Source organism: Oncorhynchus mykiss, chromosome 14, assembly GCF_013265735.2.
Source record: "Oncorhynchus mykiss isolate Arlee chromosome 14, USDA_OmykA_1.1, whole genome shotgun sequence".
Taxonomy (NCBI): Eukaryota; Metazoa; Chordata; class Actinopteri; order Salmoniformes; family Salmonidae; genus Oncorhynchus; species Oncorhynchus mykiss.
In genome coordinates this window covers 8,530,001-8,635,222 of record NC_048578.1, presented here as the reverse complement: position 1 = coordinate 8,635,222, position 105,222 = coordinate 8,530,001, and the positions used below count along the sequence as shown (strand labels likewise).

At 44.6% G+C, this 105,222-nt stretch overlaps 6 protein-coding genes across 13 annotated transcripts in view; 4 read left to right on the top strand and 2 right to left on the bottom strand.

Moving 5' to 3' along the window:
• Positions 1 to 842: 842 nt before the first annotated feature.
• Positions 843 to 15,817, top strand: LOC110488719 (V-type proton ATPase 116 kDa subunit a3). Of its 2 annotated transcripts, none has more exons than XM_036942866.1 (20): positions 843 to 1,233; positions 2,061 to 2,195; positions 2,407 to 2,485; positions 2,681 to 2,919; positions 8,061 to 8,125; positions 8,289 to 8,415; positions 8,758 to 8,840; positions 8,957 to 9,050; positions 9,243 to 9,455; positions 9,681 to 9,831; positions 10,091 to 10,230; positions 10,345 to 10,502; positions 10,658 to 10,748; positions 10,866 to 10,984; positions 11,318 to 11,531; positions 11,804 to 11,914; positions 13,526 to 13,585; positions 13,778 to 13,898; positions 14,032 to 14,203; positions 14,391 to 15,817. In XM_036942866.1, exons 2-20 carry the CDS (start codon positions 2,079 to 2,081, stop codon positions 14,482 to 14,484), a joined length of 2,448 nt encoding a protein of 815 aa, XP_036798761.1. In that variant the 5' UTR covers positions 843 to 1,233; positions 2,061 to 2,078; the 3' UTR covers positions 14,485 to 15,817. The 2 variants fall into 2 exon arrangements, with proteins under 2 accessions (XP_036798761.1, XP_036798760.1); XM_036942865.1 differs by having other exon boundaries at positions 846 to 1,233; positions 13,526 to 13,612.
• A 3,715-nt stretch (positions 15,818 to 19,532) lies between these two features.
• On the top strand, positions 19,533 to 22,777 carry mrpl18 (mitochondrial ribosomal protein L18). 4 transcript variants are annotated; one of them, XM_036942863.1, is made up of 4 exons: positions 19,533 to 19,826; positions 19,971 to 20,139; positions 20,460 to 20,613; positions 22,576 to 22,777. In XM_036942863.1, exons 1-4 carry the CDS (start codon positions 19,724 to 19,726, stop codon positions 22,651 to 22,653), a joined length of 504 nt encoding a protein of 167 aa, XP_036798758.1. In that variant the 5' UTR covers positions 19,533 to 19,723; the 3' UTR covers positions 22,654 to 22,777. The 4 variants fall into 4 exon arrangements, with proteins under 4 accessions (XP_036798758.1, XP_036798759.1, XP_021416714.2 ...); XM_036942864.1 differs by having other exon boundaries at positions 22,550 to 22,777; XM_021561039.2 differs by having other exon boundaries at positions 20,460 to 20,746.
• Positions 22,778 to 24,862: 2,085 nt separating this feature from the next.
• On the bottom strand, positions 24,863 to 46,191 carry LOC110488716 (protein phosphatase Slingshot homolog). Of its 3 annotated transcripts, none has more exons than XM_036942861.1 (17): positions 45,996 to 46,191; positions 45,326 to 45,500; positions 43,374 to 43,411; positions 41,743 to 41,932; positions 40,012 to 40,127; positions 38,593 to 38,661; positions 29,002 to 29,067; positions 28,573 to 28,755; positions 28,407 to 28,500; positions 27,922 to 28,050; positions 27,250 to 27,296; positions 26,983 to 27,129; positions 26,596 to 26,796; positions 26,325 to 26,517; positions 26,090 to 26,200; positions 25,856 to 25,963; positions 24,863 to 25,776 (listed from the first exon to the last, which is right to left on the bottom strand). In XM_036942861.1, exons 2-17 carry the CDS (start codon positions 45,371 to 45,373, stop codon positions 25,582 to 25,584), a joined length of 1,935 nt encoding a protein of 644 aa, XP_036798756.1. In that variant the 5' UTR covers positions 45,374 to 45,500; positions 45,996 to 46,191; the 3' UTR covers positions 24,863 to 25,581. The 3 variants fall into 3 exon arrangements, with proteins under 3 accessions (XP_036798756.1, XP_021416711.2, XP_036798757.1); XM_021561036.2 differs by having other exon boundaries at positions 25,865 to 25,963; positions 45,996 to 46,189; XM_036942862.1 differs by lacking the exon at positions 43,374 to 43,411.
• Positions 46,192 to 56,818: 10,627 nt separating this feature from the next.
• On the top strand, positions 56,819 to 64,732 carry LOC110488715 (glyoxylate reductase/hydroxypyruvate reductase). The gene is made up of 10 exons (XM_036942860.1): positions 56,819 to 57,058; positions 58,147 to 58,277; positions 58,443 to 58,502; positions 59,536 to 59,550; positions 62,108 to 62,222; positions 62,419 to 62,507; positions 62,663 to 62,764; positions 62,879 to 63,014; positions 63,128 to 63,258; positions 63,489 to 64,732. The coding sequence occupies exons 1-10, from the start codon at positions 56,973 to 56,975 to the stop codon at positions 63,608 to 63,610; spliced, it is 987 nt and encodes a 328-aa protein (XP_036798755.1). The 5' UTR covers positions 56,819 to 56,972; the 3' UTR covers positions 63,611 to 64,732.
• A 6,270-nt stretch (positions 64,733 to 71,002) lies between these two features.
• On the bottom strand, positions 71,003 to 72,283 carry LOC110488714 (mitochondrial import receptor subunit TOM5 homolog). Its single transcript, XM_021561033.2, has 2 exons — positions 72,006 to 72,283; positions 71,003 to 71,425 (listed from the first exon to the last, which is right to left on the bottom strand). The coding sequence occupies exons 1-2, from the start codon at positions 72,124 to 72,126 to the stop codon at positions 71,391 to 71,393; spliced, it is 156 nt and encodes a 51-aa protein (XP_021416708.1). The 5' UTR covers positions 72,127 to 72,283; the 3' UTR covers positions 71,003 to 71,390.
• Positions 72,284 to 72,729: 446 nt separating this feature from the next.
• LOC110518941 overlaps positions 72,730 to 105,222 on the top strand; it is a 50,498-nt gene continuing 18,005 nt past the window's right edge. For both annotated transcript variants that reach the window (XM_036942858.1, XM_036942857.1), the window contains exons 1-4: positions 72,730 to 72,921; positions 91,072 to 91,228; positions 96,629 to 96,745; positions 97,669 to 97,838. In XM_036942858.1, the coding sequence (XP_036798753.1) occupies positions 96,633 to 96,745; positions 97,669 to 97,838 (283 nt within the window). In that variant the 5' untranslated portion in view covers positions 72,730 to 72,921; positions 91,072 to 91,228; positions 96,629 to 96,632. The remainder of the gene's footprint in view (positions 72,922 to 91,071; positions 91,229 to 96,628; positions 96,746 to 97,668; positions 97,839 to 105,222) is intronic.

Sequence of the window (105,222 nt, the reverse complement as noted above, 5' to 3'; positions counted from 1 at the left end):
GCACGCACAGTGAGGGGAAGACTTTTGGAGGATGGCCTGGTGTCAAGAAGGGCAGCAAAGAAGACACTTCTCTCCAGGGAAAACATCAGGGACAGACTGATATTCTGCAAAAGGTACAGGGATTGGACTGCTGAGGACTGGGGTAAAGTTATTTTCTCTGATGAATCGCCTTTCCGATTGTTTGGGGCATCCGGAAAAAAGCTTGTCCGGAGAAGACAAGGTGAGCGCTACCATCAGTCCTGTGTCATGCCAACAGTAAAGCATCCTGAGACCATTCATGTGTCGGGTTGCTTCTCAGCCAAGGGATTATGCAAGAATGGGCTGCCATCAGTCAGGATGAAGCCCAGAAGTTAATTGACAGCATGCCAGGGCGGATTGCAGAGGTCTTGAAAAGAAGGGTCAATACTGCAAATTCATCATTCATCTTCTGCACACCTATCACTCCAGTGTATAATTGCTAAATTGTAATTATTTCACCACTATGGCCTATTTATTGCCCTACCTCCCTAATCTTACTACATTTGCACACACTGTATATTGATGTTTCTATTGTGTTGTGTATTGACTGTACATTTGTTTATCCCATGTGTAACTCTGTGTTGTTGGCGTCGCACTGCTTTGCTTTATCTTGGCCAGCTCGCAGTTGGAAATGAGAACTTGTTCTCCACTGGCCTACCTGGTTAAATAAAGGTGAAGAAAAATCCGTACTCCACCCACTCCTGCAACCCAATGCACAGTTATACTTATTGTTTTGTAGAGAGAACCTTTCTACTTGTTTCAGCTAGAGGGAAATTCTCAGTAGGTTTGTTTGTTTTCATAAATCTGTTTTCATAAATTACCCAGTGCTTTTTCTTATTGTCACAATAGAAGTGGTCATTGATTAAAATTCTACCTTTTGAATTAATTATCCACATTGCAATGTTTTGAAATGCAGTTTTTTTAAGGCAACGAAAGTGACGTCATCATTTTTGCTGCTGGCAGAATACTGGTGTGCCGGTGACAGTACAGTAAGAATGTTAAGAAACTGACTTTACCGTCAAGAGATTTGTTTGCCACTGTTTGGTGTTCTTTTCTGTCATCTGGAGCTAACTCTCACAAGCAGCCGTCACATTCGATCGAGCGGGACAGATTGAAGAAAACAGGTCAAGTTTGTACATTTGCAACGTGCTTTGTTCTCAAAGGATAGATTCGTATATGGTGGTCGGTCAACAAGTTGTCTGATTTCAGTTACAGGTATGTGGATAACTTGAACCTTCTGTTGTAGGCTATTTGAGATGCTGACATTGGAAAAAAATATATGTTGCCTAATAATAACTGATTTATAGCCTAATAAGGCACTATATTGAAACATAGTCGCCAAACAGGATCCGTTTTTTGGGGTTTTGACTGACAAAGAGAGGGGGGAACATTTGCCAACTTTTGCATACAATGTTGCCAACAATGTCTCATGATGACAGCAACTCTCCCCGCAAAATTGTTACATTAATTTCGTTTGGAATGATTGATGCTGGACGAATTCGCGGCATTTGTGGGTGGTGCACCTTTTTCTGGTAAAGCGAAACCGAACCTATCACTCATTGTGTAGTCTATTCGTTCAGTCTCTCTCCAGTCTCTCCGAGAAGTCCTTGAAATACCTCACTATGTACCTATTCTCGTTACCCACATGAAGGGTGGTCGTGTATTGAGACCTAAGGCTAGATGTATTGACTTGCTGTCAGCATGTCATTAGTTGGGAAGCGCAGCTTGGGTGGAAATTCCACTGTTTTGCAATTCATGTGACTTTTTCAGTTAGGCAGAGGGGGCCTGGATACATCCTTCCCTTTTCTGCAACTGTCCTCTGGCAGCTGTTTTTGAAGCCACGGGTGTATTCCTATTGCTCTGGTGGTGTCGTGCACCTTAATACAATGACCACAATCTATCTCTTCTCTTTATCTCTCCTTACTCTTTTCTATTTACTCCTCCTATCCAATCTGCTTTCCAACTGTGTCTCTTTCTCGACCTTACCCACCTTCCCCCTCTCTCTCTTGCTCTCTTCTCTCCCCCTGCCCCTCTCCCTCTAGGCCTATCTCTAGGTGGTGATGGGTTCTATGTTCCGTAGTGAGGAGGTGTGCCTGGTGCAGCTCTTCCTCCAGTCTGGTTCGGCCTTTAACTGTGTCAGTGAACTGGGAGAACTGGGCCTGGTCGAGTTCAGAGACGTGAGTTCTGTTCTCCCCTGATCTCGTTTGTCTCATATCTTCGCGTGACTAAAGATTCACTGGCTTAGAACTAATAGCTGCAACTAATATCTCAACCGTCTTGCTATGAATAACTAAGTTTGACATTAACGATATGTCAACTAAATCAAGCCTCGTGTGAATAACTTGTGAGTAACTGTCTTTTTTGCTAATTCCCTCTGTGGTGAATCAGTTGAACCCCAATGTCAACTCCTTCCAGAGGAAGTTTGTGGGGGAGGTGAGACGATGTCAGGAACTGGAGAAAACCTTCAGTGAGTATCTAGATCTCTCACACTATCGTCTCCTAAACCGCTCATTAAAACCCCTATACTAATACAGGGAAATTATGTTTGACAGTTTTCTCCTATGCATTTCTCTTTCTCTCTCTCCGGTCTTTATATCCTTCCATATCTTTCTCCCTGTCTCTCCCTCCATCTCTCTGTCTTTTCATCCTTCTCTCCACTCAGCGTTCCTGGACCAGGAGATCAATAGGTCCCTTTTGCCCCCCCTCCATGGCCCGACCCCCAGCCCGAACCCCTTGGCCCCCCAGCCCAGAGAGTTGCTCACCATTGAGGAGGAGAGTGAGAAGCTGGCCAGGGAGCTCAAAGAGCTGTCCAGGAACAGAGACGGTCTCAGAGCCCAGCTGATCCAGCTCAGCCAGTACAAAGGAGTTCTCACCCAGACCCACTCCCTCACCGCCTCACAGGTCAAAACTACACCTCCCATCACCACCCTCTCTCAATTCAATTTCAATTTAAGGGCTTTATTGGCATGGGAAACATATGTTTACATTGCCAAAGCAAGTGAAGCAGATAAATGAACAAAAGTGAAATAAACAATGCAAATGAACAGTAAACATTACACTCACAGAAGTTCCAAAATAATAAAGAAATTTCAAAATGTCATATTATATCCAAATACAGTATTGTAATGATGTGCAAACAGTTAAAGTACAAAAGGGAAAATAAATAAACATATACAGTGGGGCAAAAAAGTATCATTGTCATGCTGAAAGACCCAGCCACGTTTCATCTTCAATGCCCTTGCTGATGGAAGGAGGTTTTCACTCAAAATCTCACGATACATGGCCCCATTCATTCTTTCCTTTACACGGATCAGTCGTCCTGGTCCCTTTGCAGAAAAACAGCCCCAAAGCATGATGTTTCCACCCCATGCTTCACAGTAGGTATGGTGTTCTTTGGATGCAACTCAAGCATTCTTTGTCCTCCAAACACGACGAGTTGAGTTTTTACCAAAAAGTTATATTTTGGTTTCATCTGACCATATGACATTCTCCCAATCTTCTTCTGGATCATCCAAATGCTCTCTAGCAAACTTCAGACGGGCCTGGACATGTACTGGCTTAAGCAGGGGGACACGTCTGGCACTGCAGGATTTGAGTCCCTGGCGGCGTAGTGTGTTACTGATGGTAGGCTTTGTTACTTTGGTCCCAGCTCTCTGCAGGTCATTCACTAGGTCCCCCCGTGTGGTTCTGGGATTTTTGCTCACCGTTCTTGTGATCATTTTGACCCCACGGGTGAGATCTTGCGTGGAGCCCCAGATCGAGGGAGATATCAGTGGTCTTGTATGTCTTCCATTTCCTAATAATTGCTCCCACAGTTGATTTCTTCAAACCAAGCTGCTTACCTATTGCAGATTCAGTCTTCCCAGCCTGGTGCAGGTCTACAACTTTGTTTCTGGTGTCCTTTGACAGCTATTTGGTCTTGGCCATAGTGGAGTTTGGAGTGTGACTGTTTGAGGTTGTGGACAGGTGTCTTTTATACTGATAACAAGTTCAAACAGGTGCCATTAATACAGGTAACGAGTGGAGGACAGAGGAGCCTCTTAAAGAAGAAGTTACAGGTCTGTGAGAGCCAGAAATCTTACTTGTTTGTAGGTGACCAAATACTTATTTTCCACCATAATTTGCAAATAAATTCTTAAAAAATCCTACAATGTGATTTTCTGGATTTTTTTTCTCATTTTTGTCTGTCATAGTTGAAGTGTACCTATGATGAAAATTACAGGCCTCTCTCATCTTTTTAAGTGGGAGAACTTGCACAATTGGTGGCTGACTAAATACTTTTTTGCCCCACTGTATATGGGTTGTATTTACAATGGCGTTTGTTCTTCACTGTTTGCCCTTTTCTTGTGGCAACAGGTCACAAAATGTGCTGCTGTGGGGGCTCACTGGTATTTCACCCAGTAGATATGGGAGTTTATCAAAATTGGGTTTGTTTTTTGAATTCTTTGTGGATCTGTGTAATCTGAGGGAAATATGTGTCTCTATTATCATACATATCATAATGTCATACATTTGGCAGGAGATTAGGAAGGGCAGCTCAGTTTCCACCTCATTTTGTGGGCAGTGTGCACATAGCTTGTCTTCTCTTGAGAGCCAGGTCTGCCCACGGCGGCCTTTCTCAATAGCAAGGCTATGCTCACTGAGTCTGTTCATAGTCAAAGTTTTCCTTAAGTTTGGGTCAGTCATAGTGGTCAGGTATTCTGCCACTGTGTATTCTCTGTTTAGGGCCAAATAGCATTCTAGTTTGCTCTGTTTTTTTGTTAATCCTTTCCAATGTGTCAAGTAAATATGTTTTCGTTTTCTCATGATTTGGTTGGCTCTAATTGTGTTGCTGTCCTGGGGCTCTGTAGGGTCTGTTTGTGTTGGTGAACAGAGCCCCAGGACCAGCTGGCTTAGGGGACTCTTCTACAGGTTAATCGCTCTGAAGGTGATGGCTTTGTTATGGAAGGTTTGGGAATTGCTTCCTTTTAGGTGGTTGTAGAATTTAACGTCTCTTTTCTGGATTTTGATAATTAGCGGGTATCAGCCTAATTCTGCTCTGCATGCTTTATTTGGTGTTTTACGTTATACACAGAAGATATTTTTGCGGAATTCTGCATGCAGTCTCAATTTGGTGTTTGGCCCATTTTGTGAATTATTGGTTGGTGAGCGGACCCCAGACCTCACAACCACAAAGGTCAATGAGTTCTATAACTGATTCAAGTAATTTTAGCCAGATCCTAATTATGTCGAATTTTATGTTCCTTTTGATGGCATAGAAGGCCCTTCTTGCCTTGCCTCAGCTTGTTCACAGCTTTTTGGGGGTTACCTGTGGCGCTGATGTTTAGGCTGAGGTATGTATCGTTTTTTTGTGTGCTCTAGTGCAACGGTGTCAAGATGGAATTTGTATTTGTGGCCCGTGCAACTAGACAATTTTTAGAACACCATTATTTTTGTTATGCTGAGATTTACTGGCAGGGCCCAGGTCTGACAGAATCTGTGCAGCAGATCTAGGTGCTGCTGTAGGCCCTCTTTGGTTGGGGACAGAAGCACCAGATCATCAGCAAACAGTAGACATTTGACTTCAGATTATAGTAGGGTGAGGCCGGGTGCTGCAGACTGCTCTAGTGCCCTCGCCAATTAGTTGATATATATGTTGAAGAGGGTGGGGCTTAAGCTGCATCCCTGTCTCACCCCACGGCCCTTTGGAAAGTAATGTGTGTTTTTTGGCAATTCTAACCGCGTACTTGTTTGTGTACATGGATTTTATAATGTACAGTCGTGGCCAAAAGTTTAGAGAATGACACAAATATTCATTTTCACAAAGTTTGCTGCCTCAGTGTCTTTAGATATTTTTGTAAAATGTTACTATGGAATACTGAAGTATAATTACAAGCATTTCATAAGTGTCAAAAGCTTTTTATTGACAATTACATGAAGTTGATGCAAAAAGTCAATATTTTCAGTGTCGACCCTTCTTTTTCAAGACCTCTGCAATCCTCCCTGGCATGCTGTCAATTAACTTCTGGGCTTCATCCTGACTGATGGCAGCCCATTCTTGCATAATCAATGCTTGGAGTTTGTCAGAATTTGTGGATTTTTGATTTTCCACCCACCTCTTGAGGATTGACCACAAATTCTCAATGGGATTAAGGTCTGGGGAGTTTCCTGGCCATAGACCCAAAATATCAATGTTTTGTTCCCCGAGCCACTTAGTTATCACTTTTGCCTTATGGCAAGGTGCTCCGTCATGCTGGAAAAGGCATTTTTCGTCACCAAACTGTTCCTGGATGGTTGGGAGAAGTTGCTCTCGGAGGATGTGTTGGTACCATTCTTTATTCATGGCTGTGTTCTTAGGCAAAATTGTGAGTGAGCCCACTCCCTTGGCTGAGAAGCAACCCCACACATGAATGGTCTCAGGATACTTTACTGTTGGCTTGACACAGGACCAATGCGCTCACCTTGTCTTCTCCGGACAAGCTTTTTTTCCGGATGCCCCAAACAATCGGAAAGGGGATTCAGAGAAAATGACTTTACCCCAGTCCTCAGCAGTCCAATCCCTGTACCTTTTGCAGAATATCAGTCTGTCCCTGATGTTTTTCCTGGAGAGAAGTGGCTTCTTTGCTGCCCTTCTTGACACCAAGCCATCCTCCAAAAGTATTTGCCTCACTGTGCATGCAGACGCACTCACACCTGCCTGCTGCCATTCCTGAACAAGCTCTGTACTGGTGGTGCCCCAATCCCGCAGCTGAATCCACTTTAGGAGATGATCCTGGCGCTTGCTGGACTTTTTTGGGCGCACTGAAGCCTTCACAACAATTGAACCGCTGTCCTTGAAGTTCTTGATGATCCAATAAATGGCTGATTTAGGTGCAGTCTTACTGGCAGCAATATCCTTGCCTGTGAAGCCCTTTTTGTGCAAAGCAATGATGACCGCACATGTTTCCTTGCAGGTAACCATGTTTGACAGAGGAAGAACAATGATTCCAAGCACCACCCTCCTTTGGAAGCTTCCAGTCTGTTATTCGAACTCAATCAGCATGACAGAGTGATCTCCAGCCTTGTCCTTGTCAACACTCACACCTGTGTTAACGAGAGAATCACTGAAATGATGTCAGCTGGTCCTTTTGTGTCAGGGCTGAAATGCAGTGGAAATGTTTTTTGGGGATTCAGTTCATTTGCATGGCAAAGAGGGACTTTGCAATTAATTGCAATTCATCTGATCACTCTTCATAACATTCTGGAGAATATGCAAATTGCCATCATACAAACTGAGACAGCAGACTTTGAAAATTAATATTTGTCATTCTCAAAACTTTTGGCCACGACTGTAGTATGTTTCTCCCCCAACACCACTATCCATTAATTTGCATAGCAGACCCTCATGCCAAATTGAGTCAAAGGCTTTTTAAAAATTAATAAAGCATGAGAAGACTTTGCCTTTGTTTTGTTTGTTTGTCAATTAGAGTGTGCACGGTGAATACGTTGTCTATCGTACAGGAATTTGGTAGAAAGCCAATTTGACATTTGCTCAGTACATTGTTTTCACTGAGGAAATGTATGTGTCTGCTGTTAATGATAATGCGGAGGATTTTCCCAAGGTTGCTGTTGACACATATCCCACGGTATTGGGGTGAAATTTGTCTCCACTTTTGTGGATTGGGGCGATCAGTCCTTGGTTCCAAATATTGGGGGAATTTTATTTATTTACCTTTATTTAAATAGGCAAGTCAGTTAAGAACAAATTCTTATTTTCAATGACGGCCTGTCGTTCCGCCTTGTTCAGAGGCGGAACGACAGATCCTTTCAGTTACTAGTCCAATGCTCTAACCACTAGGCTACCTGCCGTCCCAGGAAGATGCAAGAGCTAAGGATGATGTTAAAGAGTTTAAGTACAGCCAATTGGAATTTGTTGTCTGTATATTTTATTATTTAATTTCTCTCTCTCTCTCGATCTTCTCTCTCTCGCTCTCACACAACCAGACACACTCCTTCAGAGAACCTAAACGACTGTTTGGATGTGTTAAAGTCTCCCGAACCCTTTTTATTGTTTCCTCTTACAGGCTCCACCTCCTCTACGTGAAACAGTAGGCATATTGGAGCCTAACCGACAGGATGTCCACCTCCGGTAAGCATCATTGGTCAAAGTGATTGCCAATCTCCTTCCACCTTATTATTTGTATTTTTTTTACATTGGCTCTGGACGATGATTGATTTTCAAGTTGGTCAACATCCTCTTTTGCCAACTGACCTATTTCTTTGCTCGTCTCTCATCCTTCTCTCTTCTGCAGTTTTGTGGCCGGTGTGGTCCACCCCTGGAAAGTCCCATCATTTGAGCGGTTGCTATGGCGAGCATGCCGCGGGTACGTCGTCGTGGACTTCAGAGAGATGGAGGAGCAGCTGGAGCATCCTGACACGGTGAGGAGAGAGGGAGAGGAGGAGGAATGAAATGAAGAGAAAATATATACTTACAGTAAAACTCCACCCTATATTTTGGTATTTGTTTCATTTATCTTTCGGTATTTGTTTCATTAGTCCATAATTGATATAGTCCCAAAATGTTTTGCATATCAGCAATCAAGTTGCATCATATGCTAAATGCATAATACCGGCTGTATTTCTGTATTTTGGAAGTTATATATCTTGAAACAATGCGAAAACAGAAAACAATTTTTTTGGGGGGTGGAATTTTCATATAAGTAAGAGTGGCAAACAAGATGGTCAATGCATCAACATTTCTAATATGTGATGGGATTGCAGGGGGAGATGGTGCAGTGGACAGTGTTCCTCATATCCTACTGGGGAGATCAAATCGGACAAAAGGTCAAGAAGATCTGTGATTGGTAAGTAAACCTGTCCACTTCTTGTGGCGTCATTTACCACATTGCGGTGGTCCATGTACATGCTTGTTTAATGACCCTTGTCTTTCTTGCACCTCCTGGATAACTTGCATTTCCAGCTTCCACGCGCAGGTGTTTGAGTATCCTGACAGCCCCACGGAGAGAGAGGAGATTCTCCAGGGACTGCAGGGCAGAATTGAAGACATCAAATCAGTAAGTCAGACACGAGCGCTGTATAAAATGCATTCACCTTCAACTTTGATGCACTGTCACTAAACTTCACTAGAAATCATTGGGTGCAGTAAACAGAGCCAACGTTTACTGTCTGTAAAGCTCCCCCGAACTCCATCTCTAATCCACACCTTCCCCCTTTCGTCCTTCACCCCTCTGCCCTCCCCTCCTCAGGTCCTCTTTCAGACAGAGCAGTTCCTCCAGCAGTTGTTGGTGCGCACAGTAGCGGTGTTGCCCCAGTGGAAGGTGCGGGTCCAGAAGTCTAAGGCAGTCCAGGCCGTACTGAACCTCTGCAGCCCCTCCGTCACCGACAAGTGTCTGATCGCTGAAGCCTGGTGTCCCGTCCGCAAGCTGCCCGAGCTGCAGAGCGCCCTGAGGGAAGGAGGGGTGAGCGAGGGGAAGGAAACAGGGATGGGGAGATGGGAGACACAGAAGAAGGGAGAATAGAGGAGGGACAGAGATTGTGTGCAGTTGAGTAACGCAACAAGAGCGAGTTAGTTGTATGTTGTCGTCACTCTGTTTAAATGGAGGAATGGATGTCATTTTACACAGTACCCTAAATGTGTATGACCTTAAGCCCCTTCATCTGCTCTCTGTCTCTCCCCCTATCAGAGGAAGAGTGGCAGCGGGGTGGACTCGTTCTACAACCGCCTCCCCTGCTCCACGCCTCCTCCTACACTGTTTCCCACCAACTCCTTCACTGCAGGCTTCCAGAACATTGTAGACGCCTACGGAGTGGCCAGTTACCGCGAGGTCAACCCAGGTATCAGTCCAATCAATACATCACTTAGTTTAGCGGTCACTTCCAGCCAACAACCCAGGGAAGAACCAGCTCCTCTGGTATATGTCAACGATCAGAACTATTATTCCCCCCGTTCTCTCATTCACCCCTCTCTCTGTTTTCTCCTCTCCTACTTTTTCTGGCTAACCTCTCTCCATCCCCATATCTCCCTCCCCATATCTCCCTCCCCCTTTCTCTTTTCCCCCTTTCTCTCATTCCCTCCTCCCCTCTGTCTCTGTAGCGGTGTACACCATCATCACGTTCCCCTTCCTGTTTGCCGTGATGTTTGGGGACGTGGGTCACGGTCTGCTGATGTCCCTGGCTGCCCTCTGGATGGTTCTGGAGGAGAAGGACCCCAAACTCAGGAACAACACTAATGAGGTCACACAGACACACACAGTCACACCTTTTCATACACACCCTTTAAATTGGGAGACTGACAAATCTGATTCACAGGAACAGTCCTAATATACTGTCTCTCTGTGTGTGGTTTAGATCTGGCGGATGATGTTTGGAGGACGTTATCTGATCCTGTTGATGGGACTGTTCTCTGTCTACACTGGGGCCATCTACAATGAGTGTTTTAGCAGAGGACTCAGCCCCTTCAGCTCCGGCTGGCATGTAGGACCCATGTTTGAGAACGGAGAGTGGAAGTAAGGACACACACACACACACACATACACGTGTGCCCATGTCCGTCACTCACACATGCATAACAGCGCCACAATCACTTTTCTGATGGTCCTGTATGTTACGTTTACAATATGAGTTTTGTGTCTCTCTTTCTCTCGCTCTCTTCTTCTCTTAGTCCAACAACTGTTAAAGAGAACAACTTCCTGTCCCTGGACCCTAACATCACTGGGGTTTTTACAGGACCCTATCCTTTTGGTATCGACCCGGTATGGAAATGCACATCACACTACCTCCATCTTTATTTCACTCATTCTTCTATCTCTTCCTCATCTCTCATCTCTCTGTAATGATTGTTTCCATGACCGTCTGTCTGTCCCTCTCAGGTCTGGGGTATGTCCAACAACCACCTGACGTTCCTCAACTCCTACAAGATGAAGATGTCTGTCATTATCGGGGTCATCCACATGACCTTCGGAGTCTGTCTGGCCTTCTTCAACTACATGTGAGGGAACGTGTGTGTGTGTGTGCCTGTACGGGTTGGGGTCAATTCCATTTCAATTCAGAAAGTAAACCATATTCCAATTTCACATTTTTTTCATTGAAAAGCATTGTAGAGAATTAGAATTTGAGTATACTTCCTGAATTGACCCCAATCCTGGTGTGAATGGAACTGCAAGGGAGTATCACTGTAATCTAATAATTTCTGCCTATGCATTCCTTCTCTCTACCCATCTCTCTCTACTAATCCCTCTCCCTCTACCCACCCACTTCTCTCTTTGTCTCTCTATTCATCCTTCTCCCACTCTACCCATCCCTCTCTCCCCCATCCCTCCAGACACTTTAACCAGTTGAGCAGTGTGTTCCTGGTACTGATCCCAGAGCTGTTCTTCATGCTGTGTCTGTTTGGTTACCTGGTCTTCATGGTCATCTTCAAGTGGCTGGCCTTCGACACGACCCACTCTAACTCCGCCCCCAGCATCCTCATCCACTTCATAGACATGTTCCTATTCGCCGAGAACAAGGACAACCCGCCCCTCTACAGAGGACAGGTGTCTGTCTGAATGTGTCTGTCTGAATGTGTGTGTTTTGTGGGGAAACATGATGCCACTGTACAGGGCTGGTATGTTTGTGGAAGGGCACACAACATGCTCACTCCAATGTACTTATTTGTCTAAAGTATGCTTAATGTTAGCTGAGTCCTTGAAAATATAATCTATAGGTAAACAATGGTATGGCAGCATGCTCTCTCCAAAATACAACCTGCACTCTAGTGTGTGTGTGTGTGTGAGACGTCCTAACTCCCTCTCTCTCTGTACTGTAGTTGGTGGTGCAGAAGGTCCTGGTGGTACTGGCGCTGTGTTCTGTTCCAGTCCTGCTGCTGGGGAAACCCATCCATCAATACATCACACACAAGAGGAAGCACCTGCACATGGTGAGCAACTGTGTTGTCTTGTCTGGGCGTGTGCTATGCCTATTGATTTGAGTGTAAGTATCTAGGATGACTTTGTTTAGTCTTATGTGTATAACATCTGTATGTGTAATATACGTAAACTCAGCAAAAAAAGAAACGTCCCTTTTTCAGGACCCTGTCTTTCAAAGATAATTAGTAAAAATCAAAATAACTGCACAGATCTTCATTGTAAAGGGTTTAAACACTGTTTCCCATGCGTGTTCAATGAACCATAAACAATTCATGAACATGCACCTGTGGAGCGGTCGTTAAGACATTAACAGCTTACAGACGGTAAGCAATTAAGGTCACAGTTATGAAAACTTAGGACACTAAAGAGGCCTTTCTACAGACTCTGAAAAACACCAAAAGAAAGATGCCCAGGGTCCCTGCTCATTTGCATGAATATGCCTTAGGCATGCTGCAAGGAGACATGAAGACTGCAGATGTGGCCAGGGAAATAAATTGCAATGTCCGTACTGTGAGACGCCTAAGACAGCGCTACAGGGAGACAGGACGGACAGCTGATCGTCCTCGCAGTGGCAGACCACGTGTAAGAACACCTGCACAGGATCGGTACATCTGAACATCTCACCTAAGGGACAGGTACAGGATGGCAACAACAACTGCCCGAGTTACACCAGGAATGCACAATCCCTCCATCAGTGCTCAGACTGTCCGCAATAGGCTGAGAGAGGCTGGACTGAGGGCTTGTAGGCCTGTTGTAAGGCAGGTCCTCACCAGACCGGCAACAACGTTGCCTATGGGCACAAACCCACCGTCACTGGACCAGACAGGACTGGCAAAAAGTGCTCTTCACTGACGAGTCGCTGTTTTACCTCACCAGGGGTGATGGTCAGATTAGCATTTATCATCAAAGGAATGAGCGTTACACCGAGGCCTGTACTCTGGAGCGGGATCGATTTGGAGATGGAGGGTCCGTCATGGTCTGGGGCAGTGTGTCACAGCATCATCGGACTGAGCTTGTTGTCATTGCAGGCAATCTCAACGCTGTGTGTTACAGGGAAGACATCCTCCTCCCTCATGTGGTACCCTTCCTGCAGGCTCATCCTGACATGACCCTCCAGCATGACAATGCCACCAGCCATACTGCTCCTTCTGTGCGTGATTTCCTGCAAGACAGGAATGTCAGTGTTCTGCCATGGCCAGCGAAGAGCCCGGCTCTCAATCCCATTGATCACGTCTGGGACCTGTTGGATCAGAGGGTGAGGGCTAGGGCCATTCCCCCAGAAATGTCCGGGAACCTTGGTGGAAGAGTGGGGTAACATCTCACAGAAAGAACTGGCAAATCTGGTGCAGTCCATGAGGAGGAGATGCACTGCAGTACTTAATGCAGCTTGTGGCCACACCAGAAACTGACTGTTACTTTTGATTTTGACCCCCTCTTTGTTCAGGTACACATTGTTCCATATTTCAGTCACAGTTTATGTCTCAGTTGTTGAATCTTGTTAAGTTTGCTGAAAATAAACGCAGATGACAGGGGAGAGGACGTTTCTTTTTTTTGCTGAGTTTATTATATACAGTATGTATTATAATCTCTGTGAGTGGGTCTGATGTGATTGTGTCTTCCAGGCAGGAGACAGACGACCCCTGTTGGCTGAGAACAGTTCCATCAATGCTCATCAGGGAGAGGTGGGGAGTCACAGGGAGGAGGAGGTGGTGAGAGGGAGCGAGTCACCATTGTGTTACCCATGCTAGCTCCGTTTCAATATACTCATAGCCCGAGCTAGTGTCACAAGGAATAACATATTACTTCGTCCAACTTCTCTACCCTTTTTCCCTGTCTTAAAAAAAAAGAAGCTAAATCTCTGTGCATCTCTGTAGGGTTTTGACGCTGCTGATGCGTTCATGCACCAGGCCATCCACACCATAGAGTACTGTCTAGGCTGCATCTCCAACACAGCCTCCTACCTACGACTGTGGGCCCTCAGCCTTGCACACGCACGTGAGTCACACGCTCGCACACACACACTTTCCCCACTGATTTACAGTGACTTACTGATCGCACACTGACTCATTTCCTTAAGAGTGCTAACTCATTCTAGCGCCTACTCAGTGTGTCCCCTTTCACCCTCCAGAGCTGTCGGAGGTGCTCTGGACGATGGTGCTGCATAACGCCCTGACCTGGCAAGGCAACATGGGATCTGTGATCCTGTTTCTATTCTTCATCGTCTTCGCGGTGCTGACAGTCTCAATCCTGCTGGTCATGGAGGGCCTGTCTGCCTTCCTGCATGCCCTGCGTCTGCACTGGTGAGAGCAGGGGGACGGAGAGGGGGGGGGGGGGGGGGGGGGGAGAATGAGTGAGAGATGGTGGGAAGGAATTAGTCGAAGGGGAGAGGAGTGTGTGAATGGAGAATAAGATCAAATATATTATTCATGAACAAAAATGTAATGCAATATTGTCTGTTGATTTTTGAAAATGTTGTCTCTCTCCTAGGGTGGAGTTCCAGAATAAATTCTACAGTGGAACAGGTTACAAGCTGAACCCTTTCTCCTTCTCTTCCATAATCCACGCCTCGTCCGCTCTGTGATCATTTAAACGATCAATGAATTATGATTGCCAAATGGTTATATTAACTTGCTCTGCACCTATCACACTGCACACATTTCAGAATGATTGCTGTCTTTTTTGTAAAATGTGTTCAATGTACAAGAATACATTTAGGCCTTTGCACTATGCTATGGGGTGTTTATGTGTCTATTCCAGCATGCATGCTGTGTCATCAAAATCAGAATTTCTTTCTTGTTCCTTCTTTGCACTGATCATGTGGTGGGTCTGTAAATTCACTCTGGCTGTCTACTCTGATTTCAGGAATTTACGGACACGCAACACCTGTTGAATGACTGGTGTCTGCAATTTTTGAAAATTCAATTGTTGTCAACAGTACAGTTAGTCACAAATGCCCTAGATAACACAAAAATAGTCTAACCAGCTCTGCTAGGGTGAATAAAATGGTCAGAGTTAGGTGTTCTCTCATTTGTGTTTGGATGTAGCTAGCAAGCTAGCCACCTTTAGCCAGTTAGCTCGGGTGCTTGACTGCTGTTGTGAGGTCAGAACGCTCGGATCAACCCTACTCCTCAGCCAGAGTGCCCAGTGTGCGCTCTGAACACCCCGAGAGCAAAACGCTCTGAATTCACGAAAGGACAATCTAACAACGCTCTGAATTTATGAAAGCCCAGAGCGCACTCCAGGGTGAATTTACGAACACACCCCATGTGTCTCAACTTTCAGTAATGTACCTTTAGATAATATGTTGTTTAAATAATATATTAACAGTAATACATTCACAGCCTCCCTGTTTATCGTTCAAAGCGTTATTTGAAAATGGTTGAATAACTCAGGAAATGGGTGCTATTGACTTTCACACATGACGGTGACCTCAAAGTTCAGTAAAGATAAGGCACACACCAATTGTCTTAACTCATCTGTTGTGGTCTTGAAGAGAGTCCACATAGACATGATTTTGCTATGATGGTGTAGTATTATCTAAAATAAGGACTCACGACAACGAGGTTCTATCTCCAGCATGTTTACTAACCTAGCCCTCGCATGTCATACCTAGGTACGGGTATCCCCAAGGGACATCTTACTACAGATGGTAACATGAACAACCCTTCATGGTACTCAACACCTCTTTCTTGTGTCATATTTGAACACGGTTAATAATTATGGAAAGGGAAACTTGTAAACTCATGTGTCATTCACATTCTGTTTGATCTGAGCAGAGAACCATCTGAATGAAGATCAATATTCTGCCGCATTCTCTGTATGATGGTTCACATCGTACCGTCTGTCTCTTTGCACTATCACTGTGTTTAACTCTAGGGCTGTAATGAAATTAAAGACAGTTTTTTTTCCTGACGGTTCTTGTGTGGGTGTGCGATTTGACTTGTTCCTATTGTAGAAATTAGGCAAGTCAGACATCTTCTTTAATTTCAAAAAAAAAATATATAGAATTGTATTTATTTATTTTTTTATTAACAAATCAATACAAAAAGTACATTGGAACACAAGTATATATGAAGAATATACAAGGACATTTGGGCTAGGGGGTACAATATCACATTACACAAGGACCTTAAGGGGCATACACACATTGATAATTCTATCAGCTTTGTTATTGGCAGAGTATTTAATTGCCTTAAAATATAGTTACATTTATTTTTGCAAGGTAATAAAATGTGGTGTTTTGTTTGTAAATGTACATTGGTCAATATGACATTTGGCCAAAAGAATAATGACATTTAAATACATAAAATTGTTTCAACTTATTTCTATCATAAGTAAAGAATCCAAGAGGAACATTTCTCCATAATAGTGTAAAATCTTCATAAATGTGTTAAATTATAAATCTACTGATGTCTTGCCACAGACTCCTTACATGAATACAATTCCCAAAAAGATGCAACACTGTTTTTTGGTGGTCATTACAAAAGGTCCAATTTGAATTTGTTTTTGTTTACTTCTTCATACAATGGTTGGTAGGATAATATTTATGAATAATTTAAGAAACTTCCTTAATTTTGTTAATAAGTATGTATGTGTGTGGCAACATCCACATTTTTTTCCAACTGACGTTATCAATAAAACCATTCCAATAAGGCATGACATAAGATATACACTACCGTTCAAAAGTTTGGGGTCACTTAGCAATGTCCATGTTTTTGAAAGAAAAACACTTTTTTTAGTCCATTAAAATAACATCAAATTGATCAGAAATACAGTGTAGACATTGTTAATGTTGTAAATGACTATTGTTCCTGGAAATGGCAGATTTTTAATAGGTGTACCTAGGCCCGTTATCAGCAACCATCACTCCTGTGTTCCAATGGCACGTTGTGTTAGCTAATCCAAGTTTATCATTTTAAAAGGCTAATTGATCATTAGAAAACCCTTTTGAAATTATGTTAGAACAACTGAAAACTGTTGTTCTGATTAAAGAAGCAATAAAACTGGCCTTCTTTAGACTAGTTGAGTATCTGGAGCATCAGCATTTGTGGGTTCAATTACAGGCTCAAAATGGCCAGAAACAAATAACTTTCTTCTGAAACTCGTCAGTCTATTCTTGTTCTGAGAAATGAAGGCTATTCCATGTGAGAAATTGTCAAGATAATGAAGATCTCGTACAATCCTGTGTACTACTCCCTTCACAGAACAGCGCAAACTGGCTCTAACCAGAATACAAAGAGGAGTGGGAGGCCCCGGTCCACAACTGAACAAGAGGACAAGTACATTAGTGTCTAGTTTGAGAAACAGATGCCTCACAAGTCCTTAACTGGCAGATTCATTAAATAGTACCAGCAAAACACCAGTCTCAATGTCAACAGTGAAGAGGCGACTCCGGGATGCTGGCCAGTTGAGGACTAGTGAGGCGTCTGTTTCTCAAACTAGACACTCCAAGATGTATTTTTATACAATATACAATTCTGCTTATAAATTATGGACAATGACAAGAACCTGCCGATGAAAAGCAGAGTTTCACTGGAACTTTGTCAATATTATAATTGCAAATCAACATGAAGTTAAGGCCATTAAAAGTAGAGAAGACATGAGGAATACAATTCCATATAGACGTGGGTCTTCTTAGGAACTGTTTTATCCAATTGATCTTAAAATTATTATTTAAAGTAGTAAAATCCAGAAAATTCTGCCCACCATAATCATGTGTTCATTACAACAGTTTTCCTAATGTAATGGGTAGGGTTTCTCCACAGAAATTTGAAAAGCATCTGGTCTATCTCTTTACTTATTTTACCGTCAAGATATAAAGATAGAGCGGCATATGTTAGTCTAGAGATCCCTTAAACCTTGGTTATTAGGACTCTTCCTTTTAAGGGTAAGTCCCTCTGTAGCCATTGATTTAGTTTCTTCTGGGATCTTTTAATGTGAGGATTAAAATTTAGTAAGCATCTAGACTTCTGATCCTTAGTAATGTTCATGCCTAAATATGTAAGTTCTTCTTTCACTGGAATGCCGTAATATGAGGGTGCCACACAATCTTTGACATGAGTTCACATTTATTAATATTAAGATATAGGCCAGATGCTTCGGAAAAGGATTATATCACATTGATCGATATGGGAATCTGACTAGTGTCTACCGGAACACTTTCCAGGGCTTGGGCCCCTCTCTTCGGGCAAATTTAACATTTAGAAAAATGGATGTAAAATTGTGTGAGATGAAAATGGACAAACTAAAGGGTGTGCAATGTACAGTATGAGGCTTGTCAATGGATATTATGACAGCAGTTTGAGGGTTGTAGGTCACATGACCAGAGAGCTATTGAAATTCAAAAAACATTGCAAATGAATGTAAAATCATGTGAGATAAAAATGGATTAGCAAAAGGTTGTGCTACATATACGGCTATATGTGGTTATTCTGAAAGTAGTTTGAGGGTTGTAGGTCACAGAGGAGCTATTGAAATTTGAACTGTTTAAACATTATTGTAAAGTCTCATGAGATTCAAATGGACAAACAAAAGGGTGTGCAATGTATAAGTTCACTGAGTGTACATTATGAACCTTGTTTGAGGTGTGTGGGTCACATGACCGAGGCGCTATTGATTTTCAATTATTATTATTTTTTTTTAATAGTGCGAGATGTAAACCGACAACAAAAAGTGTGTGCAATGTGTGTCTATCCCATCGGGTTAGCTATAACCAATTTTGAAAGTTTTAGGAGTAATGGTTAAAGGGCTATTGAAATGTGAAAAATTAGATTTGTCACTATGTTGACGGTCCCTAACTGATATTGGTGGACGTGAGGAAAGCTACAGGCGAATATCCGTCGAATATCCAGCCTGAATCTGTCTTTTCCTCGGTTACAGAAAAATCCCCAAAGCCACATTTCTCAAGGGAGTGGAAGAAGAACTGATGCGCCACTGTGTACAATGCTTTATAAAAATCAAAAATAATATGAAGCTATCCTCGATTATTAGGTCTGAGTAGTCAAGTATGTCTAATACTAGACTGATATTGTTAGAAATATCTGTCCCTCATAAAGCCAGTCTGTGTTTCATCAATTATTGCATCCAGGACTTCTTTAATTATTTTTGCAATTAGTAAGGCTAATATCTTATAGTCATTATTATGAAGACAAATTGGATGCCAGTTATTGATGAGCAGCACTTATTTTTTAGGCTTAGATATCAGTGTTATTAACCCCTGAGTCATTGTAGGAGGGAGAACATTGTTTTAATACTCTCTAAAAAGACTAAGTAGGAAGGGAGCTACTTGTTCAGAAAATAACTTCTGCCGTTATAAAATTCTGCCGTATCAATGCCTGGGGATTTATTGTTTTTTAGATGTTTGATAGAGTCGATAATATCTTCAACTATGATGTGTTCATCACACTGTTTAGATTCTATATCACTGATAGAGTGAACATTATTCAGTAAGTCAAAAAACATATATATGGATTCCTGAGAGCACGTAGAGCTATACAATTTCCTATAAAAAATTGCTACAGTAGTTAGAGATTTTTGGTCATCTGTAATAACACCATCAATGTTTAAATTATGGATAGTGTTATTTGTAGAGCGCAACAGCGTCTTTCTTTTACGAGGTAGAACCGGATGTTGTCAAAGATGACGAAGAAGGAAGTGGTCCATGCAAAGTGTCGAAGATGGCGGCACACATGTCAAGGCGAATGCTGCTTAAATAATATACAAAAGTATACTGTTTTCTCTATGATATGAGTCGCTAAAGTGGATAATCAAGTATAGACTGACTTTAATTAATCATATATGACCACATAAGGAACGAGAGGATGGCAGTTTTGGGTGATTTAAATCGAACCGTGCGGTTATTACTAGGTCAAATTCAAAGGTGCGGGCAGAGTGGGTCTGCAATCAACCAATATCAGAAATCGGGTAAGAAAACACTGCTCCTCGTTGATGCCAAATGTGTTTGTGTAAATCATCATGTTTATGAAAATGTCTATTGGGTTAGCATGTTCCTAATGCTGCTTTGTACACTACCATGCTCTTCTCTTGGTCCCACTTCTCTCTCTCCAGTCCGTTGTATGAGCCTGGCGGTGCCCAAGCTTCAGCCCACTGTAGATGACAATGAAGCCGTGAGCCCGACATTTGTGAACAGAAACCCGCGGAACCTGGAGCAGATGGCTCTAGCGGTGAAGGACAGGGGCTGGAGAACAACCTGGCCCTCCCAAAAGTTCTACCACAGGTGTGTGTCTCAAATCTAATCTAATTTTATTGGTCACATACACGTGTTTAGCAGATGTTATTGTGGGTGTAGCGAAATACTTGTGTTCCTAGTTCTAACAGTGCAGTAATATCTAACAATTTCACAACAATACACACATCTAAGTAAGGATCTGTGTGTTCACACTTTGGATGAAGAAATTGACACTAGATAGGCAGACATACAGATTGACACTCCTTTTATAACCCCTTTTGTCTTTCCCCTACTCTTCTCTGCCATCTGTCTTCATGCCCTTACCCCTTGCTTCTCCACCGATCCCCCACTCTTCTCTCCTCCTTCAGGTTGGTTTTCTCTCGCTCCCAGCACTATGTAACAGCTGAGGTGTTTGCCAACGGTGATGCAGTCCCTGTGCTGTCGTGTTCCACCAAAGAGTGGGCCCTGAAGCGTGAGCTGGGTTCTACCCGTTGTGTGGCAGCCAGCCAGGCTGTGGGTGAGGTACTAGCACAGAGGTGTCATCAAGCTGGCATCACTAGGATGGTGTACAGACACATCCCCTGGCAGTATCGCTCTGATGCTGTAAGTACGGGTGGGGGGTTGTGACATCCCTTGACAGTACAAGTAGAATGCTGTGAGTACAGAGGTGTGTGTGTGAGAAATGGGCTTCATGTTGTTGAGTAGTTGGATACAGCCAAGTTTAGGAAGATCCAGAGCCCTATACTATAAATCTGGTTTGAGGAGTTAGCCGAGGTAACTTAGGTCCACCTTTTAGCCAGGTCAATTTCTACGGCAATTAATTATTCGTAGCTAACCTGCTAACTCCACTTATCCTGAATGAAGCGTTTGAGCCGTGAGTTGAGGACCAAACAAAGAATACTGAACAAAAATACGAATGCAACAATTTCAAAGATTGAGTTACAGTTCATATAAGGAAATCAATCAATTGAAATAAATGCATTAGGCCCTAATCTATGGATTTCACATGAATGGGAATAAAGATGGTTGGTTACAGATACCCTAAAAAAACGTTGGGGAGTGGATCAGAAAACCAGTCAGTATCTGGTGAGACTACCATTTGCCTCATGCACTGTGACATCTCCTTCGCATAGAGTTGATCAGGCTGTTGATTGTGGTCTGTGGAATATTGTCCCACTCCTCAACAATAGCTGTGAAGAACTGGGACATTTTTAGCTTACGGGAATTGTGTACAGGTCCTGCGACATGGGAGCTGCAACAAACACTCAAACTGGACAGTTTTATCTCAATCTCTTCATTCAAAGTCTGTCATGGACACTCTTACTGACAGTTGTGGCTGCTTTGCGTGATGTATTGTTGTTTCTACCTTCTTTCCCGTTGTCTGTGCCCAATAATGTTTGTATCGTGTTTTGTGCTGCTATCACGTCTACTCTGTGAAGTGCGATTGCGCAATTTCGCAATTCTACCATATTTGGTAGTGAGTGGAAACACCAAGCGGATGCTTCACATTTATACTTCCAGTGAAATGTCTGTTCTGTGGATCTACCGCTTCTTAGACTTGCTTTCAATGAGAAGACAGATCTGTGAATTTGGTGGGGTTACATATGGCAGCTTTAAATATTTTATTGATAAAATGTTTAAGAGTAATATTCAAATACATATTACACATTGTCATTTTATTTGAACTTTTATTTAACTATGCAAGTCAGTTAAGAACAAATTCTTATTTATAATGACGACCAAACCCTAATGCTTAGAATGTAAGCATTCTAAGCATGCTTACTGGTGTACCAAAATGCAAAGTCGGTGTGATCGAAGCGTAACCCGGACAACACTGGGCCAATTGTGCGCCGCCCTATGGGACACCCAATTACGGCCGGTTGTGATACAGCCTGGAATTGAACCAGGGTCTGTAGTGATGCCTCTGACTTAAACTTTTTCGTATGACTTAATAAAAATCTTTCATCGATTGGAGTGGGGAAAAGGGGACTTGTGCATTGATAAGCACACAACACACTTTCATACCATAGCATGCTGAATTTGCAGGTGAACCTTTTTCAAATTTAGATTTCGGCACAAACGAAAATGTGGCACTAACTGACCCGTGGATTGATGTTTCAGCAGTCACAATGAAGCGTTCGAGTAGCCATGTGCGACATGAACAAGTCCAGCTTGAGTAAGCCGGCGGATGCACTATAAATATCTACATTTGTAACATGGATGAAGCCTGAGCTGGAATGTGGCACTAACTGAACCTAGCTAATTTTAGAAAAGTCCATCTAGCTTGATTTGTAGTATACCCCTCCGGGCTCTCGAGTGGCATCACTACAGACACCCCGGTTCAAATCCGGGCTGTATCACAACCGGCTGTGATTGGGCATCCCATAGGTTGGCATGCAATTGGCCCAGCATTGTCCATCATAAGAACGTGTTAACTGACTTGCTTAGTAAAATAAAGTGTTGGTGTGTGTTTCTCTTTTTCAGGTTCAGTCCTTCCGGACAGCAATGAAAGAGGGAGGAGTTACCCTCAGTGAACCGCGGCAGAAATTCATCGGGAACTAACTGCAAAGGTTCCTAATAGCCTATAAAGAAATATTCTCCTTGTTTGTCTTGACACAAATGGCCCATTTTCAATTTTATTTACATTGTGTTATTCAATAAAAAAAAGGCAGACAAATTAACGTGACATGGTTTCAGTATAATCATTTATTAATTCACTCAAACAGTATAGCTGTAAACGCAGCCAGAGATGAGATACAGGTCATTTATCTATTTGATCTTAGAACAGCAGAGATTGGCTCAGGCAGTGTCAATGGCATGATGTGGTGGTGGAAACCTGTTATGATGGTTTAATTGTGAGTATAGAAAGAAAAAGTGTGCTCAACCTAAAAATGTGTAAACATCATTGGTGAATATACAAATCAAGGCCAGCTGAATACATAAAAAAAAAAAATATTGGATCGATACAGAAGCCAGGATAAAGAACAGAAGGTCCATCCAGTCAACTGCGGAAAGTTCAGAAACACCATAATGCTGAATCTACCTTGATCCTCTCAAAAAGTCCCAAATAGATAAATACTCATACAAAAAAAACTACCCTAAACACCCCCCAAAGTTCAAAACATGGATGGCATGAACCTGGTCATAATCAGCAAAGCCAGAGCATACACACAGGAACACATTCAATGCCAGTAGCTACACACTGCACAATAACATCATCCCAGTCAAGGAACTAAACAAAACACATTTCATCAATAGGAAATAATGCCACCACCTCAGAGAAATAGCAATATACTGTAGATATTATAAATACTTTCATTTAGGGTCTTTCGGGAAAGAACTTTGTTATTTTGGTCCCACGTCCAAGGCACTCATACAGCAAGGCTATTTGTGGAATGACAATGTGACAAAGAAATAAACACAGCAAATAAATTGAACACCAGAGATTTTGTTTTTTCAAACGGTAGAAGTTTTCTAAAGATCCTCAGTAAATAGGTCGTCTTGAGATGAACTCAAGGACAAAGGTGATTGGCACAGAGGAACACATTGGCATACAGTTTGGTGCCCTTGGATTAGTCCAGAATAACAGTTTACAACAGTCACTCAATATTATATCCCCCAGTTAATACTTTTGAATGTCCCGCTATTTTGAAACATCTGAGAACACTTTTCATTGGGCCCGTATGTATTACCATGCAATTGTCAGAAACGATAAAAAGATCATGTGTGTAATTAAAAATCCAATAAAGGAATAGAGAATGGCACTTAATGCATACAATAACAATCCCAACTGGCAGCATACAGCCTCTACCATTCGTCTTCTCTGTGAATTTAAGGAATCATTGCATAGATATCATTAAACCACTGATGTGCCATGAGGTGAGAGAGGGTGGGTAAACTCCACATATGCATGTGGTACGATACGTACTGAAATTCAGAAGAAAAATGTACACGCATTCCAACTTCTATGGACCCTAGGTAAGTCTTAACCAGAAATACACAATTTTTGTCAGACACATATTGGTGTCCTAATACTGCAGTGACATTAAAACAATGAGCCATCACTACCAATTGCGTGTAAATGGTTTGGTGAACAGTGATACATAAAACACAGGTCACCAACCTTTGAGTCAAAATGCAAGCCAAGATCTACCGCTCAGATGAAAACAAAACAGAAATAAGCCTATGCAACAACCAATTAAACACAGTTCTGTAGCAATGAAGTTTGTGCAGTAGGCTATTGGCCCAAAACATTATCACTGCATATTGCCTACCCTTGAATTGCCCAGCCAATGTTATTCTTCTCAGACCATTTTTAAAATTATATTTCAACATTGTATGTATATGATCACACTGGTAATATATCATTTGTTGTATTACTTGAGGCACAGCTGAGTGAGCATTATATATTTGTTTTATTACTGGACTGATGGTTAGTCTGAGGGGAGGAAGGGAGCAGCGTACCCTCTCTTCGCTGAGAAAAAGGGCCAGTCTTAATCCATCTGATGGGAAATTTAAGTCGCACTGCATTATTTCTGCCTCAAGCACCAATTCATGTTAACCAGAGAAAGTGAAATATTCCTCTATATTAAAAAAGGACAAGCAGAAAATAACGCAAGCTTATCGAAAACAGGCATTTTTATGTCTTATAAAACGGTTGAACAAAGTGTTGACAGCAGTGGAGGCTGGTGGAAGGAGCTATGGGAGTATGGGCTCATTGTAATGGCTGGAATGGAACAGAGTCAAACATTTGTTTTCCATGTGTTTGATACCATTCCATTTATTCCATTACAATGAGCCCATACGCATTCAAACAGCAGCTCTTTGCTGTATTCGTTGAGTCCCTTTAGTCGTGGTTTTAAACGTTTTTAAATCTCAACATGATCAACTTTGCTGTGGGTTCGAGGCTTCTTTTTGCAGGCTGTGGTGCGAGGAAACTGCAGACACGGTGATCTGAGCTATACGATTGGCCAGCGGTAGGCCTATAGCTGCACTTGATTTGCTCTCTGGGCCGGCCGAATAAGTGGGAGTTCTACCTTCAGACACATGAAATGGTTAAAAATGTGAACACTTTACCTTCCAAGTGCACCTACTGTCAAAAGTGCTAGAGGGAGAGAAAAAAAAGAATGAAAAGAAAAGGGGAATCCAAGGCCTTATCGTTGTTTGTGTGTTTTTTATTTTTTACAGTGTTTGGTGATCGACTAGAATGGCTTGGAGATCAGCCAGTCAATCGTGATCGATCGGTTGGTGACCACTACATTGAAAGAACCAAAACAGGAAATACTGTGCAAAAGGCATGACTGTTAAAAAATCTATAATATAACGATGATAGTTGGAGTCTTAAGGTCTGATGTATAGAACTATATTAGGGTAATTCTTTCATGTTTATAGCTTGAAAGTGGGCAGAACATTCAATCTCTTCCTATTAGTGTCTCCTCTAGGCTTCTCATTCTCCATCCCTTCTCCCGCCGCCTCGTCTTCTGTTCCTCTTTACCGCACCTCCGTTGTCTTGGCATCTCCTTCCCCGGTCTCGGGTTTGCTTGGCCCCGCCCCTTCCAGTTTTCTGAGTCCCGATAGGCGGCTTGGCTCAGGTGAAACATCCACATGGGCCCTCTGATGCATGAGGCCTTTCCGTCTATAACTCCGCCTCCGTTGCCCTGGAGACCTCCGGTGACTGTTGGCAATCTACGCCAGCGAATCACAAAGGGTAAGAAAAACTGTTGCTCTTTCAACTCTACCCTTTCACTCCTTCCCCGTCTTTTACCTCTCTTACCTGTTCATTCCTTAGGTCCTCGTCTTCCAGTTCGTTGATGGACTGCATGAGAGAGAAGAGGTTCATCCTGCCACTGCGACTGGGGCTGTGAGAAGCCACCTAGAGAGGATGGCAGGGAGGGCATTAGAGATGGATAAACAGGTTGGTTTTGACATTGATTCTGTGTAATATAAATGTTAGAGAAGGTATTGTCATGTCACTACACTTGTGAGAGAGGTCGCCCACCTGTACAGTGATGAAGGGATTGGGTACAGACGGTTCCGTGGATGGAGCAGCCGGTTCTGTGGGTGGAGCTTCTGGGTTAGTCTCAGACTTGTGGGCAGGCTCTTCAAGTACCTGGTCAAGAGAGGGACAGAGATTTATGATTGCTTCAAATAATTAAAAATATAATAAAATTGCCACAAAATAAAATTCATCTGGATCTTGACAATATCATCCTAAACCATAAATATTTCCTAACCTTCATCTCTATATCTGCCTCATCAACTTCATCTGGACTCTCTAACTCTTCTTCCTCCTCCTCCTCCTCGCTCTCCTCCTCCTCTTCCTCCTCCTCATTGTTGTGTGAAGCAGCAGACTGTGCTCTCTCAATCTTTCGCTGCTCCTTCTCTGCCCGTGACTTCCACCTCCAGAGAGCGCTGTGGCGCTGCTGACTGGAATGGAGGGTACAGTAAACATACAGGCTATGTTAGGTTACACACACACACACACACACACACACGTTAATTAACCTGGCGTTGAGGATGCCGCTGTAGGTGTGGAGCTGTTTCATGAAGCCGTCGTTGGGCTGGACGATGGGCCTGCGCTCCCTGACGTAGGACAGAGCCACCTCCAGGGGCCAGCGCTGCTGCTTCATGGCGTAGGCCACCACCGTGGAACCAGAGCGAGACACGCCCATCTTACAATGCACTAGCACCGCCTGGCCACTCTGTCTATAGGGGGGCAGAATGGGGATGTGTCATCATTGTGTGACTAAAATGAACAGTGCCATAGTTGAGACTTTCACTTGCTTATTCAGGGAGGCACAATGTTCTAGATTTGACTGATCAACTTAAAATCCATATCATTACAGTGCAATGCAGGGAGAAGGTCTAAGAGTGAGAGCAGGGTGGGACTACCTGGCTGTGTTGATGAAGGAGTATGTGTCTTTCCAGTGTGACAGCAGGTCTGTAGCCTCCACGTCGTACACTCTGATATTCATGTAGCTGAAGGATTCTGGGAAGAAGTTGTCAATCTCCCGCGTCACATTCAGGATGTAGCCCACACTGCAATGTCATTGGCAGACACTTAGTTACCCAGCAACAACAACACATTGGCTTGCACACCTTATACAAGTCAATAGCAAGTGTACACACACACACACACACAGTAAATTAAAGGTTTACTTGTTTTTCTGCAGCTCCTCAAAGTTGGCAGCATTCCACTCAGAGCCCTAAAAGACAGACACACAGAGCCTAATTCACCAGCCTGGAGAGGAGAGGGTCAGAGCTTTCTATTTACCAGCTGTAAACACTAGGCTCGAGTCATGTGACCAACTCTTAGAGCACACTTCCTGTGATGATCATCCCTGAGGAGATTTCGCAACTTAAATCCCCTAGAGTCCATTGATGCACTGGTGCGTCAATCTAAGTAACATCATTTTAAAAATCCGTCAGTTTAAACTAGAGATATGTTGTTTTATTTTTACATGGGCTGCGTCTCAATCCACTGCATCCGCCCCATGTCGCCCTTCCGCATCTGTGGTGGAAAGTGGCAGAGCTACAACGCTGTTTATCAGACCAGGAGAAATCGTGGAAAATCGGTCTTCTCACAAAAACATCTCCAGCATTTCGAACGGTTTGGCCTACAATATGACCGCTCTACGACCCCCACAAGTGTCACGAGACTCGTCTAAAGCAACCCATCGAAATGAATGGAGGTACAGTACTTTTTTACCGCTCCTCATGATCAAGGTTATGGATTTGGGATCGGGTAAGCTGATCAGATCTGTGGTTAGGGGCTACTGCCGTGTGGCATAGGTCAAAGGTGACATTATTAAAGGGTCAGATGGGACTCACCAGGAATAAGTAGTCAAATATTTTGGAGGGCTTGTCCATCTGCGCCATGGTGACCATCATCTCGTTGTCGATGTATTCCTTGTAGTTCTTCATGTCCATGCCTATCCTGGTCTCCAGGGAACTGCGGACCTGGAGAAAGGAGGAGGATGGCCAACCGAACAACAGCACGACGCCATGTTTGCTCCCAATGAGCATTCAATCCATCCATGAGGTTAAACTAAACTATTGAGCTCTGGTTCTGACTCGACCGGTATAGATGGCTTGTGTTAGAGATAAGGTGTCATAGATACGGACACAAACTCTACAAGTCATTTAGGCCATAGACTCCCTGTATATTACCAGATGGATTGTGATCAATTCTATCAAGTGATCTACTTCGGGTTGCATTTCAGCCACTTGTGGCAACTATTCCATTTGCCTGTGACCTTGACAAGTATCGGGCTTATTTCTTGAGGTGTATTATATTCCGTCTCCCTCCGTGGTACCTGTTTGGAGGTGATATTCTCTAGGTCTTCTGTTCTCATGATGTCTCGGAGCTCCTCTTTGATCTGCCTCTCCACAGACACCCTCTCTGTCGAGCTGCATACAGACAAGACAGAGTATGACTACCTGCATCCTCTTTCCACATCGAGCTGACACACACACACACACCTCTGCCCGGCACTGTCCCTCCTGACTGACTCCAGGCCCGTCATGGCTCCCCACTCGTTGAGACAGAGGCGGTCAGACTCCACATGACCGTAGTAGTATTGGGCCCAGTCCAGCCCACAGCCTGGGATCACTGAGCCCTTCACTGCCCGCTCGCAGCAGCCATGCAGCGCCTGCAGCACTGACCTGGGGACAGCGGAAACACACACATCAGGGTCTACACAGCGGAAGGAGGCAAAAGACAAGGCCATTATGGATGAAAGCGTAGAGGTTTTAGGTCATCCTATTGCAGTACTGAAAGGGAGTATCGTGTGTGTGTGTGTTTACTGTATTTGTCAGACAATATTCAACCGACCACAGTCTGTATGGAAACAGGATGGAATAAAACCTACCACATAGTCTGTATGGAAACAGGATTGAATAAAACCCTACCACATAGTCTGTATGGAAACAGGCTTGAAGATTCTCGTCTTTTCTGCCGATGTGACGCTGAAACCACTGAGAAGGTGAAAGAAGGGAAAAAAAGGGAGGGAGATTGAGAGAGAAAGAAGGAGTGCAAGACAGATGGTGTGTGTGTGTGTGAGAGAGGATCATTGCAGTGTGAAGGTATGATCCTGCTAATGGCAGACACCCAGTCAGTGGGTGTGAGAGAGTCATGGTGTGACAGAGACATCACAGAGACAGCATGTGAGCCCTATTACCTCTACAACAGAACAAGACAGGGCTACAACATCAACTTAATGTGGTTTCTTATTCCTGGGTAAGATTGGAGTAATCTGATCCTAGATCTGTGGTAAACAGAATCTTCTCCCTTGAGCAGACACTGCTGCACACCCAGGTCAACGAAGTAACACATTCCCACCACACACCAGAACAGCCAAAAGCTGTTATTTTCATATGACCAAAAAGAGCTTCTGGACATGAATACAATGATTACTAACCTCAACTTGGATGAGGAGTTCTATTTCAACGAATCAGAGGCGAAGGACATAATGCTCATCCCAGACTAGGCCCTGGTCACTGCGAGGAAGCGGAGCTACAGAGGTCGCTGTGCAGGATATCTTAACAAAACTGTGACGGCGACTGGATAAGTCACCATTAGCCTCTGTTCTATTGGCGAACATCAACGTGATCTCTAGAACTGTAATAGCCGGTGTTTCACTGAGTCGCCACTGAACAAGGACATGGAAAATATAAATCTATTTGGTTTTCTATACATCAGTAGGACAGAACAGCTGTGTCTGGTAATCTGAGGGGAGTGGGAGTTTGTCTCTTGGTCAACAGCAGTTGATGGGTAGGTGATTTCTAATATTAAGGAAGGTTTTACTTGGCGGAGTTAGATTACCTCATGACGCGCTGTAGACCACAATATTTACCAAAAGAGTTGTCATCAATATTTTTCGGAGCTGTCCATTTACCACCACAAACTGATGCTGGCACGAAGACCTCACTCAACGAGCTATATTTGGCCATATGCAAAGAAGAAAATGCTCAACCAGATGCAGCACTCCTAGTGGCCAGGGATTTTACTGCAAATCCATTTTTACCTACACTACCGTTCAAAAGTTCGGGGTCACTTAGAAATGTCCTTGTTTTTGAAAGAAAATCACATTTTTTGTCAATTAAAATAACATCAAATTGATCAGAAATACAGCGTAGATGTTAATGTTGTAAATGACTATTGTAGCTGGAAACGGCACATTTTTTAATGGAATATCTACATAGGTGTAAAGAGGCCATTGTCAGCAACCATCACTCCTGTGTTCCGACTCCGGGATGCTGGCCTTCTAGGCAGAGTTGCAAAGAAAAAGCCATATATAAGACTGGCCAATAAAAAGAAAAGATTAAGATGGGCAAAAGAACACAGACACTGGACAGAGGAACTCTGCCTAGAAGGCCAGCATCCCGTAGTCATGTCTTCCCTGTTGACGTTGAGACTGGTGTTTTGCGTGTACTATTTAATGAAGCTGCCAGTTGAGGACTTGTGAGGCGTTTGTTTCTCAAACTAGACACTAATGTACTTGTCCTCTTGCTCAGTTGTGCACCGGGGCCTCCCACTCCTCTTTTTATTCTGGTTAGAGACAGTTTGTGCTGTTCTGTGAAGGGAGTAGTGCACAGAGTTGAACAGATCTTCAGTTTCTCTGCAATCTCTCGCATGGAATAGCCTTCATTTCTCAGAACAAGAATAGACTGACGAGTTTCAGAAGAAAGTACTTTGTTTCTGGCCATTTTGAGCCTGTAATTGAACCCACAAATGCTGATGCTCCAGATACTCAACTAGTCTAAAGGAATCCAGTTTTATTGCTTATTTAAATCAGCACAACAGTTTTCAGCTGTCCTAACAAATGCAAAATGGTTTTCTAATGATCAATTAGCCTTTTAAAATTGTAAACTTGGATTAGCTAACACAACATGCCATTGGAACACAGGAGTGATAGTTCCTGATAATGGGTTTCTGTACACCTATGTAGATATTCCATTAAAAAAAATGTAAAAAATCTGTCGTTTCAAACTACAATTATATTTCAAAAACAAGGACATGCCTAAGTAACCCCAAACTTTTGAACGGTAGTGTAATTTCTACCAGCATGTCTCGTGTGCAACGAGAGGCTCTAGATCACCTCTACTCTACACACAGAGACTCATACAAAGCTCTCCCTCGCCCTCCATTTGGCAAATCTGACCATAACTCCATCCTCTTAATTCCTGTTTACAAGCAAAAACTCAGAACAGGAAGTACCAGTGACGCGCTCAATACGGAAATGGTCAGATGAATCAGGACTGTTTTGCTAGCACAGACTGGAATATTTTCCGGGTTTCATCCGATGGCATTGAGGAGTTTACCACATCAGTCACCAGCTTCATTAATAAATGTGTCGATGAAGTAGTCCCCACAGTGACCGTACATACATATCCCAACCAGAAGCCATGGATTACAGGCAACATCCGCACTGAGCTTAAAGGCTAGAGCTGCCACTTTTAAGGAGTGGAACATATCCGGACGTTTATATAAACAAAATCCGGCTACGCCCTCTGACAAACCATAAAACAGACACGTACTCCGAGTATGCGCTGACCAGCTAGCAAGTGTCTTCACTGACATTTTCAACTTCTCCCTGACCCCGTCTGTAATACCCACATTTCAAGCAGAACACCATAATCCCTGTGGCCAAGAACACTAAGGTGAGTTGTCTAAATGACTATCGCCACGTAGTACTCACATCTGTAGCCATGAAAATGCTTTGAAAGGCTGGTCATGGCTCACATCAACACCATCATCCCAGACCCACTCCAATTCGCATACCGCCCCAACAGATCCACAGATGATGCAATCTCTATTGCATTCCACCCTGCCCTTTCCCACCTGGACAAAAGGAACAGCTACGTGAGAATGCTGTTCATTGACTACAACTCAGTGCTCAACACCATAGTGCCATCCAAGCTCATCTCGTGTTGAGGGCCAGCGTGGCGGATGTGTTGTTGCCTACCCCCACACGACTCCAACACCATCATTAAGTTTGCCGATGATACGACGGTGGTAGGCCTGATCACCGACTACAATGAGACGGCCTACAGGGAGGTCAGAGACCTGGCAATGTGGTGCCAGGACAAGAACTTCCCCCTCAACGTCAGCAAGACAAAGGAGCCGATCGTAGACTACAGAAAACGGAGGGCCAAGCACGCCCCCATTCACTTTGACGGGGCTGTAGTGAAGATGGTCGAGAGCTTCAAGTTTGGTATTTTATTAGGATCCCCATTAGCTGGGTCCACACAAAACATGAAATAATACAGAACATTAATAGACAACAGCAGCTCAAGGACAGAACTACATTCATGTTTTTTAAGGCACTCACATCCTACATATCAATACATACAAACTATCTAGGTCAAATAGGGGAGAAGCGCTGTGCCGTGAGGTGTTGCTTTATCTGTTTTTTGAAATCAGGTTTGCTGTTTATTTGAGCAATATGAGATTGGAACGGACTTCCATGCAATAATGGCTCTATAATACTGTACGCTTTCTTGAATTTGGAGACGTAAAAGACCCCTGGTGGCATGTCTGATGTGGTAAGTGTGTGTGTCAGAGCTGTGTGTAAGTTGACTATGCAAACAATTTGTTTCTTATAAAAAGAAGTGATGCAGTCAGTCTCTCCTAAACTATTATCAAAGAGAGACTGGCATGCATAGTATTTATATCAGCCCTCTTATAACAATGAAGAGCAAGATGTGCCACTCTGTTATGGGCCAGCGGCAGCTTAACTAGTTCTTTCCTTGCAGCATTGGACCACACGATTGGACAATAACAAAAATTTGACAAAACTAGAGCCAGCTTTTGGGAGAGTGGTGTCAAAAAAGCAGAGAATCTCTTTATTACGGCCAGACCTCTCCTCATCTTTACAACAATTAAATCTATACATTTTGACCATGACAGTTTACAATCTAAGATAACGCCAAGTAATTTAGTTTCCCAAACTTGTTCAACAGCCACACCATTCATTACCAGATTCAGCCGGGGTCTAGAACTTGATTTGTACCAAATGCAATGCTTCTAGCTTTAGAAATGTTTAGGAACAGTTTATTACTGGCCACCCATTACAAAACAGACTGCAAATCTTTGTTAAATGTTTCAGTGACTTCATTAGCTGTGGTTGCTGCATATATGCATATATGGTTGAATCATCAGCATACATGGACACACATACTTTGTTTAATGCCAGTGGCAGGTCATTGGTAAAAATAGAAAAGAGTAGAGGGCCTAGAGAGCTGCCCTGCAGTACACCATACTTTACATGTTTGACATTAGAGAAGCTTCCATTAAGGAAAATCATTTGAGTTATATTAGATAGATCGCTCTGAATCCACATTATGGCAGAGGTTGAAAAGCCATAACACAAATTTTTTAACCAACAGGTTATGGTCAATAATGTCAAAGGCTGCACTGAAATCTAACAGTACAGCTCCCACAATCTTCTTATTATCAATTTATTTCAACCAATCATCAGTCATTTGTGAGTGCCCTTCTACAGTGCCTTGCGAAAGTATTCGGCCCCCTTGAACTTTGCGACCTTTTGCCACATTTCAGGCTTCAAACATAAAGATATAAAACTGTATTTTTTTGTGAAGAATCAACAACAAGTGGGACACAATCATGAAGTGGAACGACATTTATTGGATATTTCAAACTTTTTTAACAAATCAAAAACTGAAAAATTGGGCGTGCAAAATTATTCAGCCCCTTTACTTTCAGTGCAGCAAACTCTCTCTCCAGAAGTTCAGTGAGGATCTCTGAATGATCCAATGTTGACCTAAATGACTAATGATGATAAATACAATCCACCTGTGTGTAATCAAGTCTCCGTATAAATGCACCTGCACTGTGATGGTCTCAGAGGTCCGTTAAAAGTGCAGAGGGCATCATGAAGAACAAGGAACACACCAGGCAGGTCCGAGATACTGTTGTAGTTTAAAGCGGGATTTGGATACAAAAAGATTTCCCAAGCTTTAAACATCCCAAGGAGCACTGTGCAAGCGATAATATTGAAATGGAAGGAGTATCAGACCACTGCAAATCTAAAAAGACCTGGCCGTCCCTCTAAACTTTCAGCTCATACAAGGAGAAGACTGATCAGAGATGCAGCCAAGAGGCCCATGATCACTCTGGATGAACTGCAGAGATCTACAGCTGAGGTGGGAGACTCTGTCCATAGGACAACAATCAGTCGTATATTGCACAAATCTGGCCTTTATGGAAGAGTGGCAAGAAGAAAGCCATTTCTTAAAGATATCCATAAAAAGTGTTGTTTAAAGTTTGCCACAAGCCACCTGGGAGACACACCAAACATGTGGAAGAAGGTGCTCTGGTCAGATGAAACCAAAATTGAACTTTTTGGCAACAATGCAAAACGTTATGTTTGGCGTAAAAGCAACACAGTTGAACACACCATCCCCACTGTCAAACATGGTGGTGGCAGCATCATGGTTTGGGCCTGCATTTCTTCAGCAGGGACAGGGAAGATGGTTAAAATTGATGGGAAGATGGATGGAGCCAAATACAGGACCATTCTGGAAAAGACCTGAGACTGGGACGGAGATTTGTCTTCCAACAAGACAATGATCCAAAACATAAAGCAAAATCTACAATGGAATGGTTCAAAAATAAACATATCCAGGTGTTAGAATGGCCAAGTCAAAGTCCAGACCTGAATCCAATCGAGAATCTGTGGAAAGAACTGAAAACTGCTGTTCACAAATGCTCTCCATCCAACCTCACTGAGCTCGAGCTGTTTTGCAAGGAGGAATGGGAAAACATTTCAGTCTCTCGATGTGCAAAACTGATAGAGACATACCCCAAGCGACTTACAGCTGTAATCGCAGCAAAAGGTGGCGCTACAAAGTATTAACTTAAGGGGGCTGAATAATTTTGCACAGCCAATTTTTCAGTTTTTGATTTGTTAAAAAAGTTTGAAATATCCAATAAATGTCGTTCCACTTCATGATTGTGTCCCACTTGTTGTTGATTCTTCACAAAAAAATACAGTTTTATATCTTTATGTTTGAAGCCTGAAATGTGGCAAAAGGTCGCAAAGTTCAAGGGGGCCGAATACTTTCGCAAGGCACTGTATATAAGCATGCTGAAGGTCTTAATTTGTTAACAGAGAAATAGCATTGTATTTGGTCAAACACTATTTTGTCCCAAAAATTCGCTAAAAGCTGGCAGCAAGCTTATAGGTCTGCTGTTAGAACCAGTAAAGGCCGCTTTACCACTCTTGGGTAGCAGAATTACTTTGGCTTCCCTCCAGGCCTGAGGACAAAGACTTTCCTCTAGGCTCAGATTAAAGATATGACAGATAGGAGTGACTATAGAGTCAGCTACCATCCTCAGTAGCTTTCCATCTAAGTAGTCAATGCCAGGAGGTTTGTCACACTAACTTTACAAAATTCAAACGTGCAATGTTTTTCTTTCATCATTTGTTTTTTTTAATGCATGAATAAGATGGTTCACTGTTCGTTGTTGGCATTTCCTGCCTAAGTTTGCCCACTGACAATGAAGTAGTCATTAAAATAATTGGCAACATCAAATGGTTTTGTGATGAATAAGCCATCTGATTGGATGAAAGATGGAGTTGAATGTCCTTCTACCCATAATTTCATTTAAAGTACTCCAATTTTTTATTTTTTTTACATCATTCTTTATATAATTGATCTTAGCTTCATAATACAGTTTATTCTTTTTGTTGGGTTTAGTCACACAATTTCTTAATTTTCAGTAAATCAGTCAGTCAGATGTGCAGTCAGACTTATTAGCCACTCCTTTTGCCCCATCTCTTCAACCATACAGTTTTTCAATTCCTCAATTCATGGAGCCTTAACAGTTCTAACAGCCAGTTTCTTAACCGGTGCATGTTTATCAATAATTGGAAGATGCAATTTCACAAATTCATCAAGTGCAGCGTCTGGATGCTCCTTATCACACCACACCAACATATTTTTTTACATCATCCACATAAGAGTCACAGCTAAATCTTTTGTATGATCTCTTATACACTATTTTAGGCCCAGCTGTTGGAACGGTGGCTTTTCCGGATATAGCCACTATATTGTGATCACTGCATCCAATGGGTACAGACAGTTTTAGAACAAAGTTCTACAGTAATAGTAGAAATGTGATCGATACATGTGGATGATCTTGTTCCTGTAGTGTTTGTAAACGCCCTGGTAGGTTGATTAATAACCTGAACCAGATTACAGGCACTGCTTACAGTGAGAAGCTTCCTCTTGAGCGGACAGCTTGATGAAAACCAGTCAATATTTCAGGTCCCCAAGAAAGTAGACCTCTCTGAGTACATCACATACACTATCAGGCATTTCACACATATTGTTTACATACTGACTGTTCGCACTTGGTGGCCTATAGCAACACCCCAAAAGAAAAGGATTTAGATGTGCCAAGTGAACCTGCAACCACAACACTTCAATAACACTTGACATAAGAGCTTCTCTAAGCATTACAGGGATATGGCTCTGAATATATAAGCAGTTCGGTCTCTATAGATGTTATAGCCTTGTATTGCTACTGCCGTATCATCACATTAATTATCTAAGGGAGTCTTAGAAATGGCTCATATATGAATGTTATCTGATGTTAGCAAATTATTGATTTCATGAACTTTATTTCTAAGGCAACATATATTCATATGGGCTATTTTCAGCCCTTTCCTGGGTAGCTTATCAGAGATAGACATAATACTGAAAAGAGCAAACAAACAAGAATACTACAAATTTAGCAGTCCATTAATCAATTGGTGTGTGTGTGCTGTGGGGTTGAAGCTACGAACCCATAGGCTTGGCTTTCATCCCTTCCAGGCTTCTGGAAGGGAGAGTGGACAATGAGCCTGTCATGGCGGATGTAAGCAAATGTCCCCACGTACCCTGGCAGCTTTCATGTTTGGGATCAGTTCTTTCCTCTTCTGGTGCACAGCTTCAGGATAGTCCTCGTTGAGGAAGATATACGTTCCTCTCAAGTTCTTGGCTCTTTCCGGAACAGCTACCTTGTCCTTGAACCTCACAAACTTGGTGGGTTTTCCAGTCCTGTGGGAGTGCTCCACCTCAATCTTCTGCAATTCCGTCCACAACCATGTTGTTCCACATCGATTGTCCCTCGAGATTTATCTGTCATTGTTATCATGGATTCCCACACAGAACAGATGTCCTCTCTCAATGATACAGATTGCTGTGCTCTTGCCATTCTCCTGTTTGAACTCACTGACCCTGGGAGAATTGCAAACTGTTCTTCAGGTCCTGGACCTCTCTGGTCAGGTTGTCCATTATTTTATTAGTATTTGGACAAAAACACTTGAAGCTATTTTCTTGATGTTGTAACAACTGGTTGTATAACTATTTTTATTAGTTTAAAAAGATCCTTCACCTGTGATAGACACATCACTGTCCTCAATGGTAATCCCGCCGGCTTTGGTCTTTGTCATGGTAGCTGGCAACGTAGGTTACGCAGTTACTCCTCGCATTTCCAGACAGGGATCTCAGTGTCCACATCACTAAGGACCTATCATGGGCCAAACACACCAATACAGTCATGAAGAGAACACGACAACACCTCCTCCCCTCAGGAGGCTGAAAAGATTTGGTATGAGCCCTCAGATCCTCAAAAGTTCTACAGCTGCGCGACTGAGAGCATCTTGACTGGCTGCATCACCGCTTGGTATGGCAACTGCTTGCTTACGGCCCAGTACATCACTGGGGCCGAGCACCCTGCCATCCAAGACCTCTATACCAGGCGGTGTCAAAGGAAGGCCCTAAAAAGGGTTAAAAGACTCCCACCACCCAAGTCACAGTCCATTCACTCTGCTAACGCACGGCAAGCGGTACCGGAGCGCCAAGTCTGGGACCTAAAGGTTCCTGAACATCTGCCCCAAAGTCACAAGACTGCGAACAGTTCATTAAATGGCTACCCGGACTTTCTATTTCTCACCTCCTACCTACATGTACTTCAATCTATCACCTAACCAAACATACAGGTACATATTACCTTAATCAACTACCTCATACCCCAGTACACTAACTCCGTACCGGTACTCCTTGTATATAGCGCCGTTATTGTTATTTTATTTGTTAAATTGTCTTACTTTTTAACGGCATTTTTGGGAAATGGCTCGTAAGTAAGCATTTCACGGTAAAGTCTGCACTTGTTGTATTCAGCGCATGTGACAAGTAAAATGTAATTAGATTTGATTAGGAAGTCCTTATACAGTGAATGCATATGTTTTAAGTGTTGCCCTAAGGGGTGACATAGTGACAGAAACAAAATGAGAATCATCCAAGTACATAAACAGAAAGGGATTACTCATTGGTATTACCATGACTGGCAAGCCACCAAGATGCCAGGCCAACCGTGCTGTGGCACAGGCTCAGCTAGCTACTTCCTAGTTTCCTCATTTGACTCTTGCACTCTTTCAGTTCACCCCTCCAGCTTTCTCTTTCACTCACAACACGTTTTTAAACTCTTACCCATCTCCGTCCAGATACACTTGTGTGTCGCTCCATACCGGCACAACCAGACCGATAGTACACTGACATCTGAAAGAAACAGAGACAGACCATTTTAATACATTTTTCTTAACATTTGGCAACATTTACTAGATGTATTTTCTATAGACGCAAGTCATTCTCTGGACTGGTCTAAGGTAGGGCGGGGCGATATGGCCAAAATATCACATCACAGTATTTTAGAATTGGACTGTATGACGGTATTTTATGTTTTTGAATAATAAAAGTTCTACATTTGCTTAGAGTAGGCTGTAATCCTAGGGTTGCAGCAACACATATATTCTAAGTTATTTCAATGGGTCTTTCTCCATACTGATTGTTTTATACTGTTCAATTCAACAAAAATTATTTTCAACAATTTCTGCATCCATTTGAGATAATTTCCACACTGTCACGTAGGGCTGCAAGATATGGGCAAACAATCTAGCCATTATTTTTAACCAAATATTGCACTTACGATTTAGAGCAAAAACACTTGGGTTAAGTTTCGAATTATGGAAATGTAATGATTATTCTAATTATCTAGTTAGAATAGTATAGTGGGCACTTTGAATACAGTGTTGTTTGATATGACAACGAATGAAAATGCCAGGGGGGAGTTATTGTGACAGGTTAGGAACCAAAGTGTTGATAAGTGTTCACTAGGGGACCCTATAATATTTGGCTACATTGAATGTTCTCTCTTAGCTACTTCATGTAGCTAATATTTTCATGCTTTGCATATTCCTCCTAGATTTAGACGATACGGTTGTACAAACAACATTCTGATTTAGGTCTACACCATCACTGGTATTATCAGGCTCTATAGCTAATTACATTTGCTCTGACTTAGTACATGTATTAGTTAGCTAGCCAGCTAACGAACTAGCGATTAGCGGCAAACCAGATTTAGGCCCAACTTGCTAAGACAAACATGCTGTTTGTAGATGTAAGAAGCGCAAACTAAGTGTAATTATAGAACGCTAATGGATTTATATGAAGGAAAGTGAAAACAGTATCGTTGTCATCAACATTGCTGCATTGACCATGCAGACTGAATACAAGTGTCTCGTGGTCGAGGAACAACAAACGCGCTCCTTTAGTGACAGGAGGCATGGCCAGGTCTGTGTGGAAAGCGGCATGGAGAGAGAGAGAGAGAGAGCGGAGAGAGTTGACTCAAGTAGCGAACTATAAAAATGGACGTTACACACGGCGTATCACATTTAACAAACCAAACATTCAAATACCGTTATAGAAGGTAAAGCAAAAACCTAAACCGGTCCGTGCATCAGTACCGGTATATCGTAAAATACGGAATACTGCCCAGCAAAAGGTCTAAGGTAAAAAAAACAGCAACCGCCATACTCCTCTCTACTGAAACAATGATAACAGCATACACACCTGTCTGTGTCGGGGAAGTCCATCCCCAGTAGAATGCTCTCCTGTTTGTTACTGAAGGTGGAGACTATGATCAGATATCGTACCCTGACTGGACTCACTGACTCCAACCTCACCGCCTGCATGGAGATGGGGAGGGAAGAGAGAAAGGAGGGATAAGGGATGACATGTACAGGTAGGGTTGAGAGAGGGGTAAAGGGCATTTATACACTGAACACAAATAAACAACAATTTCAAAGATGTTACTGAGTTACAGTTCCTATAAGGACATCAGTCTATTGAAATAAATTAATTAGGCCCTAATCTATGGATTTCACATGGCTGGGAATACAGATATGCATCTGTTCATCACAGGTACCTTAAAAAAAAGAGTAGGGGGCCTGGATCAGAAAAGCAGTCAGTATCTGGTGTGACCACCATTTGCCTCATGCAGCGCAACACATCTCCTTCACATAGAGTTGATCAGGCTGTTGATTGTCACCTGTGGATTATTATCCCACTCCTCTTCAATGGCTGTGCGAACTTGCTGGATATTGGCGGGAACTGGAATATGCTGTCGTACACATTGATCATCCCAAACATGCTCAGTGTGTGACACGTCTGGGGCACACAATGGGGCAGTCTGTTCACGACATTGACATCAGCAAACTGCTCGCCCACATGTCTGCCATCTGCCCGGTACAGTTGAAACTGGGATTCATCCGTTAAGAGCACACTTCTCCAGTGTGTTAGTGGCATCGAAGGTGAGCATTTGCCCACTGAAGTCAGTTACGACGCGATGCTGGAGGCAGCTTACGGTAGAGAAATTAACATTCAATTCTGTGGCAACAGCTCTGGTGGACATTGCTGCAGTCAACATGCCAATTGCACACTACCCTCAAAACTTGAGACATCTATGGCATTGTGTTGTGTGACAAAACTGCACATTTAATGGCCTTTTGTTGTCCCCAGCACAGGATGCACCTGTGTAATGCTCATGCCGTTTAATCCACTTCTTGATATGCCACAACTGTCAGGTGGATGGATTATCTCAGCAAAGTAGAAATGCTCACCAACAGGGATGTAAACAAGTTTTTGCACAAAATTAGAGAAATAAGGTTTTTGTGCACATAGAACATTTCTGGAATCTTTTATTTCAGCTCATTGAAAGAAAGATGTATAAAACGCAACATGCGTTGGTCCTTTTTGTTCACAATATATGTGTAGGTGGATGTTACTAGCCCGAGTGCCAGTCTGGTGTGCTATCACGCCAACACCTTGTCATGCCAAACAGGTTTGGTTTGACAATGAGTAATGGAGTTGGCAAGAGCACAAACAGATCTGGGACCACCAGGCTAGGATGTTACATGTTGGAGGTGTACACGGGTGAGTTACCATACTTTATATAATGTAAAAGGCACTTTGAGACCTAGTGAAACACATTACATGAATGTGACCCATTAGTAGAAGCTTTTAACATGACATTGCGGAGTGCTCCAGGCATCACGCCGGGTCTAGTCATGCTATTGTAACAAAGGTGGTTTGGTGAACCACACAACAGTGATAAGTAACCTTGCCTGAGACCTGAAGACTTGCTGATGCCCAGGCATTATCTAAGCACTAACACAGCTTTGTGGTGTGCAGACTACAGATGACCAAATTTAAACCCAGTTCTTCACACACTGCCTGTCCTTTCCATTGTATGCTTATTCTATACATTCTACCTCTGGGCATGTGACTGCTGACAGGTCTCACCAGTTTGATAGTGTCCTCTGGTCTTAGTAGTGACACCATGGCGTGCAGCTGTCTGTGCTGTGTGTCTGAAGCTCCGCCCCCCAGCTTCAGGGGTGAAGGGGAGTGATTGGGCGACGTCTCTTCATGTGGCCCCTCCCCCTCACCCTCTTCCAGGAGAAGGACGGCCCCTTTAACCAGAGCAAAGCTCTCTCTGTTTTGGAGGATGGAAGACTGAATTATTACTTTGAAAGATGTTTGCAATCAAACTTCCATATGACCACATCCAAACTACAGTGCATTCGGAAAGTACTCAGACCCCTTGACTTTTTCCACTTTGTTACGTTACAGCCTTATTCTAAAATGGATCAAATTGTCATTTTTCCTCAGCAATCTACACACAATACCCCATAATGACACAGAAAAACAGGTTTTTAGAATGCTTTTTTTTCTACAAATGTATATTAAAAAAACTGAATTATCAAATGTACATATGTTTTCAGACACTTTACTCTGGCTGGGCCACTCAAGGACATTGAGACTTGTCCCGAAGCCAGTCTTGCGTTGTCTTGGCTGTGTGCTTAGGGTCATTGTCCTGTTGGAAGGTGAACCTTCGCCCCAGTCGGAGGTCCGGAGCGCTCTGGAGCAGGTTTTCATCAAGGATTTGTCTTTACTTTGCGCCGTTCATCTTTCCCTCGATCCTGACTAGTCTCCCAGTCCCTGAAAACGTTGCCACAGCATGATGCTGCCACCTCCATGCTTCACCATAGGGATGGTGCCTGGTTTCCTCCAGACGTGATGCTTGGCATTCAGCCCAAAGAGTTCAATCTTGGTTTTATCAGACCAGAGAATCTTGTTTCTCATAGTCTGAGAGACCTTTAGGTGCCCTTTGGCAAACTCCAAGCGGGCTGTCAATGCCTCTTAGTGATGAGTGGCTTCCGTCTGGCCACTCTAACAAAGGCCCGATTGGTGGAGTGCTGCAGAGAAGGTTGTCCTTCTGGAAGGTTCTCCCATCTCCACAGAGGAACTCTGGGAGCTCTGTCAGAGTGATAATAGGGTTCTTGGTCACCTCCCTGGCCAAGGTCCTTCTCCCCCAATTGCTCAGTTTGGCTGGGTGGCCAGCTCTAGGAAATGTCTTGCTGGTTCCAAACTTCTTCCATTTAAGAATGATGGAGGCCAATGTGTTCTTGGGGACCTCTAATGTTGCAGAAATACTTTGGTACCTTTCCCCAGATCTGTGCCTCGACACAATCCTGTCTCGGAGCTCTACGGACAATTCCTTCGACCTCATGGCTTGGTTCCTGCTCTGACATGCACTGTCAACTGTTAATAGAAACATTTCAAGGATGATCAATGGAAACAGGATGCACCTGAGCTCAGTTTCAAGTCTCATAGCAAAAGGGTCTGAAACATTATTTACATAAGTTATCTGCTTTTTATTTGAATAAATGTGCAAAAATTTCTAAAAACCTGTTTTCGCTTTGTCGTTATGGGTTATTGTGTATTGATCGATGAGATAAAAATGTTTTTTTTAAATCCATTTTAGAATAAGGCTGTAATGTAACAAAATGTGGAAAAAGGGAAGGTCTGAATACTTTCTGAATGCACCGTACATACAAATTAAATTCACAACCCAAAACCCCCCACTAATCTACCTTTTCTGAAGTCTCCCTCTTCTTGGGATGCTTTCATCCTTTAAAAAAATGATATGAAAGATGATTAATTTACTAACAAACTCCTTAGCCCAGTGGCGTAACTACATCGTCACAGGCCCGTGCTAGATCTATCAGTGGACCCCCAACGTAAATCAGAAGAGCAACAAAGTCAACAGACCAGATGAACTGGAAAGACATTCACACGTACAGGTGACCAAAAATAACTAACTGAAAGACATGCACCCCAATAAGCCACGCCTCCAAATCCTTGCTCTAATACCATTGGACAGTATTTGCTTACGTCCCAGCAATCTTTGCACCCCCCCACAAAAAAATACCTTGTAACTATTCAGTACATTTGTCATCAAATGTTTGGGGATAAATATTTTTTTTTTTTAAATATATAAATATATATATATATATATATATATATATATATATATATATATATATATATATATATATATATATATATATATATATATATATATATATATATATATGTGTGTCTAATAGCATGAGTTCTTTCGCATTTTTTCCATGTTAAACAACGCGATTGACTAATGATGTCCGGTGTACAAATTATAGGGCCCCAACATGAAATGACTAGGGGGTCCATGCGAAACTTGATATTGAGAGCTTGACATCTGCCACTGCCTTAGCGCCATTTTTTTTGTGCCATCATGCCAACTCCCTGTCTGTTTGTCTTGCCAAACTTCACTTGACAATGACAGCAATGTATAACGCAGGAGCACAAACAGATCTGGGCCCAGGCTATAAACAATTTACTACAATCTATTAAATATACCATCTTGTGTCACATATTGAAGTCTGCTGATTACAGAGTGACAACCCTCTTCAGATTTAATAAGGGATTTATTTAATCTCTAAAACCAGTTATGTGGCATTGAGAAGTGGGTATTTCAGTGTTCATGTACTGAAAGAATGAGCAGGATCAAGAGTAAAATGTGCATTTACAACGATAGGGAGACAGGGAGAGTAATTCTGCATAGTTGTATGGTTTGTTTAACTTTGGAATCAATGTTTTTTGTTTGTCATACTTTTAAAGTGAAAAGTCGTTGTCATCATCATTCAGTTATAGTGGAATTGCCCAAATGTCAAACATGTCAACAATCCTTCTTCCAAAAGACCATTCTATGGATAAAACTTCATGAAAATCCCCCCAAAAATCATGGTATTTTTTGCCATCACACAATACCTGTTATTCAACTGACATGTCAAGACAGACACAAAAAAAATTGTAGAGGGTAGGCTGGAGAGGAGCATTAAGCGTTTGAAAGGAAGAGATGAGTTAACAGTAGTAGAGATGACAGAGTAGTGGTATGCAGGGGGACGGAGGAAGGCAACGTTATGTCTGCCTGTCAGGGAAGCTGGGAAAACAAAAGTGAGAATGCCAAAACATCAGGCGACACACTCGTAACATACCAGCGAGGCCATGGAAGCAACACAGTTTAAATTAGCCTGTTAAAGTTGCTCTAACTGTTTAAAGAGAAGTGAAAGCACGATAAGAACGGGGGCTATATCATTTGAAACCCTGTTAGTGTGGTGGTGAGGGATACTCTGTGATATATCACACAGCTTATGGCATGTTTGCCCTTTACTTAGTTATGTCATCGCTGCTTGTCAATACAAATCACTGCCTTGGCTACCAGACAGCATCAAATACCCTTTACATTACCAACAATCTACAATGCTGTGATGATGACATCGCAAATGAATACACCAAGCAGGTTATTGGACAGCCTCAGGCAAAGACTGTTGTTCATTAACCAAAGCAAATGGATTCTGGATAATAGCAGGCTTGGCCAGTGTATCGAATCGCACACTGTAAAACAGAGCGTTATATGACGTGAAGTGAAGGCGCTGCCATGGAAAATAAGAGGCCAGTAAAAGCAGCATTGAGATATGTGTGGGGCTCGCGGGAAACTCACCGGAGCGGTGGAGATGGACGGCGAACGATGCAGGGTCAGAAGAGCCATGGCAAGGCACCGCTCGGTCGGTCGGTTTTTCACGCGCACGGATCAAAACAAGAGGCGAGTGAGAAGCAGCGGTTTCCCCTCAAATGTGTGGGCGTGGAGGCTATAGGATGGATGTATTCACACAAATCTGTAACGAAGTTGGAGCTGATGATTAAATACCAGTTTATAAAGACACATTATCCGCAGACACAATGGATAGTGGAGGAGACACAAAATGACATGTAACGTTATAGGCATTGATGGAAGATATGCCATTGTAGTTACATGCAAAGCATTCCTTCACAACGACCACGTATGGTGATGAAATGAATGCGCGCTGCACTGCGGCCGAGCGTACATCTACAAAATAAACAGAATGTTGCTACAATGAAACAATGTGGCTAACTGACTAGACGTTTCTGAAAAATAGCAACATTTGAGAATCTAATGAAGTTCATTCATATGCTTAGATGTCATATGGAAAACATGTAAAGCATCAACTCAGTTTGAGTGGACAATCTGCTGTTGATCGTCTGCAAATCAACAAGCTGTTAGCGCGTACAGTGGATAGGCAACTGATCCATGCTAGCTAACTAAAAACAAGTGTGAAAGAGAAAACGTTAAAGAAAGTTCCTATTTTTACCTGCCTCCGACCAAATGCCTCCGACCAAATGCCTCCTTCTGATGCTTCTCCCTCACATGCAGTGAGCTTGGATATATGTATTTTTTAATCCTTCGCGTTGGCAAAAGTTATGCGGCACTCTGATATCCAAATTAATGGAGAGTTTACTATTTCATAGAACAAGGAAGACATCGGCAAAGAAAAGCAATCTATAAGGAGGGGCGTGTAGGATGGGTTTTCTTAAAGGGGAAATGGCAAGATTTCTATAATGATGAATATGCTATTGATTTCGGTTGTTTTGCTTTTGTGAGTTATCTGCACGAATCCGGCTATTTGAGTTATGTATAGTGCAGGCTACTTTCCACAAACCATATACTTGTTATATAACTACGTAACTGCTGTAGTCCTATAACAAACTGTATTGTCATATTTCCAACTCATTAACTGTTACATGTGCTACTGCACAAACAAACAAGAACACTGATGATGCTTTTATTTATTTCATATTGATCATCTTATTATGAGTATCAATTTATTCATTCATTGGACGTTGGATGCCCAGAAATCAGTAAAGGCAGGGAAATGATGAATAGGTGAAAATCTGGTGATGTGCCTTTGAACAAGGTACTTAACCCCAATTGCTCCAGGGTCGCCATTGATAATGGCAGACCCGGCCGTGATTCCACTATTCGAGGGTGTCTCAAGTGGAGTTGGGCTATGCAAAAAAAACATATTTCTAATTCACACACAGTGGTGGAAAAAGTACCCAATTCTCATACTTAAGTAAAATATAGAAAAGTATCAAAAGTAAATGTGATTTATAAAATGTACTTAAGTATCAAAAGTAAAAGTCTAAATCATTTCAAATTCCTTATATTAAGCAAACCAGACCGCACGATTTTCTTGTTTTTTAAATTTATGGATAGCCAGGGGCATACTCCAAAACTCAGACATAATTTACAAACGAAGCATTTGTGTTTAGTGAGTCTGCCAGATCAGAGACAGGAGAGATGACCAGGGATGTTCTCTTGATAAGTGTGTGAATTGGACCATTTTGCTGTTCTGCTAAGAATTCAAAATGTAACAAGTACTTTTGTGAGTCAGGGAAAATGTATGGAGTAAAAGTACATTATTTTCTTTAGGAATATAGTGAAGTAATAGTAAAAGTTGGCAAAAATAAAAATAGTAAAATACAGATACCAAAAATGACAACTTAAGTACTTTACGCCACTGTTCACATATGCATGTAATACACACTTGTACATGTGAAATAGAACAAATGTAAGTACCCACCCAATTATTATAATTTTTTAGATCAACAACAAGGAATTGTCCTGGAATTATGGGAAAGCAGAAAAACAAACAAAAACATATCAACAGACAGAAATAGCTTTAACCGAAATGAGAGATCACATATGGGATGTACAGCCAAAGAAAGATTTTGTTGTCAAATATGACTCTGTAAATGCCTTCAGAATTCTGGCCAATGTTGACTCCAATGCTTCCCACAGTTGTGCCAAGTTGGCTAGATTTCCTTTGGGTGGTGGACCATTCTTGATACACATGGGAAACTGTAGAGCGTGAAAAACCCAGCAGCTCCTGACACAAACTTGTGCGCCTGGCACCTACTACCCATACCCAGTTTTATCTCAATCTCTTCATTCAAAGACTCAATCATGGACACCCTTACTGACAGTTGTGGCTGCTTTGTGTGATGTATTATTGTCTCTATCTTCTTGCCCTTTGTGCTTTTGCCTGTGCCCAATAATGTTTGTACCATGTTTTGTGCTACTACCATGTTGTGTTGCTACCATGTTGTTGTTATGTTGTGTTGCTACCATGCTGTGTTGTCATGTGTTGCTGCCTTGCTATGTTGTTGTCTTAGGTCTCTCTTTATGTAGTGTGGTGTTGTCTCTCTTGTCGTGATCTGTATTTTATCCTATATTATAAAAGGCAGGAGGCCTTTTGCCTTTTGTAGGCCGTAAATACGAATTTGTTCTTAACTGACTTGACCAGTTAAATAAAAATACATTTTAAAAAGGCACTTAAAACCTCTTAAGGATCAAACCTTTTTTTTTCAATTTTCGCCTAAAATGACCCAAGTCCTGTAGCTCAGGACCTGAAGCAAGGATATGCTGTCATGTACTGTCATGTTGTGTCTTGTCTCTGTCCTTTCCCTTCACCCTGTCTCCCTCTGCTGGTCGTTGTTAGGTTACCTTTTCTCCCCCGCTTTCCCCCAGCTGTTCCTTGTCTCCTCTTGACTACCTCGTCACCCCTTCTCCCACCTGTTCCCCTTTTCCCTCTGATTAGTCCCCTATATCTCTCTCTGTTTTTTGTTCCTGTCCTTGTCGGATTCTTGTTTGTTGTGTTTCATGCCTGAACCAGACTGTCGTCATGTTTGCTGTAACCTTGTCTTGTCCTGTCGGAATCTGCCGGTCCGTCTGAGCCTACCTATGTTTGGTAATTAAAGAAGCTCTGTTTAAGTTAATTCGCTTTTGGGTCCTCATTCACGCACCGTAACAGAAGAATCCGACCAAGAATGGACCCAGCGACTTCGGATCCTCTCCACTCAGCCGTCGGGATCCAGGGAGCGATGCTAGGCAGACACGAGCAGGAAGTGTCTGCTGCTCGACATGCCGTTGAGACCCTGGCCACCCAAGTCTCCAACCTCACAGAACAGGTTCACCATCTCCGCCTCGATCCACCGGCCACTTCCAGGGCTTTCGAATCTCCGGAGCCCAGAATCAATAACCCGCCGTGTTACTCTGGGGAGCCCACTGAATGCCGCTCGTTCCTCACCCAGTGTGATATTGTGTTTTCTCTCCAGCCCAACACTTACTCCAGGAGCACTGCTCGTGTCGCCTACGTCATATCTCTCCTTATTGGACGGGCTCGTGAGTGGGGCACGGCAATCTGGGAGGCAAGGGCTGAGTGTACTAACCAGTATCAGGACTTTAAGGAGGAGATGATACGGGTTTTTGATCGATCTGTTTTTGGGGAGGAGGCTTCCAGGGCCCTGTCTTCCCTATGTCAAGGCAATCGATCCATAACAGACTACTCTATTGAGTTTCGCACTCTTGCTGTCTCCAGTGGCTGGAACGAGCCGGCCTTGCTCGCTCGTCTTCTGGAGGGTCTCCGCGCAGAGGTAAAGGATGAGATTCTCTCCCGGGAGGTTCCTTCCAGCGTGGATTCCTTGATTGAACTCGCTATTCGCATTGAGCGACGGGTTGATCTTCGTCACCGAGCTCGTGGAAAGGAGCTCGCGCTCTCCGTCGCTCCCCTCTCCGCATCACTACCATCTTCCTCTGCCGGCTCGGGTGCTGAGCCCATGCAGCTGGGAGGTATCCGCATCTCGACTAAGGAGAGGGAACGGAGAATCACCAACCGCCTCTGTCTCTATTGCGGTTCCGCTGGTCATTTTGTCACTTCATGATCAGTAAAAGGCCAGAGCTCGTCAGTAAGCGGAGGGCTACTGGTGAGCGCTACTACTCCTGTCTCTCCTTCAAGATCCTGCACTACCTTGTCGGTCCATCTACGCTGGACCGGTTCGTCAGCTTCCTGCAGTGCCTTAATAGACTCTGGGGCGGAGGGCTGTTTTATGGACGAGACCTGGGCTCGGGAACATGACATTCCTCTCAGACAGTTAAAGGAGCCCACGGCCTTGTTCGCCCTGGATGGTAGTCCTCTCCCCAGGATTCAGCGTGAGACGCTACCTTTAACCCTCACTGTTTCTGGTAATCATAGTGAAACCATTTCTTTTTTAATTTTTCGTTCACCTTTTACACCTGTTGTTTTGGGCCATCCCTGGCTAGTTTGTCATAATCCTTCCATTAATTGGTCTAGTAATTCTATCCTCTCCTGGAACGTCTCTTGTCATGTGAAATGTTTAATGTCTGCTATCCCTCCTGTTTCCTCTGTCTCTTCTTCACAGGAGGAGCCTGGTGATTTGACAGGGGTGCCGGAGGAATATCACGATCTGCGCACGGTGTTCAGTCGGTCCAGGGCCACCTCTCTTCCTCCACACCGGTTGTATGATTGTAGTATTGATCTCCTTCCGGGAACCACCCCCCCCCCCGGGGTAGACAATACTCTCTGTCGGCTCCCGAACGTAAGGCTCTCGAAGATTATTTGTCTGTAGCTCTTGACGCCGGTACCATAGTCCCCTCCTCCTCTCCCGCCGGAGCGGGGTTTTTTTTTGTCAAGAAGAAGGACGGGTCTCTGCGCCCCTGCATAGATTATCGAGGGCTGAATGACATAACAGTGAAGAATCGTTATCCGCTTCCTCTCATGTCTTCAGCCTTCGAGATCCTGCAGGGAGCCAGGTTTTTCACTAAGTTGGACCTTCGTAACGCTTACCATCTCGTGCGCATCAGGGAGGGGGACGAGTGGAAGACGGCGTTTAACACTCCGTTAGGGCACTTTGAATACCGGGTCCTTCCTTTCGGCCTCGCTAACGCTCCAGCTGTCTTTCAGGCATTAGTCAATGATGTCCTGAGAGACATGCTGAACATCTTTGTTTTCGTTTACCTTGACGATATCCTGATTCTTTTCACCGTCACTCCAGATTCATGTTCAGCACGTTCGACGTGTCCTCCAGCGCCTTTTAGAGAATTGTCTTTTTGTGAAGGCTGAGAAGTGCACTTTTCATGCCTCCTCCGTCACATTTCTCGGTTCTGTTATTTCCGCTGAAGGCATTAAGATGGATCCCGCTAAGGTCCAAGCTGTCATTGATTGGCCCGCCCCTAAGTCACGCGTCGAGCTGCAGCGCTTTCTCGGCTTCGCGAACTTCTATCGTCGTTTCATCCGTAATTTCGGTCAGGTGGCAGCTCCTCTCACAGCCCTTACTTCTGTCAAGACGTGCTTTAAGTGGTCCGTTTCCGCCCAGGGAGCTTTTGATCTCCTCAAGAATCGTTTTACATCCGCTCCTATCCTTGTTACACCTGACGTCTCTAGACAGTTCGTTGTCGAGGTTGACGCGTCAGAGGTGGGCGTGGGAGCCATTCTTTCTCAGCGCTCCCTCTCTGACGACAAGGTCCACCCATGCGCGTATTTTTCTCATCGCCTGTCGCCGTCGGAACGTAACTATGATGTGGGTAACCGCGAACTGCTCGCCATCCGGTTAGCCCTAGGCGAATGGCGACAGTGGTTGGAGGGGGCGACCGTTCCTTTTGTCGTTTGGACTGACCATAGGAACCTTGAGTACATCCGTTCTGCCAAACGACTTAATGCGCGTCAGGCGCGTTGGGCGCTGTTTTTCGCTCGTTTCGAGTTCGTGATTTCTTATCGTCCGGGCTCTAAGAACACCAAGCCTGATGCTTTGTCTCGTCTCTTCAGTTCTTCAGTAGCCTCCACTGACCCCGAGGGGATTCTCCCTGAGGGGCGTGTTGTCGGGTTGACTGTCTGGGGAATTGAGAGGCAGGTAAAACAAGCGCTCACTCACACTCCGTCGCCGCGCGCTTGTCCTAGGAACCTTCTTTTCGTTTCCGTTCCTACTCGTCTGGCCGTTCTTCAGTGGGCTCACTCTGCCAAGTTAGCCGGCCACCCTGGCGTTCGGGGTACGCTTGCTTCCATTCGCCAGCGTTTTTGGTGGCCCACCCGGGAGCATGACACGCGTCGTTTCGTGGCTGCTTGTTCGGTCTGCGCGCAGACTAAGTCCGGTAACTCTCCTCCTGCCGGCCGTCTCAGGCCGCTTCCTATTCCCTCTCGACCGTGGTCTCACATCGCCTTAGATTTTGTCACCGGACTGCCTTCGTCAGCGGGGAAGACTGTTATTCTTACGGTTGTCGATAGGTTCTCTAAGGCGGCTCATTTCATTCCCCTTGCTAAGCTTCCTTCTGCTAAAGAGACGGCACAAATCATCATCGAGAATGTTTTCAGAATTCATGGCCTTCCGTCAGACGTCGTTTCGGACAGAGGTCCGCAATTCACGTCTCAATTTTGGAGGGAGTTTTGCCGTTTGATTGGGGCTTCCGTCAGTCTCTCTTCCGGCTTTCACCCCCAGTCTAACGGTCAAGCAGAACGGGCCAATCAGACTATTGGTCGCATCTTACGCAGTCTTTCTTTTCGCAACCCTGCGTCTTGGTCAGAACAGCTCCCCTGGGCAGAATACGCCCACAACTCGCTTCCTTCGTCTGCGACCGGGCTATCTCCTTTTCAGAGTAGCCTCGGGTACCAGCCTCCGCTGTTCTCATCTCAGTTCGCCGAGTCCAGCGTCCCCTCCGCTCAGGCTTTTGTCCAACGTTGCGAGCGCACCTGGAAGAGGGTCAGGTCTGCACTTTGCCGTTATAGGACGCAGACTGTGAGGGCTGCTAATAAGCGTAGAACTAAGAGTCCTAGATATTGTCGCGGTCAGAGAGTTTGGCTCTCCACTCAGAACCTTCCCCTTAAGACGGCTTCTCGCAAGTTGACCCCGCGGTTCATTGGTCCGTTCCGTATTTCTCGGGTCATTAATCCTGTCGCAGTTCGACTTCTTCCGCGATACCTTCGTCGCGTCCACCCGGTCTTCCATGTCTCCTGCATCAAGCCCGTCCTTCGCGCCCCCGCTCGTCTTCCCCCCCCCCCCTATCCTTGTCGAGGGCGCACCCATCTACAGGGTCCGTAGAATTTTGGACATGCGTCCTCGGGCCGTGGTCACCAGTACCTCGTAGATTGGGAGGGGTACGGTCCTGAGGAGAGGAGTTGGGTTCCCTCTCGGGACGTGCTGGACCGTGCGCTGATCGAGGATTTCCTCCGTTGCCGCCAGGTTTCCTCCTCGAGTGCGCCAGGAGGCGCTCGGTGAGTACTGTCATGTACTGTCATGTTGTGTCTTGTCTCTGTCCTTTCCCTTCACCCTGTCTCCCTCTGCTGGTCGTTGTTAGGTTACCTTTTCTCCCCCGCTTTCCCCCAGCTGTTCCTTGTCTCCTCTTGACTACCTCGTCACCCCTTCTCCCACCTGTTCCCCTTTTCCCTCTGATTAGTCCCCTATATCTCTCTCTGTTTTTGTTCCTGTCCTTGTCGGATTCTTGTTTGTTGTGTTTCATGCCTGAACCAGACTGTCGTCATGTTTGCTGTAACCTTGTCTTGTCCTGTCGGAATCTGCCGGTCCGTCTGAGCCTACCTATGTTTGGTAATTAAAGAAGCTCTGTTTAAGTTAATTCGCTTTTGGGTCCTCATTCACGCACCGTAACATATGCATATTCTTGATACCATTTGAAAGGAAACACTTTGAAGTTTGTGGAAATGTGAAATTAATGTAGGAGAACATAACACATTAGATCTGGTAAAAGATAATACATACCAAAAACATGTGTTTTCATTTTTTTTTGCTTGTTCCATAATCTTTGAAATGCAAGAAAAAGGCCATGATTTAATATTGCAGTTTGGGTGCAATGTAGATTTTGGCCACTAGATGGCATCAGTGTGTCCAAAGTTGCAGATTGACCCAGTGAAGCATTGCAGTACTGCACAGTATTTTGTATCAAGTCTGTCAAAATGTGCCGAATTGATACATTTTCAAGTACATAACTATAGAGAACATACAAACATGATATGGTAATACAAAATGTAAGTTTACACACTCCCAGGAATGTCATTCATGATGGATCATTAGCTTATACAGTACACTAACTTTCACACATCTAGATGGCCAGGCGGGGTGGGTGTGGAGCCAGAGACAGCAGGGGTTCAAACTGTAGAACCCAGTTATTTTTTGTATTTTTATTTAACCTTTATTTAACTAGGCAAGTCAGTTTTTACATTTTTTTTATTTCACCTTTATTTAACCAGGTAGGCTAGTTGAGAACAAGTTCTCATTTACAACTGCGACCTGGCCAAGATAAAGCAAAGCAGTGCGTCACAAACAACAACACAGAGTTAGACATGGAATAAACAAACATACAGTCAATAATACAATAGAAAAAGTCTATATACAGTGTGTGCAAATGAGGTAGGTAGGAACAAATTCTTATTTACAATGATGGCCTAGGAACAGTGGGTTAATTGCTTTGTTCAGGGGCAGAACGACAGATTTTTCAAACCAGTTTCCGTGATACATTTTTTTGTTGTTGTGCACTCTCCTCAAACAATAGCATGGTCTTTTTTCACAATAATTGCTACTGTAAATTGGACAGTGCAGTTAGATTAACGAGAGTTTAAACTTTCTGCCCATATAAGACGTGTCTATGTTCCCGAAAGTGTTCTGTTACTTACAACGTCCTTCTAGTCACATTAGCAAACGTTAGTGCACGTTAGCATCAACCGCCCTGGTATAGGGACACCGATCCCGTAGAGGTTAAATCTTTTGTCTTGCCCATTCACACTCTGAATGGTACATATACACAATGCCTTAAGACATAAAAATCCTTCTTTAATCTGTCTCCTCCCCTTCATCTACACTGATTGAAGTGGATTGAAGAAGTGACATCAATAAGGGATCATAGCTTTCACCTGGATTCACCTGGTCAGTCTAAATCATGGAAAGAGCAGGTATTCATAATGTTTTGTATACTCAGTGTGTAGGGACTAATGTTGCTTTCGTAACCAAGTGGGAGGAGGGAATTGACCAGTTGTGAAGTCGTAAATACCAGTTGGAAGCATTCACATGCTTTGAACTTGTTGAGAAACGCCGATTGGCTAATGGCAAACAAGCTACATAAAACATAAACTATAAGTACAGCTATCATGCTTGTTAACAATTTATGGCTTAAAAAAATATATTAGTAGATTTTTTTTTTTTTTAAATAAAGGTTTGTTGTTGCATTTAACTGCCGGAAATGCTGTCGTCAAGGTTCTTTCCTTAGTAGGTGACGTCAGAGATCAACATGTGGGAGAAGTGGGAGCTAATGTCATGTTCAAAACTGCTGGGAACTGGGAACTCAGAGCTCAGAAATCTCCAACATCCGACTTCAGTGCATTCAAGATAATTGGGAACTCTGAAAAAAACTAGCTCCGACTAGGATTTTTTTTTAACAGTCATCTTTTATTTATTTAACTAGGCAAGTCAGTTAAGAACAAATTATTTTTACAATGATGGCCTACCCCGGCCAAAACCTAACCATGCTGGGCCAATTGTGAGCTGCCCTATGGGACTCCCAATCAAGGCCGGTTGTGATACAGCCTGGAATTGAACCAGGGCATGTAGTGACGCCTCTATCCCTGAGATGCAGTGCCTTCAACCACTGCGCCACTTGGGAGCCCCTGAGCCCCTGTACCTGAGACAGTGAGGCGAACGGTCTCATAGGTGAATCCAGAGGACAGTTTGATAGAGTAGAGCCCCTGGTCACGGTGTGTGACGTCATTCAGCAGCAACGTCCTATCTTTCGTCCACTCAAACTGCGGGTCCTTCAACTACAAACACACAATAGTGTTTAGCATAGAATAACACACACACACTTAAACACACGTTATGTTCTTCTATCCTCGTGGGAATCTAAAATTAATTTCCATTCAAAAATATATTTTCCCTGAACCTAACCCCCAAACCCTTACATTAATTCTAACCATAACCCTAAACTTAACGCCTAAGCTTAAAATATAATTTTTCCCTATGAGACTCCCAATCACAGCTGGTTGTGATACAGCCTGGAATCAAACCAGGGTCTGTAGTGACACCTCTAGCACTGAGATGCAGTGCCTTAGACCGCTGCGCCACTCAGGAACCAACTTGGAATTCCAAGTCAGAAACTCAAGCATCTCTCTAGAGCTCCAACTTCCTGACCTGAAGATCACTGACGTCATGAATTGATCTGTTGAACCGGATTTCCCAGTTGTCTTGAAAGCACCAATAGAATGATAGATGAGTTTCCCACTAGTAATTGCCAGTTGGAGGGCTGTTCAAGTGGAACGCAGCATGCAGCTACAGGGGATACAAATTAAAGTGGTATTTGAGACCTCTCTCTAACCAATTAATTGTACACACGTTATGATCTGACATTCTTGCTAACTGATTGATGCGGCACGTGTATAACTACAACCAGTTAGCATGTCGGGCATTTCTGAGATCCCTAGTTCCGATTTGCACGTAAATGCTGCATATGAACGCAGCAAAACTCATCCAAGAGAGATTCTCGTTCGGAAAAAAAGACAGTTCTTCATATCCTCTCTCCTCCGTGACCCGTGTTCGAGGAGCGTGATATTTCGTTAGTAGGGTCGTCACTAGTTACTACAGCCACAAACTCATAAGCCCCGCCTATTTCTACAATTGATCTTCTTAAAATGTTATTTTAAACCTAACCTTAACCACACTGATAGCCTTACCCTAACCTTAAATTAAGACCAATATATATATATATATATATATATATATATATATATATATATATATATATATATATATATATATATATATATATATTTTTTATGAATTTGTACGATAATAGACCATTTTGACTTTGTGGCTGTGCTATCTAGTGGACACCCTTTAGTAGGCAAACAGAAGTGTCCTCTCGTCAATAGCCACCTTTCATCGAGGATACTCATGTAAATCCTATTTTTAACGCAGAATCATTTTTAAATCTGCTTTTGTTTTGTCAGAGAAGAAAAACATGCACAAGTTTAAAAAAAATATTATACTTATTGTTTTATTCATAAAAATGTCTTGCACAACTCACTTCATTTTTTTGATCACTTTACACATTTATTTGGGGATTTCTGTAAACCTAATCTGCCCAATGACGCGGGAGTGGGAAAAGGTTTCCAATAGTTACAATAGCCACTATTGGAGGAGAAGGTCAGAGGGGCGGGACCTCTGGCTTTCTCATCCAATGGATTTTGAGAAGGAGGAGAGGAGATTCTCCCAATGAGTCTCTCTCAGGAATCGAATGCAGTACTGCACATGCGCAATGTTGTTTGCCCTACACTTGGTAAGTGGTGCCACATTGCGAACCGTGTGAAGTGTTCCTTTAGTGCACACGTTTAAATGTCATTGTGAACACTAAACAATCAGCAAACTTAGCTACAACTGTAGGGAGATTCGGGACGTTATTTCAAGCAGTTATTCTGACGTTTCCCGTCCTTTGGAGGATGCACACTGCACAGAAGATCATGAAGGTTTTCATAACAAGACGCATCCCACAGGAGGGATTGAAGATTCTGTCACAGGCTGGAGTGTATGTAGCCAGCAGATCCGATTTGCTCCCTTACGGCTGCACTAGGGTCGGACAGCATACCGGTGTATATTATGACACTGCAGAGATGGCACAAGATATGACTCGGAAAACAAATCTCAATCCAGGGATGAGAAATGCTTTGAACTCCAAATTGCCCCATTATCCCAACTGTTACACCAAGAAGATTGAATGACTGCACATTTTTGTGAAACTGTCCTTTTCATCCTCATGCTACATAGCAGAAGCCACAGAAGCCATTTTGGAATGGCAGTGTCAGCCAATCTGCTCATCTGTTGTTCAACGCGACCTGACATTCCATAATGGCTGTTGTTGCAACTGCTAGTTGACAAGAGGATGAAAACGGCAGTTTACTTAATTAAGGATTCTTGTTGTAACAGTTGGGATAATGGGACAATTCAGGAATGTTGTCCGACCCTAGTGCAGCTGTAAGCAAGCAGGTCAGATCTGCTGGCGAGAGTGTGGTAACCTATAGCCAAGTACAACTAATGTAGCCAAGTACATATCAACTCCACGGAGTTGAGATATACTTGGCTAACTAGCCTAATGAGTTTTTCATGCGCTGTCACTTTTCTTCTATCGTGCACGCCTGTGACTGTGTGACATCTAAGGATTTGTGTCATAGTCGTGCTACTTAATTCTAGTGCTAGTCTACTTACTGCTGTATAAATGCATTGCACACATTTTCACACACATATGAAGTGGAGGGTAATTGTTACATCATGTGTTCAAAAGGTGAAAGTTTACTGGAGTTGTTGATGACCTTTATTCCAGGTCACACGTTATAGCGGGTACTCTGAACTTGTAATAAGGTTCCTAAGGCGTTATAACACTTACAAACACCCATGCAACATTTAACAAAAGTAAAGAGGTATAATAAAGATTAAAGCGATGGGTAAGGTTGTCTGTCAGGGGAAGAGAAGGAGACGGACACCTTGAAAAAACAGACAGACCATCCAGAATACACAGAGAATATTGTACTATGTACTAATGTTCTGAATTGTCTTTGTCTCATCTTAATCTAGTCTCTCCCCTTTTACCTCCCGTCTCCCTCGTTTCCATGGAAACAGATGTAAGGTTTCACTGTGGGACTCAGATGAGCCTGTTTCAAGGGCGGAGCTTCTGAAGGGCGTGGCGGGGGCCCATGGGCTGCTGTGTCTCCTGTCGGACAAGATCGACACTGAAGTTCTGGACGCAGCAGGTACACTGGACATATCCTGGATCAGATGAACTCAAACAGCACCTCTCAGTATTTTTCAATAAATGGAATTCACGAGGCTGCTAGACACGTGTTAAACAGTATATGTGTTGTATGATAGTTTCCATTCTGTCTTTTCCTAACACGTAACTATGGATTTGTGTCCAGGTCCAAACCTGAAGGTGATAAGTACCTTATCTGTCGGATTTGACCACATGGCCATGGATGGCCATGGATGAGATCAAGATAGCCCTTACTTCCGGCGCCGACAGAGATGGCCGCCTCGCTTCGCGTTCCTAGGAAACTATGCAGTTTTTTGTTTTTTTACGTGTTATTTCTTACACTAGTACCCCAGCTCATCTTAGGTTTCATTACATACAGTCGAGAAGAACTACTGAATATAAGATCAGCATCAACTCACCATCAGTACTACCAAGAATATGTTTTTCGCGACGCGGATCCTGTGTTCTGCCTTACAAACAGGACAACTGAGTGGATTCCATGCAGCGACCCCCAAAAAAAACAACTCCGAAAAAGAGGGAAACGAGGCGGTCTTCTGGTCAGACTCCGGAGACGGGCACATCGTGCACCACTCCCTAGCATTCTTCTTGCCAATGTCCAGTCTCTTGACAACAAGGTTGATGAAATCCGAGCAAGGGTAGCATTCCAGAGGGACATCAGAGACTGTAACGTTCTTTGCTTCACGGAAACGTGGCTCACTGGAGTGACTCTATCCGAAGCGGTGCAGCCAACGGGTTTCTCCACACATCGCGCAGACAGAAACAAACAACTTTCTGGTAAGAAGAGGGGCGGCGGCGTATGCCTTATGACTAACGTGACATGGTGTGATGAAAGAAACATACAGGAACTCAAATCCTTCTGTTCACCTGATTTAGAATTCCTCACAATCAAATGTAGACCACATTATCTACCAAGAGAATTCTCTTCGATTATAATCACAGCCGTATACACCCCCCCCCAAGCAGACACATCGATGGCTCTGAACGAACTTTATTTAACTCTTTGCAAACTGGAAACCATTCATCCGGAGGCTGCATTCATTGTAGCTGGGGATTTTAACAAGGCTAATCTGAAAACAAGACTCCCTAAATTTTATCAGCATATCGATTGCGCAACCAGGGGTGGAAAGACCTTGGATCATTGTTACTCTAACTTCCGCGACGCATATAAGGCCCTGCCCCGCCCCCCTTTCGGAAAAGCTGACCACGACTCCATTTTGTTGATCCCTGCCTACAGACAGAAACTAAAACAAGAGGCTCCCACGCTGAGGTCTGTCCAACGCTGGTCCGACCAAGCTGACTCCACACTCCAAGACTGCTTCCACCACGTGGACTGGGACATGTTTCGTATTGCGTCAGACAACAACATTGACGAATACGCTGATTCGGTGTGTGAGTTCATTAGAACGTGCGTTGAAGATGTCGTTCCCATAGCAACGATTAAAACATTCCCTAACCAGAAACCGTGGATTGATGGCAGCATTCGTGTGAAACTGAAAGCGCGAACCACTGCTTTTAATCAGGGGAAGGTGTCTGGTAACATGACCGAATACAAACAGTGCAGCTATTCCCTCCGCAAGGCTATCAAACAAGCTAAGCGTCAGTACAGAGACAAAGTAGAATCTCAATTCAACGGCTCAGACACAAGAGGCATGTGGCAGGGTCTACAGTCAATCACGGACTACAGGAAGAAATCCAGCCCAGTCACGGACCAGGATGTCCTGCTCCCAGGCAGACTAAACAACTTTTTTGCCCGCTTTGAGGACAATACAGTGCCACTGACACAGCCGGCAACGAAAACATGCGGTCTCTCCTTCACTGCAGCCGAGGTGAGTAAGACATTTAAACGTGTTAACCCTCGCAAGGCTGCAGGCCCAGACGGCATCCCCAGCCGCGCCCTCAGAGCATGCGCAGACCAGCTGGCCGGTGTGTTTACGGACATATTCAATCAATCCCTATACCAGTCTGCTGTTCCCACATGCTTCAAGAGGGCCACCATTGTTCCTGTTCCCAAGAAAGCTAAGGTAACTGAGCTAAACGACTACCGCCCCGTAGCACTCACTTCCGTCATCATGAAGTGCTTTGAGAGACTAGTCAAGGACCATATCACCTCCACCCTACCTGACACCCTAGACCCACTCCAATTTGCTTACCGCCCAAATAGGTCCACAGACGATGCAATCTCAACCACACTGCACACTGCCCTAACCCATCTGGACAAGAGGAATACCTATGTGAGAATGCTGTTCATTGACTACAGCTCGGCATTCAACACCATAGTACCCTCCAAGCTCGTCATCAAGCTCGAGACCCTGGGTCTCGACCCCGCCCTGTGCAACTGGGTACTGGACTTCCTGACGGGCCGCCCCCAGGTGGTGAGGGTAGGCAACAACATCTCCTCCCCGCTGATCCTCAACACTGGGGCCCCACAAGGGTGCGTTCTGAGCCCTCTCCTGTACTCCCTGTTCACCCACGACTGCGTGGCCACGCACGCCTCCAACTCAATCATCAAGTTTGCGGACGACACAACAGTGGTAGGCTTGATTACCAACAACGACGAGACGGCCTACAGGGAGGAGGTGAGGGCCCTCGGAGTGTGGTGTCAGGAAAATAACCTCACACTCAACGTCAACAAAACTAAGGAGATGATTGTGGACTTCAGGAAACAGCAGAGGGAACACCCCCCTATCCACATCGATGGAACAGTAGTGGAGAGGGTAGCAAGTTTTAAGTTCCTCGGCATACACATCACAGACAAACTGAATTGGTCCACTCACACAGACAGCATTGTGAAGAAGGCGCAGCAGCGCCTCTTCAACCTCAGGAGGCTGAAGAAATTTGGCTTGTCACCAAAAGCACTCACAAACTTCTACAGATGCACAATCGAGAGCATCCTGGCGGGCTGTATCACCGCCTGGTACGGCAACTGCTCCGCCCTCAACCGTAAGGCTCTCCAGAGGGTGGTGAGGTCTGCACAACGCATCACCGGGGGCAAACTACCTGCCCTCCAGGACACCTACACCACCCGATGTCACAGGAAGGCCATAAAGATCATCAAGGACATCAACCACCCGAGCCACTGCCTGTTCACCCCGCTATCATCCAGAAGGCGAGGTCAGTACAGGTGCATCAAAGCTGGGACCGAGAGACTGAAAAACAGCTTCTATCTCAAGGCCATCAGACTGTTAAACAGCCACCACTAACATTGAGTGGCTGCTGCCAACACACTGACACTGACTCAACTCCAGCCACTTTAATAATGGGAATTGATGGGAAATGATGTAAATATATCACTAGCCACTTTAAACAATGCTACCTTATATAATGTTACTTACCCTACATTATTCATCTCATATGCATACGTATATACTGTACTCTATATCATCGACTGTATCCTTATGTAATACATGTATCACTAGCCACTTTAAACTATGCCACTTTGTTTACATACTCATCTCATTTGTACATACTGTACTCGATACCATCTACTGTATCTTGCCTATGCTGCTCTGTACCATCACTCATTCATATATCCTTATGTACATATTCTTTATCCCCTTACACTGTGTACAAGACAGTAGTTTTGGAATTGTTAGTTAGATTACTTGTTGGTTATTACTGCATTGTCGGAACTAGAAGCACAAGCATTTCGCTACACTCGCATTAACATCTGCTAACCATGTGTATGTGACAAATAAAATTTGATTTGATTTGATTTGATTTGAAACGGTAAGGCCAACTATCAAATGCCTTTCGCCTCACATCGAAGTCAGCAACCCTCATTGTGCCGTCCTCTCCATGTTCTGTGCAGAGGGGTGCGTGTGGGCTATACTCCAGACGTCCTGACTGATGCCACGGCGGAGCTGACCGTCGCCCTGCTCCTGGCTACAGCTCGGCGGCTACCAGAGGGCGTGGTGGAGGTTATAAAGTCAGTACCCAATAAACACACAGATACATTTCCTTCAATTAGACTCCAGCTCCAGAGGATCACTCTGACATGTTGTACAGTGATACTTTATGGATGTGTTGCCTAACCACACTTCTATCTAAAATGAATTTGAGTACACCAGAATGTGTCCTCAATTCACTTTTTTTAAATCTCTCTCTCTCTCTCTCTCTCTCAGTGGAGGCTGGAGCACCTGGAAACCTCTGTGGTTGTGTGGTCATGGTCTGTCAGGCAGCACTGTTGGTGTCATTGGACTGGGACGCATAGGTAGAGTGACGATGATTGCTGGATTGACTTACTGGATTCTGTGACTCCTGCCCTTAGTGAGGTCTATACAATCCATATAGTAGCTGAAAGGGCAGGACAAAAGGGCTTATTCATTGCTTGATTGATTGTCTGGAGTCAATGCTGTTTTCCCTCAGGTATGGCCATAGCCAGGAGGCTGAAACCGTTTGGAGTGAAGAAGCTCCTGTACTCTGGAAGAACAGACAAATCATATGCTGCTGAAGTGGAAGGAGAATACGGTGAGCAGGGTTGGAAGGGCTTGGGGAAACAGCAAAGTCCGAGAGGGTGAGAATCAGATGAGATGTTTATTTGATTGTTTCTTCCTCTCTCTTCTGCCCTCCTCTCTGTTGCAGTGCCCTTGGACACGCTGGTGTCTGAGAGTGATTTTGTTGTGGTGTCCTGCGCCCTCACACCAGATACCCAGGGGCTGTGTAACAAGGATTTCTTCTGCAAGATGAAGAACACGGCTGTCTTCATCAACACCAGCAGGTACTCCATGAAACACGTAGCGCAGTGCCAAACCAACCACACGGACTGGGTTTTGAAATGAACACAGTTCAAAGCTATAAATATAGAGCTAACTTCCACTGTGTGTGTGATAGGGGTGCAGTAGTGAATCAGGAGGATCTGTATTGGGCTCTGTCCAGTGGTCAGATAGCTTGCGCTGGGCTGGATGTCACAACCCCAGAACCACTCCCCACTGACCACCCCCTCCTCACCCTCAAAAACTGTGGTGAGTTAATAGGATCATGAGAGAAACGGAGGGAGGAAGGCAGTTTACTGAGCCATCTCTGTGTCGTCTATTGGTTTCTCTCTGATCGCTGTTGTGATGTTTCCAGATTAATCAATCATATTTTTTTTCTTAAATCTTCTCATTAAAATCAACCCGTTATTTTGCGACCAAATCTCGGCAGTGCGATCATGTCCCTGCTAATACATTTCCCCTCCTCTCTCCCCCTGCAGTGGTCTTACCCCACATTGGCAGTGCCACCTACTCCACACGTGGCATCATGGCAGAGCTGTCCGCCAACAACCTGCTGGCAGGCCTACAGGGCACAGACATGCCCAGCGAACTCCAATTCTAGTGCTGCTCTACGACTATTCAACTCTGCCTCTGTCCTCCTTAGAATCATTTTGGTCACCCAATCAGTAGTCATTACCAGGAAGGTTAGAGCCGTAAGTGACCAGGAAATTAATCTGTGATGGAGTATTGCAGTTGTATTAACATGCTCTCGAAACATGAAGGTCAACCTTTGCCTCTCGCTCTTAGATCTTACAATGTTTAAAGAAATAACACATTTGTGGTATTTGACTTGAATTTTGAAGGAGGAAGTGTATAGTATTGACATTTTGAGAACGTGCCTTGGCACTCTCTGACAGCGCTCCTAAGGGTCAGCCATGGCTTCCTTTGAAAGACGTAGATAAGCACCACAATGAGTGCACACACTACTAATTCATTGCAGTGGCCTTCTCGTTCTTATGAAACACTTTCTGTCTAATGTGATTGCACAAAATACTTAACTAAAATAGTAAATGAGTAGTTGTGATGGTAATGTTCTGTTGTTCTCATTCCAGTTGAGATGTGTGTTTAACATATTGATACATTGATACACTCCATCGCCAATTAATTGGTTTCAAATTCTATGGTAAAACACTCCATCTGTAGTCTAACACACATGTGAGAACATATTATTTTCCCCATTAAAAATAATTCTAGAGCCTTGAGTAAATTAACAATGAATAATGCTACCAGAATAGAACATATGGGCCGGCCGTGATTGGGAGTCCCATAGGGTGGCACACTATTGGTCCAGCGTGGTTAGGGTTTGGCCGGGGTTGGCTGTCATTGTAAATAAGAATTTGTTCTTAACTGACTTGCCTAGTTAAATAAAGACATTAAACATTAAAACACAGTAGTCAGGGATCAGTGTGATTCCCATGTAGCTTATTTCCATCCCTCTTCAATAGTGATCCTACTTAGAAATAGTGTGTGATGTAATGCATGGTAAATATTCTCTCAAAGAGTTCCATTCTCTCCCCACATGTTCTATGATATCATGTTGCATTTTATGTTACAGCTATCTTCTAGAGTAGACAGTGCAGTACATATAGTGCATTAGGAAAGTATTCAGACCCGTTCGCTTTTTACACATTTTTTTTACCTTACAGCCGGGTTCTAAAATTGATTAAATCATTTCCCCCCTCAATCTACACACAATAATTTTTTTTTGCCAATTTACGAAAAATATAAGTATTAAGTATTCAGACTCTTTGCTATGAGACTCGGAAATTGAGCTCAGGTGCATCCTGTTTCCATTGATCATCCTTAAGATGTTTATACAACTTGATTGGAGTCCACCTGTGGTAAATTCAATTTGTTTGGACATGCTTTGGAAAGGCACACACCTGTCTATATAAGGTCCCACAGTTGACAGGGCATGTCAGGACAAAAACCAAGCCATGAGGTCAAAGGAATTGTCCGTAGAGCTCCGAGACAGGATTGTGTTGAGACACAGATCTGGGGAAGGGTACCAAAACATGTCTGCAGCATTGAAGGTCCCCAAGAACACAGTGGCCTCCATCGTTCTTCAATGGAAGAAGTTTGGAACCACCAAGACCCTTCATAGAGCTGGCCGCCCGGCCAAACTGAGCAATCGGGGGAGATGGACCTTGGTCAGGGAGGTGACCAAGAACTGATCTGATAGAGCTCAGAGTTCCTCTGTGGAGACGGGAGAAGCTTCCAGAAGGACAACCATCTCTGCAGCACTCCACCAATCAGGCCTTAATGGTAGAGTGGCCAGATGGAAGTGGGGATGTTTTTTAGTAGCAGGAACTGGGAGACTAGTCAGGGTCGAAGGAAAGATGAACGGAGCAAAGTACAGAGAGATCCTTGATGAAAACCTGCTCCAGAACGCTCAGGACCTCAAACTGGGGTGAAGGTTCACCTTCCAACAGGACAACGACTCTAAGCACACAGCCAAGACAACGCAGGAGTGGCTTCGGGACAAGTCTATGAATGCATTGTATGTGCATTCCAAAATCATCAATTGTGTATGGGAACCTGTTAGGGTCAACATTACTATAATTTTTTTTCATTAATGTAAAACAGTGCAATAGTCAAATTAAATGTTATTAGTCACATGTGCCGAATACAACAGCTTACAGCGAAATGCTTACTTACAAGCCCATAACCAACAATGCAGTTTAAAAATATGAATAAGAAATAAAAGTAACACGAATTTAAAGAGCAGAGTAAAATAACAATAGCGAGACTACAGTTGAAGTCGGAAGTTTACATACACTTAGGTTGTCATTAAAACTAGTTTTTCAACCACTCCACACATTTCTTGTTAACAAACTATAGTTTTGGCAAGTCGGTTAGGACATCTGCTTTGTGCATGACACAAGTAATTTTTCCCAAAATTGTTTACAGACAGATTATTTCACTTATAATTCACTGTATCACAATTCCAGTGGGTCAGAAGTTTAAATTGTAGAAATCCACAAGTCTGGGTCATCCTTGGGAGCACTTTCCAAACGCCTGAAGGTACCACATTCATCTGTACAAACAATAGTACACAAGTATAAACACCATGGGACCACACAGCCGTCATACCTCTAAGGAAGGAGACACGTTCTGACTCCTAGAGATTAACGTAGTTCGGTGTGAAAAGTGCAAATCAATCCCAGAACAACAGCAAAGGACCTTGTGAAGATGCTGGAGGAAACAGGTACAAAAGTATCTATATCCACAGTAAAATATGTCCTATTTCGATGTAACCTGAAAGGCCACTCAGCAAGGAAGAAGCCACTGCTCCAAAACCGCCATAAAAAAGCCAGACTACGGTTTGCAACTACACATGGAGGATGAAGCTGTTGCTGAAACTGTGGCCCTGTTCGAAGGGGACAGAGGTTACTGGGAACATAAGGGAGGAAGAGGACGCAGAGCAGAAAGAGTAGGCGTTTGTTGCCTCTAAGCTTTGAAGTGACCTAACAGCCTCATTGCCTTCTGCCTGAGTCTCACTGATGGTGGTGTTTAGGAGGCTGTCTTCTCCTAATGGCCCACTGCCAAGCTGACTTATGGGGTTGAGAATGCAGGAAAGGCCCAGGTCTTGGTTTGCTATCTAGGCCCTCGTTGTCAGACATCCCATCTCCTCCATCCATGTTGTCTTGGAGTCTCTGTCTGAGGATCAGAGCTAGATTGGTGGTTGGATGAGCTTGCAATATGTCCCTTCGGGCTGAGTATGTCTTTCTCTTCATTTGCTGGCTCATCCTGTGTCCTCAGATGGGAATGGAGGATCATTGAACACACCTGCTGTGTCTGGATAGGAGGAGTTCACCTGCACACTCTTCACCACTACATCCATCTTCTGATCCTTATCCCTCCACTCTGACTTTCACTTTAAACATGATCCCTCCATTCACCAGAAAACCCTCTGTGTGACCCTCTCCCCTATCCTCCCACGTCCCTCCCACACTACTATCTGATTGGCTAGGCAGCTGTATCTCTTGTTGTATTACTACTCCCAGTCTCATACTTTATTATTCCTCGTCCCCCTTGGTGAGCCCTCCTCATAATTCTCCTCTGAGAAGTCTCTCCCCCCTCACCAGCAGAGAATGGGCCCCTATAACAAACGGCACCACCTCTGTGGGGAAATTAAACTCCTCAAATCTTGTTGCAAAAGTTTCAGTTAATCTAAAAACTACATCAAGGGAGTGATCTGTACTGATGACTTAATAGAGTTGAGCAGTGTAGAGAAATGGAGCGTTTTGTTTGGGCTTAAATCAGAGGTGAAGAGAACCGATTTATTTTTAAAATATGTACGTTTTTCAATCATGTCAATAACTGTTTTATCCCTCCCATGTAGTCGCAAATTAGGTCCATTCAACTGATTGAAGAGGTCACACCCTAAACTCACATAGCGACCCTCATCTGGTTTGAGCGCCACATTTTTTGCTAAAAAGAAAATGTATATTTTTGTTGGGGGGGGGGGTCTTGCCTGTTTTGCATGTTATTTTGGCATTAATACGTGTCACACACAGTTTGCAAACAATGTAAAAAAATAGATACATCATTGAGTTAATAAAGCAGCATACAAACATGGTCTCTTTTTTGTTTTCTTGAGTAAGTCAGCTCCAAAATGCAGGTGTTTCAGCCTAGCTCAGTGCTTTCTGTGGTGGTGGGACATGCCAGCGGAAAATACGGACCATTGTGCGGTGATTGGCTCAGTGTTCTGTCACTCATGGGGACACTACGTCACCGCCAAGTCTAAGGGTAGAGCTAGAAAATTCTAGCCCCCTGGGTGCTGCCATAGAGTTACATTAGAAGTGCCCCTCCAAGAAGGCTCAAGGTCATTGGCCACAGATAAAATGACATCAGATCACGTTATATGTATAGTAGATTTGATTGGACTTTCAAAATCTTAGCTAGCAGTCATCATCATGAATCAAGTCGACAATCTACTGGCAAATCCTTTGTAATCCTTGTCATATGAAGAGAACAATGAAGAGAAATTATAGATAAAACGTATCGGTGCTCATCGGCCATTGGACATAAACATTACACAACAAGTTAGAAATCGAAAATTCAACAATGAGTGGTTTGGAAGGAATCAGTGACAGTGGCTAACTGCAAGCATGGCAAAGAAATCACTAGCCTGCTATTCAGTGGAGTGGCTATGTGGTCCCAAATCTGGGATTAAGGGGTTCTTTTTCATGTTTAAAATGATAAACATTCAACATTGGCTATGTTGACAATGAAGCATTATTTGTGCCGAGCTGTTAAATCGGAACTGTGAAAACTTGACTTAAGACAACTGGGAAGTCGGGTATAAACGAGCTCCGACTGGGAAAGTACGTCCTGAACGGTCATCCAACTCGGAATTGTAAATGCAGCCTCTTTCTAGAGCTACGACCTAAAGATCAATGACATCATCATGATTCGACCTTGTTTTTTGCAAGTTCCCAGTTGTTTTGAATGCACCATAAATCCAGAGAATGCCAGACTTTGATGACAAAATTTGCCAACGAAGGACCGCCGAGCCACCTTCCTGTTCAAGTGGGCAAAGCACAACAAGGTGAGTCGAAAATGTTTATTACTGCATAAATGATGTAATATGCCAGGGAGATATGTATACTGTAGCTAAGAAAGTAATACTATGTGTATGTTGTGTAGTAATATGTTAGTAGCCCATGTACCTCACCCTAATAATTTGGTCTATTTACCCCTCTTAATTACACCTACGGTTTTGACTTGGTGGTGCAAATGTAGCCAATAACCTGTTTTAGAGAAATGTAATCATTGAATATTGTAAAAGCTTTCATTGTCTGTTTATATGCCCCCTTTATTTATCCTATGGTTCTGACTTGGTGTACAGGGAGAACACTGTAAGAACAGCCCATGTTCTGAATTCTGTCGCTGTACATTTCAAAAGTGCTAAACAAATAGTTGTAGGGAAATGGAGTGTTTTGTTTGGGCTCAAATCATAGGAGAAAATAGCACATTTAATCAGAAAATATGTTTCTCAATAATGTCAATAACTGTTTTATCCCTCCCATGTAGTTGCAAATTAAGATGTCACTCCCTAAACTCACATAGGCTGCTCTCTTGAGAGCAGTGTCGACCAGTCGCTCTACATTTCAAAAGTGCTAAACAAATAGTTATATTGACTACATCCAAGCTAGCTCGCTCAAATGTCTTAATCGAAATTACTGATTGCCTCATCCCATTGCTGTCCCCTTATGCCATAGTTTGTACATCTACATTTTCATTAGAAACCACAAGTCAGCCATATCAGCTATGTTTTTTTAAAGGCAGTAAATGAGGCTGAATGAACTGTTTCGCTGCCAGACTAGGCTCCGCTGATAGCCAGGTGTAGCAGTGGTAAGATGTTGGGACAGCTTTATGTAGGCCCTAACAGTTTGTGGGCAACTTTTGACACCGATATAGCACAATTAATGCATTGTTTAGTGGCGTTTCTGGCATGCATCTTTCTTTTTTGCCCCACCATTATTTACATGCTAAAATCGCCACTGCTTGAGAGCATTACCCTTGCTTAGCCACTGAAAGTCATGATGTAATAGAAGATCATGGAGCTCAGCAAACTACGAAACAAGCAATGTTAGGCTATATGTTGATCGGATAAAGTTTATGATAGTCATAACTGAGTCCATGTTTTTTTTAAACTCATCGCTGAGTTAAAGGCAAAGCACACGGGTGTATCAGGCAGTGAGGTGATCTCATCTGCGGTGAAAGACACAGTTAGCAGCTGATTGGCTGCAACAATAAATGGCTATGAGTTCGTTTTCAGAGAAATATTTTCAACCCTTCAATTTATCCACTGTCCACCACATTTAGGATTGCTAATTACTGAAATGTATACTGAACAAAAATATAAAAGCAACATATAAGTGTAAGCAACATATATAGGTGTTGGTTCCATTTTTCATGAGCTGAAATAAAATATGTAAAAAAATGCCAGTTTAATTCTCTCAAATTTTATGCACATTTGCTTACATCCCTCTTAGTGAGCATTTATCATTTGCCAAGATAATCCATCCGCCGGACAGGTGTGGCATATCACAAAGCTGATTAAACAGCTTTGTGCTGAGGGCAATGAAAAGCCACTCTAAAATGCGCATTTTTGTCACACAACACAATGTCACAGATATCTCAAGTCTTGAGGGAGCATGCAATTGGCATGCTGACTGCAGGAATGTCCACCAGAGCTGTTGCCAGATAATTGAATGTTAATTTCTCTACCATAAACCGCCTCCGATGTCATTTTAGAGAATTTGGCAGTACATCCAACCAGCTTGACAACCGCATACCATGTTTAACCACACCAGCCCAGAACCTCCACATCCAGCTTTTTCACATGTGGGATCGTCTGAGACTCAGGAGTATTTATGTCTGTAATAACTTTTGTGGGGGAAAACTCATTCTGATTGGCTGGGTCTGGCTCCCAAGTGGGTGAACCTATGACCTCCCAGGCCCAACCATGGCTGCGCCTTCTTGCTCGCACTTCATTCGTGCATGCATCCCATCCCTTCTTAAGTAATAATATATGAGAACATTTTGCAATCTTATCTGAAGAAAAACCCTGCATTTGAAATAATTGCATTGTCTGTTTACACTGATTCAGTTATGAATGAAATCACCAGCTTCATGGTCAGAATTCTGATGTCCTCAAAAATAAGACAAGAGCGCCCCCCATTTGGCATATTCAGGTAATGATGGTTGCTGTACTGCACTGCTTGAGAGTTCTTCTCCCTTGCCTTCATGATGCCGTGGAGTCCAAGGGGCAAGCAGTTATCTATGAGGGAAGCAAATTTGGTATAATACCCTCTGCCATCCTATTTGTTGTATACCTGAGAATCTACAGAATATCTTCAAATGAACAGTTCAAGGGGTCTTGCTTTTGGGCATTGCTTTTTCAAGAAATGTATACCTGATAATTACCAAAAACCATGCAATCAATATTTAAACATGTCTTCTCTTTATTGCATGTGATGACCAACAAAATTCACATGTCCAATTACACAACACTCTCATTGAGGGACCATGGAAAAGATCGCCAAAACACTCAAAACAAAATCAGATGTTCTCTTATTGAGCACTAACATAAAAGGTAACCATGAAAAATAAGATGACACATCGATGACTACAAATTACATCTTAATGTTCAAGTGCAATGGGAGGACACAACGTAATGTCTTCACTGTAGCCTATAAAGAAGTCTTCCATATAGGATCCGTATGATGGTGTTTAGCTCGCCGCTTTGTTAATTGTTCCCCTGTTATGGTGATGTCCATCGACCTTGTTGCATTAAACTGCCCAAGTGGGAATACTGGAGGCAGATGGTCTCAAATGCTGTCCAACTTCTTCAAGATATACGGAGCTGTGTGGGGGCAAAGGAAAGAAATAGTCAAACTTAACTTAGTAAATTATCCATAAAATGTTCCTTTTTGATTGAGGTGCTGTTTATGGTCAAAATATATATCAAAACCCTTGGGGATATTATCTAGATTAATGACCATTCATTCTCATGCAAAGACCAGAAAGCTGGCTCCCAGGTCAAAAGAAGGGAACCTGATGGATGATTTGTAAAGGATCACGTCTAGTGATGTCATTGATTCACTGTACATTCTCCTGTCTGAACACTGAGCAGGTGAGTGCGACATGCATTACAGTCTGTGCCATCTTGGATCCTTGGGACCTCCCTACTCCATTGAAGTTGGGTTTCGGGATACACTGACCCATATATTACACAATATATTGTGAGATAATGGCAGTGTTCGAGAGTTTAATAACCGTAATGTATCATGGGTAAATTGTGACTGACTGATCTATAAATAACAATGAGTAGTTATTTATGATGCAAGGTTCTTTGTAAGTCGGCAGTCGCTGACACGGTCGGCTGCAATGCAGAACAAGCAGAACGTGTGCAACCCGAGAGCAATGTGAAAACCAATACTTACTGGCTCTGAGAAGGGCAATATAGATTAGAAAATTGCGCACGGACGAGATTACATCCTGTCGCATCTTTTTCTTCATCTCCTCTGGGTCCATTTTCGGCTCTAACCCCTCGAGTTTAAACATCTCGGCGTGGTCTGTAAAGGTTTTATACTCTATCCTCACCTGATTGTGATTTTATGGCTGAGGTTTCCTTAGTATTATGCTGGCCCTTTGCCTTGATTCTCGGAGCCCTACTCGTGCTTGTTGACGGACGCGTGACTGTTTAAACCGGAAATTGCGTTTAAGGATTACTTTAAGTACAATGTCCGTAGAGGTACAAACTCTACAATGGGGGGGAAGGCAAAGCAATAAATATGTATTTATGAGGAATTTCTCCTAACCCAAGTCTTGCCTATTTATCAATTTAAACGTTTGTCTAAAATATATATTTTTTAAAGGTGACTAAATAAAAAACATATTTTGTGATTGTTTTTTATTATTGTTTATTACAATATACTGTCATTCTTACTTGTTTGCGGACACAGTTTTTTCTCATAGTTTTATCATCGTTATTGAATATGTTACTATCAAGCATGATCTTTCTTGCCTTCAATCCAACTGACCTTGTGAGGGAAGGTCCTCAAGGCCGACGGGGAGGGAGCGAACAATAATGAGTGTGGAGGAGAGGGAGGAAAAATTGATAGAGCGAGAGAGAGCAGGAGAAAACGAAGGGAGGGAGGGAGTGGGATATTTCTGAGCTCAGGGCCGGGGATTAAACGGTCGAGAACAGTCCCAATACGATGACAGTACGCACCACACCGTCCGGGACACGTATTCTACCGATTCCGACAAGCTATTCTGTCTGCTCTCTCTCTTTAGTCACTTCATTGGGCCCTCCCGGTTCACAACCCTGGTCTGTCTCTTTCTGTAGAACACGAGGTGAGTTCGTTTTTTCGTTATTTTATTTTCATCTTTATTGTCAAACTGACTGTGGACGAATGGTGAAGAAGCCTGGGTGTATGCTTCTGCGTGCACCTTGCATTGATTGGAAGAATATCTTGCGATATTTTTCACATAGAAAAAATACATCAAATCCTATCTGAATGATTTGGATTTCGTGCTGGTCCCGGTTTCCAGTGCCCCTGTTTCTAAAAACAGGAATAGAGAGATCTAAATCGGATTAAGATTATTTTAGGAAACAATTAAAATTTGACTTTTTTTTTTCTCTTTGTTTCCGGGCTAATCTGGCATGACTGCTGTCACCGATTATATCTCGGGTCAGTTTGGTCCTTGCGGGTGAACAATACGAACACAACATAATACACGTTTATATCTGTGTTATAAAACCTTTCAATATTTGATTTCGACCTATCCAAAATTGCTAATGAATTGGGGGTGAAACTATTGTGCGGTGGTGGACTATTGATATTCTATTCTATTTTGTTTTATTATTGCATGCTGAGCAGCGCACTCCCATGCATTTCGTATTGACGTGGTTATTTTGTCGTTGATTCATAACCATCCTCATCTTATCCATCCAGGAGACTCGCACATGCATTCTGCATGGCCAATACGCAACCAGTGGAATTCTGTGCAGCATGAAATTGGTGTCACTTAATGCAAATGGACAGAGAGTACAAATGGAATCAGAGTAGATCCATAGATGGTGACCGACGTCTCTAGTGGTGTAGTAAAACGCCTTTATATTAAATGGCCAATATGTCTTGTTATCAATGGGCATCGGGCCGTTGGCGAGGTGTGGAGAGAGACAGAATCAGCCTTTTTCCTCATGCGCGTATCCATAGGTTTGTAAAAATGCGACGTTAATTCAGTGCACGTTTCCATTCCATGCGAAGCAAGAAGAGCGCAACACAACTAGACCGGAACAATGCGTTTGCCGTTCTGTGTCCTTTATTTAATGCATGACATGATTTAATATGACCACTGATTCTGATTATATATAGGCCATACATGTGCTCTACTGTACACAAAATGTACATGGGGCCCAGGAGATGATGTATTTAATGTCACAGAATATTAGGCTATCACTGACTAGTTAATGTTCACATATGGACATTCCTACACACTCACACATGCTGACACATATAGCCTGCATCATCTCACACATGGGTGGTTGTTGTCCTGGTCTTGTGCTGCCCTATGGGCGTGACTGCTCAGTGAGGGTGTTTGAGTGTGTGTCTGTGTAGGTGTGTGTGATTGTGAGTGTGTGAACACATGTGTATATGTGCAAGTGTGTGTGTGTGTGTGTGTGTGTGTGTGTCTGTGTGTTGCCAGTGCTGCTTTGCCAGTACTGCGTTGTGCATGATGACTCAGGGATGCATGATGACTCAGGGATGCATGCTGATTCCGGGATGCATGATGACTCAGGGATGCATGTTATAACATGTGATGGAACTGTTGCTCTGAGGTCACTCAGCCAGCGGAGAAATGCGAATGGGATGACACTCACATCAGGAAAGGCTCACTGCCTGTCTGTCTGCCTGTCTGCCTATCTGCCTCTCTCCCTGTCTGTCTGCCTGTCTGTCTGCTTGTCTGTCTGCCTAACTGTCTGCCTGCCTGTGCTGGGATCTACCCCGCTGAGTGCTCTTCTGCCCTACTTACGGCTGGCTCCCTCTTACCCTGGAGCCTCCACATCTCAAATGGCAGCCTATTCCCTACACAGTGCACTACTTTTGATTCAAGCCACAGTGGCGTCATTTAATATTTAGCCCTTCTTGTCTCTAGGGCAGTTTGAGTTGTGTGCTGGTGTCTGTTCCTACTGATCAGTCAGCCAATCGATCACCAGACCAACTAATAATGGCGGTCATTAAGTAATTAGATGCATGTTATTGCCCCAGACACATTTTGGCATCCAGAGACTGTCGGGTTGTCAATCATTTTTTATCTGAACACAAATCCATTTAATGGTTGGGCTGTCTTTCTGTTTGTCTTCTCAGAGTGTTATAATGGGTTGGATTGGCCAATGGACCAGCACTGAGACATACTGTGCACCATAAATCCACTGTATACTCTAGAGTCCCTTCCAGACATAACAGCACCATGATCTATGGACATGTAAAAAGGTTTGGCCTAGACATAAGAGAAGCAGAGGTCACTCATCCCAGACTTATGTCCAATCCCAAATCATCCCCAAGCTCCTTTTACATGATTGGATAGTTTAAGATTAAGATTACTTTATTTGTCAATTGTACACAAGGTTCAACCAAAATTTGACTTCCACTTTATTCCAACCCCTCCTAAACATATATACAGGTTGAGTAGGGAGCTTCTACGCTGGAGCAGTTGTTGTGGGGGGTTAATTACCTTGCTCAGTGGCACAACGGCAGGCAATCACATGAAGAATTTCCGGCGCCGACAGAGATGGCCGCCTCGCTTCGCGTTCCTAGGAAACTATGCAGTTTTTAGTTTTTTTTACGGGTTATTTCTTACATTGGTACCCCAGGTAATCTTAGGTTTCATTACATACAGTCGAGAAGAACTACTGAATATAAGAGCAACGTCAACTCACCATCAGTACGACCAGGAATATGACTTTCCCGAAGCGGATCCTGTGTCCTGCCTTCCACCCAGGACAACGGAATGGATCCCAGCCTGCGACCCAAAACAAAGACATCGTAAAAGAGGGAAACGTAGCGGTCTTCTGGTCAGGTTCCGGAGACGGGCACATCACACACCACTCCCTAGCATACTACTCGCCAATGTCCAGTCTCTTGACAACAAGGTTGATGAAATCCGAGCAAGGGTAGCATTCCAGAGGGACATCAGAGACTGTAACGTTCTTTGCTTCACGGAAACATGGCTCACTTGAGAGACGCTAACGGAATCGGTGCAGCCAGCTGGTTTCTTCACGCATCGCGCCGACAGAAACAAACATCTTTCTGGTAAGAAGAGGGGCGGGGGCGTATGCCTTATGATTAACGAGACGTGGTGTGACCACAACAACATACAGGAACTCAAGTCCTTCTGTTCACCTGACTTAGAATTCCTTACAATCAAATGTCGTCCGCATTATCTACCAAGGGAATTCTCTTCGATTATAATCACAGCCGTATATATTTCCCCCCAAGCAGACACATAGTTGGCCCTGAACAAACTTTATTTGACTCTTTGCAAACTGGAAACCACATATCCTGAAGCTGCATTCATTGTAGCTGGGGATTTTAACAAGGCTAATCTGAAAACAAGACTCCCTAAATTGTATCAGCATATCGATTGTGCAACCAGGGCTGGTAAAACCTTGGATCATTGCTATTCTAACTTCCGCAACGCATATAAGGCCCTCCCCCGCCCTCCTTTTGGAAAAGCTGACCACGACTCCATTTGGTTGCTTCCTGCCTACAGACAGAAACTAAAACAAGAAGCTCCCGCACTCAGGTCTGTTCAACGCTGGTCCGACCAATCTGATTCCACGCTTCAAGACTGCTTCGATCACGTGGACTGGGATATGTTCCGCATTGCGTCCAACAACAACATTGACGAATACGCTGATTCGGTGAGCGAGTTTATTAGAAAGTGCATTGATGATGTCGTTCCCATAGCAACGATTAAAACATCCCCAAACCAGAAACTATGGATTGATGGCAGCATTCGCGTGAAACTGAAAGCGCGAACCACTGCTTTTAACCAGGGAAAGGTGACCGGAAACATGACCGAATACAAACAGTGTAGCTATTCTGTCAGGTGCGTGAATGAGGACCCAAAAGCGAATTAACAAACAGAGTTTCTTTAATGATGAACACACGTGGGCTCAGATGGACAGGTAGATTCCGACAGGACAGGACAAGGTTGCAGCAAACACGATGATAGTCTGGTTCAGGCATGAGACACACAAACAAGAATCCGACAAGGACAGGAACAAAAACAGAGAGAGATATAGGGACCTAATCAGAGGGAAAAAGGGAACAGGTGGGAAAAGGGGTAAATGAGGTAGTCAGAGAAGACAAGGAACAGCTGGGGGAAAGAGGGACAGAAACGGTAACCTAGTACGACCAGCAGAGGGAGACAGGGTGAAAGGAAAGGACAGAAACAAGACAACATGACAATACATAACAGTACCCCCCCACTCACCGAGCGCCTCCTGGCGCACTCGAGGAGGAAACCTGGCGGCAACGGAGGAAATCCTCGATCAGCGCACGGTCCAGCACGTCCCGAGAGGGAACCCAACTCCTCTCCTCAGGACCGTACCCCTCCCAATCTACGAGGTACTGGTGACCACGGCCCCGAGGACGCATGTCCAAAATCCTACGGACCCTGTAGATGGGTGCGCCCTCGACAAGGATGGGGGGGGGGGGGGAAGACGAGCGGGGGCGCGAAGAACGGGCTTGATACAGGAGACATGGAAGACCGGGTGGACGCGACGAAGGTATCGCGGAAGAAGAAGTCGAACTGCGACAGGATTAATGACCCGAGAAATACGGAACGGACCAATGAACCGCGGGGTCAACTTGCGAGAAGCCGTCTTAAGGGGAAGGTTCTGAGTGGAGAGCCAAACTCTCTGACCGCGACAATATCTAGGACTCTTAGTTCTACGCTTATTAGCAGCCCTCACAGTCTGCGTCCTATAACGGCAGAGTGCAGACCTGACCCTCTTCCAGGTGCGCTCGCAACGTTGGACAAAAGCCTGAGCGGAGGGGACGCTGGACTCGGCGAACTGAGATGAGAACAGCGGAGGCTGGTACCCGAGGCTACTCTGAAAAGGAGATAGCCCGGTCGCAGACGAAGGAAGCGAGTTGTGGGCGTACTCTGCCCAGGGGAGCTGTTCTGACCAAGACGCAGGGTTGCGAAAAGAAAGACTGCGTAAGATGCGACCAATAGTCTGATTGGCCCGTTCTGCTTGACCGTTAGACTGGGGGTGAAAGCCGGAAGAGAGACTGACGGAAGCCCCAATCAAACGGCAAAACTCCCTCCAAAATTGAGACGTGAATTGCGGACCTCTGTCCGAAACGACGTCTGACGGAAGGCCATGAATTCTGAAAACATTCTCGATGATGATTTGTGCCGTCTCTTTAGCAGAAGGAAGCTTAGCAAGGGGAATGAAATGAGCCGCCTTAGAGAACCTATCGACAACCGTAAGAATAACAGTCTTCCCCGCTGACGAAGGCAGTCCGGTGACAAAATCTAAGGCGATGTGAGACCACGGTCGAGAGGGAATGGGAAGCGGCCTGAGACGGTCGGCAGGAGGGGAGTTACCGGACTTAGTCTGCGCGCAGACCGAACAAGCAGCCACGAAACGACGCGTGTCATGCTCCCGGGTGGGCCACCAAAAACGCTGGCGAATGGAAGCAAGCGTACCCCGAACGCCAGGGTGGCCGGCTAACTTGGCAGAGTGAGCCCACTGAAGAACGGCCAGACGAGTAGGAACGGGAACGAAAAGAAGGTTCCTAGGACAAGCGCGCGGCGACGGAGTGTGAGTGAGCGCTTGCTTTACCTGCCTCTCAATTCCCCAGACAGTCAACCCGACAACACGCCCCTCAGGGAGAATCCCCTCGGGGTCAGTGGAGGCTACTGAAGAACTGAAGAGACGAGATAAAGCATCAGGCTTGGTGTTCTTAGAGCCCGGACGATAAGAAATCACGAACTCGAAACGAGCGAAAAACAGCGCCCAACGCGCCTGACGCGCATTAAGTCGTTTGGCAGAACGGATGTACTCAAGGTTCCTATGGTCAGTCCAAACGACAAAAGGAACGGTCGCCCCCTCCAACCACTGTCGCCATTCGCCTAGGGCTAACCGGATGGCGAGCAGTTCGCGGTTTCCCACATCATAGTTACGTTCCGACGGCGACAGGCGATGAGAAAAATACGCGCATGGGTGGACCTTGTCCTCAGAGAGGGAGCGCTGAGAAAGAATGGCTCCCACGCCCACCTCTGACGCGTCAACCTCGACAACGAACTGTCTAGAGACGTCAGGTGTAACAAGGATAGGAGCGGATGTAAAACGATTCTTGAGGAGATCAAAAGCTCCCTGGGCGGAAACGGACCACTTAAAGCACGTCTTGACAGAAGTAAGGGCTGTGAGAGGAGCTGCCACCTGACCGAAATTACGGATGAAACGACGATAGAAGTTCGCGAAGCCGAGAAAGCGCTGCAGCTCGACGCGTGACTTAGGGGCGGGCCAATCAATGACAGCTTGGACCTTAGCGGGATCCATCTTAATGCCTTCAGCGGAAATAACAGAACCGAGAAATGTGACGGAGGAGGCATGAAAAGAGCACTTCTCAGCCTTCACAAAAAGACAATTCTCTAAAAGGCGCTGGAGGACACGTCGAACGTGCTGAACATGAATCTGGAGTGACGGTGAAAAAATCAGGATGTCGTCAAGGTAAACGAAAACAAAGATGTTCAGCATGTCTCTCAGGACATCATTGACTAATGCCTGAAAGACAGCTGGAGCGTTAGCGAGGCCGAAAGGAAGAACCCGGTATTCAAAGTGCCCTAACGGAGTGTTAAACGCCGTCTTCCACTCGTCCCCCTCCCTGATGCGCACGAGATGGTAAGCGTTACGAAGGTCCAACTTAGTGAAAAACCTGGCTCCCTGCAGGATCTCGAAGGCTGAAGACATAAGAGGAAGCGGATAACGATTCTTCACTGTTATGTCATTCAGCCCTCGATAATCTATGCAGGGGCGCAGGGACCCGTCCTTCTTCTTAACAAAAAAGAACCCCGCTCCGGCGGGAGAGGAGGAGGGGACTATGGTACCGGCGGCAAGAGCTACAGACAAATAATCTTCGAGAGCCTTACGTTCGGGAGCCGACAGAGAGTATAGTCTACCCCGGGGGGGAGTGGTTCCCGGAAGGAGATCAATACTACAATCATACGACCGGTGTGGAGGAAGAGAGGTGGCCCTGGACCGACTGAACACCGTGCGCAGATCGTGATATTCCTCCGGCACCCCTGTCAAATCACCAGGCTCCTCCTGTGAAGAAGAGACAGAGGAAACAGGAGGGATAGCAGACATTAAACATTTCACATGACAAGAGACGTTCCAGGAGAGGATAGAATTACTAGACCAATTAATGGAAGGATTATGACAAACTAGCCAGGGATGGCCCAAAACAACAGGTGTAAAAGGTGAACGAAAAATTAAAAAAGAAATGGTTTCGCTATGATTACCAGAAACAGTGAGCGTTAAAGGTAGCGTCTCACGCTGAATCCTGGGGAGAGGACTACCATCCAGGGCGAACAAGGCCGTGGACTCCCTTAACTGTCTGAGAGGAATGTCATGTTCCCGAGCCCAGGTCTCGTCCATAAAACAGCCCTCCGCCCCAGAGTCTATTAAGGCACTGCAGGAAGCTGACGAACCAGTCCAGCGTAGATGGACCGACAAGGTAGTGCAGGATCTTGAAGGAGAGACAGGAGTAGTAGCGCTCACCAGTAGCCCTCCGCTTACTGATGAGCTCTGGCTTTTACTGGACATGAAGTGACAAAATGACCAGCAGAACCGCAATAGAGACAGAGGCGGTTGGTGATTCTCCGTTCCCTCTCCTTAGTCGAGATGCGGATACCTCCCAGCTGCATAGGCTCAGCTCCCGAGCCGGCAGAGGAAGATGGTAGTGATGCGGAGAGGGGGGCAACGGAGAACGCGAGCTCCTTTCCACGAGCTCGGTGACGAAGATCAACCCGTCGCTCAATGCGAATAGCGAGTTCAATCAAGGAATCCACGCTGGAAGGAACCTCCCGGGAGAGAATCTCATCCTTTACCTCTGCGCGGAGACCCTCCAGAAAACGAGCGAGCAAAGCCGGCTCGTTCCAGCCACTGGAGGCAGCAAGAGTGCGAAACTCAATAGAGTAGTCTGTTATGGATCGATTACCTTGACATAGGGAAGACAGGGCCCTGGAAGCCTCCTCCCCAAAAACAGATCGATCAAAAACCCGTATCATCTCCTCCTTAAAGTCCTGATACTGGTTAGTACACTCAGCCCTTGCCTCCCAGATTGCCGTGCCCCACTCACGAGCCCGTCCAGTAAGGAGAGATATGACGTAGGCGACACGAGCAGTGCTCCTGGCGTAAGTGTTGGGCTGGAGAGAAAACACAATATCACACTGGGTGAGGAACGAGCGGCATTCAGTGGGCTCCCCAGAGTAACACGGCGGGTTATTGATTCTGGGCTCCGGAGATTCGAAAGCCCTGGAAGTGGCCGGTGGATCGAGGCGGAGATGGTGAACCTGTTCTGTGAGGTTGGAGACTTGGGTGGCCAGGGTCTCAACGGCATGTCGAGCAGCAGACAATTCCTGCTCGTGTCTGCCTAGCATCGCCCCCTGGATCTCGACGGCTGAGTGGAGAGGATCCGAAGTCGCTGGGTCCATTCTTGGTCGGATTCTTCTGTCAGGTGCGTGAATGAGGACCCAAAAGCGAATTAACAAACAGAGTTTCTTTAATGATGAACACACGTGGGCTCAGATGGACAGGTAGATTCCGACAGGACAGGACAAGGTTGCAGCAAACACGATGATAGTCTGGTTCAGGCATGAGACACACAAACAAGAATCCGACAAGGACAGGAACAAAAACAGAGAGAGATATAGGGACCTAATCAGAGGGAAAAAGGGAACAGGTGGGAAAAGGGGTAAATGAGGTAGTCAGAGAAGACAAGGAACAGCTGGGGGAAAGAGGGACAGAAACGGTAACCTAGTACGACCAGCAGAGGGAGACAGGGTGAAAGGAAAGGACAGAAACAAGACAACATGACAATACATAACATATTCCGTCCGCAAGGCAATCAAAGAAGCTAAGCGTCAGTATAGAGACAAAGTAGAGTCACAATTCAACGGCTCAGACACAAGAGTTATGTGGCAGGGTCTACAGTCAATCACGGATTACAAAAAGAAAACCAACCCCGTCACGGACCAGGATGTCTTGCTCCCAGGCAGACTAAATAACTTTTTTGCCCGCTTTGAGGACAATACAGTGCCACTGACACGGCCCGCTACCAAAACCTGCGGACTGTCCTTCACTGCAGCCGACGTGAGGAAAACATTTAAACGTGTTAACCCTCGCAAGGCTGCAGGCCCAGACGGCATCCCCAGCCGCGTCCTCAGAGCATGCGCAGACCAGCTGGCTGGTGTGTTTACGGACATATTCAATCAATCCTTATCCCAGTCTGCTGTTCCCACATGCTTCAAGAGGGCCACCATTGTCCCTGTTCCCAAGAAAGCTAAGGTAACTGAGCTAAACGACTACCGCCCCGTAGCACTCACTTCCGTCATCATAAAGTGCTTTGAGAGACTAGTCAAGGACCATATCACCTCCACCCTACCTGACACCCCAGACCCACTCCAATTTGCTTACCGCCCAAATAGGTCCACAGACGATGCAATCTCAACCATACTGCACACTGCCCTAACCCATCTGGACAAAAGGAATACCTATGTGAGAATGCAGTTCATCGACTACAGCTCAGCATTTAACACCATAGTCCCCTCCAAGCTCGTCATCAAGCTCGAGACCCTGGGTCTCAACCCCGCCCTGTGCAACTGCGTACTGGACTTCCTGACGGGCCGCCCCCAGGTGGTGAGGGTAGGTAACAACATCTCCACCCCGCTGACCCTAAACACTGGGGGCCCACAAGGGTGCGTTCTGAGCCCTCTCCTGCACTCCCTGTTCACCCATGACTGCTTGGCCATGCACGCCTCCAACTCAATCATCAAGTTTGCGGACAACACTACAGTGGTAGGCTTGATTACCAACAATGACGAGACGGCCTACACGGAGGAGGTGAGGGCCCTCGGAGTGTGGTGTCAGGAAAATAACCTCACTCTCAACGCCAACAAAACAAAGGAGATGATTGTGGACTTCAGGAAACAGCAGAGGGAGCACCCCCCTATCCACATCGATGGGACAGTGGTGGAGAGGGTAGTAAGTTTTAAGTTCCTCGGCGTACACATCACGGACAAACTGAATTGGTCCACCCACACAGACAGCGTCGTGAAGAAGGCGCAGCAGCGCCTCTTCAACCTCAGGAGGCTGAAGAAATTCGGCTTGTCACCAAAAGCACTCACAAACTTCTACAGATGCACAATCGAGAGCATCCTGTCGGGCTGTATCACCGCCTGGTACAGCAACTGCTCCGCCCACAACCGTAAGGCTCTCCAGAGGGTAGTGAGGTCTGCACAACGCATCACCGGGGGCAAACTACCTACCCTCCAGGACACCTACACTACCCGATGTCACAGGAAGGCCATAAAGATCATCAAGGACAACAACCACCCAGCCACTGCCTGTTCACCCCGCTATCATCCAGAAGGCGAGGTCAGTACAGGTGCATCAGAGCAGGGACCAAGAGACTGAAAAACAGCTTCTATCTCAAGGCCATCAGACTGTTAAACAGCCACCACTAACATTAAGGGGCTGCTGCCAACACACTGACCCAACTCCAGCCACTTTAATAATGGGAATTGTTGGAAATTGATGTAAAATATATCACTAGCCACTTTAAACAATGCTACTTAATATAATGTTTACATACCCTACATTACTCATCTCATATGTATATGTATATACTGTACCCTATATCACCTACTGCATCTTTATGTAATACATGTATCACTAGCCACTTTAAACTATGCCACTTTGTTTACATACCCTACATTACTTATCTCATATGTATATGTATATACTGTACTCGATACCATCTACTGCATCTTGCCTATGCCGTTCTGTACCATCACTCATTCATATATCTTTATGTACATATTCTTTATCAATTTACACTTGTGTGTATAAAGTAGTAGTTTTGGAATTGTTAGTTAGATTACTCATTGGTTATTACTGCATTGTCAGAACTAGAAGCACAAGCATTTCGCTACACTCGCATTAACATCTGCTAACCATGTGTATGTGACAAATACATTTGATTTTGATTTGAATTTGATTCCAGCAACCCTCCGGTTGCCAGCTCACTGCTGGATCTTTCCTATCAGACACATGATGTGAACTGGCAACCTTCCGGTTGCTGGCTCACCTCTCTAACCCGCTGAATACCTGCCACCTCTCTAACCGCTAGGCTACCTACCGCTCCATAGGTGGCAGCAATATAGAGAAAATTCCATCTTGCCAGTCAGAGGGCAAGGTGGAGCTGGTATCATATGGTTTACAACCATTCTTTGAGATCAGACCTGTATACATGAAACGCCTATAGGCCGGGCTAGGAACAAGGGGTTGATTTGGAGTATGATTTCTATTCACCCACTTACTTCCCAAGCTCTTCTTCCCAGACAGATAGTGACCTATCCAGGGAGTCCTCTCTCTGACACAATGAAAAACCCCCAGACAAATAACTGGAACACAGCAGACTATTAATCTTCCAATGGCCTAGTATTAAATAGTGCATTGGGGAACTGAAGCTCCCCCCCCCGGTCACCATTGTAAGTGGAGATGAAATGAGTGGTGCACGGCAGGTTCCATCTTAATGATGCTAATGGAATGAGCAGACAGGTGGAATGCAGAACGGGGCGGTAGATTTGATTAGGTCTGGAAGGGAACAGAGAAAACGCAACAAACGGTAACAATCTAACGGAGAGCTCCTGGTGAATAAACAACAGGAGTGGTCTGTCCTTTATGACGTTTCCTAATTATTAATTGTCTCTTTATTTATATTTTTATATACAGTCATTTGATTTATTTGGTTGTTTGTACCGTTATATGTATTTTTAAAGGCACATTATATAACACAACCATATCGTGTCTGGTTTTGCGTCGTGCCTGGACACAGTCTTTAGCCGTGGTATATTGGTCATATTCCACAAACCCCTGAGGTGCCTTAATGCTATTATAAACTGGTTACCAACGTAATTAGAGTAGTAAAAATAAATGTTTTGTCATACCCGTGGTATACGGCCTGATATACCACGGCTGTCAGCCAATCAGCATTCAGGGCTCAAACCACCCAGTTTATATTATATTATATAACACAACTATACAGTGTATGGCTTTCTTTGATGTATTAGTTTGTACTCTGCACAGCCCCTCTCCAATCCTTTTCTGTCTCTGTCGCCTGTTCTGGGCTAGTTTGGTCCGGTTTGGTCTGGTGCAACTCAGTGTCAGACTGAGGTCCTGAACAGATCTGTCTCCCACTGTGCTCCTCCTCATGGGCGGAGGGAGGGGTCGTCCACTCAGGCAGAATTAGGCCTCAGACGTTAATAGCAGACAACTGGTCGATCCCAAAAAAGACCTGTGTTTTTAGTCATAGGCTAAGGCCACATGCAGCCACACAGTGAAAGGGTTTGTATTGGAACATATACCACTACTCTCCCATGTATAAAAGCGTTTTACCTTTATTTAACTAGGCAAGTCAGTTAAGAACAAATTCTTATTTTCAATGACAGCCTAGGAACAGTGGGTTAACTGCCAGAACGGGGGGTTTTGAACTTACAACCTTACAAGTCCAATGCTCTAACCACTAGGCTACCCTGCCGCCTCATTAAAGGTTAAGGATAGAGACAAGGATAGATATACTAATCAAGGTTTTTAAGGATTGGGACTTCTCCACTTTTAGTGATTAAATACTGTATTTAGGGTGGGTGTGTGGGTGCATGTGTGTATCGCCTTTGACTGAAGTTTGGTGACCTCCTCAAAGAGGTCGTCCGGGTTAGGGGAGGGTTTGGCCGTGGTAGTCCGTCATTGTAAAATAAGAATTTGATCTTAAGTGACTTGCCTAGTTAAATACATGTAAAAAAAGAGAACACTTAGGCCCAATTCTGATTTTAAAAAATTATTCACTAATTGTTTTTTTGACCAATCAGATCAGCTCTGAATTTTTTTGGAAAAGATCTGATGTGATTGGTCAAAAGACCAAAAGTATCAGAATTGGGCTGCCTGTGTAAACAAAGCCTGGATTGTTGCGAGATAAAAAAATAATAATAATTGCAGTCCACAAAACACAAAAGGGTTGTCTCTGGGCTTACCTCTTCATGTGTAGAAGATGACAGGGGTCTGTGTCAAATTCATTGCTAAATCCTTTACTGCTGAGAACATCAAGCAGGTGTTTAGGCCTTCCTGTCAGTTTCCACCATATCAGTCAATGGGACAGGGCTTGTGTGGGACCCTCAGAGGAAGGTGACAGGGCCTGAGAGCTCCACGAGTGGCACGCCCAGCGGAAGGTGACAGGGCCTGTGGATGAGCTCCATGTCAGCCCTTTCTGTAGATAGATTTCTCCTGTACTGTCTGTTGTGGGTTTGACCTAGTGTGGCCCCGCCCCGGTCCGGTCTTGGCCTGTCTTGTCTTAGCATGCCTAATTGGATTTCAACTCGATGCTGTTTCCTGTCCAGCTGGCAGCGCCTCCCATTCAATAATACCTCTCAGAGAAGAAAGAAAGAAAGAGAGAGAGAGAGAGAGAGAGAGAGAGAGAGAGAGAGAGAGAGAGAGAGAAAGAGAGAGAGAGAGAGAGAGAGAATTCAGGGAAGATGAACAGAGACTTAGTGTCTCTATGTATGCGTGTTTGTTCGTTAAAAGTTTAACGGGTCTAACTGGAGTCGGTCACAAGAGATGCTGTGTGGGTTTCCAAACAGAAAACCTTATCAAAAGTGATTGTTCCATGGTTGAGAGTGAGAGGAGAGTGATATTGAGTGTGAGAAAGAGAGAGAGTCCAAGATGGTGAAAGTGCCAGAGAGAGAACGAGAGAAAGTGGAAGGGAGAGAGAAGGAAAGAAGCTAAAGCTATACTAATGACGGTCGAGATGGAGAAAGTCGCAGAGAAAGAGAGAAAGAAAGCCAAGACAGGATACAAGTGGTACTGATGAAGTCTGTGGACAGCTTGGGGGACACTTGCTGTAAACACAGCAGTCATGATTACTATCGATTCAGAGCCAGATTAGGAGCAGTCTTATCACGATCCACAGACAGACAGACAGAAAGACAGACAGGGATATCCCAACCATGATTTTAAGTACTGATCTCACGTTATTACGATGCATTTGCTTTACTTAAAAAGCAACCTCAGGATATCCACATGATGTCTTTGTTCATTTTTATAGGTTAGTGTGCATTTGAATCACTGAGGCTGGAGGCTTATATCTCCCGACACTAACTTTAAGCTTCAGCTGTCAGAGCAGCTTACCGATCACTGCACCTGTACACAGCCCATCTGTAAATAGCCCACCCAACGACCTCATCCCCATATTGTTATTTATTTTAGCTCTTTTGCACCCCAGTATCTCTACTTGCACATCATCATCTGCACATCTATCACTCCAGTGTTAATACTAAAATGAAATTATTTTGCGACTACGGCCTATTTATTGCCCTACCTCCCTAGTCTTACCACATTTGCACACACTGTGTATAGAGGTTTCTATTTTGTTATTGACCGTACGTTTGTTTATCCCATGTGTAACTCTGTGTTGTTTGTGTCGCACTGCTTTGCCTTATCTTGGCCAGGTCGCAGTTGTAAATGAGAACTTGTTCTCAACTGCCTACCTGGTTAAGTAAAGGTAAGAGAAAACAAATTACATATACATTTTTAGTATCCTGTTTTGAATGTACACTTTTTTTTACACTATAAAACCTCATAAACAACTTTTAAAAAACAAACATCCTTTATCTATCACACTGCTGGAAAATGTTAAAAAATGATTTAACGATTGACTACATCAATGTCCGCTGCTGGCCTATGTTTGTACTGTATTGTGGAGACCTATGTTTGTACTGTATTGTGGAGACCTATGTTTGTACTGTATTGTGGAGACCTATGTTTGTACTGTATTGTGGAGACCTATGTTTGTACTGTATTGTGGAGACCTATGTTTGTACTGTATAGTGGAGACCTATGTTTGTACTGTATTGTGGAGACCTATGTTTGTACTGTATTGTGGAGACCTATGTTTGTACTGTATTGTGGAGACCTATGTTTGTACTGTATTGTGGAGACCTATGTTTGTACTGTATAGTGGAGACCTATGTTTGTACTGTATTGTGGAGACCTATGTTTGTACTGTATTGTGAAGACCTATGTTTGTACTGTATAGTGGAGACCTATGTTTGTACTGTATTGTGGAGACCTATGTTTGTACTGTATTGTGGAGACCTATGTTTGTACTGTATTGTGGAGACCTATGTTTGTACTGTATTGTGGAGACCTATGTTTGTACTGTATTGTGGAGACCTATGTTTGTACTGTATTGTGGAGACCTATGTTTGTACTGTATTGTGGAGACCTATGTTTGTACTGTATAGTGGAGACCTATGTTTGTACTGTATAGTGGAGACCTATGTTTGTACTGTATTGTGGAGACCTATGTTTGTACTGTATTGTGGAGACCTATGTTTGTACTGTATTGTGGAGACCTATGTTTGTACTGTATTGTGGAGACCTATGTTTGTACTGTATTGTGGAGACCTATGTTTGTACTGTATTGTGGAGACCTATGTTTGTACTGTATTGTGGAGACCTATGTTTGTACTGTATTGTGGAGACCTATGTTTGTACTGTATTGTGGAGACCTATGTTTGTACTGTATTGTGGAGACCTATGTTTGTACTGTATTGTGGAGACCTATGTTTGTACTGTATAGTGGAGACCTATGTTTGTACTGTATTGTGGAGACCTATGTTTGTACTGTATTGTGGAGACCTATGTTTGTACTGTATTGTGGAGACCTATGTTTGTACTGTATTGTGGAGACCTATGTTTGTACTGTATAGTGGAGACCTATGTTTGTACTGTATTGTGGAGACCTATGTTTGTACTGTATTGTGAAGACCTATGTTTGTACTGTATAGTGGAGACCTATGTTTGTACTGTATTGTGGAGACCTATGTTTGTACTGTATTGTGGAGACCTATGTTTGTACTGTATTGTGGAGACCTATGTTTGTACTGTATTGTGGAGACCTATGTTTGTACTGTATTGTGGAGACCTATGTTTGTACTGTATTGTGGAGACCTATGTTTGTACTGTATAGTGGAGACCTATGTTTGTACTGTATTGTGGAGACCTATGTTTGTACTGTATTGTGGAGACCTATGTTTGTACTGTATTGTGAAGACCTATGTTTGTACTGTATTGTGGAGACCTATGTTTGTACTGTATTGTGGAGACCTATGTTTGTACTGTATTGTGGAGACCTATGTTTGTACTGTATTGTGAAGACCTATGTTTGTACTGTATTGTGGAGACCTATGTTTGTACTGTATTGTGGAGACCTATGTTTGTACTGTATTGTGGAGACCTATGTTTGTACTGTATTGTGGAGACCTATGTTTGTACTGTATTGTGGAGACCTATGTTTGTATTGTATTGTGGAGACCTATGTTTGTACTGTATTGTGGAGACCTATGTTTGTACTGTATTGTGGAGACCTATGTTTGTACTGTATTGTGGAGACCTATGTTTGTACTGTATTGTGGAGACCTATGTTTGTACTGTATTGTGGAGACCTATGTTTGTACTGTATTGTGGAGACCTATGTTTGTACTGTATTGTGGAGACCTATGTTTGTATTGTATTGTGGAGACCTATGTTTGTACTGTATTGTGGAGACCTATGTTTGTACTGTATTGTGGAGACCTATGTTTGTACTGTATTGTGGAGACCTATGTTTGTACTGTATTGTGGAGACCTATGTTTGTACTGTATTGTGGAGACCTATGTTTGTACTGTATTGTGGAGACCTATGTTTGTACTGTATTGTGGAGACCTATGTTTGTACTGTATTGTGGAGACCTATGTTTGTACTGTATTGTGGAGACCTATGTTTGTACTGTATTGTGGAGACCTATGTTTGTACTGTATTGTGGAGACCTATGTTTGTACTGTATTGTGGAGACCTATGTTTGTACTGTATTGTGGAGACCTATGTTGGTACTGTATTGTGGAGACCTATGTTTGTACTGTATTGTGGAGAAATGCTATAATGATCAGCCTTTCCTCAATAAAACAGCCAGCTGTTATTTCCTCTTAACTCCACATCGACATCTCGTCTCCTGTGCTGCTGCGCCCTCCAATAAAACCCGCTTTAAAATTCCTCCCTCTTCCCCCCTCACTACAACCCCCTCCAATATCCTGTCCTTTTCTCTTTCTCCCCCTTGGCCAATTGGCGTTCACTCTTTCTCTGCCGCCTTCCCCTTCTCTTGGGCCCCTGCTCCCTCTGCTCTCCTTTCACTCTCCACAGTCCCCCCCTTCTTCACCTCTTCACCCCCTGCACCCCTCTCTCTCCATTTCCTCTCCTCCTTCCATCGCTCCTCTTTTGGTGCATGTGTTGGCAGAGGAGGCTGGAGGAGGTAGGAGGCCTAGCTAGCTGCATTAGCTCTATGCATTATTAATCTGCCCTGCATTTTATGTGGGTCTGGGGCTTTTTCCGAGCTGCGCACTGGGGACCAAGCCTGGTGAAAGAGCACTGTGTTTGGGACACAGGGCCTGGTGATGGAGCTGCGTGTCAGGGCCATTCAGGGAACAGGAGCCCCTGAAATGAGAGAATAGAGAGGCACTAAAGGAGTGTTTAATCATGTGTCTTTATTCGATAAGGCAAACATTTATTCAGACTCAGCGCGCCACTATATTAGATTTGCCTTTGTAGAAGTGCACAGAGCATGGTCTGAGCATATTTTGCTCACTTCAGCTATTCACAGTTGACGTTTGTAAAGAAGAATTGTCCTCCTTTTATTATTGCTGTAGCCTTGTTTGTCCGAGATCCTCGGGGATAGCTTCTTTCAACCGCAGTGGAATTCACAGTCTTTCCTCTAGCAGTTTCTAAAAGGGGCTAGTTGGTCCGTCTCTGAACTGGGTTGATATGCAATTTTAATTCAGACAACCAGACAAAGTTAGAGTGCCTCTTCTCCATCACACCATGATGTGCTTTTCAGGCTACACTGCTTAGATTGCAGCACGGAGGCCTGGGGGTGGGGAAAACAGTAGTGGCCTCTTTAATAAAAAAACACAATTCTGCTTATACTGGTTCTAACAGGAGGATAAAGACTAAATGTCTGCTTGTTCAGTCATTTTATTATGACAAACACATTATGATGACATAGCACTTTTGCATTATATCACTTAACCCAGAAAAGGTCATTGTTTTTGCGAAAAGGAATCGAAAGGCAATGACAGTGTAACTGATTGATTTGTTGTTCCATTCTGCACAGGTGACTACGGGTATTAAAAAGTCTGATTGGTTCTGATGATCACAGGGGCCCTCCTCCACCTCTTCTCGGCTAATCCTGATGGGACTCCGGAGCTGATGTCACAGAAGGCAAGAGGGTTTTCCTGTTCGGGAATCCAGAAGAGACAATCCATACCACGGTGAGTGACTGACTGACTGACTGACTGACAGACAGACAGACATGTCAGACAGACAGACAGACAGACAGACAGACAGACAGACAGACAGACAGACAGACAGACAGACAGACAGACAGACAGACAGACAGACAGACAGACAGACAGACAGACAGACAGACAGACAGACAGACAGACAGACAGACAGACAGACAGACAGACAGGTATCTGGTCATAGCACCTTCACTAAATGTTTCAATACATTGAGGTGGCTTCTTCATCTCTCTTCTTAACGACTTCAGTATATTTTAATGTATTAACATTAGCATAACAATCTATATGCTCCTATTTGCCGATCGCTGTTGGATTATTTTAGAGAGTTTAAGGAGTGAGTAATGAATGAGATACAAAAGTTAATTGTGTTACTTTGCCAAAAAGTCTGAAAATACATGTTGTATTTTATAGCCAACATAGGTTAAAAAAAGCAGTCTGCTAAGAGAGTTGGGTCAGCAGTGAACACACTCCTCCAGTGATCCGGGTGATCATGTATTTATGGATGGTGTCTGCAGCAGCAAAGAGAAACTGTCACCCAAGATGACTTCCTGACTCGGCAAGGGGTAGGGAGGGAGAGGGAGGGAGGGAGGGAGGGAGGGAGGGAGAGAGGGAGAGAGAGAGAGAGAGAGAGATGAAGAGAGGAGGGAGATATGAAGAGAGGAGGGAGATAGAAAAGGGGAGAGGGACAGGCTTCACCTGAGTCAACACTGCAGCATGGATACACACACACACACACACACACACACACACACACACACACACACACACACATTGATATTGTCTCCTGTGTATATTTGCTACAAGAAAGAGTTTGGTATGGACAGCTTCATCTCTCCCACTCTGCTCAGTAACATGAGAGAGAAGGACCCTAACTCTAACCTTAACCATAAAACCTAGCCTTAACCCTAACTCTAACCTTAACCATAAAACCTATCCTTAACTCTAACTTTAACCTTAACCATAAAACCTAGCCTTAACCCTAACTCTAACCTTAACCATAAAATCTAGCCTTAACCCTAACTCTAACCCTAACTCTAACCTTAACCATAAAACCTAACTCCTAACCCTAACTCATAACCCCTAACTCCTAACCCCTAAACCTAGTTATAACCCTAACACTAATTCTAACCTTAACCCTAAGCCCCCTAGATATAGCATTTGCCCTTGTGGGGACTAACAAAATGTCCCCAGTTGGTCAAACATTTTTTGTTTACTATTGTGGACCAGAAGTCCCCACAAGAATGGTTAAACACGTCCGCACACACACCTGATCAGCACAGTGTCCATCTCAGATTGATCGAACAGGTTTCGATAATGTGAGTCTCAGAAGTAGCCGGTCTTTCAGGCCCAGCTGTCAAAAGCGAGTCACCCCTCATCCACATCAATCTGGATCAATCCGAGTCAACGGGGTGCCAAAGTCACACCCTGTCCAGGTCCTCTCCGAAAGAGGACAGGATCCTCTTATAGAGCCACAGCATTGGCTTCAATGAGGGCAACGCCAGAGGGCTAGCCTTAGCTGTAGCACCTAAGAGCCTTCACTTCAATGGGGATGACGTTAGCAGACAGGACTAGCCTTAGCTTAGCGCCTACGCCCATTCATTCCGATTGGTAGGACGTTAGCGGCCTGGCATAGCGTGTGAGAGCATTCACCTTACATTTTTCAAGGGTCTAGTCTAGCTGTCAGCACTTTCAGTGTACTGTAGCGAAGGACTGAACAAGTCGGCTCACTCTACAGTTTCTGTAGAAAATATCTTTGTTGAATTAGTCCTCCTTCCCCCGATTGATCAGCGAGAGAAATGGAAACGGTCTGCTGCGCATCTTTCAGAACCTGAGCCAGTGAACATTAAGTCTGATTTCACCAGCTAATCCCTCTGATTGCTAGAACTGTCGTGTCTTTGGCATCATTAAAACTGAAGACTTATTTATCAAATCACTCTGTAATGATTGTTACGCGATTAAACGGATTAATCATGTAACTGTAATTAACTAGGAAGTCGGGGCACCAAGGAAAATATTCAGATTGCAAAGTTATAATTTTCATAATATAACTTTCAGATATTTAATATCTGATCAATTAGTCTTCGAATTAATTAATTATTCTTTACCTCACGTTAGTCTCATTTCAAACGTCGTAAATTGTTGGTTATCTGCACGAACCCAGTCTTCACTATGAGTCATCATTACATCAATTGTCTTAAATAATTAATTTACTAACTAAGTAATTCACAGAAATGCATAAACAAACAGTAGATAGTTACAAGGAAATGATAACGGAGTTTCCCTAGTGGGGTAAACCGGTATCGTGGACAAAAGGGAAATGGGGGTCAACTGAGATGAGACACTACAAAGTTGATAATTATAACAATTTAAATGCTAATCCTTTGCACATGAACGCTCACTCATTCGGGAATAATTGCAATCAATATATATATATATATATTTACACTGTCGTCGGGATCTCTGTTGAAAAGTTTGTTTCTGTTGGAGAGTTTGTCCACCCTCTCTCTCTGAGGTGGTTAGAATGGATAGTTCAGAGTGATATTCATTCATGTCGTTATAGAATAGTTTCGGTGGTTGTCGGTCTTCTCGTTCAATGATACTGAATTCCTAGCTGCAGACTAGTAATTCATATCAAAGACTTGTTCTTATTCTGTCGGTATCGATAGTCTAAAAGTTTAACCACGTGGGACGGTTAAAAGATTCAGCAATCTACTCAAACCCTTATTTCCCTCTGTGATAGAGGTACTGGTCTGGTCTCAAACCTTGGCCCTCTCATTATCGAGGTAAGCTGGTCTAGTGATAGAAAACCCAGGTGGGGGTTTTATTCGGAACATTGAAAAGGGCTGTCTCATGACGCCAGGTCCTGTCTGTGCCCCTGGGGGCGTGCCAATGACTTAGTGAAACTTTAAACAGAAATACAATTCTCTCACATTATCATCTAATAGCATCACGTCCTTTCACAAATAGTATCATCTTTACTCATTCATTTTATACAACAATTAGATGTAAGCCTCATAACTGAGACTATTGTATAAACAGAGTTATGGTAATGTGGCCGTATTGTCTCTCATGAGTTTCACGAAATTGTACCAAACGGACCAGTTTGTAGCTGGATTCTTCACCAATCTTTTATACATTCTCCAGAACGTAAATATTGTTCGGACCTCCAGTTCTGTGAGGTGGAAGAAATTCCTTTGTTCTCTCTATGAAAACTCACTCTCTCTATACTGTCTGGCCATGAGGCAGGATTCTCCTCCAGGAATTCACGACCTGAGGTGCACCAGCCTGTAGGAGAGACAGAGAGAGAGGGTGATGGTGCAGAGGGAGGGAGAATAGTGCTCGCTGTACCCAAAGAGGGCAACGCCATGACAGAACATTAGCCTGAAGTTGGCAGTTACTTTCTTCCTCTTCAGCCAGCTCCATTGCCATTGCATGGCAGGACACGCATGACAAGACAAAGAGGTTGGCTGAAGCACAGACACTCAGACTGAACCGGACTAATAGCACTCAGGTGCTTTAGTTACTGAAGCAGAACGAGCAGACCGGAGGTTTCTGCAACAGACAGTCAGACAGCGTTAAACGACGGTTTCACTCTGAGCTTGAGGAAAGTTTACCGTGTTTTTGTGGAACTGATTAGCTTCAGCTGTAGATGGAGGTGGTGGTAGAGGAAAGGCTGTATCACTGGGCTTTATCACCACATTCATTATCATTAGCCACTATTGATATCTCTCTCTCTCTCTCGCTCTCTCTCGCTCTCTCTCTCTCGCTCTCTCTCTCTCTCTCTCTCTCTCTTTCTCTCTCTCTCTCTCTCTCTCTCTCTCTCTCTCTCTCTCTCTCTCTCTCTCTCTCTCTCTCTCTCTCTCTCTGTCTCTCTCTCACTCTCTCTCTCACGTGCCAAAATCTCACCCCTCTCCCTCTCCTGCTGTGCAGCCTGCTAGCAGCAGGGTTACAGGGGAAGTTCATTCACCTCACAGTATGATGCCATCTATTAATTACAGTGGTGATGGTCAAGCTAGACCTTTATTGAATGCGAACATTAGAGACAGACAATACAGCATGGATGTCAACAAATGAACAATAGATTGATTTTATTTAACAGATGATGCCATTTAAATTCACTTTACCCAGACTTTGCCGGTCTATGTCCAATTTTAGCATCATACCGAACCCAGACTGTCCCGACTGTATATACACGACTAACACAAGTTTGGATCCTCTATTAAGTTGTAATTACCCAGTGCAGTTAAAAACGTGATTTTCTTGTATTTTATATATATTTCCACACTATGAGGTTGGAATTACACTGTGAAATACTGCCTGAAATTTCGGCCTGTTTTTTGGTGGGATGGAGTTTTGGCCTACCTGGTGACATCGCCAGGCAATAAATTGGTTAATAGACCAACAAGAGAGAGAGTTCCAAACCGCTCTGCCAATAACGGCTAGCTTGCAGTTTCCCCCTGCTTACTCAGACCACTCCCAGACAGTCCTAGCAAAGTTCTAAGAATCTATTTTTGTGTCTTTTTAACCATTTTAATTGAAGACGATCACAGTGATTTAATTGTTACCCAGAAAATTATTTGATATTGAGATAAAAACAGCTGCATTGGACCTTTAACATCAGAGACATCAAATAAAACATGTCAGTGAATTATCAGAGGAGGAATACGCGCAAGGTGAGGAGGGCTATTGATTGGCTGTTGGGGAGGAAACGGTGTCGAGCGGTGTTGTTGGCAATGAGTTGTGGTCGGACTGAACGAATGCTGACCACATTCATCTGGGATTTGATTAAAACACAATGACCTGTCTCCCTCCTCCTCCTCCTTTCTATACCTCCCTTCATCCCTTGTTCCCAGCCCTCTCACGTCCCCGCATAAAGGGCAGGCTGAACAGAAAGTGCACTACTGCAAAGTTGTCAGTAGTGATAAATACAGAGGCAAGCGGCGTCTGTGTGTGTGTGTGTGTGTGTGTGTGGGTTGTGTGTTCCTTCTTAAAGTGGAACTGCCAGCATTTTAGCATGTCCTATATATCCTATAAGCCTGGTGGTCCCGTGTGTCACATCTTGTTGAGTGTGACGTGTTTCGTCTTGTTCATGCAGAGTTGAATACCCTTCTGACGCCCTCCTCCCTCTACCTTGTTCACATATCTGATTATTCATGGTATCCAGGGCAAGTGACAACCTCTGCAATATAAACATGATGAAATCAATATGCAGATCTGGCACATAATTGTGGTACCAAGTGGAATGTCCAACACAGCATCACACTAAAAAGCTCTCTCTTCCTTTTTCTCCTTGCATATTTTTCCTTGATTTGATGCCTTCTGTTTCCCTTATCAGTCTCTCTCTCTCTCATCTCTCATCTCTGTGTGTAGTTAAATGGAGGAGAAGGAGAGGAGTAGGAGCCGGTCTCCGTCTCGTAGCCGTAGGGCCAGTCGGGTGCAGCAGGTGGTGGGGACGTTGATCAGACGCACCCGAGAATCACTCAGCAGGTACAGTATCAACAAACACATGCACACACACATATACACTGAACAAAAACATGCAACAATTACAAAGATTTTACTGAGTTACAGTTCATATAAGGAAATCAGTCAATTGAAATACATTCATTAGGCCCTAATCTATGGATTTCACCAGATTTGCATCTGTTGGTCACAGATACCTTAAAAAAGGTAGGGGTGTGGATCAGAGTTGATCATGCTGTCGATTGTGGCCAGTGGAATGTTGTCCCACTCCTCTGGACGTACTGCCAAATTCTATAAAACCACGTTGTAGGCGGCTTATGGTAGAGAAATTAACATAAAATGATCTGGTGGACAATCCTGCAGTCAGCATGCCAATTGTACGCTCCCTCAAGACTTGAGACATCTGTGACATTGTGTTTAGTGACAAAACTGCACATTTTAGAGTGACCTTCTATTGCCCCCAGCACAAAGTGCACCAGTTGAATGATCATGCTGTTTAATCAGCTTTGTGATATGCCACACCTGTCAGGTGGATGGATTATCTCGGCAAAGGAGAAATGCTCGCTAACAGGAATGTAAACAAATTTGTGAACGAAAACTTGAGAGAAATATGTTTTCTGTGCGTATGGAACATTTCTGAGATGTTTAAATTTCAGCTCATGAAACATGGGACCAACACTTTACAGGTTGCATTTATATTTTTTGTTCAGTGCATCTATATATATTTACATGAAGTATGTGGATGGGCCATTTGTTTTGCATGCTTAGTAAACATGCCAGAAACAGCTGACAGGGCTGGAAGGAGAGGGATGACTAGCCACTTTGTAGCGAGTCTAATTTCATGTTTAACACAAAGACTTAACTCACATAGTCTCACACCAGCTGCTCTGCCACTCTCAATAACCCCTGACCTCTAACCCTTGTTTAAACCCTGTTTGACCTCTCAGAGAGCGGATCCTTGGCGATGGGAGGTCCAACCGGTCAGCCAGTGTGTCCAGTCAGAACTTCCCGGTGAGGCTAACGGTTCAGATCGTCAGAGACCCGGTGTTGGACTCCAGAGGTCATGGGTTCACCCTCTCCAAACAGCACCCCCTGCTGGTCAGGGACGTGGCTACAGGTACACTGTGTGTGTGTTGTTGTTGTTGTTGACTAGACAGCCTACTCTGGACTCACTAAGTCTAGGGGTTCTAGGTTTGCCTAACGGTTCTGTAACTGGAATGAACGTGTCTATTAATGTGAGAAGGAAGCGTATGTAACCAGGGGTTGAGTGCATGTACCCAGGAGACACCTGCCTTACCTAGGTCAAGGGCCTTGACTCCTCTTGGTTGGCCAGCGCAAGCAGATTATCATTTGTTCAGGTGGTGATGAAAACCAATATGTACAAAAAGGAAAAATACCAAAGGCATGCCCAAATTAAAGACTCGACAACAAACGAAAGGCCTTGTGGCCACCAAACAAACAAGCAGCTTCACGGCTCGCAAGCTGGGACACTGACTGACCAACCCCTTAATTGGCAGCACCTGCCCATATCAAGGCTTGGCAGCACAACACTGGCAGATAGGCTAGTAGAGAGGCTGGCAGAGAGGCTAGTAGAGAGGCTGGCAGAGAGACTAGTAGAGAGGCTGGCAGAGAGGCTAGTAGAGAGACTGGCAGAGAGGCTGAGTGTGGGTATGGTAGTTATCGTGAACTGTAATGTGCTGTCTAAACCTTTTCCATGACAGTGTGTGTTTGTTTGTACTAGGACTTGATGCGGTGGTACATATCAGTGATTTCTTTTATCTATGACGCTGTTTCTGTAAATGAAACGTGTCTCTACGTCCCAATTTGTTTTTTTTACGGTGTGTCTATGTCTGTAAGTTGTTATGTCTATTTGTCTGAAACAGTGTGTGTGTGTGTGTGTGTGTGTGTCCCCTGCTGCTCCTGTCTTGGTTGGACCAGGTCCAAGAAAAAAATGATTTGATTTGAAAAATAGATTTGATCTCAATGAGACTAACCTGGATAAATAAAGGCTGAGTAGAAAGGAAATAAATCAAATGTGTCTGAGAGACAGAGAGAGAGAGAGAGAGAGAGAGAGAGAGAGAGAGAGAGAGAGAGAGAAAGAGAGAGAGAGAGAGAGAGACAGAGAGAGACAGAGAGAGAGAGAAAGAGAGAGAGAGAGACAGAGAGAGAGAGAGAGAGAAAGAGAGAGAGAGAGAGAGAGAGAGAGAGAGAGAGAGATAGACAGAGAGAGAGAGAGAGAGAGAGAGAGAGAGAGAGACAGAGAGAGATAGACAGAGAGAGAGAGAGAGAGAGAGAGAGAGAGAGAGACAGAGAGAGACAGAGAGAGAGAGAGAAAGAGAGAGAGAGAGACAGAGAGAGAGAGAGAGAGAGAGAGAAAGAGAGAGAGAGAGAGAGACAGAGAGAGACAGAGAGAGAGAGAAAGAGAGAGAGAGAGACAGAGAGAGAGACAGAGAGAGAGAGAAAGAGAGAGAGAGAGAGAGAGAGACAGAGAGAGACAGAGAGAGAAAGAAAGAGAGAGAGAGACAGAGAGACAGAGAGAGAGAGCTCTCCCTCAAGTATGGCCACCTGCTTCATCATGCCACGGTAGGCCCGCCCACAGCAGGACAGATTTAGAATGCCAGGCGCTGTGCCAAAAAAGCCACACAATAGAGCCACCTGCTCATCCTTCTTAGATCTGATCACTCATTCACCCTTCATTTAGGTGGAGAAGCACACGCACACGCATTGTTACAATATTTGAGAGGCGCACAACGATGCAGTACGGAGCTCCATTTGGCCTCTGCGTACCTCCGGAGGCGCCGCAATTGCGTCACACCCTCCCCTCCATAAGGCGCCTCCCACCACATTTTCGGATCACGGGTAAATTGTCTCTTAGGGTTAGCAGTGTGGTTAAGGTTAGGATGAAGGTTAGGGTTAGGTTTAAAATACAATTGTATGACTTGGTGGCTGTGCAAGCTAGTAACCACTCTGCAGAGCTGCCTCCAGAACAAGATTCATGAGGAAAAACGCTAACCTGCGAGTCGATTGTAGGGATCAGTATATTGACAGCGCTGGCACAAAAGCACAGGAGGGGGTTGGCAAACCTGGCGTTGTGAAAGAGGGAGAGTGAGAGACTGAGTGTGTTGTGAGTGTGAGTGTGTGTGTGTGTGTGTGCGTGCGTATGTGTGTGACGGTGCCATATTGTGGTATGGAGAGTGGTATGGAGAGTGGGATCAGGGACAGGGCAGGCTTTGCTGTGTGTGTGTGTGTGTGTGTGTGTGTGTGTGTGTGTGTGTGTGTGTGTGTGTGTGTGTGTGTGTGTGTGTGTGTGTGTGTGTGTGTGTGTGTGTGTGTGTGTGTGTGTGTGTGTGTGTGTGTGTGTGTGTGTGTGTGTATGGAGAGAGAGAGAGCAAAAGGGAGGGGGCAGCAGAGAAACTGCTGTGACTCAGCCCTGTTCTCTGGCCTGAAGACAAATGAGTATAAATAACCAACCAAAGCAAGCAGAGGCTGGCAGAGAGGCCTATTGAGAGGTCTATTGAGAGGACTGTTGAGAAGCTGGCGGAGAGGCCTATTGAGAGGACTGTTGAGAGGACTGTTGAGAGACTGGCAGAGAGGCCGACAGAGAGACTAGTAGAGAGACTGGCAGATAATCTGGCAGAGAGTCTGGCAGAGAAGCTAGTAGAGAGACTGGCAGAGAGGCTAGTAGAGAGACTGGCAGAGAATCTGGCAGAGAAGCTAGTAGAGAGACTGGCAGAGAATCTGGCAGAGAGTCTGGCAGAGAAGCTAGTAGAGAGACTGGCAGATAGGCTAGTAGAGAGGCTGGCAGAGATATGGCAGAGAGTCTGGCAGAGAGGCTAGTAGAGAGACTGGCAGAGAGGTTGGCAGAGAGATGGGTAGCGAGACTGGCAGATAGGCTAGTAGAGAGACTGGCAGATAATCTGGCAGAGAGTCTGGCAGAGAAGCTAGTAGAGAGACTGGCAGAGAGGCTAGTAGAGAGACTGGCAGAGAAGCTAGTAGAGAGACTGGCAGAGAATCTGTCAGAGAGTCTGGCAGAGAAGCTAGTAGAGAGACTGGCAGAGAGGCTAGTAGAGAGGCTGGCAGAGATATGGCAGAGAGTCTGGCAGAGAGGCTAGTAGAGAGACTGGCAGAGAGGTTGGCAGAGAGATGGGTAGAGAGACTGGCAGATAGGCTAGTAGAGAGACTGGTATAGAGTCTGGCAGAGAGGCTGGCAGAGAGCCTAGTAGAGAGACTGTCAGAGAGTCTGGCAGAGAGGCTGGCAGAGAGTATAGTAGAGAGACTGGCAGAGAGGCTAATAGAGAGGCTGGCAGAGAGACTAGTCTCTACTAGCCTCTCTCTACAAGCCTCTCTGCCAGACTCCTGGGATAGAGACTGGCAGAGGCTGGCAGAGAGACTGGGATAGAGGCTGGCAGAGAGCCTAGTAGAGAGACTGGGATAGAGGCTGGCAGAGAGGCTGGCAGAGAAGCTAGTAGAGAGACTGGCAGAGAGGCTAGTAGAGAGGCTGGCAGAGAGGCTGACAGAGAGGCTAGTAGAGAGGCTAGTAGAGAGGCTGCTAGAGATGCTAGTGAAGAGACTGGCAGATAATCTGGCAGAGAGTCTGGCAAAGAGTCTGGCAGAGAAGCTAGTAGAGAGACTGGCAGAGAGGCTATTAGAGAGACTGGCAGATAATCTGGCAGAGAGTCTGGCAGAGAAGCTAGTAGAGAGACTGGCAGAGAGGCTAGTAGAGAGACTGGTAGAGAAGCTAGTAGAGAGACTGGCAGAGAGGCTAGTAGAGAGACTGGTAGATAATCTGGCAGAGAGTCTGGCAGAGAAGCTAGTAGAGAGACTGGCAGAGAGGCTAGTAGAGAGACTGTAAGAGAATCTGGCAGAGAGTCTGGCAGAGAGTCTGGCAGAGAAGCTAGTAGAGAGACTGGCAGAGAATATGGCAGAGAGTCTGGCAGAGAAGCTAGTAGAGAGACTGGCAGAGAGAATAGTAGAGAGACTGGCAGAGAGGTTGGCAGAGAGATGGGGAGAGACTGGCAGATAGGCTAGTAGAGAGACTGGGATAGAGTCTGGCAGAGAGGCTGGCAGAGAGGCTAGTAGAGAGACTGTCAGAGAGTCTGGCAGAGAGGCTGGCAGAGAGTCTAGCAGAGGGACTGGCAGAGAGGCTAGTAGAGAGGCTGGCAGAGAGACTAGTCTCTACTAGCCTCTCTCTACTAGCCTCTCTGCCAAACTCTCTGCCAGACTCCTGGGATAGAGGATGGCAGAGAGGCTGGCAGAGAGACTGGGATAGAGGCTGGCAGAGAGCCTAGTAGAGAGATGGGATAGAGGCTGGCAGAGAGGCTGGCAGAGAGGCTAGTAGAGAGTCTGGCAGAGAGACTGGCAGAGAGGCTAGTAGAGAGACTGGCAGAGAGGCTAGTAGAGAGGCTGACAGAGAGGCTAGCAGAGAGGCTGGTCGAGAGGCTGGCAGAGAGTCTAGTAGAGAGGCTAGTAGAGAGGCTGGTAGAGGTGCTAGTGAAGAGACTGGCAGAAAGGCTACTAGAGAGACTGGGATAGAGGCTGGCAGAGAGGCTAGTAGAGAGACTGGGATAGAGGCTAGTAGAGAGACTGGGATAGAGGCTGGCAGAGAGGCTAGTAGAGAGGCTGTCAGAGAGTCTGGCAGAGAGGCTGGCAGAGAGTCTAGCAGAGAGACTGGGATAGAGGCTGGCAGAGAGCCTAGTAGAGAGACTGGGATAGAGGCTGGCAGAGATATGGGATAGAGGCTGGCAGAGAGGCTGGCAGAGAGGCTACTAGAGAGACTGTCAGAGAGTCTGGCAGAGAGGCTGGCAGAGTCTCGTAGAGAGACTGGCAGAGAGGCTAGTGGAGAGGCTGGCAGAGAGGCTGACAGAGAGTTCAGCAGAGAGGCTTGTCGAGAGGCTGGCAGAGAGTCTAGTAGAGAGGCTAGTAGAGAGGCTGGTAGAGGTGCTAGTGAAGAGACTGGCAGAAAGACTACTAGAGAGGCTGGCAGAGAGGTTTGAGGAGACAGGCAGAGATACTTGAAGAGATGCAGGCAGAGAGACTAGTAGAGAGACTGGCAGAGAGGCTAGTAGAGAGACTGGCAGAGAGGCTGGCAGAGTCTAGTAGAGAGACTGGCAGAGAGGCTAGTGGAGAGGCTGGCAGAGAGGCTGACAGAGAGTCTGGCAGAGAGGCTTGTCGAGAGGCTGGCAGAGAGTCTAGTAGAGAGGCTAGTAGAGAGGCTGGTAGAGGTGCTAGTGAAGAGACTGGCAGAAAGACTACTAGAGAGGCTGGCAGAGAGGTTTGAGGAGACAGGCAGAGAGACTTGAAGAGATGCAGACAGAGAGACTAGTAGAGAGACTGGCAGAGAGGCTAGTAGAGAGACTGGCAGAGAGGCTAGTAGAGAGGCTGGTAAGAGGCTGGCAGAGAGGTTTGAAGAGAGGCCTGTTGAGAGGCCTGTTGAGATGGTGGCAGAGAGTCTAGCAAAGAGTCTGGCAGAGAGGCTAGTAGAGAGGCTGGCAGAGAGACTAGTCTCTACTAGCCTCTCTCTACCAGCCTCTCTGCCAGACTCTCTGCCAGACTCCTGGGATAGAGGATGGCAGAGAGGCTGGCAGAGAGGATGGCAGAGAGCCTAGTAGAGAGTCTGGGATAGAGGCTGGAAGAGAGGCTGGCAGAGAGGCTAGTAGAGAGATGGAATAGAGGCTGGCAGAGAGGCTGGCAGAGAGGCTAGTAGAGAGTCTGGCAGAGAGGCTGGCAGAGAGTCTAGTAGAGAGACTGGCAGAGAGGCTAGTAGAGAGGCTGGCAGAGAGGCTGACAGAGAGGCTAGCAGAGAGGCTAGTCGAGAGGCTGGCTGAGAGGCTTGTCGAGAGGCTGGCAGAGAGGCTAGTAGAGAGGCTGGTAGAGGTGCTAGTGAAGAGACTGGCAGAAAGACTACTAGAGAGGCTGGCAGAGAGGTTTGAGGAGACAGGCAGAGAGACTTGAAGAGATGCAGGCAGAGAGACTAGTAGAGAGACTGGCAGAGAGGCTAGTAGAGAGACTCTCAGAGAGGCTGGCAGAGAGGTTTGAAGAGAGGCCTGTTGAGAGGCCTGTTGAGATGGTGGCAGAGAGTCTAGCAAAAAGTCTGGCAGAGAAGCTAGTAGAGAGGCTGGCAGAGAGTCTGGTAGAGAGACTATTAGAGAGGCAGGCAGAGAGGCTGGCAGAGAGGCTAGTGAAGAGACTGTCAGAGAGAGCGGCAGAGAGGCTGACAGAGACTCTAGTAGAGAGACTGTCAGAGAGAGCGGCAGAGAGGCTGACAGAGACTCTAGTAGAGAGATTGGCATATAGGCTAGTAGAGATACTGGCAGAGAGGCTATTACAGAGGCTGGCAGAGAGGCTGGTAGAGAGACTGGGATAGAGGCTGGCAGAGAGGTTTGAAGAGAGGCCTGTTGAGAGGCCTGTTGAGATGGTGGCAGAGAGTCTAGCAAAAAGTCTGGCAGAGAAGCTAGTAGAGAGGCTGGCAGAGAGTCTGGTAGAGAGACTATTAGAGAGGCAGGCAGAGAGGCTGGCAGAGAGGCTAGTGAAGAGACTGTCAGAGAGAGCGGCAGAGAGGCTGACAGAGACTCTAGTAGAGAGATTGGCATATAGGCTAGTAGAGATACTGGCAGAGAGGCTATTACAGAGACTGGCAGAGAGTCTGGCAGAGAGGCTGGCAGAGAGGCTAGTAGAGAGGCTGGCAGAGGACTGGGAGAGAGGCTAGCAGAGAGGCTAGTAGAGAGTCTGGCAGAGAGGCTGGCAGAGAGGATGGCAGATGGGCTAGTAGAGAGATTGGCACGTAGGCTAGTAGAGATACTGGCAGAGAGGCTATTACAGAGACTGGCAGAGAGTCTGGCTGAGAGGCTGGCAGAGAGGCTAGTAGAGAGGCTGGCAGAGGACTGGGAGAGAGGCTAGCAGAGAGGCTAGTAGAGAGTCTGGCAGAGAGGCTGGCAGAGAGGATGGCAGATGGGCTAGTAGAGAGACTGACAGAGAGTCTTGTAGAGAGTCTAGTAGAGAGACTAGTAGAGAGGCTGGCAGAGGCTAGTAGAGAAGCTGGCAGAGAGGCTAGTAGAGAAGCTACTAGAGAGGCTGGCAGAGAGACTTGTAGAGAATCTGGTAGAGAGGCTGGCAGAGGCTAGTAGAGAAGCTGGCAGAGAGGCTGGCAGAGAGACTGGCAGAGAGACTAGTAGAGAGTCTTGCAGAGAGGCTGGCAGAGAGACTAGTAGAGAGACTGGCAGAGAGGCTGACAGAGAAGCTAGTAGAGAGACTGGCAGAGAGACTAGTAGAGAGACTGGTAGAGAGGCTAGTAGAGAGGCTGGCAGAGAGGCTAGTAGAGAGTCTGGCAGAGAAGCTAGTAGAGAGGCTGGCAGAGAGACTAGTAGAGAGAATGGCAGAGAGGCTGACAGAGAAGCTAGTAGAGAGACTGGCAGAGAGACTAGTAGAGAGACTGGTAGAGAGGCTAGTAGAGAGACTGGCAGAGAGGCTAGTAGAGAGTCTGGCAGAGAAGCTAGTAGAGAGTC

What these genes read in the sequence shown, in the direction of transcription:
- mrpl18 (XM_021561038.2), top strand. Translation starts at nt 19,724, where the DNA reads ATGGCAGTTTTGGGTGATTTAAATCGAACCGTGCGGTTATTACTAGGT. An exon ending in CAACCAATATCAGAAATCGG is followed by an intron (nt 19,827 to 19,970) that starts GTAAGAAAACAC and finishes CTCTCTCTCCAG; the next exon opens with TCCGTTGTATGAGCCTGGCG. An exon ending in TCCCAAAAGTTCTACCACAG is followed by an intron (nt 20,140 to 20,459) that starts GTGTGTGTCTCA and finishes CTCCTCCTTCAG; the next exon opens with GTTGGTTTTCTCTCGCTCCC.
- LOC110488715 (XM_036942860.1), top strand. Translation starts at nt 56,973, where the DNA reads ATGCACACTGCACAGAAGATCATGAAGGTTTTCATAACAAGACGCATC. An exon ending in ATTCTGTCACAGGCTGGAGT is followed by an intron (nt 57,059 to 58,146) that starts GTATGTAGCCAG and finishes CCATGGAAACAG; the next exon opens with ATGTAAGGTTTCACTGTGGG. An exon ending in GTCTTCATCAACACCAGCAG is followed by an intron (nt 63,015 to 63,127) that starts GTACTCCATGAA and finishes TGTGTGTGATAG; the next exon opens with GGGTGCAGTAGTGAATCAGG.
- LOC110488719 (XM_036942865.1), top strand. Translation starts at nt 2,079, where the DNA reads ATGGGTTCTATGTTCCGTAGTGAGGAGGTGTGCCTGGTGCAGCTCTTC. An exon ending in ACTCCCTCACCGCCTCACAG is followed by an intron (nt 2,920 to 8,060) that starts GTCAAAACTACA and finishes TTCCTCTTACAG; the next exon opens with GCTCCACCTCCTCTACGTGA. An exon ending in TCAGGAACAACACTAATGAG is followed by an intron (nt 10,231 to 10,344) that starts GTCACACAGACA and finishes TGTGTGGTTTAG; the next exon opens with ATCTGGCGGATGATGTTTGG.
- LOC110488716 (XM_036942861.1), bottom strand. Translation starts at nt 45,373, where the DNA reads ATGGCTCTTCTGACCCTGCATCGTTCGCCGTCCATCTCCACCGCTCCG. An exon ending in AGAGGGAGACTTCAGAAAAG is followed by an intron (nt 41,933 to 43,373) that starts GTAGATTAGTGG and finishes CCTCCAAAACAG; the next exon opens with AGAGAGCTTTGCTCTGGTTA. An exon ending in CAGAGGACACTATCAAACTG is followed by an intron (nt 40,128 to 41,742) that starts GTGAGACCTGTC and finishes ATCTCCATGCAG; the next exon opens with GCGGTGAGGTTGGAGTCAGT.
- LOC110488714 (XM_021561033.2), bottom strand. Translation starts at nt 72,126, where the DNA reads ATGTTTAAACTCGAGGGGTTAGAGCCGAAAATGGACCCAGAGGAGATG. An exon ending in TATTGCCCTTCTCAGAGCCA is followed by an intron (nt 71,426 to 72,005) that starts GTAAGTATTGGT and finishes GCCCCCACACAG; the next exon opens with CTCCGTATATCTTGAAGAAG.